Genomic DNA, 127,717 nt, shown 5'->3' with positions numbered 1-127,717 from the left:
ATGCTTTTTACTGAGAGGTGACCGTCTCCAAAAGTACTTCCCAGCCTCTTCTCGCCATTTTGAAATATCCCTCAGCTGCATTTCAAAAATGAATAAGCTTAATCCACATTTTTCGTTTAAGTGTACGCTCAAAGTCCTGTCCAGATCTGGGGCATTATTCATGTTTAAGAATCGCTCAAGTTAATGGGCCACAAAACTTTCTTTAAGAACTTGCACAGTTTTGATTACATTGTAGGCAATTTTGGGCTTATTTACTGGCCTATAATCTTGATCAAACTATTTGCTTATTAAAGTCAAGTGAATGAAGTATGGTGAAGCGGCAACGAATAGGTGGACCTTATCGGCAGACAAATGGATATCCAGATGCCGCCACCTAGCTTAAATTATTTTTTAAATGACTTCTTTTTCCTATGCATAAACTATCGCTGATATCATGCCGCAGCACGTGGCTTCCGCCACCGTCTCCACCGCTATATCGACAAGTCGACATGGCGTTTATATCTCACCATCTTGCACAAAACTGATGAAAGTCGCTCCACACAATTTGTCATGCCTTGTTTACATGATCTAAAAAAAAATGGTTTAATTCCATTTGAAAACAACAGAGCTATTCAAAATCAAAAGTAGGACACGTGGTACGTTTGCTGTGGAATATGCTGTAGGCCTTACCAATAACTATACTGAACAAATGTGTAAATGCTCTCGAATATGTTACTGATCTAATAGATGTTTATGAAATAGTTTGAATTAAATATTTAATACGTTTGTAATAATGCAGTAGGCCTACAAGAAGATGTATACTGCTTTAACTCTGTCGCAAGCCTTTACGTTTTTACAAATTCAATCTATTTCTCTAAAAACGAATCTCTAACTTGTGTTTTTCCCCTTAAAAGCCGTATATGCCTAGTATGCTCCGTCATCGACAAAATAGTTTGTTGCTTATACCAAAACAATATTTCATTTGTTTCTATTTTAGGCGTGAGTGACGTGGATAGATTAATCGTAACACGCTTAAAGAGCAACCGCGTTCCATATCCAGCTGCAATTCGTGTGTATTACTTCCAATATTTGATCAACTTTAAATATGTAACTTAGCATATAGTATGTCTAAGTTTGGAACTTATAAATTAAAGTTTGGTGTCAGATCAGAAAGAACAAAAACTGTTGAAAGTCACTGCTTGGTAATAACACAATCATTATTGTTCAATGGTTGTCGAGATTGTTCTTCTTACCCACTTTTGTGTCAATGATGAGACTTTTGGATTAAATGAGACTTTAAAAAGACCGGAAATCTGGAAAGCTATCCATTATACGAAAGGGACCGTATCTGCGTTACAGAAATGAGACAACATGCCCTGTGACGTCATGCCGACCGACTGTGACCAAGGGCGGATCCATAACACAATTTTTTGGGGGGCCAAAAAAAATTTTGGTCCCCCAAAAAAGTGGGTAAAAAAATTACGGCGTGGGGTTCGGGGCCCGCTTAAGGGCCCCGAAAATTTTTTGGATTCTAGATGCTCTGTTGTGCGATCTGAGGCAATTTCTGACCACTTTAACCAATGTTTTTTTGAGGAAAAGATGGTGGTGTACTCATTGCCTGCCTTTATTGCGATGTCACATTAAAAAAAAAAAAAATTGGTTTCGTTTTTTTTTTGGGGGGGGGGGGCCATGGCCCCCTTTGGCCCCCCCCCCCTGGATCCGCCCTTGACTGTGACCGCCGGAAAACCCAAACATTGAAGCATCATTTGCATGTTATGGTGTAGCGTTTCAGATTGTCAATTCCTAAATATCAAATCGTCTGAATTTTTAGTTAAATATCACACTTTAATTATCAGTGTTCCTTTGAACTGTTTAATGATCATTTTTGTATAACGGTTAATTCTACTGAATGCATTGCTCATCGTTTTCCTTGTACACACATACACCCACCCAGAGCCTATCATGTGCAGTCCCTATATAGTTTTATACAGAATGACAGTGTTGTAGTCGAGTACTTTTTTCAGAGTGCCGAGTGCTGCCGAGTGCTGCCGAGTGCTGCCGAGTGCTGCCGAGTACTGCCGAGTACTTAGGTTACCGAGTGCGAGTACGAGTACGAGTACGTGTACTTGTAATTCCAAGCACAATTTCTGGTTTCCGAGTACGAGAACTTGTACGTCTGAGTACGAGTACGAGTACTTGTATTCCGAGTACAAGTACGAGTACAAGTACTTGTTTTTCCGAATAAGGCCATACCGCAAATGGGTCATTGTGCGTAATTGGCCCAGGCCCATTTAGACTGCCACATAGTTCACAGACCCACTCACGGCTAGCTGTTTAATGTAATTGTCCGGACGTGCACAGAGGAAAATCAGGAATCTTTGATTTCTTTGCAAGCCAATCAACCATTTCCAACTGAAAATATTTATAATAAATAAGGCCGTGGTAAGTCAAGCTATACCATCTTTTTCGAGTACTGCTATTCGAGTACGAGTACTTTGATGATCGCGTACAATTTCGACATGTTGAGTACGAGTACTTTGCTGCCCGAGTACGAGTACCGTCATATTGAGTACGAGTACTTTGACATTCGAGTACGAGTGCGAGTACGAGTACTCCCAAAAAAGTACTCGAGTAGTACTCGAGTACGAGTACCGAGTACTACAACACTGCAGAGCAAGTACACACAAATCACTGGTCAGTTTCTTACAGCCAAGTTACTTTATCATTGTTTTAAGGTACTATTACTTGATCATTCATAGTCATCTTTCTGAGAATCAAGGAAACCAAGACATGACTTATAGGTATCCCGATTTGTAAGTATTTCGTATTCCCAAGACGTCCTGTTTCCACAAGTATATATAAGTACTCCTCCATGAGCAGTTCCTCATTCTATTCCATTTTATTCTATTCTATGTCGTTCAACCTGTTCATTCTATTTCAGCTACTCACTCAGTTCAACTTATTTAATTCATTCGATTTACTCTTTGTCTAAGTTCGCTTCAATCAGTTTAGTTAATCAATGTATATTAAAATATTTTTGCGGAAAAATGATCACGGTAAACACAGTCCTCAACCAAAGAATTGTGTCCCGACTTATCCATTCCCCCAAAATGGCGTGGGCCTACATTGCACAGTACATCATCATCATCATCATCAGTTTCCAAATCCAGCTATGGGTGCAGACCAGTAAATCGGTCCGAAATTGCCTACGCCGGCCAAATCACGATTTGCATGCCCTCAAAATCTTCAGTATTTGAGCATGCTGTGGGCCATGAACTTGAGGGTTTGTAAAAATTATGGGTGGAAGCTGTGCACAGGACCGGGAGCTTGCAGTTCTGTGTAATTTGGATGTAATTTGGACCCTAAAACCGCTCTATTTTGCAATGGAGTGTAGGCATCGTTTTTCAAAATGGCGATGGGCTTCAGGACTATTTTCAGGGCTGATCATCTTCAGATGGAAATTTCTCCTAAAAGTCATCAGTTGACCCCCCCAAAATTGAAAAGAAAATGAAAAATGATGAAATAAGCTTCAATTTGATGTGTGTCTCGAACACCTTGGAGAGTTGTGAGTATTTTTCCCGAATTTCTGAAGTGGGAGCATTTACCATTGGGGTCTATGGAAGTTTATTTACTGGTCTGCTACCCTATGGGACGTCGAGCCACCCATGCCAACCGATCTGTCGAGATGAGCCACAGGGCAGGGGCTGACAGAGCATGGTCAGCCTCAAGCTGTCCCATCCAGGTATTTCAGGGTCGGCCGGGTGGTCGTGACCCGAACCAGGATCAGGTTTGGCTCCTGTAGATGCATCAACGGCCAGCTTGAGGGCGGCGTGTGCTGGGGTGTTGCTAGGGAGTCGACGAATGTGCCCGAAGATGGAGTGACGCCGTGAAGATATAATGCAGCGAATATCCTCCAGCCTGGTTTTCTGAGAGATGGCCTCGTTGGTGATGAAATCAGACCATCTCACCCCAAGTACACTGTACATGCCAAGTCTTTAAAAGCCATTCATATTTCAAGGGATACGCATGCAGTACACTTTCGTTTGCTGAAAGTTGGCATCATGTGACTACAACATTTCACTTTTGTAAACAAAATAATGTCACATGATTTACATACCAACCATAAAGTAATGCTTGTCTTCATGGGCGTCGCAGGGGGGGGGGGAGGACAAGGGGGCGCTTGCCCTCCGGAAAAGCAACCCCCCCAAAGGGAGAACACAAGAAGAAGAAGAAAAAAAAAGAGGTGTGAAGTCATATTGCTATTACATGTAATATAATACACATTTAATAAAATGGGCGTCTGCAGGGGTGTCAATGGGAGTAGGGAGGTCCCCCCGCCCACCCTGAAAAAAAAAGATGAATTGAGAATATGCTGGAGAAGGTACAAGGAGTTTTTTTTGGGGGGGGGATGTGCTTTGCTCCCCCCCCCTTTAGAAAGGAATAATGGCGACGCACGGGGTCTAAAGTACCCTGGTGACAAATCTCAGTAAACAAATATAACACCTTGTACTGGAAACCGGCATGTACCAGGACCACATAAAAAATAGGTTAAGACAGATAATGACAACTGAATGAAAAGAATAAAAAAGATAAACAAGTCAAAGTTCAGCGGGCCCGCGGTGACAGTCTAAATCGATTCAAAATGTCATCAGATAATACTCATTTGCGATATGATACACAATTAGATAACACAAAACCAACTTTGATGGAACACTGAAAAGCAGCAACACAGCTTTAAAATACAATTGTGCATTGGCACAGTGTGGACTTAAAACCGAACCACAGAAGACTTTTCTTGGTGAAAGATGCGTTTCGACGAAGTCTTGACCTGCGTTGGGGAGCTGGGTCTGTACCAGTTCCGTGTGGCTCTGTACATCACCATTATGTGGGCACCGCTCATGTGGTATCCTAATGTTGAGGTGAGATAGGCCTAAGTCTTCTTAAAAGCTAATGCTCAGCACAACATTCCGAGTACAAGTACGAGTACGAGTACTTCTATTTCCGAATAAGGCCATACCGCAAATGGGTCATTGTGCGTAATTGGCCCAGGCCCATTTAGACTGCCACATAGTTCACAGACCCACTCACGGCTAGCTGTTTAATGTTTTTGTCCGGACGTGCACAGAGGAAAATTAGGAATCTTTGATTTTTTTGCAAGCCAATCAACCATTTCCAACTGAAAATATCTATAATAAATAAGGCCGTGGTAAGTCAAGCTATACCATCTTTTTTGAGTACTGCTATTCGAGTACGAGTACTTTGATGATCGAGTACAATTTCGACATGTTGAGTACGAGTACTTTGCTGCCCGAGTACGAGTACCGTCATATTGAGTACGAGTACTTTGACATTCGAGTACGAGTGCGAGTACGAGTACTCCCAAAAAAGTACTCGAGTAGTACTCGAGTACGAGTACCGAGTACTACAACACTGCAGAGCAAGTACACACAAATCACTGGTCAGTTTCTTACAGCCAAGTTACTTTATCATTGTTTTAAGGTACTACTACTCGATCATTCATAGTCATCTTTCTGAGAATTAGGCCGAAAAAAAGTCTCCGGTTTCTGGTATGGAGCTTGCCCAAAAAGTGGTGCGGCGACGCGGCTTTTTGTGTGTTTTTTTTCCTTGTTTTATTTTGCTTCAAAATGTCGGCTGATGACTGCAAATGGTGCCCGACTAAACTTAGTGCAAATATATCGGAGTCCAGAGAGGCCACATAAAGCTTATTCTCGACCATAACCCAATCTAAAAACACGTTAAAATTGTGCAGCAGCAGGATTCCGGTCAAACCAGTGAGTTGGGCGGTTTTGAGACATCATCTTTCATTGAAAAAATAACATTTTCATTTTGCCGACGCGCATGGCTACGGCGACGCGCGCGCATACCAGAAACCGGAGACTTTTTTTTGGCATTAAGGAAACCAAGACATGACTTATAGGTTTCCCGATTTTTAAGTATTTCTTATTCCCAAGACGTCCTGTTTCCACCGGTATATATAAGTACTCCTCCATGAGCAGTTCCTCATTCTATTCCATTTTATTCTATTCTATGTCGTTCAACCTGTTCATTCTTTTTCAGCTACTCACTCAGTTCAACTTATTCAATTCATTCGATTTACTCTTTGTCTAAGTTCGCTTTAATCAGTTTAGTTAATCAATGTATATTAAAATATTGTTGCGGAAAAAATGATCACGGTAAACACAGTCCTCAACCAAAGAATTGTGTCCCGACTTATCCATTCCCCCCAAATGGCGTGGGCCTACATTGCACTGTACATCATCATCATCATCATCAGTTTCCAAATCCAGCTATGGGACGTTGAGCCACCCATGCCAACCGATCTGTCGAGATGAGCCACAGGGCAGGAACTGACAGAGCATGGTCAGCCTCAAGCTGTCCCATCCAGGTATTTCAGGGTCGGCCGCGTGGTCGTGACCCGAACCAGGATCAGGTTTGGCTCCTGTAGATGCATCAACGGCCAGCTTGAGGGCGGCGTGTGTTGGGGTGTTGCTGGGGGATCGACGAATGTGCCCGAAGATGGAGTGACGCCGTGAAGATATAATGCAGCGAATATCCTCCGGCCTGGTTTTCTGAGAGACTAGCGGGATGCCGCGCTTCGCGCGGCACCCGCTAGATGACTGTTTCGTAATAATTACTGTATACAATGAAATCTCGATAATTTAAACTCTAATAACTCCAAGCAACTGTTAAGTCAAATAAAGAATCAGACCCTCTGCTGCACGCGAGCCTATTTGGACTCGTCATCAGTCTCCCCTAAGTTGTATTTGCGTTTAGCAACGTGCGCGCACATAACGTTTCCTGCGGAGATTGTGCGAGGGTCCAGGACATATTGTCAATATAGGGGAAGGGGCCAGCTAGGGTGTGGGGTGCTAGTTGGAACGCCCAATTTCCGTAAAACCCGTCAACCATGTCACCAATATTTCCGGGGATGGGGAGAAATCTTTCCAGGGATGGGGAGAAATGGTTTTTGTTATAGAGGGGAGATGGTGATATTGAAATCGCTGATATTGTGGAGGTTTATGTTTGTGCTGGGATTCATACCGTTTAAATGTTGTTTTAAATTGCGCGCCGATTAGGAAGGTCTTGCTGTCAACAGTTGAATGAAATTAAGTATTTATTGCCCACCGATTGTCTCATGCGATGTCTCATTATATAAAGCTCATAAATAACGTGTGCTAGAATATTGTCCAGTCAATTTGAACATTGATTTTTCAAGGTGCCAAACCATTAAGGACGTATACACCAACTGTACAATTAGGTAATTTACATGAAACGCGGTTTGATCTTGTCCTATACAACGTCGTATCCATCGTTCTCACTACAGAGGAGAGGAGGGGCAGCCAGTGGGGGTGGGGGTTGGATATTGTGTGGGCGTCGCCAGGATTTTTTTCTAGAGGGGGGCAAAACATGTTTTTGCCCAAAAAATGCCTGTTTTTCTCAACACATTCTCGATTTATCAGTTTTAGAGGGGGGCAGGGACATTTTGCCCCCCCCCCAACCCATTAAATTCACACCACTATGACTTCGCGCCTCTTTTTTTTTTTTTTTTGCTTTTCCGGGGGGGGGAGTGCCCCCCCCCCCCTCGCGACGCCCATGCCTATTTATGTTACACCTGTGAATGGTCACTTATATTTCCGGGGAAGTGGGCAACAATTTATATTTGTTATGGTGAAGGGGGTGTTTCTTATGTATTAAGTAGAAGTTAATGTCATTATAGCAGTTGGTGTTTTTATTATGGTGATGGGGTTGTACAGCAAAGTATTGTAACACGTTTATTTGCAGAAGAGAGTAAAACTAAAAGAAAGGACATATTGGAGCACTTCATAATTATGTCAAGCACCACATGTTAAATGTATTTATTACAAAATTGTGAAAATGAAATCAGGTATACACGAATTTTTTTAGTAATAATGTATTTGCATTCATTACTGTACAGGGTAGTACTTAGACAAAACCCAGGGGATATAATTGCAGTCAGTTTTCGGAGCAATTTTCGCAAGGGAAGTCGGTCCAGGCTTGTTTACCATAGGCACAAACATTCCATGAAAGACTTTCAAGCAAGACGGCCAAAGGTTATTGTGCAATTGCAGTTTTTTGTGTTAAAAGCTGTAATCATAAATAATGACAGTGGCATTGTAAGTTACAGGACAACATGTTTTTAATGAGTGTTGGTGAAAACTCATGAGAAATGGAGGGGTATGCGATCATGAATATTTTGTGAAATTTTAAGAGTGATTATGTAATTTGGTAATCAAAGACATTGTTTTGTTATCAAATAAGTTTGCCAGGATTGACACAGTCTGCTTGGCCAGTAATTATCGGGTAATCATTCCATCATTATTCTTGGGTACAACTAAGCCAAGGATATAATTTAAAAAAAGGATGGACATAAAACAGCAGAAAAGAGTGATTTTTTTGCACTATTTCGTGACTTCTAAAAATAAAATTATGGCTAGAAGGAAAATGTGTTTTGAATGGGTAAAGAGAAAAAGCAGGATCTTGCAGTTGAACTGGAAAGAATAGGTGTGTCACGTCTTCGTCTTGAGTTGAGATTCTTGCTTAGGGAACTGGTTGAAGCATGCACTGGAGCATGCTTGGAGCAAGGTTGGAGCTGGTCATGTGATGTGGGTGTCATCGGGAGTCCTGTGTAAAGGAGTTAGAAAGAAAAGAATAACGACTAAGGTGAAGAAAACTTGTAAAAAAAATACATCGGCTAACAATAGCTACAAATAAATTAGACAGGTGTTGCAATACCCCATTTATGCGGAATGCACTACTGAAGTACTAACCAAACATGCCAAACAACGAAACATGTCTTATATGTTGTATTTTTGTGAACCCACCCCCCCCCCGCATATGATTTTATCTCAGCAGAACAGCAGAGACACTGAACAGTCATCAATGTATTAGTTTCCTCTTTATCCTGCTTGGGTTCATGTCTGTTGTCGAGTCATTTGATTTTCTGCCAGAGTGTATTCTCTAAGATCCACTATTCTAACTGTGTTGGTTTCAGGTTTCAGTCTTTGCCTGTATTTTTTGGTTTTTGGCCTGAGGTTTGAACTTGATCACGTCTTTAATTTTGATTTGAGGGTTTCTTTATTAAGTTGGTTATTGGTCTTTGATTTGCAGTAAATTTTGTTTTGCCTAAGAGTATGAAAGTCATTTCTTAAAGGAAGTTTTTAGTATGATTTGCCGTGTTCTAAGATTACCACAAAGATTTAGTTTGCATCATTTGTATGGAATGAATGTACATTTCATGGCCTATATACAAATGCAGCAGTGTTTTTTTTTAGCTAGTAGGCCTATAGGCCTAGGCTTAAAACAAACTAAAGGAAAATCCAAAAATAAACTACAATTTACAAACAAAGCCCAATTGTGAAATCAAAAGTTGACAAAGTTCTACAAACATGTTCGGGTACATGTTCCAAGTGAGGCCTGTATTTACGGAGGTCATGCAGTAAATTGGCCACATTAAGCCTAGCTAAGTAAACCCACGGCCAAACTCTCGATGTCCGAGGCCTCCCCCCGTACAACCCTCCCCGTACAACCCTCCCCGTACAACCCTCCCCGTACAACCCTCCCCGTACAACCCTCCCCGTACAACCCTCCCCGTACAACCCTCCCCGTACAACCCTCCCCGTACAACCCTCCCCGTACAACCCTCCCCGTACAACCCTCCCCGTACAACCCTCCCCGTACAACCCTCCCCGTACAACCCTCCCCGTACAACCCTCCCCGTACTACCACCAGACTACGCCATCACATTGGACACTCACAAACTCACACTTTTCACAAACAACAATGCTTCTCATTGCCAGTGGCGTTGGAAAGAATACCACTTTTCACAAACAACAATACATGTCATAAATGAGACTTACCGTTCAAAGAGAAAACTGGAGCAAGGAACAGATACATCAACCATGTCAACAACGCTGTGCTGAAGAAATATGGGACAAGTTGCATGCGCTGCATGCTCATAACGAACGTATACGTGGCACGTCAATTATCCGGCCCGTATGCTGCATGCTCATAAACGAACGTATATACGACGTGGCACGTCAATTATCCGGCCCGTACGCAAGATGGCCGGCGATGGCCGGCGCGGCCCAATGGGGAAGGGAATTATGGGAAATAGGGCGGAAATAGCCGGGCCCCGTTCCGCATCCCCCGCGGCCAACGGGCGCGGGCGGGACGGGAGACCGGTCGGGAAAATGGCAGCGCCCTCCAACTATTTTCGTGATTGTAGTATAGATGGCCTCGTTGGTGATGAAATCAGACCATCTCACCCCAAGTACACTGTACATGCCAAGTCTTTAAAAGGGATATTTCAAGGGATACACATGCAGTACACTTTCGTTTGCTGAAAGTTGGCATCATGTACAACATTTCACTTTTGTAAACAATGTCACATGATTTACGTACCAACCATAAAGTAATGCTTGTCTTCATGGGCGTCGCAGGGGGGGGGGGGGACAAGGGGGTGCTTGCCCCCCGCGGAAAAGCAACCCCCCAAAGGGAGAACAAAAGAAGAAGAAGAAAAAAAGAAGAGGTGTGAAGTCATATTGCTATTAATTTAATACACATTTAATAAAATTGGCGTCTGCAGGGGTGTCAATGGGGGTAGGGAGGTCCCCCGCCCACCCTGAAAAAAAAATGATGAATTGAAAATATGCTGGAGAAGGTACAAGGAGTTTTTTTTGGGGGGGATGTGCTTTGCCCCCCCCCCCTTTTAGAAAGGAATAATGGCGACACACGGGGTGTAAAGTACCCTGGTGACAAATCTAAGTAAACAAATATAACATTTTGTACTGGGTACCGGCATGTACCAGGACCACATAAAAAATAGGTTCAGACAGACAATGACAACTGAATGAAAAGAATAAAAAAGAAAAACGAGTCAAAGTTCAGCGGACCCGCGGTGACAGTCTAAATCGATTCAAAATGTCATCAGATAATATTCATTTGCGATATGATACACAAGTAGATAACACAAAACCAACTTTGATGGAACACTGAAAAGCAGCAACACAGCTTTAAACTAGAAGTGCGCGTTTGTTGTTACAAACGCAGAGTGGTCGGGCAGACATTTTTTTCAATAAACACTGCCGTGTTAAGTTATGTGACGGGAATACAATCGACCATTATTTGCGCTTCGCTCGTACCGTAGAAGATCGGGAGTTGATGAATAGTTGTTACATATTAAAGGTGAATTCGATAACCCTTGCAATCATACAAACTAACGGGGGGGGGGGGGGGGGAGGGGGGGGGGGGGTCAGTCAAGTTCGTGCTTCAAGCGGCAGGGGGCCGGGCTATAGGTTCATAATAGCGTCAGATAATTAGATAATACCTGGACAAGAAAACCCATTTTTCCCCTTCTTTAAAAAATAAGATAAGACTATTTGTATAACATAAACTGATGTGTTGTCTCTGGTAACCTTCCAGCCATCTGGAAGTATATTCGGTAACGGAATATAGTCTGAACATTCCAGGGAAATGGATGCAACACAAACTCTGACGTTTACTTTGAAGATTATTTAATACCCCAATTGACACACAGCTTATTTGACTGATTCGCAGACAACCTTCTCACATTCGTTTTCGAAATCGCAAGTTATTTTTTGGGATATTATTTTTTTTTTTATCTCAACAAGTTTGAGCAATATAATACCACTTTAAAGGTATCGATTTGAAGTTATAAAACCTATAAATAATGACTGTTGTTTATTTCCGTCGTTACCGAGTGAAATGATGCAGCAGCATTATCGTACCAATTACAACTGCCATTATTTATAGCGTCTATAATTTAGTTTTGCTTCCGTTTGAATTGATCACGTTCATAAATAAAAGGCCTTCTAAAATTACAATATGCCACCTGCTGTCACCGGGTAGAGATCTAGCGAAACTTATAAGAATGGTCATTCTGTTAACAGGGTCGATGATACTATGCTTTAAGACAATCAGGGGATTTGTTCCCGAAATTTTGATAAAACACTATCCAGCTCTCCGTTTATTGTTTTTCATCCAACTGAAAGCAATTACGTCACACGTCTTTAATCAGACCCTAACATTAATAATACAATACTAGAGCTTCGCGTTTGTTGTTACAAACGCAGAGTGGTCGGGTAGACAACTATTTTATGAAACACTGTCCAGTTATTAAGTTATGAATATGAAATTTAAACAGTCTGATAAAAATGAATCATTTTGTTTAAAAATGTTTCTTTTAGTTAGTGATCAATGTCAGTATGTATTTATTTTTTTTAAACGTAGAAAAAGTGAACATGGGTGGTGAATACTGATGTTATTCGGAGAGGATGCATGTTCATTGATTTGCATGTATTCAAGTGTCCGATCATAACTGGAGCCATTTTAAATGGTAAGGTGTTTTCAGCATGAACTCCCAATACCACTTGCCCGAAAAAAACCCCAAAATAAGGCCAACAAAATTAAAAATTCGGTCTCTGGTCAGACCAAAGTTCCGGAATTGACGCGGCCACGCGGTTTTTTTTCTTTTTTTTTTTCTTCAAGGTTGGATTGTACAGAAAAGGTGGGGTGCCTTGGTGCAATTTCCCATTCCTTGGTGCTCTTTAGTAAAAAAAATTGAGGAGGTGCGGAAATAGAGGGCGCTGTTGGAGCTACCGTGGAACATTTTGGAAAAAAAAAATCGACGCGCATGATTAAAATCGACGCGCGCGCTGACCAGAGACCGACTTATTATTTTTTTTGGCCTAATACTTACTATCCGAAGGTAAATTTATAAACAGAAACAAACATTTATATTCGCCAAATCGCCGCTCAGAGTTCGTACGAGGATGCCTTTCCGGGCCGCGCCACGAACAGCGTAAGTGCACACATTCTACTTTCCGAATCACAGTGTGCATGCAGTGTACAAGCTTAACCCCGGTTATGACACATTAACTGCGTATGCGAAGACGCGCGCAGCGATCTATTTTAGTCGTACACGCGTGACAACAGTACTTCTCCTCAGACTTTCTCAGAGTCTACGTACTAATAACTGGACATGTACATGTACATGTACGCCCGCGAAAAGCAAACGAAAAGCCAGGCTACGTTCAGCGGGCGTGCGCGCCCTGTGCCTTTGCCGAACAACGACGAGTTATGCTTTCATTGAATTTTTGAGCGACGGACTACTATAAGGGTATTTTTGTAGGCGGCGGGTCACGTGTGTGAACAATTAGACAAGCCACGAACCTGGCACAACTGACGCCAATGTTTAAGATATCATTCAACGGACAATTCACGATTATATCTCTCAGGATTGATTTATTTTTGAAGAATAGAAGGTCTTTTCGTTGTAACTTCCGGCCTGATGACGTCATCAACTTCAAACTTCACACATGTGTTGTTTGCATGAAGATCATTATATATACCAGTTTTCAGGCGATTACAAAACACTTCGCCACAGATATCTATTCAAAATGCATTTTGGACATTCTTAAACCTGCCGCTAGCAAGGGCGGATCCGGGGGGGGGGGGGGGGGGGGCAAAGGGGGCCATGCCCCCCCCAAAAAACGAAACCAATTTTTTAATTTTTTATGTGACATCGCAATAAAGGCAGGCAATGAGTACACCACCATTTTTTCCTCAAAAAAACATTGATTAAAGTGGTCAGAAATTGCCTCAGATCGCACCACAGAGCATCTAGAATCCACATTTATTTTCCACGCTGTAATTTTTTTTACCCACTTTTTTGGGGAACCAAATTTTTTTTGGCCCCCCAAAATTGTGTTCTGGATCCGCCCTTGGCCGATAGAGGGCGGTTGAGAATTTCATGACGTCACCGGTACAAGTTTTGAAGGATATTGTCTGGCCAGAGACTAACACCGTTGAAAGCAAGTTCATATATATTTTCAATTTTAAATAATAAGCCAATAATAAGCCACTTCCGTTTCGACCGGAAGCACGGGTCATGTGATTTTACGTACACGTTAAAAAATACAGACCTTATTTTACTCTATCACTTGCCGCAAACAGCAAGACGACAGATCTCATTATTGATTTTATATAGACTTTTAAAGATAAAAAAATATCAAAGTTTAATTGCTTGTCACGTGACACCTGATGACGTCATCATGCCATCATTGTTCTGGCACAATCTAAGCATTCCGTCTTTGCTTGGTGTTACTTTGATGAAGATGCCCCATTGAAAAGTGGCCAAAAAGGTCCCTTGAAAAAGAAGGGCACAAAGTGAAAAAAACTGTGTACAAAGCCAATGGGCGTAAATAAATATTCAAAATTTCATAATAAATCACATGATGACGTCATCATTGGGTCCATCTTCGCCAACAACTTTGCTATATGTTCTTTGACTATGTTAAGTTTCAATGTCATAATGAGTGTGCTTTTATGACTAAAATGCTGACGAGAAAAATCGTGCACGAAGTGTATGGGATTTGTTATAGAAGACCAAGCGTCTTGAGCACAAGACTTCGCAACCTCGTCCCCAGTGCTTACTTTATTTCCAACCGCGTTTCCAATAGTAAACCCTGGATAGGAAACTTTCTTCCTGTATCCTGATTGGATACCGCAATTGGCTATAGTAATGGATTTTTATCGTGTACTTGGTGCTATTATTCACAACGTGCAGTACGTGTTTTCACGATCATTTGTCCACGCCTTCTCGAAAATACTAATATTCTTTACAATTTGCTCATATTAATAGGAAACATGATACTGCATGTTGTCTCGATAAGATCGTAACAGTTTGATTTCAAAAATCGCGTTTTCGTAACTCACGCCGTGCTCGCGCTGTTACGAATTGACTCTGTTTTTACCCCAGACACCGCATACAAACGCTAATGTGTAACACATATCCAGGCACCAGACCCTTCCTCATTTGCATACGTGTTCAAAAATCTTGCACATGCAAATGATCCAATACCAGGGTGAGAGAGCAGGTAGTGGTGGGCGCGTACTGCTCGACACCCTGGGGACGAGGTTGAAGACTACGCGCCACGTGTTTGGCCCCGCTCCAACAAGCATGACGGTGATGAAATAATGGATCTGCACTGAATGCATGTACATGTACTGTACATGTACAATGTCCTGTACATGCAGTGTACTCACACACACCCAGGTCTCGCTTTCATTGAATTTTTGAGCGACGGACTACCGTTAGGGTATTTTTGTCGGCGGCGGGTCACGTGTGTGAACAATTTGACAACAAGCCATGCGCCTGGCACAATTGACGCCAATGTGTAATTTATCATTTAATGGACAATTTAAGATTTTATCTCTCACGATTGATTTTTTATCGATTTTTGAAGAATAAAAAGTCTTTTCGTTGTAACTTCCGGTCTGATGACGTCATCGGCTTCAAACTTCTCTACCTGTTGTTTGCATGAAGGTTATCATATATACCAATTTTCAAAAGATTACAGCAAACTTCGCCACAGACATCTATTCAAAATGCAATAAGGACATTTTCCAACATACCGCTAGAGGGTGCTCTAATTTTTCATGACGTCATCAGTTACAGTTTCGAAAAGTACTTTCTTGCCAAAGACCAACATCGTTGAAAGCATGTTCATATCTTTTACCATTTTTAAATTACAAGGCACTTCCGGGTTCGACCGGTTTCGACCGGAAGTAAGGGTCGTATGATTCGACACCCACGAAGTAAATTGAAGAGCCAGTATTATTCTATTGACTGCTTGTAATTTGATACCTGATGACGTCATCATGACGTCATCATGACGTCATCATGACGTCATCATGACGTCAGGACAATATGCACTACTTGGGATCAGGGTCAATATGTGTTCGAAGTTACAAGTTTATATCTTGAACGGTTTAGGAGTAAACCCGCGGAGAAGTATTGTCCGGAAAAAAAAGAAAAGAAAGATTAATCGGAACAATTCTAGACAGTGGTCGGGTTGTGCCCTACCACTCGATTAATCGGAACAATTCTAGTCAGTGGTCGGGTTGTGCCCGACCACTCAAATACAATTGTGCATTGGCACGGTGTGGACTTACAACCGAACCACAGAAGACTTTTCTTGGTGAAAGATGCGTTTCGACGAAGTCTTGACCTGCGTTGGGGAGCTGGGTCTGTACCAGTTCCGTGTGGCTCTGTTCATCACCATTATGTGGGCACCGCTCATGTGGTATCCTAATGTTGAGGTGAGATAGGCCTAAGTCTTCTTGAAAGCTAATGCCCAGAACAACGGCGGTGGAACGGTTTTCAAACTGGGAGGGGGGGGGGGGCATCACAAAAAGGGGCACTTGCTCGCTAAAGTCATCTTCCGTCGTATCCAGATATTTTTTTTTTTTTGGGGGGGCACATCCGTGCTGAAATGTCGACACGTTTTTTTCACTGGGCTTGGTTTTCACATTCTTCGTTCATATCAGAACTCTCTATACCATGTGGGAAAATGGTCACTGAAAACAAATTATTCCCAAATTTTATTGCCAGTTTTGTTTTCATCTCGAGGGGGCACATATAAATATTATGCTCGAGGGGGCACTTTATGTCCGCCAAAGGGGCACTTGGGTAAATCGGGGAGGAGGGGGGGGGGGGGAGTGCCCCCCCCGCCCGCCCCCGGTTCCGCCGCCCCTGGCTCAGCAGACTATAGCAGTTTTGACCTCAAGTCAAGTCTTGTGAAGGTGTACATGACAAGGTTGTATGTGCTTAATGACTGCAAAAAAAACTACTTTGTATTAAAACCACAGAACACAAGAATGTTAAACTATGTCGCCGCGTGCTTTTCCCATGTAACATTTATGGATAATTTATTCTGATTTTTGAAAAAAATCAGCACGTTTAAATAAGGACACTGTGCAACAATTTCTCGTACAAATAAGCGTTCACCCACTTATGATAACTATACAGACACGCTTCACGAAATCTGGTATCAAAATTAAGCTACTGCAATGTTTTGAGGGCAGGCCTATTTCATATTAGGTGCACTGAAAATGTACACCAAAAGTAATTATACGTCTCCACATTCAGTCTGCATTTAGGCATCGCGAAGACAACGTCGTTCAAATTTCAGTTTGTTGACTATCATTTTTTTCTAGATCTTCACCAATCCCAGTGTTAATCACTGGTGCTCTGTCCCCGAGATACGGGACCAGTGTGGTGCCTGGGGCCTGGATGAGGCCCAGTGCGACCAGAAGATTATTGATGTGGCTGTCCCAACACTGAGTGGCAAAGGAAATGACAACTGTCGACGGTACAACTGGACTGGTGTGGAGGTAGGCTCCTTATGGGTTCCAAGACCTTCGTGTTTCATCTGTTCCCATCTCACCGAGTCTTAAAGAACCGAAACAAGCATTATGCCATATTCAGAAACAAGCGCGAGGAGCCTTATTCATGAGTTGGCCATTTTTGTCGAGTTCCCTGAATGTATTTCATTAAGTGTTAACTGTTGAATAGGATGGCGCCAGACTATTTATGCCTTACTTTACCGTCATTATTTTTTTTTTATAAATATGGCTTGGAAATATATAGGCCTGGGGAGTGTTTAATTACAAATTTTTAATTATTCACTTGAAGCAGACTGGAATTTATTATAAATTAAGTTGCTTTCATTTCTCTTCGCAAGTTCCAAAAATTAAGATTTTTACCTCACTTTCAATTCAATATGGCCGACTCGTGAATATGGCCCATTGCACAATAAGCTCTGGCCCGGTTTGGGAATGTCCCACTTCATATGCGAAATAGACGCGCATGCGCATCGATCGAAAAACCCTGATCTTCCCGAAAACCTTTCGGCAAGTGTGCGTTTACATGACCACGGCATGGCATTTACTCATTTGCAATTTTCGGGGACAGACAGACAAACAGACAGACACCATGACAGTAGACGAACAGACAGGCCGCCCAACAAGTGACATGGGTGAAAGCTCCTGCCAGAACTTAAAAATCCAGACAGAGAAACCCAAGTTAAGTTGGTCTCAGAGCGCACAAAATTGTATTCTGAATGGCTATTCATCGCCAGAAGTTTTTTTCATACTTGTGGTCTATACAAGGGGTCGTATTTAGCCCATTCTTTGCGTTATTTTAGGGGTGACCACATACGAAAACACTCGCCGACTCACAACTTACCACCGAACTCTTTGCTCCTTGGCTTTTGATTAGGTAACGATAAACACAACAAGAGGAGAACTAAACCAGACCATCATTGACTGCAACGCTGGCTGGGACTTTGACCATTCAGTGTACAAATCCACTATTAAAGAACAGGTAAAGCTAAAGTTTTATTTTCCAATTTTGATTCGAAGTACTGTTCATGTATTTGATTAAAATATTAAAGTTTGAAGAGAAAAGCCCCACTTTACTATAAAGAAGAAAGTATGGGTAGGCATTAAATTTACTGTGTGGACTTCCGAACAAAAGAGGTCCACATAAACCAGGTAGAGGCGACGTTGTGTGGACTTGGGCAAGTCCACACAGTGTTTCCCCATTTCTGGAAACAGGTTTAGAGACATTTTTGAGTTAGGTTTATCCGTGGCAGAATGAAGAGAAACATTAAAGGGAATCATAGAAAAAAAAATGGGTCGAAAGAGTTTTCACAGTTTGAGAAAAATGATTTTTTTTCACTGGTTTTTCTTAACTACACGAAAGCAATGGAATGTCCACACTTGGTAAGTAACGTAAACATTTGTGGGTGTGTGCGTGTTTATGGTGTAAATGGAGGACACACATGTGGAGCATCATCGAGTAAATGAGGACAGGAGTCAAATCGAGGACGTTGTAACGCAAAGGAACGAGGAAGTTGGAGTGTAAACGAAGGAATGAGGAAGAGGAACAATAGAAAATCCTCGTTTACACCATAAATGCGTGATGCCAACACACAGCGCTGCCAATACAGTAGGCAATAAATTACTCAGGCTATCGATGCCAATACGCGGTGCCCTGCTGTTGTACTCGGGCTGTACACACGAGTAGCATGGGGGTCTACCCGATGTTCCCCAATACCTATTCCACATACCTATGTTCCCCCTCATTCCAAATACCTATGTTCCCCTTAGGGTTATTAACCCCTTAGGGTTATTAGGGTTATAGGGTTAGGGTTAGATGGTTAGGTTTAGGGTGTGGGTTGGGGAACATAGGTATTGGGGAACATAGGTATTGGGGAAATATATGTATGGGGCCATCTACCCCTAACAAAGACGTCCAAGAGGTCAATGACTTCTGTCTTTTCAAATTCCCTGGATAAATAAGAACGTGTCCCATACTGTGCCTCTAATTTCTCCGTCAAGGGCAATCATGCTACTGTCATGTCCCCAGTTCCCGTATACATCATAATGGCTACAAACTCATGCACAAATACGACGTTATTCAAACGCACTACCACTTTCTCACTCAAAGTTTCTCAACCTTTCAAATTGTAAACAAATCGGCTATATAGTCCCTAGTTTCAATAAGATAACAAATTACATTATCTTTCAAGTCCATCGAGAAAAAACAGTCTGTCAAACAAAAATGTTTGTCCCGTTTTCGCGGCTTTGTCCCCGACGTGAAACACCAGAAATGACCTTGGCAGTGGAGTGACTGATCACAAAGAAACCACCAGCTGTAACTTCCTAGAACAATAGACCATTATCATGTTGCGGCCATTGTTATTTTTCCCATTCATATCAACGTAACCAAAGCGAGGCTGGAAGGAATAGTCAGGTTCCTTTTTGTACAAAAATTGGATACAGGGCACGTGACTGCAATGGTCACGTGGCAGCATGATAAAGGTCTATCGGGGTCTATGAATTGACATAACGTAACAAACTGTAGACAGGGAAGTTTTGCTTCTTTCCCAAGGAAATAAAAAGTAAGTATTTATCCTGATGTGGCAAAACATATTTCATACACAGATCTACTCAGAAAGTCATTTGAGTCCAAACAAAAATTGAATGAATGGGTAAAACATTGCGAGATGATTTCATGCCTAATAAGATGCCACTTTTGACAATAACAAATGTCTCCAATTACTTATCTTATTTGGTCCCTCTAAACAGGGTATTAGTTTTTTATCATTTTATCTCATCTGTCGTTTGAGTTTGCTATGTTTAAGTATATAATGTCATGTATAAGTTGAAGGATTTCAGGCCGTTTTCACAGACGTAAATAAGGAAGATGTAACGATCAAAAAGAAGCCTTATTTTTGTTTAATTATACAGCTGTAAAGTAGTTTCCTTGCTCTTTTTTGATTCAAGAATAATTGTCCAATGGAATGTGAGATGAAGGGAAATTCTCAAAGCAGGCCAGGATAAGCAACCTAGCTATTGCTTTAGCTCAATTTCAACCTTCGCATTTCTGTACCGTTTTCAAAACAACAGCAAAAGAAGCCAGTAAATCTCCACGTACCACGCACGTTCAATATCAGCTTTTATCTTAGATGGCTATTATACCACTGAAGTCGGCCATTGGGCGCCAGTAATTGACTTCAGTCTCTTCCGTAAAACGGGGGAAGGTTTTAAAAGGCAAGAAAGTCAGCTCTTGTAGGCCTTAGCCTGCGTCATTCGACTTAACACAGAAACGGAGGATTATGGAGAAATTGAAGAATCCATAGTCTAGACGCGCGAGGCCACGGTGCTTCAAGGACGGATGGGAGGGGGTGGGTTGGGGCAGGGATGTTATAAAAAACCCTTGCATCCTATAGTTTATAGGCCCAGTAAAAATATAACAAGAAGGGTTATAGATTGTCCGAAAAGTCTAAAGAGTGTGCAGTTTTCATCGAACTTGAGTTCAAACTTGCACGGCGTCATTAGCGATGATTGTGTTTACCGACTTGACGGGATTATAGTTTTTCAAAGGACAATCTGCGATGGCGCTATAGCCAAATATCTTTTTCATGACATACTCTGTGCCAAATTTCATGCTTTTATCACCAAAGTGAACAATCTCCACAAAATCTCCTATCTGCCCCTTCACCATGGGTTCTATCCCAGAAAGTTTCGCCGGGCGAGCTGCAACTTGACGCATAGTTGAAAGCGAACAGCGTTTTACCCGTGTTTTTTTGTTCCAGCACCTACATGGAGACATAACACTTGGCGGGTCAGTGGAACGATGTCTGATATAACTTAAACTATAGCCCGTAAAGCGGTCAATTTCATGACATTACGATAAAATGCAAATGATAAGTGATTTCTAAATTTCATTTGTCTTCTTTGTTAATCTTCACCAGGGGTTTTCATGAAAACTGTACAAAGGTCATAAGGAAGTCTGCATGTGTCTTTCATCATAATTTGATGCTTTGTCTGCAGTTTTCTGTTGTTTGCGACCAAGCTTTGCTGAACGAACTACCGCTGACAATCTTCGGTGCCGTGGGGATGGTGGGAGTGGTCGTCTTTGGTGCTATAGGGGACAGATTTGGCCGTCGCCCCGCGTTCATTATTTGCCTGATCACACAGACGTTGACTGGACTAGTCGCTGCATTTTCTCCGTCGTTTGCCGTCTATTTTGTGTTCCGTACTTTTACGGGATTCGTCAATGGGAGCGTATTCTACTGTAGTTTTGTTTTACGTAAGCATTTTTGTTTTGAAGGGGGAGGGGTTAATCAAACGATCTAATCTAGTGCAGTTCAAGAGAGCAGCTAATTGTATCATACTGCTCGCGGCCAAGGAAACGAGGTTTCTAAAACACCAGGCGGCACGTCCCGACTTGAAATAAAGTCCACTGTACACATGAACACGGGCGGCGGAACTGGGGGGGGGGGGGGGGGGGGGGGCAGGGGGGCAGGGGCACTGCCCCCCCCCCCCCCAGATGTTCCCAAGCCAACAAACTTATGCCCCTCTCGCGCTTAAATAAATGTTCTCCCTCCTTATGAAAACAAAACTGCCCCTCAAACGCACACAAATGAAAGCATAATTATGAAAGTGCTACAAATAAAATTGTCACTCCTCTCTTGTAATGCAAAACTGCCCCTCAAAAACACAAGTGCCCCTCTCGCACTAAGATTGTGCAACTTCTCGAGATGGAAAACTGCCCCTCGAAAGCACAAATACCCCCCTCGCAATAATACAATTGTGTCCCTCTCGAGATGGAAAATTGGCCATTAAAAACAATAGTGCTCCTCTCGCTAAAACTTCTCGAGATGAAAAACTGCCACTCGAAAGCACAATTAGTGCGCCCTCTCAAGATGGAAAACTGGCCTCTAAAAAAAGAGCTGTTCTCGCGAATAACAATTATGGTCACTGAACTGGCCATCAAAAGCAACAGTGCCCCTCTCGCGATAAATCGAACCCAAATGGTCTTTCTACATAGGTAAAAGAAACACAAAGAGCAAGATGGACAACGTGTGCATTAAGTTAGTGTTTGTTTCTCGTCATATAGGTTTATAGCGAAATGGACGGGACCATTTTATTTTCCTCCATTATCACACCGACAGAATGTGCCCCTGTTTCTGAGCCAGTGCCCCTTTTTGGTGTTGCCCCCTGCAAGCGTTCCGCCGCCCCTGCCTGAACACGTACGCATTCACTTCATTTGTTTATTCCTTTATTTTTAACAAGTCCCAGAGGGTCAGCGTGGCTTTTAACTGGCTCACTGACTAACTACATTACTTATTTACCGACTAATACCTTTTTCATTCAAATTCACCAACTCTAACATTCATTAACAGAACCAATTTAGTCATTTACCATTCAATTTCAAAGTTTGGTCACCCTCTTTAGGCGAGAATGGCAGCATTCAGAGATCAAATTTGTCTGATATCAATCAATTTGATTTCTGAATAACAAATGTTTGGCGTCGACGAGACGAAATTGAAATCTCCGGGACAAAAACGTGAGCTCGTTGTTTGAATTTGCTTGAACTGAATTTGAAATGGTCTGACAAAAGACAAAAATAAACATTGGAAGTGTACTAAATCGATGGTGATGAACGAATTCGAATGTAAGAAACGGTGAATTTGAATGATAAACATTTTATAATAGCTGGGAAAACCTATTTGTTCCACTGTTACTTTTTTTCAGTCATGGAAATGATTGGCCCGTCCAAGCGAAGCCTTGTTCGTGTCATTCTGATGTGTATCAACGCCGTTTGTATGATGAGTTTAGCGGGCTTTTCGTATTTCATCCGTTGGTGGAGAGGCATGTCCATTGTGATGTCCATAACTGCGATTGTCTTGGACTTCGTCATCCCGTGAGTTTGTTCAAATTCAGTAATGTTGACAATACAAACTTTTTTTGGGGGGGGGGGTACCCTTAATTCAGTGAGTTTCATTTTCACCTAAAAAGTAACCCGTGCAATTCAAACTGTTTTATCCAGTCCATTCCAGCTCACGGTCTGTTTTTATGTGACCGTCTAGGTACCAAACACTGACTAGTATAGACGCAGACTCCCGTTTTACCATTATTGCTATCTGCGTGATCGATTAAACTCGTTTTGTTATGGCCGTCCTTTTGCAACATTTCCAATGTCGTGTAAATTAATATGTTAATGAAGTTCTGCATGCAGCCCTTTAAAAGATCTAGGATATGAAAGCCCGATTAATAAGCTTTCTTTTCGTACAATAATTATTCAAATCACTCATGTAATTTTCAAGTTACGGAATGTGAAACACAAAGACAGTTTTAAAGTTCTGTCAACGGATCAAATAAAAGGTAAGTGTTCTTGCAGCAAAACCAAAACAAGTCACATGGGGATGAATGTTAATTTGTGTTCGTTTTGCTGAAAGAACACTTACATTTTATGTGATCCGTGGACAGAACTTTAAAATGGTCGTTGTGTTTAGCATTCCGTAATTTGAAAAGTACTTGAGTGATTTGGATGATTCTTGTACTAAAAGAAAGCTTATGAATTGGGCATTCATAATAGATTTTGAAAAAGCTACATGCAGAACTTCATTAACAAAATGGTCCTGCCATTTGTTTTTTTTTAATACTCACCCTGTATAGATCGGAAAAACCTCTTCAAGACAAACTATACTTAACTCTCGAAATCCCAAAGAGTAGACTGGAGTGAAATTTAAAGTGAAAATCACTCTCATTTTAGATTGAAATAGTCTGAAAAAAAATCACTTCAGTCGACGCTCAGTGAAAACTCGATCTATTCTACTGAATGAAATTTCACTATAAAGTGTCTGGTCCCTATACAGGGTGAGTCCAAAAGAAAGTTACCCAATTTGAAACATATTAAAAAAAATATTTGGCTTGCTCCATTTCACAAAAAAGGGATAAAGTACATCTTATTGACTTGATTAAATTTCACGTAATTTGCGTTCTCTATTTCCAAGTTATATCTATTTTAATAAAAAGATCACAAAACTCGGCTGATCACTTACCACTGATCATTTACCGTTCTTCGAACCGATGGATGAATGAGTGCAATGAAAGTGGAGGTGTAATCTGTGGTTCATATTCATATTATTTTATTCATATTCATATTTATTTCCACTTAATCATTTTGAAGGGAAACGGTTTAAACAATAATTTAGATAACAGGATAAGATTAAGCGGTGGGCTTCTCCAAAAAGCAAGCTTGTCAAGTGGAGAAGTCCATTATGTGTAGAAAAAAATATATATTAAATACATTTGTACCTTTAACTTAACTACACAATGAAGTTTAAGTTACACAAACACACATATACAAGGGACCAACACAAACAGGACAAGACAAAACAAATCAAGTACACTCAGAACCTACATGGGAAATTATTAGAAGAATATGTTCACAGCAAATAATAAGTAAAACTAAAATTAAGCATTAAGCATTATTGTAACTATCCATAAGCAGAGACTTTAGCTTCTTCTTAAATAAAGGCCTACTGTTGACAATTCTAAGAGTTTGATTTAATGAGTTCCAGAATTTGGGGCCCTGATAATGAATGAACTTTTTAGCTTTAGCAGTACGTATGTGTGGGATATGGAAATCCCTAGACTGTCTGGTATGATGACGATGAATAACGGTATTAGTCTTAAACATTCGTTCAAAAGAATTAGGTAAATCGTGGGCAACGAGCTGATGCATAAACATTCCAAGCTGGAGAAAATAAATGTCAGTGACTTTAAGGGTATTGTGATTAAAGAATAAAGGATCAGAATGAGCCCTGAAGTCTACACGGTCTATAATTCGCAAGGCTTTTTTCTGTAGAACAAGAATTCTGTTTAAAAGACAACTACTTGTGTTGCCCCAAGCAAGAATACCATAGGAGATATACGGCAAAATCAAAGCGTTGTAGATGCTATATAGAATTTGGGACGGAAAAAAATATTTCAATTTGCTAATAATACCTACATTTCTGGAAATTAATTTACAAATATGATTTACATGATAATTCCAAGACAATTTGTCATCAATAAATAGACCAAGAAATTTAATACAATTTGTTTGATAGATTGTTAAAAATTTTCAAATAATATGTCAGTAGGAATCGAATCAACTGTGTTACTAAATAACATATAACAAGTCTTATCAATGTTGAGAGATAATTTGTTGGCTTTGATCCATTTAGAAACAGAAATGAGCTCTAAATTAACCGTATTAACAAGTGTGGTCAGATTACTATGAGTATAAAATAAGTTGGAATCATCTGCGAATAAAATAAATGACAGGATCCTAGAGGATTTATCAAAATCATTTATGTAAATAGAAAAAAGCAAAGGTCCTAATAGAGATCCCTGTGGAACTCCACATAGTAGATCTTTAGTAGAAGACTGATTGTCATTAAAATAAACAAATTGTTTACGGTTAGTGAGATAATTCCTGAACCACTCCAAGGCAATTCCTCTAATTCCATAAAAAGAAAGTTTAGCCAAAAGGATGTCGTGATTGATTGTGTCGAATGCCTTGGAGAGGTCCAGAAAGATTCCCAAAGTATGTGAAGACTGTTCCTGACCAGCAATAATTGTATCTAACAATTGTAAGATGGCATGAGTGGTTGAGTGGTTCTCCCTAAACCCATATTGAGAATCAGATAAAACATCTCAGTTTCAACAAAAACTGAGATGTACGAATATAAATTATACGTTCAAGGATTTTTGAAAAGGAAGTTAGAATAGAAATGGGTCTATAATTATTAACTAAACTAGAATCACCTTTCTTGAAAACGGGAATAACTTTGGCAATTTTCATGGAATCAGGAACTATACCAGAACTTAATGATTGGTTCATAATAAAAACCAAGGGCTTAGAAATGGCAGGAAAAATAGCTTTAATAACAGTACTATTAATCGAATCATGGCCAGAGCTTTTCTTGTTAGTTAAATTACAACCAATAGTGTACAATTCATGTTCAGTTACTGGTTCAAAAAAAATGGAATAGGGATTGGAATTATAAAGATAATCATTGTAATTCGAATCACAGTTAGGGATTTGATTTGCAAGTTTAGGACCAATGGTTATGGTTACACCTCTATGTTCCGACACCCCTATGTTCCGACTGCACATATTCCTATTCCTAACCCTAACCCTTACCCTAACCGGGAGTAACACAATCTAGGTTGTCGGAACATATAGGAATAGGAATATGTGCAGTCACCGTAATCTGTAATACTCACCCAGCTCAATAGGTTCTAATGTCATTCCATGGACAGCTGTACAAATTTGTTTAATATTCAAGTAAAACTTCAAAACTCCTAATAGCTTGGATCAATTTCAGTAATTTTTTTTGAGATGGGCGGAAGGAGATGCTCTTTTCAGATAAACTTCATTGGTGTTAAAATTTGATTGCTTTTAAGATACCCCCCCATTAATTTGTGTAGCTTTCTTTTTGACTCGCCCTGTATTTTCCGACTGTAGGAGAGAATTCACTCGAAGGGAGAGAACTTTCGCTCTTTTGAATTTAGAAAGTATGTTCAAAATGTATTTTGATTTTTTGAGATGGGCGGAAGGAGATGCTCTTTTCAGATAAACTTCATTGGTGTTTAAATTTGATTGCTTTTAAGATCCCCCCATTAATTTGGGTAGCTTTCTTTTTGACTTGCCCTGTATTTTCCGACTGTGGGAGAGAATTCACTCGAAGAGAGAGAACTTTCGCTCTTTTGAATTTAGAGAGTATGTTCAAAATATATTTTGATTTGGGTATAGGCACGTGTCAGTTCATTCTGAGGAAGCTGCTTGAAGAGAACTGTTATTTTCGCTGTTGATGTTACAATTTCAAACGATGACATAAAAAAGACATTGACTTTGTATCTGGTGTTTGCAGGTTTATGCCCGAGTCTCCGGCCTGGCAGCTGACAGTCGGTAAGATTGACCAAGCAGAGAAGACCATCCGGAAAATGGCGCGAGTGAACAAAGCGGAACTACCGGAAAAGCTCTTCACCGACGAAGATATCGCTGAACTCAAGGTAAAACCTATCAGTCCTAATGCTATAGGTTTTTTCCAGCTATTTTAAAACATTTTTCGTTCGAATTGACCGTTTCTTATATTCCAATTCGTGAGGGTGTCCAAACATATCCAAACATGAGGGTGTGTGTGTGCGTATACAAACACTGCCTTGTGGGGTACCGGAACAATGGGAGGTACCCCACAAGGAATGCCCACCGACTTGCGGGGTACCGTTTTGGTACCCCACAAGTTTTTCCCGAAATAGATATATAGATTTTACTCAAAAACTAGGAATTTACAAGGTGGGTTGATCTGTCGCAAATGGAAGAGTTTTAGAAAAAAAATATTGGCATATTCAACTAAATCAAGGATTTGAATTGATTGTGGTGTGTCACATTACAAAAATGTGCGACATTACAAAATGTTAGTACACGAGAACAAAGGAAGTACCCCACTTCTATGCCTATGTAAGCGTGAGTATGGGTGTGATTGTACACGTGCGTTTGTAAACACCGGCAATCGTGGACGAAGGACAAAAGAATGTGGGCACAAACAATACGTCCACGATTGACCGAACGTCCACGATCTCAAATCGTGTACAAAACCAATGAGAGCTGTCGCTAAAAAGTACAAACAAAGGAAAGAGGAGTGGGACAATGGGGCGTCCACGATTGCCGGCATTTACACACGTGTGTGTGGGTGCTCTTGTATTGTATTACAATTGAGGACAGACAACACAAGGAGCACAAGGGGGCCTTTGATCCTTGGACGACGGTGCCTATTGTTAAAACCGGTCCTCGATCGTATGGTTATGTGCTTAGTCAATGGGAAAGTGTTATATTAGAGGGACAAAGGGAAACACAAGAGGTTGTCCTCAGGCGTATAGTAAAACACGACTGGGTGTTTGGGTGTGTGTGTGTGGGTGAGCTTGTCTTACATACGCAGTGTGGACTTCCGAACAAAAGACGTCCACATAATGTAGGTAGCACCGACGTTGTGTGGACTTACCCCACGTCCACACAGTGTTTCCCCATTTCTGGAAAACAGGTTTAGAGGCATTTTTGGGTTAGGTTTATCTGTAGCAGAATGAAGAGAAACACTAAAGGGAATCATAGAAAAAAAATTGGGTTGAAAGAGTTTTCACAGTTTGAGAAAAATGAGTTTTTTCACTGGTTTTTCTTAACTACACGAAAGCAATGGAAAGTCCACACTAGTCGTGTGAAACAAGTATGCGTGTGTGTGTGTGTGTGTGTGTGGAGGGGGGGGGGGGCTGTCTCTCGATTGCCCCATCCGCAGTTTAGGCCCTTTTTGAATATTGATTTCTGATGAATATTTCAGGGTATTAAGCAAGCGTCCATGATCGATCTTCTGAAATCACCAATTCTACGCTTTCGTCAATTGATTCTTATTTGGATGTCGTAAGTATCGTATGAAAGAATTCATAACAGATCAAATTAATTCTGAATGACTTTTATTGACTTCAGGAAAGCCTTAGATTCCGTCAACAGAGCTGTCACGCTTTCCATATTACGCCACTATGGCATACCCGAAGAAGTGGTCAGCGCCATTCAAGCCATGTGTATATGTTAACTCTCGAAGTGCTGTTATGGGTGGAAATATCTCAGAGCCTGACGTAGGCCTATCCACTGGAATTCTGCAAGGCCTCTGATGCACTTGCTCCTTGACTGTGCATATACGCGCACACAATTTTGTACGTACACGTATTATGTCTTAAATAGTGCGCGACCACTAGACTTGGAAAACTACGGGTATTGCAATTCTCTGAGAGGAAAGACGCAAAAGTAGCAGAGATTCTAATAGAACGAAGGATCTGAGTTGCAGCCAGGCCGGCCTTGCTGCATTTAGATATGCAATGATTGCGGAACGGCTCAGAACTGTTGCAATCATCGCGTAACTGGTGCAATCATCGCGTAACTAGTCTGAATATTTATAGCGTTTCGCTCAAAACTTTCTGAACAAGAGCGCGCTGTTTAAAAACCACTTATACAATTGCATAAAGGCCTGCAAATGCAAAACAAGCAACTCTGTTACAAGGCATTATATTCCTTCTAAATTCGTACGGAATTTTTTTTTAAATTTTGAAAAGACACGTATATACCAATATTAATTGTTTTGTTTAATGAAGATAAAAAAATCTCTTTCATTTTGACAGGTTTTGCATTGAATTGACTGTTTATGGCCTGACACTAAACAGTGGTAACATAGGCACCAGTGCCCATTTGTCATATGTATTGCTTATCGTCGCTGATTTACCTGCCTTCGTCGTAGTCTTCCTGCTCCTGGATCGCATTGGACGTAAATGGACGATGGCGGCGTGCCTTGCCGTCTCAGCGGCCGGCTGCCTTGCTACTGCTTTCGTTGGTAAGTTGGATTACAAGACTGAAAACAGCCGTCACTTGAGCTGCTCACTAGTCTTGTTGACAGGATGATTGATTATTCATGCTCCCTCTCGGCGTTGTATCGCATTTTCCATGCATGGACCGTACTTTAAATTGATTATCTTAGGACTTAAATATACTCAATTGCTGTCAATAGTTCAACTCTGGTAAAAGGGGCTCTCATCACTTTATTTGGCTATGTTTGAATGTTTGAATGAGGAACCTGTGGAATATTATTGTTTTTACCAACAAAATGTTGGAGTAATTACAAGCAAACTAAGCACGACTTCAAAAAGTTCATGTTTTTATAAGATTAGAATTTCATGTTCACAAATAGACAAGTTACAAAAAACATGTCTTTTCGATGATTGATCGAGTGTGTTTGTTAAGTAAATCCGGATTTTACTTAAAAGAGACTGTAGATGTGACACCGAATAAGGAAACCATGGCAGTCAGCCCTCAACAAGACTGCAGTGGATTATTCTGTCAAGCTAGGGCAATGACTGGGCTCTGTGAACGAAACTTATAGAAGTTCTTCTGAAAGTGTTACAGCCTCGTTGTAAACGGTAGAAGTATGTTTACAACTAGGCCATCAGCATGGGGGTTGGGTGGGTATCAAAATGAGGGGAATAATGCTCATTGTTTTTTTTGCAAGGTATGCACCCCTGTAGTTGGAAAATATGTGATAGCATTGCAGAGGTGGCAGCGTTTTGGGTGCTATCATTACACAAAAAAATGGCGGCCAGAACATGCTTGTTACCACATATGATTTTAATCCGGTAACAAGCATAGGCTATTGGCGGTCATTTTGAAAATAAAATAAAATTAAGGCGATAACACCTAAAAACAAACTGACATCGTTCACATTGCAAAGCTATCACACATTTACCAACTCTAGATCTGCATACCTTGCCAAAAATCGCTGAGCATTGCTCCTTTCAATCATTTGATACCGGTTGCCCAATTCTTGGACCGAAGCTGACAGCCTAATCGAGCCTATAACACTCTCACATTATTCTGGTCACAGAGCAAGGATCAGTAGCTCAGACGGCGCTGGCCATGGTGGGGAAATTCGGCATATCGGGCGCCCTCAGTGTTTCAGATCTGTTCATCGCTGAGCTTCTGCCGACCCAAGTCAGGTATGGGCTTCATGCATGAGTAGTATAGGGCAAGTTCGAGCAAGGACCAGTGGTTAACTAGTGGTTGGTTGGCGACGTACCTATAGCGCATGCGCACTGAAGTTGAAGTGCGAACGACTCTATAGTCAACCTCGTCCCCAGGGTGTCGAGCAGTACGCGCCCACCACTACCTGCTCTCTCACTCTGGTATTGGATCATTTGCATGTGCCAGATTTTTGCACACGTATGCAAATGAGGAACAGTCTGGTGCCTGAATATGCGTTACACATTAGCGTTTGTTTTTGTCTGCGGTGTCTGGGGTAAAAACAGAGTCAATTCGTAGCAGCGCGAGCACGGCGTGAGTTACGAAAACACGATTCTTGAAATCAAACTGTTACGATCTTATCAAGACAACATGCAGTATCATATTTCATATTAATATGAGCAAATTAGAAAGGAAATTAGTATTTTCGAGAAGGCGTGGATGAATGATCGCGAAAACACGTACTGTACGTTGTGAATAATAGCACCAAGTACACGATAAAAATCCATTACTAGCCAATTGCGGTATCCAATCACGATACAGGAAGAAAGTTTCCTATCCAGGGTTTACAATTGGAAACCGTGTTGGAAATAAAGTAAGCACTGGGGACGAGGTTGCTCTATAGTGGAACTATTGTCATGTCAACAAGCGTCAAAAAATGGCGGTTGCACAATTATTCAACACTTCTTTCTCTTTATTTACACTAATAATAGTGATTGTGTATAGTTTAGGACATCTTACATAATGGCCAATATTATTATACAATGGTGAAAAAGTGACTTAATCGTAAACTAACATGGAAAAACTGTGCAATGAAAATGACATTTAGCGCTCACTGCTTGTTTTCCGCCATTTTTGTTGATAGTTGATCCCCTCTGGACTAGTATGGAAATTGATAACCAGCTATAAATCGTTGCGCAACCAGCCACGGTAGGCTGGTTCGAAATAGTCGACTAGCGTATAGTCAACCATCGTCGACTAGACAGAGCTCGAGCTGCTTTAGTTGAATGGTTAACCATTGGTCAACAAAGTTCTTTCGCGAACTTGCCCATAGATGGCGCTTTTTGACCGTTTAATACATTTAAAAAAAAATGTTTATGAAAAGACTTCATGCAGTTTTTGCCAACTCCCCCATATAAAAAGACGTTATTGGCCCGTATTTTTTTATTGTTCTAATTGGCAAGAAGCCAATACCCTCATTTCTGACGTTGTGCTACATTGTAATATACATTGTAAGATTTTCTTATATCACCAGGAGTGTCGGTTCTGGACTGAACGGTATGGGATTTGGTCTGGGAAGCACTTTAGCCCCATACCTGACCCGCATTCAGGACCTCTGGCCACCAGCTACCTTGCTTATCCTCGGGATTCTTACAATCTTGACCTCCATACTAGTGATTCTGTTCTTGCCAGAGACTATGGGTAGAGACCTTCCGATTACCATCGAAGACGGAGAGAACTTCACCAAAAGGTAAACCCAAAACGATCCAAATATACCGTTTTCTCTGATTTTTCTCTTGACTATCCAAATTTTCTAAAGAATGTTCCTGTCGGTCGAGATCGTAAGTGGGTGCGGAAATCTCAAGCCTTATGGCCTTACTGAGGTCACCTCAAGCTCCACTCTGAAGGATATTTTTGACAGTTTTAAGGGGATCGAAGCGTCATCTGCAACATCAGCCAACATTTGAAGAAAAAAAAGTTTGGGGAAAAAAAACCCGCGTCGCCGCACCACTTTTGGGGCAAACTCCATACCAGAAACCGGAGATTTTTTTTGGGACTAATTATAACATGTTTATCAGTAATCCAGTTATCAGACTGGTTGTCTGACAGTTATCAGACAGGAACCCAGTCTACTCGATGGGCAAAAGCAACCCAAATTTAAAACACTTTTTTTCCAGAGTGCTGCAGGTGCCAAAAATAGGAACAAGATATTTTGAATATAGGTTTTTCCGGCTATTTTAAAGTTTATCATGCATATAATTATACCCTTTCTAATATTCAAATAATAATAATAATAATAATAATACAAAGTATTTATATAGCGCTTTACAAAGAACAAAGCGCTTAGCACTCATCCACAACAAAAAAAATAACAGGAAAGAAAAACAGACACAATACGATTACGAATGGACTTGGAACAGATGTGTCTTTAGGAGACGTTTAAATACAGGCAGCGAGACCGCCTCTCTCAGACAAGACAAATTCGTCCATCAACATGGATCTAGTGCACTTCCAATGTTTAATTTCGTCAGACAATTTCAAATTCAGTTCAAGCAAATTCAAACAAAGAGCACACGTTTTTGTCCCGTCTTGTCTACGCCAAACCCTCAGAAATCAAATTCGTCTAAATGATTGATATAAGACGAATTTGATCTCGGAATGCTGCCATTCAACAACAGCTTAGACGAATTTGATCAGTACTGACGAATATTCCAGACCCGGTGACTAAAGAGGGTGACCAAACTTTGAAATTGAATGGTAAATGACTAAATTAGTTTTGTTAAAACTGAGTGCAAGTTTTCTTGGGTGAAATTGAATGTTAGAGTTACTTGGTGAATTTGAATGAAAAACGTTTTTGAAATAGCTGGGACAACCAATACAAAGCATAAAATTTAAAATGCGTTGACAAAAAATGACAGTACGTTTAATGTGTTGCTGTGTGTTGTACGTATTGTATGCTAAAAATTGATGTTCTGATCAATGCCGTACTCTTTTACGATGGGCTTTTGGATGATTGTGATCTGTTTTTGTCTTTTCATGCAGGCGACGTAAAGGAGATGGAAAGGACGTGTCGACTTTGGCTGTCGATTTGGTGTCAATCGGTGTACAGGCGAACATGAAAAGAATCAAGCAGAGTAACATGGAAAATTTTGGAGCCGACTATCAGGAAGAAAATTTAGACCTCTAAGTCTGCTCATCAAAAATAGGATTCACAATTTCCGTACGGTCAACAGTGACTGATTGTTCGATGCTTGTTTATTGTAGAATCTGCTTTATTACTACAGATTGCTGTAGGAGTACGGTTGCAACTCATTTCTAAGGGAACAGTCCATGATTTACTGAGAATAGTGTTTTCTTCCTAACTTGCTGTTTGATGTTAAATCAAAGTTTGACAAAACTATTTTGAATTGAAGGGATTTTACATTTTACCTCATTGACGTTAGTATGTCTATAAATAGTTCAGTGTTGCACTGGGGGACATAATAATGTATTGTTCGTGCTTTTTTACGAGTTTCATCCCGGAAAATATTTTTGAAGTTGCTATGGTTCTTGCAAAATAGAACTGAGTAATTTTAAAAGGGATATCGAATGAAAAAAATCGGCACACGTTTTGTTACAGAATAATTTCGTTGCTAACTTCTAATTGTTTGCATCCTAGTAATCAGGCGCGGTTCTACGGGGGGGGGGGGGCTTTAGCCCCCTCCAAAATTTTGTCTAGCCCCCCCCAAAATAAATTCCGTAAAAAGAAATTGCATTAGCAAAAAAAAGGATTGTGATGTACATGCGAACGGTCTCCCCCTAAAGAAATAGTCGTGACAAGGGTGCATTTGTAGTTAATATAGTGTGAATGATTTTAGGATTTTATTGGCGTTCCCCATTGAAAATATGGCATGACCCCCCCCCCCCTTCCATTGATTTTCGGAGGCCTAAGTGTCTGGAGAAAATAACCGGTCTACATTACAGCACGCCTTCCTGAAAACAATTCTGGATCCACCCTGCTAGCCCCCCCCCCCTCCCACAAATATTCCCACAAACATTTTTCATTCACATTCACCAAATCTTACAGTCAATTTCGTCCGAGAAAAAAATTCATACGCTTTTATCAAAACAATGTAGTCATTTACCATTCAATTTCAAAGTTTGGTCATCCTCTTTAGTCACCGGGTCGAGGATATTTCTCATTACGGATCAAATTCGTCTAATTTGTTGCAGAAAGGCTGCATTCAGAGATCAAATTCGTCTGTTATCAATCAATTTAAAACTTGTAAAAAGTAAATTAGTCAGATGTGCTCTACAGCATTTTCCTAGTATCCTCGTGCACACTTTGGCCAATTCGCTCGCACGATATTCGGACCAAAGCAGAGTACTTATAAGAAGAGTCACCCAAACAGTAAAGATTACCAAGATCAACGACACAACGGCATCTAAAATAAACAAAAGAAACTTGAGGAAAAATTCTTAAAAATGAAAAAAAAAGGAATGTAAAAAGCCACGAATCGATAACCCATAAACCCGGTGTCATATGCCTAAAATATTGAGTCTAACATATTTTAAGAAGAATCAAAAGAAATGTCACATTTTTTAAGAAATAAGAAAAGAGAAAAAGATTTATTCTTTTGCCTTTGAAGATATCGCTATAAGCATGATGAAATTGGACAAAATTACGTTTAAATTGTGTGGCATTAAACGAATTTAATTTTTGAATAACACGATCCGGCTAAGACGAGGCTGTTTTCTCTGAAGAACGCTTGAAGAGATCACTGGAACAGGGTCGGATCCAGGAATTTTTGCAGGGGGGGGGGAGGTTTTGATCAACAAAAAATTCTCAACTGTAGACATGTTTTTTTTCTACGGACACTTGGCCTCCGAAAATCAATAGGTGGGGGTGGGGGCAGGCGCGGATCCAGGTTTTTTTTTAGACGGGGGGGGGGGGGGGCACACTGTTGGAGCAAAATTATTTGCTCCGAGAACTAATGCGAGCGCGGAGCGCGAAGCCCTTACGGCGTGGGGTCCGGGGCCCGCTTAAGGGCCTCGGAAATTTTTGATTCTAGATGCTCTGTCGTGCAATCTGAGGCGATTCCTGGCTCCTTTCCCCTGAATTAATTGAGCAAAAGTGTTTAAGATTTTAAGGATTTTTTTAAAAACATACTCTTACTTTTACAATTTTTAAGTTACTGTGTGCTTGAAAGTCGAAAACCATTTACGTCTTTATATTTTCTTGCTTTTTATTTTGGAAAAGGAATTGTATTGACTTAGTTTTGTAAACTGTTGCAACGGTGCGTTGTGGCATTTGCTCCGAGGACTAATGCGAGGGCGGATCACGCCTGACTTACGGCGTGGGGTTTGGGGCCCGCTTAAGGGCCCCGGAAAATTTAGAATTCTAGATGCTCTGTGGTGTATTCTGAGGGGATTCCTGGCCCATTTTGCCCTGAGTTATTTGAGCAAAACGTTTTAAGATTATAAGGATGTTTTTCATTGGCTTATAATATATTCTTTACAAGCCTTTTCAGTTTCTTCTGTTCTTCACTTGTATAACCAAACATTTTCGTCTGCATAGTTATTTCCGTGCTTTTTTTTGAAAAGGAATTGTATCTTGCAAGGGTGAGTATAGGGCATCTTTCCGAAGACCAATGCGGAGCGCGAACATCCTTCGGCGTGGGGTCCGGGGCCCGCTTAAGGGCCTGGGAAATTTTGGATTCTAGATGCTCTGTGGTGCAATCTGAGGCAATTCCTGGCCCCTCTTATACGGAGTTATTTGAGCAAATTGTTTTAAGATTATAAGATTTTTTCATTGATTAAAATATAATCTTGCTTTTACAAGCCTTCTCAGTTTCTTCTGTTCTTCACCTGATACCATGTATTTTCGTCTGCATGTGTCTTCGTGCATTATATTTTTGAAAAAGGAATTGTAAAAACTTAGTTTGTAAACTGGTGTAAGGATGCTTTCTAATGTTTTGTTTCAAGTTGAAATTTTCAGTTTATCAACAAGAAGAAACCGCCTGAACATGTTAATTGAATTCAAGTTTAAAATAAGTGTAATTTTATCAAACTAAAACAGAGGAGCAATTAGCCTGCATTGTAACTTCACAGCTCAGTTTTATGTCATGACTACAGAAATTAATCATACGGTCATCCAAGTTTCTACCTCTTTTTTTTGCATAATGTAAAATGCCCAAACATTTTAAAGAAATGTTCTTTTAATTCAGTCAAGTTTCAATTTCAAGAATAGGGTCTATTGCACGTGCATGTATTTGTAAATAAACCATCGGCAGATCGGCGGCGCAGCAAGACAAATTGTGTGAGACACTGAGTCTGGTCTTTACATTATAATAGACATCGGGTCTTTCGGCGCCATGATTGCAATTTCCGTATGGTACAATTTTGAAGGTGGATTCGTCATTTAGTTATGTAAAAAAAATTACAGTAAATAATTGTTGATGATAACGTTGAGAAATAGACATCGGGAATAGGTGTATACCTCCCGGTCCGGCACGGATGCCGGCCCGCGTCGCCACCGGCGAACTACGATCAAATTTATCCCGCTTGCAATTCAAAAAGCAACACACTTGCTTTCTGTCTAGCTTGCAAGAGCATGTCTCGAGTGCTAAAACTTGCCTCTGGGCAATAACTGTTGATTGTTTTTGTCCTCAGACAAAGAGATCTCTTTTATGTACCAAACTTTTCAGATTTGTATTTTCTGCAACGCGTAGTAACGTCAAAACCCAACTTTTGGATCTCAACTTTCTTCGTTAAAAAAACGTTTTATGATCAATTTTTTTCAGGGTTTTACATCGTTTCTCGAATAAAGTCTTTACAAAACTTTTATGATGACGGACGTTGAAGAAGTCAATTTAAAACAAGGACATGTTTTGGACTCCGTGAAAAAAAGTATAATTTGTAATTCAAAAGCGCGTGGAACTGCTGGCAAATTGTTCTTACTAAAACACACCCTTAACCAATGGTGTGGTCCAAAGAGCACTGCGCAACGTGTGTTTGTCGCGCACATAAAGCTGCATGTTCGTTGAGAATAAATCGTATACTTTCGTATGAATCGCATTTAATAACGGTATATGCAGAGTAATACGTACGTACGTACGGGGTACGTACGATGGGATCGCGGTTTATTTAGAAGCTTCTCGAGTCGAGTACGCAATGTTTGCAGGCTCATGTTTAATATCGGCGCCGGTATTTTTGTAAGGAGGTTCCCTCCTCCTTCCCTCACCTCCCCTCTTTTTCCCCCTTCTATTCCTTTTTTTTTTTGGACTCAAATTTGTCGGGGGGCACGTGCCCCCGCGGCCCTGGGGGGGGGGGGGGGGGTGCTCGTGCGGTACTTGCAATCGGGGCGCTGTTCAAATCCGACGATAATTAACACTATACTACAGAATACCCACTAACCAAGCTGGTTATAACCGTATTTTGTGCATCCACAGGCGGACATTATCAACAGTATAATGTTTGGGGGTGTCAAAGCAGGGGGTGGGGTTCGCATTATTTTTAATGAATTTCTATTAAAAAAACACCATTTTTTTGACAGAGCTGGGCCCCCCCCCCACCAGGATCTGCGCCTGTTGAAGAAACATGCAAATTCCACCATGGCTCGTTCTGTCCGTCTTTTCTGTAGAATAACCAAACGCGCTGGAAGAACCATTGTAGCCGGGGTATTATTAGCAAACAGGTTATTGTGGCGAGATCCCTATTTCTGCGAGGAAATCATTTATTGTCCATCCGCGTGAATAATCTACAATGGTTTGTGGGCCGATGTTGTATGAAATTGACTCTTTAGAATACGGGCACATTGGTGTTTTTTGCCTCAGTGGACAGAATTAGATTAGGGACGAGTATGCAGTGAGAGTGAGGGTTATAGGTCTAAGGTAAAAGAAGCTAGATATCACTTGGGTAAATACTTCCTAAAGTAGAACAACCAATTTGTTTTGAGTCTCCGATATTTGAATGCTGAATACTCTTTATTTCAAACCAACTGACACCTAATTATCTTTAAATATTACATTTAGAAAATACGGAATTTGAAAAAAAAATCAGTTCTTCCAAAAACCAACATAGAGGTGTATGCATGTAGATATTAAACTTCTACAGAATCTATTCGGCAGTACGCTAGCGTTACTTAAATGTCCTAGCATAGACATAATTAATTACAAGGGGAAAAAGCTAATTAATTTTATTTCGTTCAAAGACCTTCACGACAAAAACAAATCATCAGATGAAAAAAACATTAGATTCTTTTCGGAATTTGAATCTTTTTTTTGAGACAAGATAACATGATGGTCTGTTAACATTTAGAAAACATGCTGGCAATGAGCAGATACGTTTTTGCGCGTGTAATACATCATGTCATTGACAGGTTTGTTTCTGCACTTGTGTTTGAAACACATTCATGAATCGCGTTTTGAAAAGCAGTCCGAAAATTCTGGTGTACAAGCTGACTCGCAGTGCACTACATTATTATTGTCGTTCTGACTTTGGCAGTTTGATATAATTCTGCAGTTTTAAGACGATTCATGTCGTTCCAATTGGATATGATAAAAGTATATATTAATGATTAATAAACCAAACTATAACTCCTCTTTCATACGATTGAAAATGCTTACACTTACAGTACGAGTTAATCAGTAAGGAACACCCATCCTGGAATCCTACAAAAACTTAATTAATTCCTTCTCAAAAGGGTCCTTGAAATGAATTTTATACTGGAGCATATTTGTAGCAAATATCAATTCCTCTGGAAGGTATACAAACTACCAACATCCCTTTTGGTAAACAAAAGTTTGCAAAGTGCACTTTCTTGAACTTTTGAAATTGTTCATGTTTTTTTTTTACATCTGAGGGCGCTGTTGCTGTTATTTCACTTCAGAAACTCAAAATTCTTGTTTAATGAAACTGACGTTATTTTGTGCAAACGTTTTGTCATTGTCTCGCTGTCACACAACAATGAACCACCGAAAGCAGAAACATATCCACTGCAAACCCCTACAATTGTGGTGACTTTATGCTGAAGAGATGCATAAACTGAAGTTTCTGCCTTAAATGACATCGCAGTTTTGTTCATGAATATGGAAATTTGCATTTTACGCGCTCACTGTGTGCAAACATAATTTATGCTTCATTTTTGTGGAGAAGTAGATTTTCCGTTTTGACGAAGTAACGAATATCTTTAGTGATCTTCTAATTAAACATGATTTTATGAACAGAGGGAATTGTTTTTGGCTCCTGGACTATTTAACTCCTGGGCTATTGTCTCAGTTATAATATTTTTGAAAAAAAGTAAAACTGCTGCAAACTGCTTACTGACTGGATGGACCTGAAATATATAAATCTTAAAATTAATGTGGCCTGACGTTGCGAACTTAGCAAGTTCTTCTTCAGAGGCTAAAACAGAGATGACAGAGGTACATACATTAACATGGGGGTGCACACAAACATGCAGGGCTGAAAGAAGAAACACAAAAGGAGGATTAGGTGTGAAAGGTGTGGAAAGATGCAGGGGAGGGTGGATGAGAGAACAAAGAAACAAAGGGAGATGGCAAACCACAAAGGGTCTTGTGTAAACAGGGGAGGGACCAGAAAGGGGAAGGATCAAAGGTCACAGGGAGTGGGAACGGACAAAAGAGTGTGAGAGTGAAGGGATGATGTGGGGGGGGGGGAACAGTATTGAGATGGAAAGGGATGAAAGATGGGTAAACACAAACAAGGAAGACCAGATGGATTATCTGTAACAGAAGACAATGGAGGAAGAAAAGGATTAATCATTTCCAAGTTGGATGTTGAGACCATGTGGTTGAATAGTTCGAAGACGATTCATCCACACTTTCTCTCTGCTGAGGCGAACTGAGTCCTTGCGATGGCCAAGAGATTCAATGCCCTGCAAAATCATATCAGAAATGGAGTGGTTAGGCAGGTTGAAGTGATGACCAACAGGGGTGTCTAGTTTCTTGGTGTTGACCGTTGACCGGTGGGCATAGAAACGCTTCTTGAGCGTATTCTTAGTCTCACCTACATACTGCACTCCACAGACCCTGCAAGAAATGAGATATATGACATTAGAGGTGTTACAAGTGATGTTACCAATGGTTCTGTGGGTAGTGACAGAAGAGTGGCCAGAAAAGGAGTCAGACTCCTGGATATGAATCTGGCAGACAACACATCTGGAACTGCACTTGAAAGTACCATGCTGGGTGGGAGGGGATGCATCTAAGGAAGGGACTTCAGCTCGAACAATCAAGTCCCGTAGATTTCGAGGACGCCTGTAAGCCAATGTGGGGCCGTTGGGGATGGCGCGGGCAAGGCGATCTGAAGTATGGAGGATATGATGATTGTCATTAGTGATTTTGCGAAGGGGAGGGAGATTGGGGTGAAACGTGGTAACCAAGGGAATCATGGGTTTGGCCATGGCATCAGGGGCCTTTCCCGTGAGAGCTTGATTTCTGGGGATAGCTTTAGCTCTGGCAATGGCACGATGAACTTGGCGAGAGCTGTGACCCCTGGCCACCAAGTTGTTCCTCAGTATCTGTGTATGGCGGGAGAAATCGGAATCGTTAGAACAAATTCTTCTGAGTCTGAGTGCCTGGCTAAACGCTATGCCAGTTTTGCAGTGCCTGGGGTGACAGCTGGAGGAGTGGAGGTACTGGTGGGTGTCTGTGGGTTTGGAATACAGGTCAGTGGTTAGTGAGTTGCCTTGCTTGCGGACGGTGACATCCAGAAAGTGGGTTTGGTGAGCCGAGAACTCCGATGTGAATTTGATGGTTCTGTGGAAGGAATTGATGTGGTTAGTGAAGGTCAAGAGACTGTCCTCATCACTGGTCCAGATGAAAAAAACATCATCAATATATCTCCACCAGATCCAAGGGCGACATGGGGCCGAGGCAAGAATGCGTTCTTCGAGGTCGCCCATGAAGAGGCAAGCCATCGACGGGGCCATGCGAGTGCCCATTGCAGTGCCGTGTACCTGTAGATAGTGTTCACCAAGGAAGGAAAAATTGTTCTTCGTTAGTATAAGTCTCATGAGGGTGCCAACATCACTGATGGGAGGAGTCGTGTGTCCTGCCTTGGCCAGAGCCAAGGAGCAAGCACGAACACCCTCCTCATGTGGGATGTTGGTGTACAGAGATGAGACGTCGAAAGTCCCAATGATGGCTGTGCTGGGAATCTGGTCCTTGATTCCTTCAAGCTTGCGTAGGAAGTCTGGGGTGTCGTGAATGTATGACGAAATCTGTGGGACAAGGGGTTTGAGAAAACTGTCAATGAATAGGGAGATGCGTTCCGTGGGTGAGCCATTACCGGAGATGATGGGTCTGCCGGGGTTGCCAGCCTTGTGAATCTTGGGTAGAAGGTAAAATCTGGCAGTCCTACAATCACAGGGAGAAAGAAATTTGTGAGCTTTCTTGGACAACTGGTCACGTGATCGCATATCGTCAAGTACCTGTTGTATATCTCGACAGAAAGTGCCTGTGGGGTCAGAGTCAAGGCGGGTATAGTTAGTGCGATTATCCAACTGGCGGTGGGCCTCATCAATGTACTGCTGACGATCCATGATGACCACAGCTGAACCTTTATCTGCTGGCTTGATGATGATGTCGGTGCGAGAGCGCAAGGAGTTGAGAGCCAGGCGCTCCTCTCTGGGGAGATTATCATGAGTCCTGTGGGGGAAGTTGTCCGGGTTAGTGACTTGGGAATTGATAACTTGAACGTATGTCTCTATGGCTGGCACACGATTCTTGGGGGGTACCCATGAACTCTTGACTCGAAAAGGCTCTGGCTCACACGGTTCACTGTCCAGGAAAAACTCACGCAGACGGATTCTACGGTAGTATTCCGTGAGATCTTGGCTGAGCTGAACCTGGTTCACAGAACGGGGAGCGGGACAAAAATTGAGACCCTTGGAGAGAAGTTTGTGCTCTGCGTCAGATATAGATGAGGAAGAAAGATTAACTACAGTGTTGACAGGGGGTTCTGGCGGTGGCGTGGTAGATGGGGACCTAGGACGTCTGAAACGTCTATGTCTGCGTTGCTGTTGCTTGGCAAGCAGGCCACCAATCTTCTTGTTTCTCCTGTTGAGTAGGACAGAGTCAAGGTTAGACAAACCCCTTTCAATCTCATCATGGAAATTCCTGTACGTGGAGTCAGAACAACTGGATTTGAGTTGGGAGTCAAGGTAGGAAATATTCTGATGGAGGTCCTCACGTGTAAATTGACACTGCTGAGAGAGAATATTGATGAGTTTAATAGAGGCACCATGTATAACTTGATCCCATCTCCTTTGAAGGTGTGGTGGGAGGTTTCCTAAGCAGGGAGTGTGAGACAGTTGCAAACCTTTAGGGATAATAAATAATATTTTTGATTTCTGGGGGAGAAATGTACACAAATATAATTAATTCACAGCCAGGCCTCAGGACGGGTGCTCATTTAGAGTGCGTTCGTTTAGCTCACCCAGGTTGACACGTCGTGTCAGCCTCGCCACACCTCCTCCACAGCCAGTCTGTTACCTTGAGCATTGAATAATGCCGGTACCCATTTAACACCTGGGTTGAGAGGAGTAGGCCTAATTGAGGTAAAGCGCCTATGCTCAAGGGCACAACACGTATGCATGGCCACGGCAGGCTGGAACCCACGATCACGATTCATCTTGTGCCCTATTGGATGTTATTACTGAGGTTCGGGTGTTTATGAAGATGACATAAACTAACACTTTTTAGCACGAATTATTCTTCAACGTACCTCTCCTTTCTTCTATGGTTTCCAGTGCTGAAAAAAAGAAGAAACAAATAGAAGTTTTCTTTTTCTTTTTAAATTATTAATTTTTTTGTGTTAACGAAAACGTATTTCGTGTTGTTTTTATGTTTTTTTTGCACTGTTTACTCGAAAAGCGTAACATCCAAACGGAGCTGATAACCGATCAAGTTAGTTTTTCCTTTGGATAACTGGTGGTTTTATTATTGGAAACGAGCAAAATGTGTGAAAAGCAAATGATCCTATAAATTATGCCTCTAAAAGGGAGATAAACTGTGGCTCTATAGACCATGACACTTACCTTTCTTCAACTCTCGAGCCTTCAATGCACCACGTAACTCTTCCAACAGCGCCCTCAGTGAATCTGCATTGTATTACACATAATATTGTGATTTTAGTTAACAAATATTATTTCTAACAAAACCAAGGCTGTATAGTGTGACAAAGTTAGTAAAATAATTCCTTTTAAATCCAAATCCATACCTTCTTTCACGTCGTAGGCAAAAACACAGCCGAGAGCCATCAAGAGAACAAGGCAGGTCAAACTCTTCATCTTAGCTGTAATTACTGATGAAAAACGTGCAAATTACTGTCATGACTGTCTGGTTCGTTTAGAGAAGTTTTTTGTGTGAAATTTTGGGAAGCCTTTCCAGAGGAGTGCGTAACCACATCTTGTGACAGTAAAGGGTGAGTAAAAAAAAAGCAAATTATTGTGCGTTTTCTTTGGAACAACAAAGAAAATGACACAGAATAATTGTTTCAACAACTGCGAACAACCGTAGTACACAATCTCTGTATCAAAAGCCCTGGTTAGGCAAACAATATGATTTAAAAAAAAATCCACCTTTTTAAAGACAGGCCTTCAAAAGGAATTTGTTGAATAAAGTTTAACTTTTTTTAAACTGAGGTTTTATCGCTGGTGATGTTTAAAGACAATTGTGACGACCATTCTTGATAAAGCATTTTGGACGAGACGATTTCTTTTTATGGGGTCATTGTGTTTAAATGGTGATATTATTTGAACGGATTGGGCAATTTCAATATTCATTTAATCTAAAAGTGGCTTATGAAATTGGCTTTCCAGTCATTATTATTTTTGGTGCTACATATTTTTCTTAATCTGAAATATAATTTTTTGGGTTTGGGTTCCACTTTTTTTGACTCACCATGTTTAAACTGGGGTGATTTTATAACGTGAAAATGGGCTTAAGTATGACGTATCTTCTGAATGATAACACAGGTTTTGTGACTCGCTCAATCTAATAGTCATTCGTTTCGTTTTTGTTTCTAATTTCGACTGGTGATTAAAGTCTGAACGTTCGAGACAGTGAAAACACATGCAATACATCGCGTTTGTATAAGCGCGTGTTGCCGTAGCCATGCGCGACGGCAAAATGAAAAAGGGTTTTTTTTTTTCAAAAAAAGATGATGTCTCAAAACCGCCAAACTCACTGATATGACTGGAATCCTGTTGCTGCACAATTTTAACGTGTTTTTAGATGGGGTAATCATCGAGAATAAGCTTTTTGTGCAAATATTATGGGAGACCAGAGAGTCCACATAAAGCTTATTCTCGATCATTACCCCATCTAAAAACACGTTAAAATTGTGCAAAAGCAGGATTCCAGTCAAATCAGTGAGTTTGGCGGTTTTGAGACATCATCTTTTTTGAAAAAAAAACCCCTTTTTCATTTTGCCGACGCGCATGGCTACGGCAACACGCGCGCATACAAGAAACTGGAGACTTTTTGGGGGGCCTAATGCTGGCCTTCTCGAATTGGAGCGGCGCAGAACATAACTGGGCCAGCACGTGATGCCAGAATAAGGCAACAAACCAAAAATATTCGGTGGTCAGACCAAAGTTTCGGAATCAAACTGACGCGGCAACGCGGCTTTTTTTTGTGTTTTTTTTTCTTCAAGTTTGGATTGTACAGACTAGGTGGGGTACTATTTTGCTTTTTTTGGTGTCCTCATGTACATTATTCTCGACCATAACCCAATCTAAAAACACGTTAAAATTGTGCAGCAGCAGGATTCCAGTCAAACCAGTGAGTTTGGCGGTTTTGAGACATCATCTTTCATTGAATTGTTTTTTTTTTCATTTTGCCAACGAGCATGGCTACGATGACACAGGTGCATACCAGAAAAAACCCATTTCAAAGAGACACCGTGAAACCAAAAAGTAAGTTAAATTATTCCGAATTCCGATTAACTTGAATTCCTCTAAATAACTGGGTTATCGATTGTGTCACTGTTATTATCGCACAGAAGGCCATTGAGTATTGTCTGTAATAACAGGGGCTTCATTCTTATCGTTTTACAGCTTGTTTTGCCCCTCAGGCTTACCCAAGTTTATGAGAATAGAGTCGAGGCCATGTCACTACCTAGCAAACAATTAGGAACTGGGATATGGGGCAGAACTAGCCCGGTGCCGGCGTTTTACCGGTACAACGGTACTAGCCTAAGGCCTAAAAAAGTCTCCGGTTTCTGGTATGGAGCTTGCCCAAAAGTGGTGCGGCGACGCAGCATTTTTTTTACCTTTTTTTTTTGCTTCAAATGTTGGCTGATGACTGCAAATGGTGCCCGACTAAACTTGTGTAAAAAGTGCAAATATATGGGAGTCCAGGGAGGTCACATAAAGTTTTCTGAGCCTCTTTTTGGCTGCTACTAGAGGGCCAACCTGTAGTCGTCTGTGCCCCTGACTCACTGATTGTCACTTGTAAGCCAAGTTTTTTCTGAGCCTCTTTTTGGCTACTACTATGGCCGGCCTGTAGTCGTCTCTGCCTCTTGACCCACTGACTAACTTACTGATTGACTGTCACTTGTCGGCCGGGCAGTGCCATTGTAAAGTCTCCAGATTTTCATCCCCCAGGCTGAACTCAAGGTTACATCCCCTGAGCCTGGTTGATTTTTTTGTCATCAAAAAAAAAATGGTTAAGATCTTACATACTACGTGCATGACAAGTTGTTCTGCGTCTGTAAGATTTGTTTGAAGCATTCGATGGTCTCTGATACCAAGGCATCCGAAAGTTATCATGACATAATTCCTTTACTTTCCCATTCATGACAATTGTTCGAACTCTGACATTTTGCAGAGCTTAGCATTTCACAAGATCCGTGGCCTTGATTGAACTATCCTCCGCTTTAAATTTTTTCTTCAAAATGAGGGTAATGCATCAATATCTGTTCACCTTTTCTTTCATTTTTTATTTTATTTTTAATGTATTGTTAGCGTCCATAGAAAACATACAATATCCGCCATGCCATAAGAGCTCCCACATTTCACCTTTTAAAAACAGTTTTAAGTAGGCCTAACGGCAAACATCTGAAGGCGAGGACAGTCATGCACCATTCGCCATCAATCATGAAAAGTAGACAATAGACTCAGACGTGATTGTCTCGCTGACATTTTACGATTTTGCTCGCACGATACCACGATCAGTGGTGTATAGACCGGGAGCCAGGGGGGGGGGGGGGTGTCAACCTAGCTGGAAAGTTAACAAATTTTCATGTATTCAGCAATGTTCCACATGCATACCAATGTAAGGAAATGGACGTCTGCCGGGTACACTGTGGTGGGTATGGTCAGGAGGGCCATGAGAAAGGGGCCACAAAATTGAGCTAGATCAGCTGGTGATTTAACCCAATGAAACCTACTGGAAAATGTTGGGCCTAGTCCCAGGTATCACGAATGGCCACTGCCAGACATTTTCAGTGGTGGAAAGTGCCCGCCAGACATGAAAAACCTGTATAGGAGGGGGCGTGGCCATAACCCCCTCCCATTCGTTTTCGCTGATAAAGTAGCAACGCATCGATATAGAAAAATGTAAAACCAGTTTCTATATGTGCCCTGACTCTTGTAGAATACAAAATTTAACTTAAGAGTAATTTAAGATCTGACTAATTATCTTAAGAGCGGCGCGAAGAGCTTGAAGGGGGCGGGGCTACCACCCCTCCAAGCATATTTTCGCTTATATCATTGCAACGCATTATATTAATCCTGTCAAATTTTCCTGGCATGTTTGCCGATGCCTTTTGGCTATTGTGAATCCATTTTTAACAAAATAAAGCACACTGTTCTCTCAGATGTCATTGCCAAAAGAAGTAGGTTATGTTCAATATGAACAATATATGTACATTACATGTGCCGGGGTCGGAGCTTATAGTTTAAAAAGGGTACAGAAAATGAAAACTTACAAAACCTGTTTTTTGCGGTCCATTTCCTTTGTTTTTGTATGCTTTGACAGACACTTTGACACTGGTTAATATATTCATACATGGAAATACATATTATTTTCACTCTTTAGTGGGCGTGGCCTATATATTTAAATCAGGCTGTGAATAATTGCATTCTGAATAAAACGAGAAAAAAATGTATGAGTTTGCTGACCGAACACAGAGCCAGTAAAGGAATTATGTCATGATACCTTTCGGATGCCTTGGTATAAGAGATTATCGAATGCTTCAAACAAATCTTACAGACGCAGAACAACTTGTCATGCACGTATTATGACAGTAATATGAAAATGACAGTATACCAGGTGTCATGATTTTACAGGATGCTTTACACTGTTATTCACTAACAGTCCAGGAAGGTATTTCAAAATGATTTGGTAGTTTTATTTTTTGATGTTTGCAAATGTTGTATTTTTCCTTTAAAATTTAAGTTCCCTTAGTTCTCATAAATGTAGAGTTTTGCTTATATGCTTTTACCATGTAGGCCCACTATACTACTATAGCAGTATATGTACTTTAGTGTGCAGGAGGTAGTGACCGTACACTACTTTTTACGTAACGGAGTCAGGCAGAATAAACAATGATCCATTTCTCATCCATCCTACATGAACAACCATGCATGGACACCTGTTACATACATGTACATGTACATGTATAAGCCTTTTCGGAGTTCCAACTGCGCACATTCGTAACCCGTGACAACGCACATTATTTGTCTCAAATGCCCTTTGACAGTACCCACAATGTACAAACAGCCTTTTGAGACAAATAATGCGCGTTGCCACAGGTTATGAATGCGCAGTTGGAACTCCGAAAAGGCTATTGTGGAGTTACAACAGAGCATGCTCAGTCATCTTAACAAAACTAGTCTAGGCAAGACACTGAAGTTTAGATCCGGAAAGGGCAAGGGGATTGGGTGGCTGGGATGAAATTCCTTCATTTTTGGTACTATGCCCTATATGTTCCATGCACCTTATTATCATAACGGTTGGTAAAGCTGGCACTATCACAGGTGGTATTTGATGTGATGTTTGGTCTGGCTTCAAGAGCTCTGATTATTAAAACAAAGAACTCCCTCGAAATTCCAAAATCCAATGCTTTTCTCCTTGTAAATGTACATGTAATGGGGAGAAATTTGATGTTAAAGTTTGATTTTTTTGTCAATGTCTCCCTGAGTATTTTAAACTTGCTACTTCTACTTTCATTTGCACTGTTGAGGCAAGAACCAGGTTGAATTCAATGTTTATCCAAAAAAGAGAGTTTCCCTCCAGTTTGGCCTAGGTGGCTAATTCATTGTTTATGTTAACTTTAGTCTTGCCACCTGCTTGTGTAATCTATTCACAATAAAAGTGTGGCAGTGTTCTCAAACCATAGATAAAGCATGGAGAAAGCAAATACCTCAGTCCCCAGTAGTTAATTTAGGCCAATCCATTCCTATTTCATTGTCCTTTTGCCAAGTGATTGCCCTTATGCACATTTTTACCCGTTGTTCTGCCCAATTCCATAGACCATGCTTCATTTTAAGACCAATCAGTTTCCGTACCGGCAGCGAGGAGTGTAGCTGTGCAATATGTTTCCCACAAGTTTGTGTATGATTTATCTGCCGACGCCATTTTACTTTTTCTTGACAATTTTTTTTTTTGGGGGGGGGGGGGTTCTGCTTCCATCCGGCATAAAGTTCAGACAGTAAAATTTCATGTGCATAATTAGAGTGCTATTCCATGCACATTATGGAACACCTTCAACCATCCTTGCTCTATATATGCCTCTACCATATTGCAATGGCAGTGCACTGATAATCCAATTATCGCCCATGTATGGTCCCAGCTTGGGTCAAAGCAGTTTGGCATGGAATGTAAAGAGAAGTACACTGTACGCGGCTCGCGTAATTTTGATTCCTAGGAGGGTTAGGGGCAATGTCATGAATAATTCATGTTTATCCATGAGAACGGACAATGACATCAACAGCATTGTTGTTAGTTACTCAACTAGTTACAATACATTAAAGCATTTTAAAGAACGGTTGTCGTCGAGCTACCACACAGTAGCCAAGTGGAGAGCAAGATAAGCTATGGATACAAAGATCCCTGGTTCGAATCCACGTCGTCGCTGCTCATTTTCATCAGCTATTTTTCTTCTCCAAATTTATCACTGAGATAATTTTAAATTAAGGGGAAAATAGAACGAGAACCTAAGTCTTGCAATGATTCAAAGGAAAAACTGAATTATTCATGACATTGCCCCTAACCCTCCTAGGAAAAAAAATACGCACACGGCCCCAGTATAACCAGCAATTGTTTGAAGTGGGCGGTCCTTTGGAGAAGTAAATGTTGATTGGTCAATCTCTTAGCTGTGCAATCCAATGGGCCCATAGACCCACAGATCCGCAGACCCACTGAGTAATGTCAGAAGTTGCAACGGATATGCGGAAAGCGCTAATAACCCCAAAGTATACAATAGACTGGGCTTGGTCTGGTAATGCGGGTTGTGCCCGACCACTCAAATACAATTGTGCATTGGCACGGTGTGGACTTACAACCGAACCACAGAAGACTTTTCTTGGTGAAAGATGCGTTTCGACGAAGTCTTGACCTGCGTTGGGGAGCTGGGTCTGTACCAGTTCCGTGTGGCTCTGTTCATCACCATTATGTTGGTACCGCTCATGTGGTATCCTAATGTTGAGGTGAGATAGGCCTAGGCCTAAGTCTTCTTGAAAGCTAATGCTCAGCACAACGGCGGCGGAACGGTTTTAAAAAAAGGGGGGGGGGGCATCACCAAAAAGGGGCACTTGCTCGCTAAAGTCATCTTCCGTCGGTGTAGCAGCGTATCCAGATTTTTTTGGGGGGGGGGGGGGAGGGGCACATCTATGGTGGCCCTGGAAGGGACATCACACATTAATATTTCTGCGCAGAAATCTGCGATGTCGCACATTTTATCGCAGAAATCTGCGATGTCCCATATTTTATCGTAGTCTAGGGGCTAGACGCAGTTCTTGTTTGCTACGCCGATGGCCGGTGTGGCAGGTAATTCTGTCCCCCCTGGTAAATGTGTCCCCCGGACAGATCTACCGGGTCGTGACCCGGTAAATCTGTCCGGGGGGACACTTTTACCTAGGTAAACCTGTCCCCCTGCACGACGTTAAATGTGTCCCCCCTGGTAAATGTGTCCCCGTGCAACGTCACAAGTCCAGCACCCGGACTGTATATTAGTGAAGTTATTAACTGTTTTTGCTCGGCGCCTTGCTAAATTCGGGAATGGTGCTTACGTCATCAAAGCACAACTCCCGTTTTGTTTTCGTATTGCTACAAACATAAGGTCTATAGCTGTCCCTAGGCGTACCTCACGATACGTCAGACGATCAGACGATCCTCGTGGAGAAAGGGGGTTTAAACCGCTCGGAAAGTGCCTTTAAATGAGCTTGACGACCAGTTATAAAGATCCAATCATTGCCAAGCTCAGCACGAGGGGATACAAATGTTTACAGACACAAAGATGGCAACAAGTAAAACGACAGAACGAACGAAAATCTTTTTTGCCTGGAATTGAATTATTTATTTTAGTTGAAGGTATTATATGATTATCAGAGCTATAAGTATAACTTCCATTAGATTTTTTTTATTTATTGATTTATTTATTGATTTATTTATTGATTTATTTATTGATTTATTTATTGATTTATTTATTTATTTATTTATTTATTTATTTATTTATTTATTTTTTTTTTTTTTTCCGTTTGAGTGGAGTTCTAAGACTCCATTTATTCACATCATTCGGCATCAAAATACATACATCACACAATTAACATTCAAACATTTACATCATATATCCTGTTCAGAAACTTACTTCACACAGATAACATTCAAACATTTACATCACATATCATGGAAAATCATACTTACAAAGACAAATTTACTATATAAAACATCCAAAGTTTCCTATTTTTGAAAAGTAACAACATAAACTAAATAAAATAACACTGAATTACATAAGTTGGTTAAACAAATTCAAAACTAAGTCTTCGATATATACAGAATGATGCTGTTAAAAATTTAGGGATAAACAATCACATTTATTATTTTTTTATACAGATTCATTTCACAAGTGACAAATATTTTCAAGCTGCAGACTTAGAAACAAAATCTTAATTTACCGTCTTGGGTGGTACACAATACAGCGTTTCTAGTGTAAATCGACTGAAATAATGTATCCTCTAGTCTAGCTTTTTCTCGAGTTATGAATCTTTTCAAATTACTTTTGTATGCCTCCAGGACATTGCAAGAGCCTCCCTTCCAAAAAATAAAACTACATCTAATTTTCCATATGACCCTATGTAGGCGGCCGACAAAAAATAAACACAACTGGTTTGTAATACCTTGTCCTAATATTCGGGTTTTATCAGATAAACAGAAACTGGGATTATTCGTATACTTCTTAATAATGTTTTCAACAAACAACCAAGAGTCCACATGATTTACACAATTAATAAACAGGTGCTCTATAGTTTCACTTCCTCCTTTACACAGGGAACACTTATCATCGTCTAATATACCGAAACGTTTTAATTTATCTTTCGTGGGAAGAATTTTATGCTTTAATTTGTACCAGATGTCTCTGTCGTCTTCATCAAGAAATTTACACCCTCCAATAAGCCATATTTGTTTCCATTCCAAACTGTCTGCGTGAAAAACATTTTCCCAAACCTTTTGAACTTTCGGAGTAGCCAAGTTGCGATGAATTAAACTAGTATATACCATTTTGACATTAGTACAAGATAACTGTATTATTTTGTCCTTCTTGTCCTTCAAGGTAACATAATTCAAGAAATGGTTGGCAGGACCTTCTCTGCATTCGTTAATATAATCCTCATTTACATTTTTCTTGATGCATGCAACGATTCTTCCAGCGTTTATCGGCAAAATGTTACACATTTGAGCTACTTTACTGAAAGAAATTACTTGACAGTTTTCTAAAACTTGACCCAGATAGAAAATGTTCTGCCCTTTGAGAACTCTGCTATTCATAACAGTCTCACAATCGCCTGTGACGACATTATTCTCCCACAGCGGGAGTTCCCTGGTTTCATTAATACATGAAAAGGTATTATCTACATTGACAGTTTTGTCGAAATCCTTAATCAACTCTTTATAGAAGGGCTGCGTTTCTTTAACTGCTGTCTTGTGATTACTGAAAATATACCAACCTAGATTATTAAAACCACTTGACTGAAAGAGAGAATATTCGAACAAAACTTTCCACTTGCCAGAAACGCTGATAAATCTTTTTAATACGTTAATTTTTAAGGAACATAACTTGGCCTTAATATCCAAAACACCCAAACCTCCTTTGCTGGCTGGACTACACATAGTTTTCCTGTTGATTTTGTCAATTTTACCGTCCCAGATAAAGGCCCATTTAATTCTTTCCATTTGATTTATGTAATCATCAGGGCAATGGAGAACACTGCCGTAGTAGGACAGGCTTGCGCCAATGTAACTATTAACCACAATTGTTTTGCCTTTCAGTGTTAAATTCCTATTTTTCCAGTTTTTAAGAACAGCGGTCATTTTACCAACTCGACTTCCCCAATTCCGGTCGGTGTTGTCGTCGTTACCGAAATATATGCCTAAAATTTTTAAGTGATCATTGACCCAATTAAAACCACCCGGTTTATCCTGACGATTTTTCCACTTACCCATCCAAAGGCCATTGGACTTTTGAAAATTGATTTTCGATCCCGAACCGCTACTGTAAGTCGAAAAAATATTATCCAGAGTATCAAAATCGCGATTATCAGAAACAAAAATGGTAGTGTCATCCGCATGTTGGACAATTTTCAAAGTTTCATTCGGACAGTTAGGTAGAGGAAAGCCTCTGATCAGACGATTATTTCTAATAAGACAGGCCAAACCTTCGGCACAAATTGTGTACAGCAGGGGTGACAGAGGGCATCCCTGCCGAATACCCCTAGACACTTTAAAAGGCTCCGTAATAAAATTATTTACAATTACTGAACTGGACGGGTTGCTGTAAAGAATTTGAATCCAATTAACCAAATGCTGTGGGATACCCATTTTGTCCATGACTCTAAACATGTAAAACCATTCTATTCTATCAAATGCCTTCTCCTGATCTATACTGAGGAGTGCCCTCTCCAAATGTTCATTATTAGCATAATAGATTGCATCTCTAATAACCATCAGATTGTCTTGTATATTTCTTCCAGCTACACCACATGATTGATCTTCCCTTATAATGAAAGGCATGATTCGTTTTAATCGGTTAGTGATAACTTTTGAAATAATTTTGTAATCTACATTAAGCAAACTAATAGGTCTCCAGTTTTTTAAATTACATCTTTCCCCCTTATTTTTAAAGATCAAACGAATCAGGGCATTATTCATTGAGTAGGGTAGACAGCCTTTAGATTTACATTCGTTAATAACATCTTTGAAATCGTTTTGAAGAATGTCCCAAAATAACTTATAAAATTCAGCTGTTAATCCATCTATACCCGGTGATTTATCTTTGCTCATTTGTTTAACAGCGCATAGAATTTCAACATCGTCAAAATCGCTATTTAAGGAATCTATTATTTCTTCATCAAAGACAAAACCATCAATTTCATTCAATATAGCGTTAAGTGAGTCGCTGTCAACTTCTTCACTAGTGTATAACTTTTTATAAAAAGAGTTCACATGATTACACATCTTATAGGAATCATCATAAGTTACGTCATCTTCTACTAACATATCAAAAGAGTTGTCTTCCGATCTTTGTTTTTCAAAACACTTGAAAAAATGCGAACTTTTCTCTCCATTGATTTTGTTGATATGGGACCTAATTCTCGTCTTTTCGAGTTTTTTTTGCTCGAAGTGTTTGATTTTTTGATTGATGTCGTTTATAACTTTGGTGTTTGGGTTATTTTGGTTCATTTCCTTAGTAAGATCATTTTGGAGATTAGTTTGATAATCTTTTTCCTTGTAGAATTTCTCTAGACCATAAGCTTTCAGGATTTCTTTAATTTTACATTTCCCATAATCCCACCAAATCAACAGATTATCAAAAGATCCCTTCTGCGTTTGCCAATAATTCCAAAAAGTCCGAACTCGGTCAACACAAGAATCATCTTTAAAAATGTTATTGTCACAGATCCATCTGCCAGGACCCTTAATAATAGTGCGATTATTCAAAGTGCAAGTAACAAGTAGGTGATCTGACAACCCAGTCGAAATAATGTTTGTTTTTGTCAAAAGGGTATATAACTGACTAGAGACAAATATATAATCAATTCTGCTACTTCTTTTCAGAACTCTATGAAAACAAGTGAAACCCTGTTCTTTTGGATAAAGCTTCTTCCAAACATCGATCATGTCATTTTCTAAAATGAAATTTTTCAGATTTGTAACACTTTTATCATTGCTAGCTCTCGTATCAATTTGACAATTGAAATCACCTGTAACGATCCAGTTTCCGTCGTCTTGTTTCACATACTCGGAAAGAGCACTAAAAAACCTTTGTCTGTCATACATAGGATTTGGAGTGTAAACACAAAGTAAGTGAAACTCTAAATTTCTACAAGAAAAATCACAGCGGATAATTCGACCTTCATTATCTCTATCAGGATTTGTGAATTGGATCCCACTTCTGTTTGACGCCAAAATAGCCACTCCTCTTGAGTCACTTTGGCCGTGGCTAAACAAAATGTCCCCACCCCACTGATTTTTCCACAAGACCTCATCTGAACTGACCGTATGAGTTTCTTGAAGACACACAAGATCGTAATTACCCTTTTTAAGTTGATTGAATAAATTTTCCCTTTTCTCCCCCTTGCGTAGCCCGTTGACGTTAAGTGTGGCTATTCTGAGCATCAAACAAAGCAGGAGAAAACGGAATATGATTTACAGTACAAGCAAAAACATATGAAACCCTCAAGAATTCAAGATTGTGTTGCTTTACCCTTCCCTCGTCCTCTCGGCCCTCGACTAGGCGATGCCTTCTGGTCCTTTTCCTTCCTTTCCCAGCTTGTTCTTTTCTTGCGGAGTCTCTCCACGCCCCCTCTCATATACCTAACAAAATCTTCATCTTCGTTGTCTGTAGGTTGTGATGACGGAATAATGTCTTGTGATGCGTTCTGCCCACTCTGTATCTGCTTTATGGTTTGTTGGCTGGTCTGCGGTGCTAACCGAGGTGCGTTTTGAGATACAGTTTGTGGTTCAGCCTGCGTTGTAGTCATCAGTGGGGTCTCCGGTATAGTATGCAGAACTGTCTGCTGTGTGATCTGCGTTGCGATCTGCGATGCAATCTGCGGTGCAATCTGCAGTGCAGTCTGCTGTTCGGTCTGCGGTGCAGTCTGCGATGCGGTCTGCGGTGCGGTCTCCGGTGCGGTCTGCGGTGCAGTCCGAGGGGCGGTCTGCGGTGTGGTCTGCGGTACGATCTGTGATGCTGTCTGCGTTGCAGTCTGCTGTATGGTCTGCGGTGCGATCTGTGATGCTGTCTGCGGTGCCGTCTGTTGTATGATCTGCGATGTGGTCTGCAGTGCTGTCTGTGGTGCGATCTGTGATGCTATCTCCGGTGTACTCTGCGGTGTGGTCTGCAGTGTGGTCTGCGATGTGGTCTTGGGTGGGGTCTGCTGTTCGGTCTGCTGTTCGGTCTGCTGTTCGGTCTGCTGTGCGATCTGCGGTGCTGTCTGCTGGGTGTCTTGTCGGCTAGTCTGCCCATGGGTCTGTGGTTCTTGTTGATTGGATTGCTCCATCTCTTCCTCTTCTTCTCTGGTTATTTTCCTGTAGCTTTCCCCCACATTTTCCTCTTCCGTGTCTTGGTTTTTTCTCTTTTTGCAATATTTTTTCCCATCCTTGAAGCGGTAGGTTGGCAGGTTGTATTTCTTGGTTAGAGTTAGCGGTTCGATTTGGGTTTCATCGAAGATGGAGTCTTCAGTGTCGTAGTGTGTCGTCGAATCTCGGTCGTCTTGACTTCCGCCAGGGATTGCTAGGACGGGAGTATTTACTCGTGATTCTTCATCTGATTCTACTTCCAATCTATCTTTGCGACTGTTTTCATCATGATGTGCCGAAGCTCTATGCCCGTATGCGCCGCAGACGTAGCACCTCCCCCGGGCCGGACAGTCTCGGGCGAAGTGGTCCGTTGCCTCGCAGATCTTACATGTTTTGAGCTGTCCCTTATGTCGTATTGGCAGGGTGAAACTTCCAAGTCTGATGTAGCTGGGGATTGGTTTCATTAGATTCTTGATCAAACAGCTCCGCACTCCTGTTTCTACATTACTGTCGAAGTCATGATATTGTCTTTTTATGTTCACCACTGACCCATAAGCAGACAGAGCCGAAATGACCGCCTGGTCGCTGAGTTCGTAGGGTGCTTTTACGTACGCAACTACTGAATTAGCTATGCTTGCCCTCTCGCATTGCACCAGCAACCCATTCAATACCAGTCCATAGTTCGCTAGTCTTTCACAATCAGCTTCGTTGTCCAACGTAACATTGTACCATTTGTTATTGAGTTCTGCTATGCACTTCATTGTGTCTTTGCTTTTCAATTCCTTCTTTACAGCTTCGTAGACTTCTTCAGGCGTGACGATGTCTTCTATTCCTCTTGTATTAAAACGCACCGTGTTAGGGCGTCGTAGCTGGGGTCGCCCCGATCTATACATGATGGCCCGTCCAAAATGGCGACCACCTCTCAACGTAGAATACTGAAAGTTGGGAGAACCACGGGCTAAAGCCCTCACACCTCCTTGGAACTCCCAGAAATGTCTTATTTAATATCTATACTCACAGGGAAGAACAATATACTCGCTATGATGACGAAAATCGATCGGTATTCGGTTGAAAGAAGTCAAATCTGCGAGAGCGATGTGAAACGTGTCTTGCGTCTTCCGCGATATTTATTTATTTATTTATTTATTTATTTATTTATTTATTTATTTATTTATTTATTTATTTATTTATTTATTTATTTATTTATTTATTTATTTATTTATTTATTTATTTATTTATTTATTTATTTATTTATTTATTTATTTATTTATTTATTTTTTTTTTAATTATATTTTTTTTATTTTTTTTATTATTATTTTGTTTTAATTTTTTAAAGGAAATTGGGGAAGACTAATCAGCATGGCTAGGAGGATATTTTTTTATAAGGAACATTGGGGAAAACTAACCAGCATGGCTAAGAGGATATTTTTTAAAAGGAAAAATGGGGAAGACTAACCAGCATGGCTAGGAGGATATTATTTAGAAGGAAAATTGGGGAAGACTAACCAGCATGGCTAGGAGGATATTTTTTAGAAGGAAAATTGGGGAAGACTAACCAGCATGGCTAGGAGGATATTTTTTAGAAGGAAAAATGGGGAAGACTAACCAGCATGGCTAGGAGGATATTTTTTAGAAGGAAACATTGGGAAGACTAGCCGGCATGGCTAGGAGGATATTTTTAAAAAAGCAAAGTTGGGAAGACTAACCAGCATGGCTCGGAGGGTACTTTTTAGAAAGAAAATTGGCACAGCTAGTAGCCTAGCATGAATAGTGAACGAAGTTTACGTGAGGCCGTACAAACGCAGCGTGGAAAATTTCAAGGATTGTAAGGAACGGATCATTAAAACATACACCGAAAGTGAAGTAGTTTATAGGTTAGTATAAGTAGTAAGGAATGCCGGCATGTAAAAGCTCTTACCAGTCTGTTTTGGTAAATTTGACAAGAAACCAGAAATTTGTCTAAAAAGCGAGACTCATCAGGTACAGTTCGCTAGACCTTGGGTAGGTTTCGTCTCGAGACTGTACGTTTTCGTATTGCTACAAACATAAGGTCTATAGCTGTCCCTAATTACCTCACGATACGTCAGACGATCAGACGATCCTCGTGGAGAAAGGGGGTTTAAACCGCTCGGAAAGTGCCTTTAAATGAGCTTGACGACAGTTATAAAGATCCAATCATTGCCAAGCTCAGCACGAGGGGATACAAATGTTTACAGACACAAAGATGGCAACAAGTAAAACGACAGAACGAACGAAAATCTTTTTTGCCTGGAATTGAATTATTTATTTTAGTTGAAGGTATTATATGATTATCAGAGCTATAAGTATAACTTCCATTAGATTTTTTTTATTGAGACGAAACCTACCCAAGGTCTAGCGAACTGTACCTGATGAGTCTCGCTTTTTAGACAATTTTCTGGTTTCTTGTCAAATTTACCAAAACAGACTGGTAAGAGCTTTTACATGCCGGCATTCCTTACTACTTATACTAACCTATAAACTACTTCACTTTCCGGTGTATGTTTTAATGATCCGTTCCTTACAATCCTTGAAATTTTCCACGCTGCGTTTGTACGGCCTAACGTAAACTTCCTTTACTATTCATGCTAGGCTACTAGCTGTGCCAATTTTCTTTCTAAAAAGTACCCCCCGAGCCATGCTGGATAGTCTTCCCAACTTTGCTTTTTTAAAAATATCCTCCTAGCCATGCAGGCTAGTCTTCCCCATTTTCCTTCTAAAAAATATCCTCCTAGCCATGCTGGTTAGTCTTCCCCAATTTTCCTTCTAAAAAATATCCTCCTAGCCATGCTGGTTTGTCTTCCCCATTTTTCCTTCTAAAAAATATCCTCCTAGCCATGCTGGTTAGTCTTCCCCATTTTTCCTTCTAAAAAATATCCTCCTAGCCATGCTGGTTAGTCTTCCCCAATGTTCCTTCTAAAAAATATCCTCCTAGCCATGCTGGTTAGTCTTCCCCAATTTTCCTTCTAAAAAATATCCTCCTAGCCATGCTGGTTAATCTTCCCCATTTTTCCTTTTAAAAAATATCCTCCTAGCCATGCTGGTTAGTTTTCCCCAATGTTCCTTATAAAAAATATCCTCCTAGCCATGCTGATTAGTCTTCCCCAATTTCCTTTAAAAACAAATTAAAACAAAATAATAATAAAAAAAAAAAAAAAAATCAATAAAAAAATAAAAAAATAAAAAATAAATAAATAAATAAATAAATAAATAAATCAATAAAAAAAATCTAATGGAAGTTATACTTATAGCTCTGATAATCATATAATACCTTCAACTAAAATAAATAATTCAATTCCAGGCAAAAAAGATTTTCGTTCGTTCTGTCGTTTTACTTGTTGCCATCTTTGTGTCTGTAAACATTTGTATCCCCTCGTGCTGAGCTTGGCAATGATTGGATCTTTATAACTGTCGTCAAGCTCATTTAAAGGCACTTTCCGAGCGGTTTAAACCCCCTTTCTCCACGAGGATCGTCTGATCGTCTGACGTATCGTGAGGTACGCCTAGGGACAGCTATAGACCTTATGTTTGTAGCAATACAAAGCGTATCGTGAGGTACGCCTAGGGACAGCTATAGACCTTATGTTTGTAGCAATACGAAAAAAAAAAAAAAGAAAAAAAAAAAAGGGGGTTTAAATTATATTTTTTATTTTTTATTTTTTTATTTTTTTATTGATTTTTTTTTTTTATTATTATTATTTTGTTTTAATTTTTTTTAAAAGGAAATTGGGGAAGACTAATCAGCATGGCTAGGAGGATATTTTTTATAAGGAACATTGGGGAAAACTAACCAGCATGGCTAGGAGGATATTTTTTAAAAGGAACATTGGGGAAGACTAACCAGCATGGCTAGGAGGATATTTTTTAGAAGGAAAAATGGGGAAGACTAACCAGCATGGCTAGGAGGATATTTTTTAGAAGGAAAATTGGGTTTTCGTTTTGCTACAAACATAAGGTCTATAGCTGTCTCTAGGCGTACCTCACGATACGTCAGACGATCAGACGATCCTCGTGGAGAAAGGGGGTTTAAACCGCTCGGAAAGTGCCTTTAAATGAGCTTGACGACCAGTTATAAAGATCCAATCATTGCCAAGCTCAGCACGAGGGGATACAAATGTTTACAGACACAAAGATGGCAACAAGTAAAACGACAGAACGAACGAAAATCTTTTTTGCCTGGAATTGAATTATTTATTTTAGTTGAAGGTATTATATGATTATTAGAGCTATAAGTATAACTTATATAACATCAACACGTAAAAGTTCTTACGGGGTAGGTCGTACAGTCTCGAGACGAAACCTACCCAAGGTCTAGCGAACTGTACCTGATGAGTCTCGCTTTTTAGACAAATTTCTGGTTTCTTGTCAAATTTACCAAAACAGACTGGTAAGAGCTTTTACATGCCGGCATTCCTTACTACTTATACTAACCTATAAACTACTTCACTTTCCGGTGTATGTTTTAATGATCCGTTCCTTACAATCCTTGAAATTTTCCACGCTGCGTTTGTACGGCCTCACGTAAACTTCGTTCACTATTCATGCTAGGCTACTAGCTGTGCCAATTTTCTTTCTAAAAAGTACCCCCCGAGCCATGCTGGTTAGTCTTCCCAACTTTGCTTTTTTAAAAATATCCTCCTAGCCATGCCGGCTAGTCTTCCCCATGTTTCCTTCTAAAAAATATCCTCCTAGCCATGCTGGTTAGTCTTCCCCATTTTTCCTTCTAAAAAATATCCTCCTAGCCATGCTGGTTAGTCTTCCCCAATTTTCCTTCTAAAAAATATCCTCCTAGCCATGCTGGTTAGTCTTCCCCAATTTTCCTTCTAAATAATATTCTCCTAGCCATGCTGGTTAGTCTTCCCCATTTTTCCTTTTAAAAAATATCCTCTTAGCCATGCTGGTTAGTTTTCCCCAATGTTCCTTATAAAAAATATCCTCCTAGCCATGCTGATTAGTCTTCCCCAATTTCCTTTAAAAAAATAAAACAAAATAATAATAAAAAAAATAAAAAATAAAAAATATAATTAAAAAAAAAAAAAATAAAATAAAAAAAAAAAAAAAAATAAATAAATAAATAAATCAATAAAAAAAATCTAATGGAAGTTATACTTATAGCTCTGATAATCATATAATACCTTCAACTAAAATAAATAATTCAATTCCAGGCAAAAAAGATTTTCGTTCGTTCTGTCGTTTTACTTGTTGCCATCTTTGTGTCTGTAAACATTTGTATCCCCTCGTGCTGAGCTTGGCAATGATTGGATCTTTATAACTGTCGTCAAGCTCATTTAAAGGCACTTTCCGAGCGGTTTAAACCCCCTTTCTCCACGAGGATCGTCTGATCGTCTGACGTATCGTGAGGTACGCCTAGGGACAGCTATAGACCTTATGTTTGTAGCAATACGAAAAAAAAAAAAAAAAAAAAAAAAAAAAAAAGTTTTGATGACGACTTCGGGAGCGAACGATTTGCATGGTGGGCGTGCGCGCGAGTGTACCGCACCTACGGGCCGCGCCAGGGCCGCGGCCGGGGACGGGGACAACAGTGCACCAGCAGCAGGCCTGCGGCGCGGTGACCCGTGTCGCGTATAATTTTGCCAATTCTCCTCATTGAAGTCCGCCATGACAGTCACACGCATATCGGCGGCTGATGCGCGAGGGCGTGCTAGCGATAGGTTGAGTATTACTACGCGTGCCTTCTTGCAGAAGCATAGATCGGTTGATTAACATCTAAACGTTAATTTCATTTTGATAATTATTGAGGAAGGGTGGAAAAATCTAAAAATGTATAGCCTGTGCGCTGAATTCATTATAATAACATCAATATAACAACTTATGCGTGCAAAACCAGGGCCGGGACAGAATTAACTGGAGGGGACAGAATTACCTGAAGGGGGACAGAATTAACGGGACGGGGGGACACTTTTACCTAGGTAATTCTGTCCCCCCGGACACTTTTACCGGGGGACAGAATTACCGTCCACACCGGCCACCGATATAACCGGCCATCGCGAGAGGGCGCTATCACGACCAACCAATATCACCCACGAACCTGTCGGAACAACGTCTAGGGTACTTGCATTGATCTCCATGTCTGTGTATATGGAGATCAATGGGTACTTGCTATTGGTTGTGTAATGCGCGCGCATCTGTTTTGCCTAATGTATGTAGCGCGCATTATATATGTTGCATAATTACCCCAAATAGATGCATATTCATAGTCTAGTTCCCTGACGTACCATACCGCGCCGTATCCCGCGGATTGAATCATGATGTACATTTTTTGTACAATATTTGTGTATACTGTACATGTAGTGTAATGGTGCATGTGTATCAAGGTGACCGTTTTAGCCCATTTTCGGCTAACTTTGTCAGAATTTTGTAAAAAACACGAGAGTTTGACAGAAAATTTGACAGAATGGATTTTTTGGGGCAGATTTCAGGCAGAATTCTGCAAAAAAATGGTTGTAAATTTGATTTGATGAGAACAGCAAATTTGAACAAAAAATGAACAAATTCTGAACAACAAATTTGAACAAAAAATGATACATATTTGTTTAAAAAGCTTCAATCCTTTTCAAACAAACCCTGGCATAATGGGACAAGATGGCTGGTCTAGGCAGAGTTGTAATGACTCGAGTCAATTACTCGACTCGAGTCGACTGGAATCACAATTTTTGGTGACTCGACTAGACTCAAGTCCCTAAGGGTAAATGACTCAACTCGACTTTACTGCGAGCAAATGACTCGACTCGACTCCAGTCCCTTATCAAAGTACTCGACTCGACTCGAGCGAAGGCTGATGATTAAGACTCGATTGAGTCCCAAAAATACAAAGCGCAACTTTGCGAAAAGTATTCGCAATGACTTACGGTGCAAAATTTATGCTCACTTTACTTTGCGAATAGCAATCATGTACAAATAAACAAGTGTCACAGACTCCCACCTCATGGTTCTAGAACGCACAAATTACCATCCGGGAACCAGATTTTTAAACACATTTTCTAATTCGCTGTTTCATCATCGGTTTTTGGCGTTTTCTTATGGAGCTTTTGTATTTGAACGCTCGCTAAAGTTATTGCCTCCTTTTATAAATTTTGGTATACATAGTGTTCAAATAATCGTAACTCGAATTGACTCGAGCTAAATATTTGTCTCGACTCGACTCGACCTTTTGACCTATAAAATGACTCGACTCGATTCCGTCGAGTCACTTCTTTAAAATGACTCGACTAGACTCGAGTCACAAAAATCAGTGACTTGTTACAACTCAGTGGGTCTAGTGCTGATCCACTGGGAAACGTCGTCATGGCCGAATCTGCATTTTGCCCGAAATTTACAGGGTAATTTCATGACATCTTTATGTGACTATAGAATGTTTATAATGTGAGTTGAACCTTAATTATGGGTAATACTACCAATCTACATGTGATTTTAAGTGTTTCAAGTGTATTTCGAGTAATTCTGGGGAATTTGGCAGATTTTTGATAAATCTGACAGATTTTTTTATGTGCATTTAGCAGAATTTAGCTCTGACCTTACGGTCACACTGATGCGTACGCACATGAGTGTACGAGTACGGCGCCTACGTGTATCATACTCCGCCAAGTTCTCCGTCGTATTTTACGAACCAAACAGCGCGAGCGTACTGCAATGCTACCCCGGACGGGCCCGGCGCCGTACACCATTTTCGCCCACTAGTTTCCCCCATTTTCGGGGGGGGGGGGGGGAAATTTAAGCAAGTACCCTAGACGCAACCTCGTCCCCAGTGCTTACTTTATTTCCAACCTGGTTTCCAATAGTAAACCCTGGATAGGAAACTTCCTTCCTGTATCCTGATTCGATGCCGCAATTTGCTAGGAATGGTTTTATATCGTGTAGTTGGTGGTGTTAATTTCCAACGTGCATTACGTATTTTCACGATCATTGTAATTTTAACGTCCACGCCTTTTCCAAAATACTCATTTCCTTTCCAGTTTGCTCATATATAAGTGTGAAATGTGACACTGCGGATTGACGGGCCAGATTGTAACATTTTAACTTGATAAAAGTCGTGCTTTCATAACTCTAGAATTCTGCAAAAAAATGGTTGTAAATTTGATTTGATGAGAAAACAGCAAATTTGAACAAAAAATGAACAAATTCTGAACAACAAATTTGAACAAAAAATGATACATATTTGTTTAAAAAGCTTCAATCCTTTTCAAACAAACCCTGGCATAATGGGACAAGATGGCTGGTCTAGGCAGAGTTGTAATGACTCGAGTCAATTACTCGACTCGAGTCGACTGGAATCACAATTTTTGGTGACTCGACTAGACTCAAGTCCCTAAGGGTAAATGACTCAACTCGACTTTACTGCGAGCAAATGACTCGACTCGACTCCAGTCCCTTATCAAAGTACTCGACTCGACTCGAGCGAAGGCTGATGATTAAGACTCGATTGAGTCCCAAAAATACAAAGCGCAACTTTGCGAAAAGTATTCGCAATGACTTACGGTGCAAAATTTATGCTCACTTTACTTTGCGAATAGCAATCATGTACAAATAAACAAGTGTCACAGACTCCCACCTCATGGTTCTAGAACGCACAAATTACCATCCGGGAACCAGATTTTTAAACACATTTTCTAATTCGCTGTTTCATCATCGGTTTTTGGCGTTTTCTTATGGAGCTTTTGTATTTGAACGCTCGCTAAAGTTATTGCCTCCTTTTATAAATTTTGGTATACATAGTGTTCAAATAATCGTAACTCGAATTGACTCGAGCTAAATATTTGTCTCGACTCGACTCGACCTTTTGACCTATAAAATGACTCGACTCGATTCCGTCGAGTCACTTCTTTAAAATGACTCGACTAGACTCGAGTCACAAAAATCAGTGACTTGTTACAACTCAGTGGGTCTAGTGCTGATCCACTGGGAAACGTCGTCATGGCCGAATCTGCATTTTGCCCGAAATTTACAGGGTAATTTCATGACATCTTTATGTGACTATAGAATGTTTATAATGTGAGTTGAACCTTAATTATGGGTAATACTACCAATCTACATGTGATTTTAAGTGTTTCAAGTGTATTTCGAGTAATTCTGGGGAATTTGGCAGATTTTTGATAAATCTGACAGATTTTTTTATGTGCATTTAGCAGAATTTAGCTCTGACCTTACGGTCACACTGATGCGTACGCACATGAGTGTACGAGTACGGCGCCTACGTGTATCATACTCCGCCAAGTTCTCCGTCGTATTTTACGAACCAAACAGCGCGAGCGTACTGCAATGCTACCCCGGACGGGCCCGGCGCCGTACACCATTTTCGCCCACTAGTTTCCCCCATTTTCGGGGGGGGGGAAATTTAAGCAAGTACCCTAGACGCAACCTCGTCCCCAGTGCTTACTTTATTTCCAACCTGGTTTCCAATAGTAAACCCTGGATAGGAAACTTCCTTCCTGTATCCTGATTCGATGCCGCAATTTGCTAGGAATGGTTTTATATCGTGTAGTTGGTGGTGTTAATTTCCAACGTGCATTACGTATTTTCACGATCATTGTTATTTTAACGTCCACGCCTTTTCCAAAATACTCATTTCCTTTCCAGTTTGCTCATATATAAGTGTGAAATGTGACACTGCGGATTGACGGGCCAGATTGTAACATTTTAACTTGATAAAAGTCGTGCTTTCATAACTCACGGCGCGACCAACTGATGCTGTTTTTACCCCAGACACCGCATACAAAATCAAACGCTAATGTAACGCACATACAGGCACCAGACTTGCAATTGGGTCTATGATGGTTTTCCATGGCACATGCATGTTATCCAGTATATCCCGGCAGTGTCCCCGCGAGCTGCCTTTTAAATCTCCATGGTGTTCCCATTGTGTCCATAATTTGTATCACCCACATTATGGTGTTCCCATGGCGTCCGAATCCTCATGGTGTACCCATGTGTCTAAAATCCCCATGCTGTTCCCATGGTGTCCAGTAAATCCCCATGGTGTTCCCATGGTGCCATACCATCCCAATGGTGTTCCCATGGTGTCCATAAAATCCCCGTGGTGTTCCCATGTTGTCCATAAAATAGCCATGGGGTTCCCATGGTGTTCCCATGGTGTCTATAAATTCCCATGGTGTTCCCATGGTGTCCAAAAATCCCCATGTTGTTCCCATGGTGTTCCCATGGAACTCGTAAAATCCCCATGGTGTTCCCACGTTGTCCATGCAATCTCCATGGTGTTCCCATGGGTTTCCCATGATGATCATCTTAACGTCGCCGTAGCCATGCGCGTCGGCAAAATGAAACAATTTTTTTTTTCAATGGAAGATGATGTCTCAAAATCGCCAAACTCACTGGTTTGACTGGAATTCTGCTGCTGCGCAATTTCAACGTGTTTTTAGATGGGGTTATGATCGAGAATAAGCTTTATGTGGCCTCTCTGGACTCCCATAATATTTGCACTAAGTTTAGTCGGGCACCATTTGCAGTCATCAGCCGACATTTGAAGCAAAAAAGTCGGGTAAAAAAAAAAAAAAAGCCGCGTCGCCGCACCACTTTTTGGACAAGCTCCATACCAGAAACCGGAGACATTTTTTTTGGGCCTTACATGGTGTTCTTAATGACCCCATGGGTTTCCCATGGGGTCCCATGGGAATCCCATGGGAATCCCATGGGATGCTCATGGGACATTTCTGTAAGGGTTTCTGCGCAGATTTCTGCGATGTCGCACATTTTATCGCAGATTTCTGCGCAGATTTCTTAAACGCTCACGTCTTAAATTGTAGGTCAGGCAGCCTCCGTGGCTAAAAATAAACATGACGACATTAATGGCCCTTTTTTAAAGCGCGGCTTCGTTTCCGATTTCGCTTTATCACTTGTAGCTTTTAATGTTCTGATCAAATCTTTAGATAAATCACTTGCTTCGTAATATCATACAGTTATGATAATACAGTTTGATGTTTTTGTAAGATAGCATTGAGTAATGTTGATCTGGAATCTTCAAAATTACGGAACCAAATAGCACTGTTAGCAGGCGGAGCCGAATGAAGACCGAGTTTTGGAAAATCTCGGTAACGGCGTCAAATTCAAAATTGTACATGACGCAGCAAAAAGTTCGCCCGTCCGAGTATATTTGATGCACAAAATCGTCGTTGAATTTCAAGTTTTCTAGATGAAAACAATGAATATTAATTATCAACTCATTAAAAATAAAATTAATAAGCAATTAGCAGTTAATTAAACCTATATTATATACTCGGAAATACTCGGGCACTATCCGATTGTCGACGAAACGACTTCGGCAAAGTTCGAAAATTTTCGGAAAAAGGAGGAATTCCTCCCGTTTTAGTCACGTGACGTAAATTGTAATACATTGTATTACCGGAGGCTACCGGACCTACAACCTCGTCCCCAGTGCTTACTTTATTATCAACTGCGTTTCCAATAGTAAACCCTGGATAGGAAACTTTCTTCCTGTATCCTGATTGGATACCGCAATTGGCAAGTAATGGATTTTTCATCGTGTACTTGGTGCTATTATTCACAACGTGCAGTACGTGTTTTCGCGATCATTCGTCCACGCCTTCTCCAAAATATACTAATTTCCTTTCCAATTTGCTCATATTAATATGAAATATGATATTGCATGTTTTCTCGATAAGATCGTAACAGTTTGATTTCAAAAATCGTGTTTTCGTAACTCACGCCGTGCTCGCGTTGCTACGAACTGACTCTGTTTTTACCCCAGACACCGCATACAAAAACAAACGCTAATGTATAACGCATATCCAGGCACCAGACTGTTCCTCATTTGCATACGTGTTCAAAAATCTTGCACATGCAAATGATCCAATACCAGGGTGAGAGAGCAGGTAGTGGTGGGCGCGTACTGCTCGACACCCTGGGGACGAGGTTGACCGGACCTAAGATTCATCAGGAATAGTCTTAATCTTTTGGTCTGGGAACCAGACTATACTTTCGGCAGCCGACTACTATCCTATATGCAAAATTAATATCATGGAGACCAGAACCCCGACATTCTTAGACCCCTTAGCTTCAGCAGAAAAATAGCCAGGCGCCAGTGTGTTAAAAAGATGCAGAAATGTACGATAAAATTGTGCGACATCCGCAGATTTCTGCGATAAAATGTGCGACATCTCAACAATTTGCGATAAAATGTGCGACATCGCAGAAATCTGTGCAGATTTCTGCGATAAAATGTGCGTCATCGCAGAAATCTGCGATAAAATGTGCGACATCGCAGAAATCTGCGATAAAATGTGCGACATCGCAGAAATCTGCGATAAAATGTGCGTCATCGCAGAAATCTGCGATAAAATGTGCGTCATCGCAGAAATCTGCGATAAAATGTGCGTCATCGCAGAAATCTGCGATAAAATGTGCGACATCGCAGAAATCTGCGCAGAAATCTGCGATAAAATGTGCGACATCGCAGAAATCTATTTCATATTAGGTGCACTAAAAATGTACACCAAAAGCACATGATACGCCTCCACATTCAGTCTGCACTTAGGCATTGCGAAGACAACGTTGTTCAAATTTCTATGGAAGTGTAGATAGGACATGGTTAAAAATAAAACTAATTCTTACGTACGAATTACTAAACCGTACGTACGAATTAATAAATCACACGTACGAATTAAATAGTCAGTGGCGTAGCCACGGGAGGGGGGGGGGGGCGTGGGGGCAGTGGCGTAGCCAGGAATTTTTCAGTGGAGGGGGGGGGGGGCGCTGCTGGGGGGCTGGAACATTTCATGGGGGGTGTCATGATATGTTCAGTGGGGGGCGACTGGGGGGCGACAAGGTTTCATGGGGGGTGGGGGCTGTCACCCCAACGCCCCCCCTGTGGCTACGCCACTGCGACAGCCCCCCCATGAAACCTTGTTGCCCCCCCCCAAAGTCACCCCTCCTAAATTTAGTAATTCGTACGTACGGTTTAGTAATTCGTACGTACGGCTTAGTAATTCGTACGTACGGTTTAGTAATTCGTACGTACGGTATAGTAATTCGTACGTACGAATTAGTTATTCGTACGTACGATTTAGTTATTCGTACGTACGGTTTGGTAATTCGTACGTACGAATTAGATTTATTTTTAACCATGTCCTATCTACACTTCCATACATTTCAGTTTGTTGACTATCATTTCATTCTAGATCTTCACCAATCCCAGTGTTAATCACTGGTGCTCTGTCCCCGAGATACGGACCCAGTGTGGTGCCTGGGGCCTGGATGAGGCCCAGTGCGACCAGAAGATTATTGATGTGGCTGTCCCAACACTGAGTGGCAAAGGAAATGACAACTGTCGACGATACAACTGGACTGGTGTGGAGGTAGGCTCCTAATGGGTTCCAAGACCTTCGTGTTTCATCTTTTCACAGTTCACCGAGTCTTAAAGAACCGAAACAAGCATTATGCCATGTCCAGAAACAAGCACAGGAGGCCTTATTCATGAGTTGGCCATTTTTGTCGAGTTCCCTGAATGTATTTCATTAAGTGTTAACTGTTGAAAAGGATGGCGCCAGACTATTTATGCCATACTTTACCGTCATTTCTTTTTATTTTATTAATATGGCATGGGAATGTATAGGCCTGGGGAGTGTTTAATTACAAATGTTTAATTATTCATTTGAAGCAGACTGAAATTTATTATAAATTAAGTTGCTTTCATTTCTCTTCGCAAGTTCCAAAAATTAAGATTTTTACCTCACTTTCAATTCAATATGGCCGACTCGTGAATATGGCCCATTGCACGATAAGCTCTGGCCCAGTTTGGGAATGTCCCACTTCATATGCGAAATAGACGCGCAGTGCGCATCGATCGAAAAAACCTGATCTTCCCGAAAACCTTTCGGCAAGTGTGCGTTTATATGACCACGGCATGGCATTTACTCATTTGCAATTTTCGGGGACAGACAGACAAACAGACAGACACCACGACAGTAGACGAACAGACAGGCCGCCCAACAAGTGACATGGGTGAAAGCTCCTGCCAGAACTTAAAAAATCCAGACAGAGAAACCCAAGTTAAGTTGGTCTCAGAGCGCACAAAATTGTATTCTGAATGGCTATTCATCGCCAGAAGTTTTTTCATACTTGTGGTCTATACAAGGGGTCGTATTTAGCCCATTCTTTGCGTTATTTTAGGGGTGACCACATACGAAAACACTCGCCGACTCACAACTTACCACCGAAATCTTTGTTACTTGGCTTTTGATTAGGTAACGATCAACACAACAAGAGGAGAACTAAACCAGACCATCATTGACTGCAACGCAGGCTGGGACTTTGACCATTCAGTGTACAAATCCACTATTAAAGAACAGGTAAAGCTAAAGTTTTATTTTCCAATTTTGATTCGAAGTACTGTTCATGTAATTGATTAAAATATTAAAGTTTGAAGAGAAAAGCCCCACTTTACTATAAAGAAGAAAGTATGGGTAAATTTACTGTGTGGACTTCCGAACAAAAGAGGTCCACATAAACCAGGTAGAGGCGACGTTGTGTGGACTTGGGCAAGTCCACACAGTGTTTCCCCATTTCTGGAAAACAGGTTTAGAGGCATTTTTGGGTTAGGTTTATCCGTGGCAGAATGAAGAGAAACAAGTTAAAGGGAATCATAGACAAAAATTGGGTCGAAAGAGTTTTCACAGTTTGAGAAAAAATGATTTTTTTTCACTGGTTTTTCTTAACTACACGAAAGCAATGGAATGTCCACACTTGGTATGTAACGTGTTTATGGTGTAAATGGAGGACACACATGTGGAGCATCATCGAGTAAATGAGGACAGGAGTCAAATCGAGGACGACCTCGTTTAGAAAACGTTTACAAAACCAACTTAGTTGGAGTGTAACGCAAAGGAACGAGGAAGTTGGAGTGTAAACGAAGGAATGAGGAAGAGGAACAATAGAAAATCCTCGTTTACACCATAAATGCGTGATGTGGGGGTACGTTCACGAATTGTTCAAACCGCCCATGCCAACACACAGCGCTGCCAATACAGTAGGCAATAAAGTACTCAGGCTATCGATGCCAATACGCGGTGCCCTGCTGTTGTACTCGGGCTGTACACACGAGTAGCATGGGGGTCTACCCGATGTTCCCCAATACCTACAGTATTCCAAATACCTATGTTCCCCCTCATTCCAAATACCTATGTTCCCCCTTAGGGTTATTAACCCCTTAGGGTTATTAGGGTTATAGGGTTAGGGTTAGATGGTTAGGTTTAGGGTGTGGGTTGGGGAACATAGGTATTGGGGAACATAGGTATTGGGGAAATATATGTATGCACCCGTAGCATATGGTTGTCCTTCACGGAGAAATTAGAGGCACAATATGGGAAATGGGCGGGGGGGGGGGGGGGTTAATGGGTGAGTTGTTGAAATATCGGGCTGCTTGATGTAGTACTATAAGTTTGTTTTAATTGTCCTGTCAACTTTGTGTGCTTCTCCGGTCCTTCATGAACCTGGTGGACCATGCCTTCCCGAACCTGGAGTTTGGCTGTGGGAGCGCTGACAACATTGGGACCATCTACCTCTACCAAAGACGTCAAGAGGTCAATGACTTCTGTCTTTTCAAATTCCCTGGATAAATAAGAACGTGTCCCATATTGTGCCTCTAATTTCTCGGTCAAGGACAATCATGCTACTGTCATGTCCCCAGTTCCCGTATACATTATAATGGCTACAAACTCATGCACGAATACGACGTTATTCAAACGCACTACTACTTTCTCACTCAAAGTTTCTCAACCTTTCAAATTGTAAACAAATCGGCTATATAGTCCCTAGTTTCAATAAGATAACAAATTTCATTATCTTTCAAGTCCATCGAGAAAAAACAGTCTGTGAAACAAAAATGTTTGTCCCGTTTTCGCGGCTTTGTCGCCGGCGTGAAACACCAGAAATGACCTTGGCAGTGGAGTGACTGATAACAAAGAAACCAACAGCTGTAACTTCCTAGAACAATAGACCATTATCATGTTGCGGTCATTGTTTTTTTCCCATTCATATCAACGTAACCAAAGCGAGGCTGGAAGGAATAGTCAGGTTCCTTTTTGTACAAAAATTGGATACAGGGCACGTGACTGCAATGGTCACGTGGCAGCATGATAAGGTCTATCGGGGTCTATGAATTAACATAACGTAACAAACTGTAGACAGGGAAGTTTTGCTTCTTTCCCAAGGAAATAAAAAGTAAGTATTTTACCCTGATGTGGCAAAACATATTTCAAACACATATCTACTCAGAAAGTCATTTGAGTCCAAACAAAAAAATTGAATGAATGGGTAAAACATTGCGAGATGATTTCATGCCTTATAAGATGCCACTTTTGACAATAACAAATGTCTCCAATTACTTATCTTATTTGGTCCTTCTAAACAGGGTATTAGTTTTTGGCTTTTCCGCTTATTTGCGGAAAAGCCTTTGTTTCTGTACTTATTTTTTTTATTAGGTGTTGGGCTTTAGCCCAAAACCTATTGTTTTTGCTAGGGTTTTTAGTTTTTTTTTCTTCTATACATATTCCTTCTCCAGAACTGTGTGTCAAAATGAAAACATATATGAACTTCAATTGTCAATACATGAATGCACAACCTACCGCAGATTTCCTTTTTTTGCAATTACGTAATCATGACGTCATCACGGGTCACGTGACGTCACTTCAAAGTTTAATAAATTTAATCTTTGAAATTCCATATAAAATCAACCGTGAGAGACCGGAACCTGAAATGTGCCAGAATCGACATGGTAATACATGATCTTCATTTTATCCTGTTGGTGTAAAATCACGTGACCCTTCCTTCCGGTCGAAACCGGAAGTGCCTAATAATTTAAAAGTGGAAAAAGATATGAACTTGCTTTTTACGATTTAAGTGTCTGCCTGGATTGACCTTTCAAAAACAATAATGGGTGACGCCATGAAGTGTTGGAGCGCCCTCTAGCGGCAGGTTAAAAACGTCAAAAACGCATTTTCACTTGATGTCTGTGGCGAAGTTTGCGGTAATCGCTTCAGAATTAATGTACATGATGACCATTATGCAGACAACACCTGTGCGCGAAAAAAAATTGATTACGTCATCAGACCGGAAGTAACAACAAAAAGACCTTTAAATCATAAAAAAAATTGCTAGAAAATATACCGTGATAGATATATAATCAAGATGTGGCTATATATAGCACAATAAATATAGCTCTGGAGGTTTCTGGCAATGACGTCACAATGACGTCATCAAGTGTCATATTACAAGCAAATAAAGATTTCCATATTTAATCTTTGAAAATCAATATAAAATCAACTGCCACAGATTTGATTTTGTTTTTATGACTATTTATACAATTTTGCAGGGTCTTCATTTTTGGTATTAAGTGCAAAATCACGTGACCCTTCCTTCCAGTCGAACCGGAAGTGTCTTATAATTTGAAATTGCCAAAGGATGTGAACTTGCTTTCAACGATGTGAAGCTCTGCCTAGGCTGTACTTTACAAAAATATTACAGGTGACGTCATAAAATGTGACAGCGCCCTCTAGCGGCATGTTGACTAAGTTAAACATGGATTAAAACATGCATTTTCAGTTGATGTGTTTGGAAAATTTTGCGGTAGTCCATGGCCCAACACCGTGTGGTTGTTCCTACAACCTCTAGTTTATTATTTTTTTTTTTCCTCTTGGGACTTCCAACCAAAATGCCATAGACTTTGTGCACGTTTTTTCTCATCGGCACTTTTTGCATAAAGCATACTCATATAACATTGAAACTTTACATAGTCAAAGAACATATAGCAAAGGTCTTTCGCGAAGATAGACGCAATGATGACGTCATCATGGGTCATGTAACGTCATCTTAAAGGTGCATACTTTAGGGCCCTATATCGCGAGAATGGTAAGGGGCCATTGAGAATTTTCAGTGTTTTAAAATTTCGACTTTTTATCCAAATTATTTTGACCCACCCACCCACCCCTAATTTCGATTAATAAAAAACTGATTTGTTAATATGCAGAAGTTAAAAAACAAACATGTTCATGCACTTGCATGTACCCATGTATTTCACATGTCATCCAGAAAACTTTTCAGTGACGGCGTGATATTGTCTGTCTTCCGTACCAGTGCAAGCGAGGAAGACAGACAACATCACGCCGACGTGGCCTTCAGTTTTCTTGTGTTTTGCCAGCTGATATGCCGTTGGGAATGACAGGTTGCAGTCTTGGAAGCCGCAAAGATGTGTTTAGTAGGAAGGGGCGTAATCATACATGTCGCCACTACATTTAAAGTTACATGGAATGGAGTTTGGCCGCCACCATGCATTTAAGTTTTTATCAGACTTGTGTTTTCTTAAAAAGAAGTGGTTTTCTGGCTAGGAAAATAGCAAGGAAGAACCGGTTTTGTGCAAGCAAAATTCAGGGAATAATCTGTTGATATTAATAACTTGTTGGAAAGTTCCAAGGTCATTCCAAGAAAGTTGCCGCCGTGAATTAGGGTTTAAAACATGGGAGGGGGATGGGATTTGCTATCAGCATCAGCAGGGCCGTTCCTCATTCTTTTCTTTTTATGGGATGTATGATAATGTAGCGGGATCCTACTGGGCTCTTGTCCGCCAAATCCGGCCAAACGCAAGAAAAGGGGACAGACAGACGGGATTTCTAACTCTGAAGGAAGATCTCATTTATTTCGCCAAGCGGACTCTGCGGCCAACTTGCCACACCGCTACCAGAACTGCAACTGATAAATTCCCAGCATATACATGCACAGTTTCACAAAATGTATTACAATGTTACAACTTTACCCAACCCTGGAATCCAGCCAAGTTCTTCCCGCGCAATTGAACAAAAGAACCCCACTTAGCCAACCTATTTGTAGAGCCTATTTCCGGAGCGCGCGCTAGCCAGACCCAAATCCAGGTCAGGTGCGCGCCGCCGGAGCCCCTCCGCCGGAGCACTAGTGCTAGAAAGCAATGACAACAAAAGTGTGCATAGACTGTCCGTTACACTACCCCCTCCTTAAATTGGGCCTATTCTCCTGAATAGGGGCACATATACAACACATTTTACATGATTCTTTTTGTTCTTTAACCCAACATTGGGTGTCCTCAAAGGATGTGGAGCAACGTTGATCTGGTCCCCAAAATGGTTACTCAGATCAAACATTAATTCAGCAATCCATGATGACAACCTCTTCAACAGGGAAACATTTTAGAAACAACATGAGAAATCAGACACTTTACTTTGTTTATCAATGGGTGTCCTCAATGGAAGTTGATCAGCGTTGATTCTAGTCCCCAGACTGGTGCACAGAATCAAACAATGATACAACAAACCGTGATGACCAGCCTACCTTACAACAATTTCAACACATTCTTTTACAGTTTTATTTTCTTGTTCACTTCACTTGCAAACTGTCCTTTATGTCCTCACTATTTCACAAAACAATGTCCATCCAAGAGAGAACTTCTCTCCAGTCTCTGTCTGTGTTGCACTTCGCAAGCTTTAGTGTCTTCAGCCAAGTACACAGGTCACAACGCTGTACTCCTGCCACCTGGTCGTTGACTCCCCAACCTTGCTTTGGCCCCGTTGTCTTCCGTGGTGTCTGTCCACGCACTGTTGTCTTCTCCGGCAGCCTTGTCTTCTGTGGTGCATCCCGCACCGGCGGATTCCCTGTCTTCTTCGGCGGCCTCATCTTCTGTGGTGCACCCTGCACCGGCGGATTCCCAGCCTTTGATGCTCCCTGCATCAACGGGTATCCTGTCTTCTGTGGTACTCCCTGAACCTTCGGCCTCGTCTTCTTTGATGCGTCCTGCATCGCCGGATCCGCAGTCTGTTGGCTTACCGTTCTTGTCCCTGTCACCTGCACCTGCGGTCTGAAAGTCAATGTCGTTGCTTGCTCCAGCGGGGCTGCTTTCGCCGGGGGACAATGCCGCTCCGACTCGGTTGCCGTCACCTGAACTTGAAGGTCAGTGTCTTGTGGTCGATTGTCCGTGGTCTGAGTTGCTGTCCCGGCAGTACGGCGGTCGATGAGTTCAGCGTGCTCCGGCTGATCGGCATGCACCAGCGGAGCCGTCCACAACGGTGGATCAGTGTGCATCGATGGAGATGTCCGCAACGATGGAGCTATCGATGTGCAGCTAAAGTTCTCCGCAGCAGTTGGATCAGGACTGGACAAGTCGGTGCATCCACGAACCTCGATCCGATGGACAGCTGCCATGCTCGCCAGTATCACGGGACGGGGCTCCACGTCAACAGCAGGGCTATCATCGCTCGCAGCGGCCTCCCTACTCGTGGTCTCCCCATTCACGCGACAGCCCGGCCTAACATCAACTTCTGCCCCCGGACCGCTGAACAGGCTTGCTCGTCGTTCATCTTCATCCTGATCCGCACTGGTAGAATCATCGGAGCTGTACATCGCTTCCAATTCGGCGATCATTTTATTGATCCTCTGCAACACACCTACCGCTGAACCAGTTGCCTGTGGATTACGTCTGTCCGAGGAATGGGCTGATCCACAAATCTGCCGCTCCAAGGAGTCTCCCACCTTCCGAACGTCAATGATGACATCGTTGATGGCGTCCACGATCTCAACTGCAGCTGTGCTTTCTGTCATTTCTAGTCGGTCCAAAATCCCGTCAATATCCCACCAGCTGCCACCATTTGTAGCGGGATCCTACTGGGCTCTTGTCCGCCAAATCCGGCCAAACGCAAGAAAAGGGGACAGACAGACGGGATTTCTAACTCTGAAGGAAGATCTCATTTATTTCGCCAAGCGGACTCTGCGGCCAACTTGCCACACCGCTACCAGAACTGCAACTGATAAATTCCCAGCATATACATGCACAGTTTCACAAAATGTATTACAATGTTACAACTTTACCCAACCCTGGAATCCAGCCAAGTTCTTCCCGCGCAATTGAACAAAAGAACCCCACTTAGCCAACCTATTTGTAGAGCCTATTTCCGGAGCGCGCGCTAGCCAGACCCAAATCCAGGTCAGGTGCGCGCCGCCGGAGCCCCTCCGCCGGAGCACTAGTGCTAGAAAGCAATGACAACAAAAGTGTGCATAGACTGTCCGTTACAATAACATTGGAGTACGAGGGGCTCTGCGAGCTGATGATCTTTTTTTTTTAAAAAAAACATTGTGTTTGCAACCAGCTAGGGAAGATTTTCGTTTATTTAAGACTTACAAGCACTGGTATGGATACCTGTGTAGTTATATGACTAAACTGCCTAGAGCGTATTTGTTATAAGGTTATTTTTCCTTTTTTGGAAATTCAATACGCATATAGGGAGTAAAATCAGTTCCACTGCTGGGTTGCGGTGATGGGTGGGTTATAACTTGTCAACACATACCTCGCCAGCGGGCCCATTAGATTGGTGATAACCGGAGAGCGGGAGTTTCAAAAAAACCCATCCGGTGTTTAGGCGACGCAGGGACTGGTTTGTGTACATGTGGTTTTTGTTTCTAGTTCACTTAATGTTTTGATTTATACCGGTGATAATATGCCGTCCCACCTGTTTTTCTTTTTTGTGTGTCGGGGGAAACAGTGCATATTTTCTGTGCCCTTTTTACGCACTTCATCAGTCACCCTTTGTTTAATTCTTTTGTACGTATTTATTGTATTGCTGATGATGGTAAAGAATATTTTACGCGTTAGCTTTTCTTGTAATGATCAGACTAAGTGGATTCCTTATTTTAAATTTTTTTTTTTTCGAAATCCATGCCTAAATGACCATTATGTTAGTTCTGTTCTATACAAGGTGTTCTAATAGGATTTGAACGTTCTCCTCATCCAAGTTTTTTTCTTGGTTGGATGGTGGAGATGGGTTAATCCTTGATCGGACCAGGCCATCTTTTATGTTTTTTTGTCGTTTGTATGCCAGGATGGGTTGGGTCGCAAAGGGTGCACTGAGAACATCATTATCGCTGATCAGATTCCAGTGTTTCAGAAGGGCCTGCTTAAGAGCTGGGTGTTTAATTTGTGGGTTGTAGGGTAAAACAAAGACCAGCGGGATATTCTTTTCGGTTTTTGCACGATTTTTAGAGTTCACGCGAGTTTCGCCTTTTTGGGGAAGAAGGGCTAAATCTTCTTGGTTGTATCTGCGTTTTTGTAGTTTGTCTTTGAAGAATTCAACCTTCATCATTACATCCCACTGGCGGGCCTGTGCGGGTTGCGTGTCCTTGCGGAACAAAATCCAATGCTGCTGGGCGGAGGCGAAAGCTGTCTCTTTGCAGCTTTTCGACAGCAAACATGAGGCACAAACAAACCTTTCGTACGGTGAACTTGGGTTTTTCATTATTAGCTTTTGCTGTTTCCAGAAACTGCAAAGATCGGCAGGTATTTCGCATGTTGTGAGTGTGACGGCACATGTTGTGACATCCATGGTGGTAGCCATGTTGTTTACAGTCGAGTCGTGGAAATGCCGCACTCGTCGTTGTACGTTCACGCATGCCTGATGCATGCAGTATAGCGAGCGCAGGCTGCGATAGTCTTGGACACCAGGGGTTGAATGGTCCAGTTTTTATAGCGATTGGTAATCAACGCCCGCGGCGTGTAATAGAGCCGATCTAGTACACCTGGTACCCTGCTGCCTCGCACGGCCTAACCGCTACAAACGCCCGAAATCCAAGTCTATTGAAAAACCACCTCCTTACATACACGTAAATGACGTACATGTACAGTACATGTATATACAGGGTACGAAGTTGCAAAAGAAACGCGCATCGCGATATTCGAAACAAATTTAAAAGAACTAACCTATTGCCAGATTTTCCAGAAATTTAAAGGAGACTTTTTAGTCTAAAACGGACGAAATCACGTAATTCCCGATTTTGGGCAATAATGCGCACGTAGAGCAAGTATTCCTTACGCCAACAGAGGGCAGCATATACATTTAATGGTTAGTTTTGTTTAGCATTCGGCCGGCAGCTATAAATGCAAGTTAAACATTAAATGTATCTGCTGCCCTCTATTGACGTAAATTATATACTCACTTGGCTGTACTGTACGCACTTGGCTATTGCCACTCAACCGTGTGTGCATGGCTATCGCCGTTGAAATGATTTGCCGCCCTGTATATTTTTCTACTATAGAAGTTAACTACGCCAATGTTATTGATTGCAATGATCTATAGCCCTCTACCCGTCTATTTTATTTACTTTTTTATTAGTAGAAAATGTCGTTATTAGTATTTGAAGTTTTGAAATATAAGGAGTCATGATTGCATCAGATTGTGCAGACCAGTAGTTGCTCAAAATGGCATGAGTATGGTAGGCCTATATGTCAGAAGAGGGAAAAACATATCTGTATGCTACATGTTGTGAAAACAAAAACACAAAAATACGGACAACGGAAAAGCCGTGTGCTCTGTTCAAAACAGACGCATACCTCTAGTTTATCATTATATCTCATCTGTCGTTTGAGTTTGTGATGTTTAAGTATATAATGTCATGTAAGTTGAAGGATTTCAGGCCGTTTTCACAGACGTAAATAAGGAAGATGTAACGATTAATAAGAAACCTTATTTTTGTTTAATTATACAGCTATAAAGTAGTTTCCTTGCTCTTTTTGATGCAAGAATAATTGTCCAATAGAATGTGAGATGAAGGGAAATTCTCAAAGCAGGCCAGGATAAGCAACCTAGCTATTGCTTTAGCTCAATTTCAACCTTCGCATTTCTGTGCCGTTTTCAAAACAACAGCAAAAGAACCCAGTAAATCTCCACGTACCACGCACGTTCAATATCAGCTTTTTATCTCAGATGGCTATTATACCACTGAAGTCGGCCATTGGGCGCCAGTAATTGACTTCAGTCTCTTCTGTGAAACGGGGGAAGGTTTTAAAAGGCAAGAAAGTCAGCTCTTGTAGGCCTCAGCCTGCGTCATTCGACTTAACACAGAAACGGAGGATTATAGAGAAATTGAAAAATCCATAGTCTAGACGCGCGAGGCCACGGTGCTTCAAGGACGGATGGGAGGGGGTGGGTTGGGGCAGGGATGTTATATCTACCCGTTGCATCCTATAGTTTATAGGCCCAGTAAAAATATAACAAGAAGGGTTATAGATTGTCCGAAAAGTCTAAAGAGTGTGTAGTTTTCATCGAACTTGAATTCAATCTTGCACGGTGTTATTAGTGATGATTGTGTTTACCGACTTGACGGAATAATAGTTTTTCAAAGGACAATCTGCTATGGCCCTATAGCCAAATATCTTTCTCATGACATACTCTGTGCCAAATTTATCATCAAAGTGAACAATCCGCACAAAATAGCCTATCTGCCTCCTTCACCATGGGTTCTATCCCAGAAAGTTTCGCCGGGCGAGCTGCAACTTGACGCACAGTTAAAATCGAATAGCGTTTCCCCCCGTTTTTTTTGTTCCAGCACCTACGAGACATAACACTTTGCGGGTCAGTGGAACAATGTGTGATATAACTTAAACTATAGCCGGTAAGGCCAAAAACAAGTCTCCGGCTTCTGTTATGCGCGCGCGTCGCCGTATAGCCATGCGCGTCGGCAAAATGAAAAAAAAAAAATTTTCAATGAAAGATGATGTCTCAAAATCGCCAAACTCACTGGTTTGACTGAAATCCTGCTGCTGCACAATTTTAACGTGTTTTTAGATGGGGTTATGATCGAGAATAAGCTTTATGTGGCCTCTCTGGACTCCCATATATTTGCACTAAGTTTAGTCGGGCACAATTTGCAGTCATCAGCCGACATTTGAAGCAAAAAAAATTAGGTAAAAAAAAAAAAGCCACGTCGCCGCACCACTTTTTGGGCAAGCTCCACACCAGAAACCGGAGACTTTTTTTGGGCCTAAAGCGGTCAATTTCATGACATAACGACAAAATGCAAATGTTATACATATGAGTGATTTTTTAAATTCATCATTCTTCTTTGTTAATCTTCACCAGGGGTTTTCATGAAAACTGTACAAAGGTCATAATGAAGGCTGCATATGTCTTTCATCATAATTTGATGCTTTGTCTGCAGTTTTCTGTTGTTTGCGACCAAGCTTTGCTGAACGAACTACCGCTGACAATCTTCGGTGCCGTGGGGATGGTGGGAGTGGTCGTCTTTGGTGCTATAGGGGACAGATTTGGCCGTCGCCCCGCGTTCATTATTTGCCTGATCACACAGACGTTGACTGGACTAGTCGCTGCATTTTCTCCGTCGTTTACCGTCTATTTTGTCGTCCGTACTTTTACGGGATTCGTCAATGGGAGCGTGTTCTACTGTAGTTTTGTTTTACGTAAGAATTTTTTTTTGAAGGGGGGGGGGTTAATCAAACGATCTAATCTAGTGCAGTTCAAGAGAGCAGCTAATCGCATCATACTGCTCGCGGACGAGGGAACGAGGTTGCTAAATCACCAGGCGGCACATCCCGACTTGAAATAAAGTCCACTGTACACATGAACACGGGCGGCGGAACTGGGTGGGGGGGGGGGGAGGGCAGAGGGGCAGGGGCACTGCTCCCCCCCCCAGATTTTCCCAAGCAAACACACTTATGCCCCTCTCGCGCTTAAATAAATGTTTTCCCTCCTTATGAAAACAAAACTGCCCCTCAAACGCACACAAATGAAAGCATAATTATGAAAGCGCTACAAATAAAATTGTCACTCCTCTCTTAATGCAAACCTGCCCCTCAAAAACACTAGTGCCCTCTCGCACTAAGATTGTGCACCTTCTCGAGATGGAAAACTGCCCCTCGAAAGCACAGATACCCCCCTCGCAATAATACAATTGTGTCCCTCTCGAGATGGAAAATTGGCCATCAAAAACAATAGTGCTCCTCTCGCTAAAACTTCTCGAGATGGAAAACTGCCACTCGAAAGCACAATTAGTGCGCCGCTCACAACATTAAAACTCAGCGTGCCCCCTCTCAAGATGGAAAACTGGCCTCTAAAAAAGAGCTCTTCTCGCGAATAACAATTATGGTCACTGAACTGGCCATCAAAAGCAACAGTGCCCCTCTCGCGATAAAACAAACCCAAATGGTCTTTCTACATAGGTGAAAGAAAGACAAAGAGCAAGATGGACAACGTGTGCATTATTGTTTGTTTCTCGTCATATAGGTTTATAGCGAAATGGACGGGACCATTTTATTTTCCTCCATTATCACACCGACGGAAGGTGCCCTTGTTTCTGAGCCAGTGCCCCTTTTTGGTGTTGCCCCCTGCAAGCGTTCCGCCGCCCCTGCCTGAACACGTACGCATTCACTTCATTTGTTTATTCCTTTATTTTTAACAAGTCCCAGAGGGTCAGCGTGGCTTTTAACTGGCTCACTGACTAACTACATTACTTATTTACCGACTGATACCTTTTTCATTCAAATTCACCAACTCTAACATTCATTAACAGAACCAATTTAGTCATTTACCATTCAATTTCAAAGTTTGGTCATCCTCTTTAGGCGAGAATGGCAGCATTCAGAGATCAAATTTGTCTGATATCAATCAATTTGATTTCTGAATAACAAATGTTTGGCGTCGACGAGACGAAATTGAAATCTCCGGGACAAAAACGTGAGCTCGTTGTTTGAATTTGCTTGAACTGAATTTGAAATGGTCTGACAAAAGACGAAAATAAACATTGGAAGTGTACTAAATCGATGGTGATGAACGAATTCAAATGTTAGAAACGGTGAATTTGAATGATAAACATTTTAAAATAGCCGGGAAAACCTATAATATAGGTGTTCCACTGTTACTTTTTTTCAGTCATGGAAATGATTGGCCCGTCCAAGCGGAACCTTGTTCGTGTCTCTCTGATGTGTATCGGCGCCGTTTGTATGATGAGTTTAGCGGGCTTTTCGTATTTCATCCGTTGGTGGAGAGGCATGTCCATTGCGATGGCCATAACTGCGATTGTCTTGGACTTCTTCATCCCGTGAGTTTGTTCAAATTCAGTAATGTTGACAATACAAACTTTTGGGGGGTACCCTTAATTCAGTGAGTTTCATTTTCACCCAAAAAGTAACCCGTGCAATTCAAACTGTTTTATCCAGTCCATTCCAGCTCACGTTCTGTTTTCATGTGAACGTCTAGGTTCCAAACACTGACTAGTATAGACGCAAACTCCCGTTTTACCATTATTGCTATCTGCGTGATCGATTGAACTCGTTTTGTTATGGCCGTCCTTTTCCGACATTTCCAATGTCGTGTAAATTAATATGTTAATGAAGTTCTGCATGCAGCACTTTAAAAAATCTAGGATATGAAAGCCCGATTAATAAGCTTTCTTTTCGTACAAGAATTATTCAAATCACTCATGTAATTTTCAAGTTACGGAATGTGAAACACAAAGACAGTTTTAAAGTTCTGTCAACGGATCAAATAAAAGGTAAGTGTTGTTGCAGCAAAACGAAAACAAGTCACATGGGGATGAATGTTAGTTGTTTTCGTTTTGCTGAAAGAACACTTACATTTGATGTGATCCATGGACAGAACTTAAAAATGGTCGTTGTGTTTAACATTCCGTAATTTGAAAAGTACTTGAGTGATTTGGATGATTCTTGTACTAAAAGAAAGCTTATGAATTGGGCATTCATAATAGATTTTGAAAAAGCTACATGCAGAACTTCATTAACAAAATGGTCCTGCCATTTGGTTTTTTTTATACTCACCCTGTATAGATCGGATAAACCTCTTCAAGACAAACTATACTTAACTCTCTAAATCCCAAAGAGTAGACTGGAGTGAAATTAAAAGTGAAAATCACTCTCATTTTAGATTGAAATAGTCTGAAAAAAAAATCACTTCAGTCGACGCTCGAGTGAAAACTCGATCTATTCTACTGAATGAAATTTCACTATAAAGTGTCTGGTCCCTATACAGGGTGAGTCCAAAAGAAAGTTACCCAATTTGAAACATATTAAAAAAAAAATTTGGCTTGCTCCATTTCACAAAAAAGGGATAAAGTACATCTTATTGACTTAATTAAATTTCACGTAATTTGCGTTCTCTATTTCCAAGTTATATCTAAAAAATAAAAAGATCACAAAACTCGGCTGATCACTTACCACTGATCATTTACCGTTCTTCGAACCGATGGATGAATGAGTACAATGAAAGTGGACGTGTAATCTGTAATACTCACCCAGCTAAATAGGTTATAATGTCATTCCATGGACAGCTGTACAAAAGTGTTATTTAAGTAAAACTTCAAAACTCCTAATAGCATGGATCAATTTCAGTATTTTTTTTTGAGATGTGCGGAAGGAGATGCTCTTTTCAGATAAACTTCATTGGTGTTTAAATTTGATTGCTTTTAAGATACCCCCCCCATTAATTTGGGTAGCTTTCTTTTTGACTCGCCCTGTATTTTCCGACTGCGGGAGAGAATTTACTCGAAGGGAGAGAACTTTCGCTCTTTTGAATTTAGAGAGTATGTTCAAAATATATTTTGATTCGGTTATAGGCATGTGTCAGTTCATTCTGAGGAAGCTGCTTGAAGAGAACTGTTATTTTCGCTGTTGATGTTACAATTTCAAACGATGACATCAAAAAAACATTGACTTTGTATCTGGTGTTTGCAGGTTTATTCCCGAGTCTCCGGCCTGGCAGCTGACAGTCGGTAAGATTGACCAGGCAGAGAAGACCATCCGGAAAATGGCGCGAGTGAACAAAGCGGAACTACCGGAAAAGCTCTTCACCGACGAAGATATCGCTGAACTCAAGGTAAAACCTATCAGTCCTAATGCTATAGGTTTTTTTCCAGCTATTTTAAAATATTTTTCGTTCGAATTGACCGTTTCTTATATTCCAATTCGTGAGGGTTTCCAAACATATCCAAACATGAGTGTGTGTGCGTATACAAACACTGCCTTGTGTGGTACCGGAACAATGGGAGGTATCCCACAAGGAATGCCCACCGACTTGCGGGGTACTGTTTTGGTACCCCACAAGTTTTTCACGAAATAGATATATAGATTTTACTGAAAAACTAGGAATTTCCAAGGTGGGTTGATCCGTCGCAAATGGAAGAGTTTTAGAAAAGGGATATTAAGTCTGAATTTCAGCCCAGGAAATTAACTATGGTTAAAATAAGAGCATTTTGACATAATTGTACTTGGTACTACTTGGTGGTTATCCTATTCAGAACTCCTCGAGGAAGTCTAACTAAGAGGCTTGGAGAGTGTCATATTCAACTAAATCAAGGATTTGAATTGATTGTGGTGTGTCACATTACAAAAATGTGTGACATTAAAAAAATTTAGTACACGAGAACAAAGGAAGTACCCCACCTCTATGCCTATGTAAGCGTGAGTATGGGTGATTGTACACATGCGTGGGTGGGTGTGTGTGTGTGTGTGGGGGGGGGGCTGTCTCTCGATTGCCCCATCCGCAGTTTAGGCTCTTTTTGAATATCGATTTCTGATGAATATTTCAGGGTATTAAGCAAGCGTCCATGATCGATCTTCTGAAATCACCAGTTCTACGTTTTCGTCAATTGATTCTTTGTTGGATGTCGTAAGTATCGTATGAAAGAATTCATAACAGATCAAATTAATTCTGAATGACTTTTATTGACTTCAGGAAAGCCTTAGATTCCGTCAACAGAGCTGTCACGCTTTCCATATTACGCCACTATGGCATACCCGAAGAAGTGGTCAGCGCCATTCAAGCCATTTGTAAATGTTAACTCTCGAAGTGCTGTTATGGGTGGAAATATCTCAGAGCCTGACGTAGGCCTATCCACTGGAATTCTGCAAGGCCTGGTATGCACTTGCTCCTTGACTGTGCATATACGCGCACACAACTTTGTGCGTACACGTATAAGCCTTTTCGGAGCATAGATATAGAATAAAAAGACTAGATCGGCAGCGCGTCCACACGCGCCCATTCACTGTGCGATAAATCTCCGCCATTTTTGCTGTCCCTCGTGGACGCGCAACAAATTAACGTAAAGTAATGGAGCTCTCAAACTGCTGCCAAGGTATACAATCGACTACTTCTGAATCGCATTCGTCCGGAAGTTGAGAAGATACTCCGTCCCAATCAAAGTGGCTTTCGGCCTCTACGTTCTACCTCATCTCAAATCCTTGCCCTCAGGCGCCTTATTGAGGAAATTCGTAAACCACCAGAAGGAAGCTGCCATCATTTTCATCGATTTCCGTAAAGCATTTGACTCTGTTGACAGACCAACAATGTTTAAGATCCTGCATGCTTACGGTATCCCGGAGGAGACCATTAATGCCATCAAAATTATGTATGAAGATACAAGTGCTGTTGTTCTCACTCCCGATGGTGAATCAGATTCGTTCTCCGTCAACACTGGAGTTCTTCAAGGTGATCCTCTCGCCCCCTACCTTTTCATCATAGTTCTGGATTATGCCCTGCGGACAGCATTAAATGTAACCGATGGTCTCACCCTCTCACACCGTAGGAGTAGTAGACACCCTGCCCAATACCTATCCGACCTAGATTATGCAGATGACATTAGTCTGCTTGCTGACACCCTCCTTGATGCCGAATCTCTCCTCCATAAAGTAGAAGCTTGCTGCAAGTCCGTTGGTCTCTCTCTTAACGCAAAGAAGACTAAGTACATGGTCATCAACCCATCTACCTCTGATGACGTCACTGCACTAGATGGCAGTAAGCTCGATAAAGTTGATGACTTCAAGTATCTGGGCTCCTACACCAACACAGCTCATGACATCGAGTATAGAAAAGCTCAAGCTTGGTCTGCTCTGTTCTCACTGACCAAAGTATGGAGATCCTCGATCTCCAAGACCACCAAACTTAAGATCTTCAAGACCTCAGTAGAATCCATCCTCCTCTACGGTTGCGAGTCCTGGACCCTGACCAAACAGATCTCTGCATCCATTGATGGCACCTATACACCGATGTTGCGGGCTGTACAGAACGTTTCTTGGCAACAACATCTCCCTAACTCTGTTCTGTATGGTGCCTTCCCCCTATCTCCACCACCATCAGACAGCGTCGCCTTCGGCTAGCCGGTCACGTTTATCGACATAATGAGCCAGCTAGTCAAGTTCTCCTCTGGAATCCTGAAGCCCCTCGACGAAAAGGTCGTCCCAACATGACCCTGAAAACATCCATCGAGCTAGAAATTGGTCTGAGTGGTCCATCTCTTTCCAACACTATGCTCGACAGGGACAGTTGGGCCCAACTCATCAAGTCATCATGAAAATGAATGAATGAAGAAGAAGAAGAATGGAGCTATATGTATCTTTCCTCCAGCACTTGACCAAGCTCAACGCGTGCGAAGCCAGAAATGCGCACCGAGTATTTACGCGATGCGCCCACGCGTGAGCGATAATGCACTGTGCGCGTAAACGGCGTTGCGTTCGTCACGTTTTCGCGCATTATTTGTATCTTTCCTCCAGCACGTGACCCTCCATGAAAGTCCGCGCGTGTGGACGCGCTGCCGATCTAGTCTTTTTATTCTATATCTATGTTTCGGAGTTCCAACTGCGCGCATTCGTAACCTGTGACAACACACATTATTTGTCTCAAATGCCCTTTGACAGTGCCCACAATGCACAAACAGCCTTTTTGTAAAGTCAGTGGCGCGATGTTGTCAAAGGTCATTTGAGACAAATAATGTGCGTTGTCACAGGTTACGAATGCGCAGTTGGAACTCCGAAAAGGCTTATTATGTCTTAAATAGTGCGCGACCACTAGACTTGGAAAACTACGGCGCTCCATGAGTGCCATCCACTTCTTTATTTACTCGGATAATTTATCACGTCATGTTGACATATCGCCGAGAGTAAGGCGACTTAATCACATAATTGTATCGCTAAGTCGACTTACCGAAGTCGACTTGACGACTTGTCCAGATTTATTATCGCGCCAAGTCGACTTAATAAAGTCGACTTCGTGACTTGTCCAGATGCATTATCTCTCCAAGTCGACTTCCATAAGTCGACATGACGACTTGTCCAGATGTATTATCTCGCCAAGTTGACTTCTCGAAGTCGAGACGACGACTTGTTCCGATGAAATATCTCGCTAAGTCGACTTCCTGAAGTCGAGATGACAACTTGTCGAGATAAATTATCTTGCCAAGTCGACTTACGATGTGGAGATGATGACATGCAAAAATCTCGTTCTGCATGGATATCCCATTGACGAAGCACTGTCGTGGATTCTTTCTTGTTCGATTTGAGGTCAGTTTCCCCACTCGTTCTTATATGAACAATAAACTGGCAGAGGAACAAGAGATAAACTGTAGGGTATTGATTTGATTTGGGTCGAAGTTGATTTGTGTTTTTTTTTATTTTCATCTTGTTTTAAATTACTCCCCCAAGCTTCGTAGGAAATCACACCTCTGCCTTGTTTTCCCCTATTTATCCCGTTGAAAAGTAATTCACTTCACGTTAAACATTAACAATCATAAATTCACAAAAATCTCTTTAATGACAGGTTGCCTAAAAATGACACTTACAAATTCAAGATTTGCTTTAAATCATATTGGAACATAATTAAGATAAAACGACTCTCACGGCTTAAATTGGAATATCGGAAAATTAGCAAAACTCTTGTTGGATATATTACGAGAAATGATTTGATAAAAAAATCACTATAAAAGCTCTCATTGCCAACATTAAATCTGGGGCACTGAAGACAAAGACAAATTTGTGCTAATTTCAAGATTTTAAATGGGGAGCGCCGGGGGGGGGGGGGTATTTGTTGCAGGACATTATATTCTTTTACATTTCGTTCGGAAAAGAAAAATTGAAATTTTGAAAAAGCACGTATATAATTATACCAACAATAACCTTTCAAATTCCCAAAACTATACAATCATGCGTTGCATGTTCGTCAAACTTAACAGCTTCTCCATAGATGATAATACCCAAACGCTTTGCATCAAAGCAACAATACCTTTTCAATGAAAACAACTCTAATGACATCATAAATCATCCGTCTTTGTGCCGCTTCATGCGTGGAAAGGAAATAGACGAGCAGACTTTTTGCATTTTGTATGAACATCAACAAAAGAGACACAACCATTAGTTGCCTCTGCACGCCGCATTTTGATCAAATTTTCAGTCTCGGTGTCGTCGGGTATTAGTTTCTAGGAATGTTATTTAATAATTAAGAAATATTAAGTCCGTTTGCGAAAATAATTTACACGTTTCAAAATGTAACACAAACGTATTGACACTCAAATTTCCTTTAGTTCTAATTTTACATGTCTTTGTGTGTGTTTACTCGACTAAACCACAGATGTCCCCGGTTCGATTGATAAACATAATCTACAAAGAAATACATTTCGTCGAATTTTTTGGTTTGTTGTTTTATATTTTGATAACATCATAATGATGTAAATAATAGTTGATGACTTATTTTGAGGTAAAATTAAATGTTCTTGTGGCAAAAAAAAGACAAGTCAAGCCTAGCCAAGCTTTTCCCAAATCATAAAAAAATTATATTCAACTGGTTCCGAATGGCTATTCAATTGAGGCCTTTGCATGCATCTGTGTACACAATAGCCCATTCGTGTGACGTTACGGGGTGATCCTGTACAATAGTACTGCCCAGCGCCCCTACACCGACACCCCAAGAAATTATACTGGTATACGCCTTTCCCCAAAATATGGACAGAACCTGCTGGGTTAGGGGGTATTTGTACATCCCGTAACATATTGTTAATAATCGTCGGATTTGAACAGCGACCGCTTTGAAAGTATGGTACGAGCCACCCCCCTATTGATTTTAAGGAGCCAAGTGTCCGGACAAAAAAACCCTGTCTACATTTCAGCATTGATTTGCTGATGAAACTCCCCCTCCACAAAAACTCCTGGTTCCGCCCCCGATTGTTGTTGTGCATAAGGTGATTCAAAATGCAATCAAATTTGATACACAAATTTGATACAATGAAGTATGTCTAATAAGAGCATGTTCTTCCACTCATCTGAAAAAAAAAAGCAGTTACTGATATTGATCTATGCCAACAGAAGTTGTTTTACTTAAAGAAACCATTTTTATAGCTGTCCTTGGAGTGCCATTGAGCGTAGTGATAATACACACAAGCATTCATTAAAATGAGATATTAATAATTGAAATCAAGACCATTGTTTTTGCTGTCAGTTGTAATGGTTTGCATATGAGGAACAAGTCAACCCTTTTTCTTCTGAAATGTTGTTAGCGATATAAAAATCCTTTGCAAGTTCTCGTTCATTCATCGAGGTGGGAAAACGTCCATGTTTCATAATACTCAATGTGTATTAACCAGTTCGTAGAATTATCAGAGTTGGACAGCCGAGCATTTGTGATCTTTTTATTCAAATAGACATAACGTGAGATTTTGAAGGTTTGCATGGTGGAAAGATACTAAGACAAGAAAAGTTTGCGGTAGCACCATGTGAATAACATTCTCCTGACGACGGGCAGAGCATACTGTTCGAAACGTTGAGTCCCTCGGTTCTTTTCAGAACCACACATACTCACAAAAGAGATTTATTCACATGGTGCTACCGAAAACTTATCTTGTTTAAGATATAACGCGCGGGAATAAAGTATGCAAATGACGTGACGTGAAATTTTCACAGTTAAAAGTCAATAAGATGTACTTTATCATTTTTTTTCATAATGAAATTGAGCAAGCCGAATTTTTTTTAAATATTTTCAAATTCAGTCACTTTCTTTTTTGACTCCCCTGCAAGGAGAAGCCGGTAGAAAGCCTTGCGAATCGGTATCGGTTGAGCACCGCATGCATGGTTAAATACACGGTAGCCTCATCAGTATAACCGGTACTCTGAAACCGACCACTCGCATGGCGGTTTGCATCATGTCCTATTAGCCAATATATTCGGCTTTTCCAAAAAGAGAGACTGACAACAACATTCCAAAGGGAAAACGTTCCTTTTGCACAACTCACAGGCAGATGGGCAAAAGTATAATATTGTCAAATTAGCCGGTTATGCTGTAAAATATGGCTACCGTTTGCATGGTCATAAAGGAAGGATATAAAAAAACATGCTGACATATATTTACAGTTATAATTGTTTTTCAATTCTTTAAAAAAAGGTAAAACATACCGGTACTATCAGTGGCGTAACTGGGTTGTTCCCCCCCCCCCACAACGAATGTCCGTGCCATACCCCCCCCCGGCGCTCCCCGTTTAAAATCTTGAAATGAACAAAAATTTGTCATTTGCCTTCAGTGCCCCATTAACAATTGTGTGCACCCATGTGCCCCCCCCCAACCCACCCACTGGAATTAGGTTAAACCTCACGCCACTGACTGTTAATACCTATGAACAAAAAAGTACTCTCTTTTAACGTCTTCCACCTGGTGTCTTTCGTCGAGGAGGAAAGTATCATTAACTTATTAATAGGGAAATTGTTTAGGTTCTTGGGAATTTGAATTACATGTTTGACAAAATTTCATTCTTCCCGAGGGATTTTCTCAGCCTTAACGATTTAAGTCGATTTGGGATCTAAAATTGCTTGTAATTTCATACTTCATGACATCAGAATAACGTCACAGTAATATTGAGGCCGACGTCTCATTCAAAAGTGCACAACTTCTATTTTGCTAGGAGCAAAACTTCATCATAATGTGATGATTACAGTGTGATCTTAGTGTGTTAAGGCTAATCATAAGCCAATGTCCTTTAAAAAACATTGATTTAGTGTTGACAATAAGAGTTTCATAGTGATATCTTTACCAAATCATTTCTCGTAATATATCAGACAACAGTTTTGCTAAATTTCCGACATTCCAATTTAAGCCATGAGAGTCGTTTTATCTTAAGTATAATCTCAATATGATTAAAAGCAAATGTTGAATTTGTTAGTGTTATTTAAGAAAGCAACAAGCAATGCAACCAGTCAATAAAGACATTTTTGTGAATTTATGATTGTTAATGTTTAACGTGAAGTGAATTACTTTTCAACGGGATAAATAGGGGAAAACAAGGCAGAGGTGTGGTTTCCTACGAAGCTTGGGGGAGTAATTTAAAACAAATTGAAAATAAAAAAACACAAATCAACTTTGACCCAGATCAAATCAATACCCTACAGTTTATCTCTTGTTCCGCTGTCAGTTTACTGTTCATATAAGAACGAGTGGGGAAAACCTCAAATGCACCAACGAACATGAGAGAATCCACGACAGTGCTTCAACAACGGGATATTCATGCAGAACAAGATTTTTGCATGTCATCCTCTCCACATCGTTAGTCGACTTGGCGAGATAATTTATCTCGACAAGTTTCGTCTCGACTTCAGGAAGTCAACTTAGCGAGATATTTCATCTGGACAAGTCGTCATCTCGACTTCGGAAAGTTGACTTGACGAGATAATACATCTGGACAAGTCGTCATGTCGACTTATGGAAGTCGACTTGGAGAGATAATGCATCTGGACAAGTCACCAAGTCGACTTTATTAAGTCGACTTGGCGAGATAATAAATATGGACAAGTCGTCAAGTCGACTTCGGTAAGTCGACTGGGCGATACAATTATGTGATTAAGTCGCCTTACTCTCGGCGATATGTCAACATGACGTGATAAATTATCCGAGTAAATAAAGAAGTGGATGGCACTCATGGAGCGCTGTAGAAAACTACGGGTATTGCAATTCTCTGAAAGGAAAGACGCAAAAGTAGCAAAGATTCTAATAGAACGAAGGATCTGAGGTGCAGCCAGGCCGGCCTTGCTGCATTTAGATATGCAATGATTGCGGAGCACGGCTCAGAACTGTTGCAATCATCGCGTAACTAGTCTGTCCATGGTGCCAATGGTGGCAATACAATAATTATAACGCGTGATTGCAAAATTAACTTAATTATGAATACATGTCTACGTCACTAGATATGAATATTTATAGCGTTTCGCTCAAAACTTTCTGAACAAGAGCGCGCTGTTTAAAAACCACATATACAATTGCATAAAGGCCTGCAAATGCAAAACAAGCAAATCTATTTGTAACAAGGCATTATATTCCTTCAAAATTCGTACGGAATTTTTTTTAAATTTGTTTGAAAAGACACGTTTACCAACATTAATTGTTTTGTTTAATGAAGATAATAAAAATCTCTTTCATTTTGACAGGTTTTGCATTGAACTGACTGTTTTTGGCCTGACACTAAACAGTGGTAACATAGGCACCAGTCCCCATTTGTCATATGTATTGCTTATCGTCGCTGATATACCTGCCTTCGTCGTAGTCTTCCTGCTCCTGGATCGCATTGGACGTAAATGGACGATGGCGGCGTGCCTTGCCGTCTCAGCGGCCGGCTGCCTTGCTACTGCTTTCGTTGGTAAGTTGGATTACAAGACTGAAAACAGCCGTCACTTGAGCTGCTCACTAGTCTTGTTGACAGGATGATTGATTATTCATGCTCCCTCTCGGCGTTGTATCGCATTTTCCATGCATGGACCGTACTTTAAATTGATTATCTTAGGACTTAAATATACTCAATTGCTGTCAATAGTTCAACTCTGGTTAAAGGGGCTCTCATCACTTTATTTGGCTATGTTTGAATGAGGAACCTGTGGAATATTATTGTTTTTACCAACAAAATGTTGGAGTAATTACAAGCAAACTAAGCACGACTTCAAAAAGTTCATGTTTTTATAAGATTAGAATTTCATGTTCACAAATAGACAAGTTACAAAAACATATCTTTTCGATGATTGATCGAGTGTGTTTGTTAAGTAAATCCGGATTTTACTTAAAAGAGACTGTAGATGTGATACCGAATAAAGAAACCATGGCAGTCAGCCCTCAACAAGACTGCAGTGGATTATTCTGTCAAGCTAGGGCAATGACTGGGCTCTGTGAACGAAACTGTATGGAAGTTCTTCTGAAAGTGTTACAGCCTCGTTGTAAATTAGGCCATCAGCATTGGGGTTGGGTCGGTATCAAAATGAGGGGAATAATGCTCATTGTGTTTTTTTTGCAAGGTATGCACCCCTGTAGTTGGAAAATATGTGATAGCATTGCAGCGGTGGCAGCGTTTTGGGTGCTATAATTACACAAAAAAATGGCGGCCAGAACATGCTTGTTACCACATATAATTAATCCGGTAACAAGCATAGGCTATTGGCGGTCATTTTGAAAAAAAAAAATTAAGGCGATAACACCTAAAAACAAACTGACATCGTTCACATTGCAAAGCTATCACACATTTCCCAACTGTAGATCTGCATACCTTGCCAAAAATCGCTATGAGCATTGCTCCTTTCAATCATTTGATACCGGTGGCCCAATTCTTGGACCGAAGCTGACAGCTTAAACGAGCCTATAACACTCTCACATTATTCTGGTCACAGAGCAAGGATCAGTAGCTCAGACGGCGCTGGCCATGGTGGGGAAATTCGGCATATCGGGCGCCCTCAGTGTTTCAGATCTGTTCATCGCTGAGCTTCTGCCGACCCAAGTCAGGTATGGGCTTCATGCATGAGTAGTATAGGGCAAGTTCGAGCAAGGACCAGTGGTTAACTAGTGGTTGGTTGGCGACGTACCTATAGCGCATGCGCACTGAAGTTGAAGTGCGAACGACTCTATAGTGGAACTATTGTCATGTCAACGACCGTCAAAAAATGGCGGTTGCACAATTATTCAACACTTCTTTCTCTTTATTTACACTAATAATAGTGATTGTGTATAGTTTAGGACATCTTACATAATGGCCAATATTATTATACAATGGTGACAAAAGTGACTTAATCGTAAACTAACATGGAAAAACTGTGCAATGAAAATGACATTTAGCGCTCACTGCTTGTTTTCCGCCATTTTTGTTGATAGTTGGTCCCCTCTGGACTATGCTATGGAAATTGATAACCAGCTATAAATCGTTGCGCAACCAGCCACGGTAGGCTGGTTCGAAATAGTCGACTAGCGTAAAGTCAACCATCGTCGACTAGACAGAGCTCGAGCTGCTTTAGTTGCATGGTTAACCATTGGTCAACAAAGTTCTTTCGCGAACTTGCCCATAGATGGCGCTTTTTGACCGTTTAATACATTTAAAAAAAAATGTTTATGAAAAGACTTCATGCAGTTTTTGCCAACTCCCCCATATAAAAAGACGTTATTGGCCCGTATTTTTTTATTGTTCTAATTGGCAAGAAGCCAATACCCTCATTTCCTTCGTTGTGCTACATTGTAATATACATTGTAAGATTTTTCTTATATCACCAGGAGTGTCGGTTCAGGACTGAACGGTATGGGATTTGGTCTGGGAAGCACTTTAGCCCCATACCTGACCCGCATTCAGGACCTCTGGCCACCAGCTACCTTGCTTATCCTCGGGATTCTTACAATCTTGACCTCCATACTAGTGATTCTGTTCTTGCCAGAGACTATGGGTAGAGACCTTCCGATTACCATCGAAGACGGAGAGAACTTCACCAAAAGGTAAACCCAAAACGATCCAAATATACCGTTTTCTCTGATTTTTCTCTTGACTATCCAAATTTTCTAAAGAATGTTACTGTCGGTCGAGATCGTAAGTGGGTGCGGAAATCTCAAGCCTTATGGCCTTACTGAGGTCATCTCAAGCTCCACTCTGAAGGATAATTTTGACAGTTTTAAGAGGATCGAAGCGTCATCTGCAACATCAGCCAACATTTGAAGAAAAAAAAGTTTGGGGAAAAAAAACCCGCGTCGCCGCACCACTTTTGGGGCAAACTCCATACCAGAAACCGGACATTTTTTTTGGGGACTAATTATACATGTTTATCAGTAATCCAGTTATCAGACTGGTTCCCGTCCACTGCTGACATCGTAATATGTAGAGACAGGAACCCAGTCTACTCGATGGGCAAAATCAACCCAAATTTAAAACACTTTTTTTTCAGAGTGCTGCAGGTGCCAAAAATAGGAACAAGATATTTTGAATATAGGTTTTTCTGTCTTTTTAAAAGTTTATCATGCATATAATTATACCCTTTCTAATATTCAAATTCGTCCATCAACATGGATCTAGTGCACTTCCAATGTTTAATTTCGTCAGACAATTTCAAATTCAGTTCAAGCAAATTCAAACAAAGAGCACACGTTTTGTCCCGTCTTGTCTACGCCAAACCCTCAGAAATCAAATTCGTCTAAATGATTGATATAAGACGAATTTGATCTCGGAATGCTGCCATTCAACAACAGCTTAGACGAATTTGATCTGTACTGACGAATATTCCAGACCCGGTGACTAAAGAGGGTGACCAAACTTTGAAATTGAATGGTAAATGACTAAATTGGTTTGGTTAAAACTGAGTGCAAGTTTTCTTGGGTGAAATTGAATGTTAGAGTTACTTGGTGAATTTGATTGAAAAACGTTTCTGAAATAGCTGGGACAACCAATACAAAGCATATAATTTAAAATGCGTTGGAAAAAAATGACAGTACGTCTAATGTGTTGCTGTGGTGTACGTATTGTATGCTAAAAATTGATGTTCTGATCAATGCCGTACTCTTTTACGATGGGCTTTTGGCTGATTGTGATCTATTTTTGTCTTTTCATGCAGGCGACGTAAAGGAGATGAAAAGGACGTGTCGACTTTGGCTGTCGATTTGGTGTCAGTCGGTGAACAGGTGAACATGAAAAGAATCAAGCAGAGTAACATGAAACATTTTGGAGCCGAGTATCAGGAAGAAAATTTAGACCTCTTAAGTCCTTAAATTCTGCTCATCAAAAATAGGATTCACAATTTCCGTAAGGTCAACAGTGACTGATTGTTCGATGCTTGTTTATTGTAGAATCTGCTTTATTACTACAGATTGCTGTAGGAGTACCGTTGCAACTAATTTTTAAGGGAACAGCCCATGATTTACTGAGAATAGTGTTTTCTTCCTATTAACTTGCTGTTTGATGTTAAATCAAAGTTTGACAAAACTATTTTGAATTGAAGGGATTTTACATTTTAATTCATTTGCGTTAGTATGTCTAGAAATAGTTCAGTGTTGCACTGGGGGACATAATAATGTATTGTTCGTGCTTTTTTACGAGTTTCATCCCGGAAAATATTTTTGAAGTTGCTATGGTTCTTGCAAAATAGAACTGATTCATTTTTTAAAGGGATATCGAATGAAAAAAAATCGGCACACGTTTTGTTACAGAATAATTTCGTTGCTAACTTCTAATTGTTTGCATCCTAGTATAGGTTTTCCTGGCTATCTTAAAAAAAAAAATTCATTCACAATCACCAAATCTAACAGTCGATTTCGTCCGAGAAAAAAAATTCACACGCTTTTACCAGAACAATTTAGTCATTTACCATTCAATTTCAAAGTTTGGTCATCCTCTTTAGTCACCGGGTCGAGGATATTCCTCATTACAGATCAAATTCGTCTAGGCTGTTGCAGAATGGCAACACTCAGAGATGAAATTTGTCTTTTATCAATCGATTTAAAACGTGTAAAAAGTAAATTAGTCAGGTGTGGTATAAAGCATTTTCCTTGTGTCACCAAACACAATTTGGCCCATTCGCGTGCACGATATTTGGACCAAAGCAGAGTACTTATAAGAAGAGTCACCCAAACAGTAAAGATTACCAAGATCAACGACACAACGGCATCTAAAATAAACAAAAGAAAAGAAAAAGTCTTAAAAATGAAAAAAAAAACCCATAAGTCCCCGTGTAATGTGCCTACAATATTGAGTCTAACATTTTAAGAAGAATCAATAGAAATGTCACATTTATGAAGAAATAAGGATAGAGAAAAAGTAAAGATTTTTCTTCTTAGAGGCCTGTATAGGCCTTTGAAGATATCGCTATACGTATGACGACATTTGACAAAATTAATGTTTAAATTGTGTGGCATTAAACGAATTTAATTTTTGAATAACACGATCCGGCTGAGACGAGACGACATTGTATACTCCGGGTCGAAAATGTGAGCTCATTGTTTGAATTTGTTTTGACAAACTTTCAAGCTGTCCGACAAAAGACGAAATTAACATTGGAAGTGCACTAAATCGACGTTGGTGGACGAATTTCAATATAAGTAACGTTGAATTCGAATGATAAACGTTTTAAAATAGCCGGGAAAGCCTATAAATTCTGGCATTTTTGTGCACAAGAGGCACAAAAGCAAATTTGTAAAAAAAATCCTAACAAATCTGACAAACATTGAAACTTCATTAGAAAAAAAAGTAGCGTTTTCTTGAAGAGAACTGGAAGTATGCCATAATCCAATGCTCTTATATTATCTGTAAATGAGTTAAGTGAGTTTTCTCTGTCATGATTCACAAACCAAATATCAGGCATTGAGAGAAACGAATTAAATTGTTGAAGTGGTCTTGTTGATTAAGATAATTATAAAATACTCATGTAAATTTGCCGCAAGCAAACTCTTCAATATTAGAATGTGGCACGAATTATTTGCAGCTTTAAAGCTGCCGCTAGATTTCTAAAAGATTTTATTTGGGAACTTCTTTTGTCTAATGCAAAATGTATGATGTTTGTTTGCTTATGTGGCAGGGCCAAATTGAACTTGTAGTTTTTACTGTATTGCTTTTAGTGTTTAAGTATAGGTGTAGCTCCCCTGCCTAAATTACCCCTTTCTATTAGATGTCTCCTACCCTTTCATAGAAGTGTGTACCCCTGATTAAATTTTCCCTCTTCCCCAGTAACATGATCCCTTAGAACAATAGCCCCTTTGATAAGACCATGTGCTCTGCCACCCTGTAAGTCCACAGCCCTCACTTAGAAGACCAGTGGCACAGAAGAGAGTTGTGTTTTGGCGAGTTATTTCCTCTCTTTCTCCTTTTCTTGGGAGCGCCTGCCCTGTGTGTTTATCTGCTTAAGTCACCTGGTGAGTTTTATTGTGAAATTGTTGTTCTTTTATATTGTATAATCATGTTTTGAGTTCTAGTGCAGTTTTTGGAAGGTTTTTACTTAGTTATGGTCTAAAGTGTTTTTTTTAATCTTTGGAAAGTTTTTGTGAAAGTTTAATTTTGAAGCATTGAGATTTTACTGTTCCATGATGGGTTATGATTTGGATTCTGCACAATTATGATTTCTGTCTTACCTTTTTGATATATTTGAAGTAGGGATCGAGTACTGTTTTTTATAGGAATTAAGTTTCTTTGACTAGTTTTACAGGATGGAAGAATGTTTTTCATGAGTTTACATTTATTGAGTTTTGCTTTATAACTTTTGGTTTCTCTTTGAAAGATTTGCTTGGAGAATTGATTTTTGTTGAGAAAGATTCATATTTTACCCCTAGAACATGTAGATTGAATGACTTTTTTAGTGTATCTCTACCACTGTTTAAGCTAGGAGGTTTGACTTTCCCACAGATCTAGAGACCCAAGTGTATAAATTCCTTTCTTAGAAGATCACCAGATGTTTATTCATGTAATTAGACTTGTCCTAGTCCCACTTCCTTGACTGCATTGTCCTATATGTTTATCTCCACTTTACCACCTGTTTACCTTGAGGCTTAGTGTGATTGTCTTAGACTGGGTGAAGTCTAATTAGAAGTTATGTGGAACAGATAAGAGCCATGGATTAGTATAGATATTCAGCCAGAAACTTGTGTTGCCATTGCGTATGTTGGGCATTATAGTGACTTTGTGTAACATACTGTACATAATAGAGTTAGACTGCGCTATATAACCAATTTAACTTTCTTTTGCTATATCTCTTAATTGTATTCTTTCTTTTCTTGTCTTTTCTTGATTTTTAGGTTTCAGTCAGAGTGCATTTAGGGTTCACTAATTTGACGCTCTGTGTTAGTTTTGGGTTTAAGTTGGTTTTTAAGTTGGTTTTACTGTTGGTTTTTGGTTTTAGTGTTTTATCTCAGTTTTTTAGTTTTATCATTGAGGTTTACTTTTGGTTTTAAAGGTTTTTTTTTTATTCAGCTTTGGTCTCAAGTTTGTTTCATTTTAAAATCCTTTTCTTAATAAAATAGTTCGCGACTTGTTCTTAGATCCTGGTCTTGTATTAAATTATTTGTGTCGAGTTGAATCCCCAAGTCAAGTGTGTCATTTTTCCAGGTTACATTTACATGAATGGTGTAGGAACACGCGTTGTAAAATGGCCGCAGTTTATTTTTGCACGATTTGTAAAATATATGTTAAACAACTGCAACTTCTATGTCATGGCCGCAAGATTATAATCGGGAGAAATTCGAGTATGGCTGGTATCAAAACTTGAGTCATTTTTGTCATTCTTCTTTCTGTGGAGATTTCTTTTTATTTAAATATGTTCTTTTGTAAATTACGTACACTTTTCTGCATTCCCAAAGCGTCAAGATGCAGTAGTTATTTCAATAAACTTTGACATAGGCGTAGCCGGGGGGGGGGGAGGGGCGACCCCCAATATTTTTTAAAAGTGTGCCCTATTTTTAACAAATACCCTTTAAAAAAATGCCTTTGTGTTTACAAGCGGCCGTTACGAGCGCCATTTTTTGAATTCACTCGTGTGCCGAACAAAAAACTATATTGTCCGATAGTGTGCATGATCGTCTGTTTGAACAGCGCCCCCATTAGATCGTCCGGTTTGAAATGCGCCCCCTACCCACTACTCGATTTCATGGAGACCAAGTGTCCTGAAAGAAAAAAAAAACCGGTCTACATTTTTAGCACAGATGTGCGAGTGCCATTTTCAAAAAACTTTGTAACACCCCTCAAACTACCTTGCTATGCCTCTGCGTGAAGAATAGTCGCGAATACACGTGAGAAGGCTAGTACGTGGCAGGGCTACATTAATTTGTTGGAATGTTTAATCGATTTCGTCTCGTCTACGCCAAACCTTGTCATTCAGAAATCAGTATTATTTCCTCTAGCAGACCTTTCCGAAGGATCATTCCGATGAAGCGTTCCGCCGAGCACAGGAAAAGTATGAAACAGACCGACGGAACGGTCCAACGGAACGGCAGCTGAGCCCAGAGGAACGCCCGGCGTGCCGCTGTTGATGTGCACGACGACTGAGGTGCGGCACTTGTTGACTTGGCTGTGCCCTCTGAAGAACGCTTGAAGAGATCACTTGAACAGGGGCGGATCCAGGAATTTTTGCAGGGGGGGGGGAAGGTTTTGATCGACAAAAAATTCTCAACTGTAGACAAGTTTTTTTCTCCGGACACATGGCCTCCGAAAATCAAAAGGTGGGGTGGGGGGGGGGGGGGTGGAGGGGGGTAGCCGGGGTATTATTGCGCAAACAGGTTATTGTGGCGAGACACCATTTATCGGCCATCCGCGTGAATAATTTAAAAATTAAACGAAAGAAATGAAGTTTAATTGTAATTCTATCGAATCTATCACTAGCACCGAAGGACTTACGTGAGATTGCACCTTCCACCGGAATGTATCGTCACGCTTTAGAGCATCTATTGTAATAAAACAATAGGAGACCCCTATATAACCACGCACGAGGCACAGGTTCCTCAGTGCATTTTGAGGGTACAGTGTACTCTGAATATGCCGTCAATTCCAAAGGGATGGGTTTCCCAACATTATGCCTGTTTCTTGGCAAAGGACCATGGGCGGGTACGTAAGTCCTTCGGTGCTAGTGATAGATTCGATAGAATTACAATTAAACTTCATTTCTTTCGTTTAATTTTTAAATTCTACCTCACTATCACATAGCACCTCGGCCTTACGTGAGAGGTTTAGAGTACAAGTTGACGGCAAGAACAAAAGAACAAACAATTCAGTCTGCCGTAATACAAGTATGTCATGTTTATTTCTCATGATCAATTTTTGCGCATTTGCACAGCGTGGTACAGAATTTATTTTAATTCAACATGTTCCGTAATTACTGAAAAGGTTGAACCAACCTCACCTCAGATATTCTGGTCAAATTTGAACCAACGTATAAGTACATAACGGTACATGATATACTCAGTTTAACGAAGTTATTCGATAATTATAACAGTATGAATTAAAGCCTGGCTCTGCTCAAGGCAAAAAATAAAATTAACGTGCACTTTGACTTGTTCTCTGCTGAAGCTTCGCAGCAATTATAGTCAGCACAAAATAATTGAAACCCAATCATGAATTGACATAAACAGAGACTGTTTACAGGTCTCGACAAATATCATGGTTTGTATGATAAACAGTTAGCATGAATAATGTTTATTAATTATTCTTAAGGTACCGTGGCAGTGGCACAGTCCAAAACTGCCTTAGTGAAACTGGAAGCCTGAACCGGTTTATTGTAGAATTTTGCAAATGTTGAACAATTCGTCCAGCCTGCGGTCTTCAGGATGATTTCTACCGGTACTCCCTGTCTATAGGCGGCACTGCATGATGCTGATCTTGTGCTGTGAGCTGAGAAGGTGTTGATGTCTACACCTGCATTCCCAAGCGTGGATTTTATCCACCTGGAGATTGTTTGTGCGCCAACTTCTTTGTGTGGCATCACATAACTCAAAAACAGCTTTCTTTTGGTACCCCGTATGGCATGTGTTCTGCGTAGATACTCTTTCAGTAAAGTTACAACACATAGCAAGTGGTCTTGGGGATACTGTTGCATTGCAACATTAGTGTTCTGTCTCCCGACCTTTGAGGTCTTAATTAATTTATCAATAACAAACACAGCACCATTTGTGGTAACCTGAATACTATCGAGGTTAAGTAAAGACAGTGTTTGACAACGTTGCCCCGACACGAGGGCAGTAAGTACGACCATTTTCATAGTAAGGTCTTTAAGTAATAATTTATCATTGGGACCCAAATTTTTGAGGTAGTCTAAAACTACTTTAACGTCCCATGTACATGAGTATTTTGGTGTCAGAGGTCGGAGGTTAAACACCCGTCAGAAATCTCTTGACGAGAGGATGTGATCCGACAGTCATTCCCTCTTCGGGGATTACTGCAGATAAGGCACTGCGTAATGTGTTCAGGCTATTGTACCCACTGCCCTCGTGAAATTGTTCAGTGAGGCAGGAAATTACTGACTGTACAGTTGCTCGAACTGGATCAGTTTTTGTCCTAATACAGAACGAAACCCATTTTTTTGAGGGCAGACCAGTAACATTTCCTGGTAGAATCTCTCCAAGATGCAATGATGATGTCGGCAGACTCGCTTGAAATGCCTTGCATTCGCAAAGTCTTCCTGACAAGAGACAGGCCGCAAGCCTCAGTCGATGTCGCAATGGATGACGTCTATCTGAGGAGGGAAGTGTAAGCAAATCAGGCTTGTTTGGCAATATAATAGGTAACCTTATTAGCATTTTGAGCAATTTAGGGAACCACGTTTGTGTGTGCCAAATTGGAAAAATAAGTATTCCCCCAGCCATGTCACTGTCTATTTTTGACAGCACTCTATCAATTAAGCAGAATGGTGGAAACGCATAAAAGATTGACCGTGACCAGTCAAGGGTGAACGCGTCCACATGCGATGCACCTGGCTCTAGATGCCAAGATACAAAGGGTTCTATCTGAAAATTCAGACGAGATGCAAACAGATCAATTTGCGGTACTGGAAAAACTTCAGTAATGTTTGCAAAAATGCATGAATCTAATTTCCACTCCAAATCTTCATGGAAGTGTCTTGAGGCAAAATCAGCGATTTCGTTTTTAATGCCTGGCAAGTGGGACACTGAAAGCCATATGTTTCGGACCATACACCATAGCCAGATTTCCCTGGCCAATTCATTCAATATTGGGGATTGTGAGCCCCCAAAATGACATACATATGCAACTGCAGTTGAATTGTCCGATTTTAAATGGACATGAATGTCATGAGCCTTTGAAAAAAGTGATTCTAAGGCCAGGTAACATGCCTTTAGCTCAAGAAAATTAATATGGTTCACTGATTCTTCAGAAGACCACTGTCCCCCAAAAGTCTGGTCGCCACAATGGGCTCCCCAGCCCTGACATGAAGCGTCGGTTTCGACAATAAAATCAGGCATGCTTCTACGCATTGGGGCTGATGATGTTTTTAAATTAGAAGCCCACCAGTTTAGGTCAGAAATAACTCGCTCGGACAGAGTCATTTGCGCCTCAAAGTTACCGCCATTTTGCGTGAGTGCCTTGTTTTTTAGGTTCTCTACCGATCGTCTAAAAAGCGGTCCATAGGGCACTGCTAATTCACATGAGACGAGGAGTCCTATGACTCTCGCCACATCCCGAATTTTAGGATGAGGAGCATGTATTAGCTTATGAATGGATGTCACAATTTTGTCCCCTTTTTGTGGTGGGATAGTGACTGTCATTTGTACTGAGTTTAGTACAAACCCCAAAAAAGTTATCTCATGTGCGGGTTCCAAATTAGACTTCTGTCTGTTTATGACAAATCCCAAATCTTCAGTAAGGGACGTCCGGGCTTTGATGTTATTTAAACATTCATCAAATGTTCTGCCCAATAGCAACGAATCATCTATATAGTCACAAGATTCGTGACCCATGTTTCTGAGTGTGGCAATAAGAGGTTTCATTACCTTAGTGAACACTCGAGGGGCACTTGAAAGCCCAAAAGGCAGGCAGGTAAACTCATAAACTTTCCCTTGCCAAATAAATCTTAAGAACTTTCTGTGTTCCTGCGCAATGGGAATAGCAAAATATGCGTCTTTCAAATCAATAGACGCCATGAAGCAGTTTTGTGTGATCAACTGCGTTGCGTAATGTATTGTCTCCATTTTGAAATGGAAGTATGCAACAAAAGCATTGAGCCCACGCAGGTTAATAATGGGCCGAAAAGATCCGTCTTTCTTAGGGCGGATAAAGATATTTCAACAATGGCGCCCTTTAGACGCATTTTGTCTATTTCTTCACATACTAGACTAACTTCATGTTGTGAAAATAAAATTTCACGAGGGAGGGTATTTTGTACAGGGCGTTTGGCAAATTCAATGTAGTAATGTTGTACTGCATTGAGAACCCAATTATCTGAAGTTATTTCACGCCATTTTGTTATAAATTTAGCAAGTCTGCCTGCTATGATACTATTCGCACTATCACATTTGTGCTCATGCATTGTGTCATTAGAGACCGTTTTGGGGTGAGCGTTTCCAAATTGTTGCTTGCTCACAAACTCATATACATGTATGTTTTTAGATGCATTCGTTGCTATCGGTAAATCAGCTTGATTTTGACTGTATTTACTCACCGAAGTGCACGGATCTATTTGTTTGGTGCACTCGACTGTCTTGCGGGAGCGTATTGGAACTTCTTGTCCCGCCAGTTGGTGTTGTTGTGGCGCTTGTAGTTTAAAGCGCCCTGGCGAAAATTCCCGCGGGACATCGACGACTGATACGGTCGTGTGTCCCGCCGGCGTTGGAATTGTCCATAGCCAGGTTTGCCCGTTGAGCCTCGGTAACGTTGACCGACTTTGTGCCCCAATTTATTAGTTTCCTGTATGTCCTTACATTTTTGAGTAAGGTTGTCCCCAAATAACAGTCCAGTTATGGGTACTTGGGCAGAGCAAAGACCCCCGAATTGTTGATTTAAATCGGGTTTAATGAGATCTCGTCTGCGGAGATTCAGTTCACGATTGGCATGCCCAATCATGGAGACTGCGTCAAGTAGTCGGTTAATCTCGACTCTGGCATTGTCCAGTTTATCGGACGCAGAGGGGGCGTTAGCCGTGGCCATTAGTGATTCAATTGCCCGCACAATAGGCACCACACCTGCTAGAAGGGATTGTTGGGCCTTTTGCATTTTAATGTCTAGCGAACGGGTCTTTGGTTTAAGGGTATTCCATACCTCAGGGTTTACCCTGGTGACTCCCAACGCCTCAACATTTGAAGGGCGTTCTAGACTTTTCAATTTCTCAGTGACTTTGTCATCGGCCAGCTTCTGACGCATCATTTTGGTCATGAGCCCAGCCAACTTTTCGTTGATTGGGGCCCCAGTTGCACTCCCATCATCATACAACTGTTCATAGTCTTGTAGCACAGCCATGTCGGAATCCCCTTGCTCAGTTTGCTTTTTGTTTTGCAAGAGATCGTCGACAGCCTTACTAACATTCAGGGTGCTGTCCGACTCGTCATCGGATGTCGGGTCAGTTTTGGCCCGTTTAGGGAGTGGCTCAGATAGAGTGAAATTCTGTATCTGTTCCATTGCATTAGCCATGGAAGTGAGCTGGTTTTGAAGGGTTTCAAACTCGTTACGAGTAACCAAATCGTTTGATTTACGTTTACCCTTGGTCGAGGTTTTGCCTTTAGGCTTACCCGATGGTTTATCCAGCGGATTGCCGCTGTAGGAGTTGGAGGGGCCGGACTCGTTTTGAGTCGCTTGGGTTGTCTCCTCGTCTGTAGCCCCGGCCAACAGCTCTAGGATATCGACCTGTTCGATCATGTTTGTAGAGCAAAAAACTAACACGATACACTCCGGTCACGAAAAATGCACTGAGGAACCTGTGCCTCGTGCGTGGTTATATAGGGGTCTCCTATTGTTTTATTACAATAGATGCTCTAAAGCGTGACGATACATTCCGGTGGAAGGTGCAATCTCACGTAAGGCCGAGGTGCTATGTGATAGTGAGGTAGAATCTACAATTAGTGGGTTTGTGGGCCGATGTTGTATGAAATTGACTGTTTAAAATACGGGCGCATTGGGGTTTGTGTTGCCTCAGTGGACAGAATTAGATTAGGGACAAGTAACCTGTGAGAGTGAGGGGTTATATAGGTCTAAGGTAAAAGAAGCTAGATTTCACTTGGGTTAAAATTTCCCAAAGTGGGACAACCAACTTGTTTTGAGTCTCCGATATTTGAATGCTGAATACTCTTTATTTCAAACCAACTCTCACCTAATTATCTTTAAATATTATATTTAAAAAATACGGAATTTGAAGAAAACCCAGTTCTTCCAAAACCAACATGGAGGTGTATACATGTAGATATTAAACTTCTACAGAACCTATTCGGCAGTACGATAGCGTTACTTAAATGTCCTTGCATAGACATAATTAATTACAAGGGGAAAAAGCTAATTAGTTTTATTTCGTTCAAAGACCTTCCCGACATAAAAAGTCATCAGATGAAAAAAAAAATTATATTCTTTTCGGAATATGAATCTATTCTTTTGAGACAAGAAAAAATGCTGGTCTGTTAATGTTTAGAAAACATGCTGGCAATACATCATGTCATTGAAAGGTTTGTTTCTGCACTTGTGTTCGAAACACATTCATGAATCGCGTTTTAAAAAGCAGTCCGAAAATTCTGGTGTACAAGCTGACTCGCAGTGCACTACATTACTACTGTCGTTCTGACACTGGCAGTTTGATATAATTCTGCAGTTTTAAGACGATTCATGTCGTTCCAATTGGATATGATAAGAGTATATATTAATGATTAATAAACCAAACTATAACTCCTAATTCATACGATTGAAAATACTTACACTTACAGTACGAGTTAATCAGTAAGGAACACCCATCCTGGAATCCCACAAAAACTTAATTAATTCCTTCTCAAAAGGGTCCTTGAAATGAATTTTATACTGGAGCATATTTGTAGCAAATATCAATTCCTCTGGAAGGTATACAAACTACCGACATCCCTTTTGGTAAACAAAAATTTGCAAAGTGCACTTTCTTGAACTTTTGAAATTGTTCATGCTTTTTTTTTTTACATCTGAGGGCGCTGTTGCTGTTATTTCACTTCAGAAACTCAAAATTCTTGTTAAATGAAACTGACGTTATTTTGTGCAAACGTTTTGTCATTGTCTCGCTGTCACACAACAACGAACCACCGAAAGCAGAAACGTAGCCGACTTTATGCTGAAGCAGATGTGAAACTGCAGTTTGTGCCTTGAATGACATCACAGTTTTGTCCATGAATATGGAAATTTGCATTTTACGCGCTCACTGTGTACAAACATAATTTATGCTTCATTTTTGTGGAGAAGTAGATTTTCCGTTTTGACGAAGTAACTAATATCTTTAGTAATCTTCTAATTAAACATGATTTTATGAACAGAGGGAATTGTTTTTGGCTATTTAACTCCTGGGCTATTGTCTCAGTTATAATATTTTTGAATTCTGGGGGAGAAATGTACACAAATATAATTAATTCACAGCCAGGCCTCAGGACGGGTGCTCATTTAGAGTGCGTTCGTTTAGCTCACCCAGGTTGACACGTCGTGTCAGCCTCGTGCCGTTCGATTAGCTCGGGGTTTACCCGGGTTAGTCACCACAAACCCTGCTCGTGGAGCAGAGTCACTCTTACAAGTACATCACGCATGCATTGTTCATTCCCTTGAAACCGGCAAATATGGCGGCCGGACAGCGAAAATCTTAAGTGGACTTAAAGTTGACTTTATTTGAAGTCTAAATGTAATCATTTTATTGAGTTCGTTGCGACTTTGAGACTATTTCAGCCCAACTTTTTTGAGTTTTGCAATTGACTAAAAAGCAGTAAATCTCAAACTAAGACCCAATCCGAAACGGGCGTTTTGTCAGTGGCTACGGCCACGGCTAAGGGCGTCAAGTGAGAATCGTGATGGCCCGCGGTTGAGCGTTCGATTAGCCCGGCTGTCGTGGCTGACCCGTCTGCCTTTACCCGTGTCGACCCGGGTGAGCTAAACGAACGCACCCTTAACTTACTTCGATACCAACTAAATAACCCCTATATAGATGTTAACATTTTAAACACTATGATATGATAGTACCCTCCACCCAAAAGTTGTTAGACCAATTTCATAATACAATGCAATGCTTTCTAGCGCCATGTTTCGATGTCCATTTTGTCGTTTGATTCCGTTTTTGTTGGTCGATGTTTTCTGCATTACATTTTATGTATCCCAGCAGACCTTCTTGCCTCCATTCGCTGTCACACACTGTTCACCTTGGGCGCAGAAGGTACCACCACAATACACACCTGAATAAAAAAGGTTTTCCGTTTACCAGTCAGATTGGATGTAGGAAAAGGTAGTTATAGTGCCCAGCTCTTTTTCGAAGCGATTGGGCCAGACTCGAGTCTATGAAATGCTGCTGTGGGGGGATCGCCACACCTCCTCCACAGCGAGTCTGTTACCTTGAGCATTGAATAATGCCGGTACCCATTTAACACCTGGGTTGAGAGGAGTAATTGAGGTAAAGCGCCTATGCTCAAGGGCACAACACGTATGCATGGCCACGGCGGGCTGGAACCCACGATCACGATTCATCTTGTGCCCTATTGAATGTTATTACTGAGGTTCGGGTGTTTATGAAGATGACATAAACTAACACTTTTTAGCACGAATTATTCTTCAACGTACCTCTCTCTTCTTCCATGGTTTCCAGTGCTGAAAAAAAGAAGAAACAAATTGAACTTTTTTTTTTTTTTAATTTTTAATTTTTTTGTGTGTTAACAAAAACGTGTTTTGTAATTAAAAGGTTGTGTATGTTTTTTTCACTGTTTACTCGAAAAGCGTAACATCCAAACGGAGCTGATAACCGATCAAGTTAGTTTTTCCTTTGGATAACTGGCGGTTTTATTATTGGAAACGAGCAAAATGTGTGAAAAGCAAATGATCCTATAAATTATGCCTTTAAACGGGAGAACTGTGGCTCTATAGACCATGACATTTACCTTTCTTCAACTCTCGAACCTTCAATTCGCCGCGTAACTCTTCCAACAGTGCCCTCAGTGAATCTGCATGGTATTACACATAATATTGTGATTTTAGTCAACAAATATTATTTCTAACAAAACCAAGGCTGTATAGTGTGACAAAGTTAGTAAAATAATTCCTTTTAATTCCAAATTCATACCTTCTTTCACGTCGTAGGCAAAAACACAGCCGAGAGCCATCAAGACAACAAGGCAGGTCAAACTCTTCATCTTAGCTGTAATTACTGATGAAAAACGTGCAAATTACTGTCATGACTGTCTGGTAAGTATAGAGAAGTTTTTTGTGTGACATTTTGGGAAGCCTTTCCAGAGGAGTGCGTAACCATATCTTTTAACAGTAAAGGGTGAGTCAAAACAGCAAATTATTGTGCGTTTTCTTTGGAACAACAAAGAAAATGACACAGAATACTTGTTTCAACAACTGCATGTGAAGAACCGTAGTACACAATATCTTTATTAACTGCCCTAGGTAGGCAAACAATTGATTTAAAAAAAAAATCAATTTTTTTTTAAAGACAGGCCTTCAAAAGGACTTTGTTGAATATTTAAAAAAAAAATTTAAACTGAGGTTTTATCGCTGGTGATGTTTAAAGACAACTTTGACGACCATTCTTGAAATAGCATTTTTGGACGAGACGATTTCTTTTGATGGGGTCATTGTGTGTAAATGGTGATATTCTTTGAACGGATTGGGCAATTTCAGTATTTTTTTGCATCTAAAAGTAGCTTATGAAATTGGCTTTCCAGTCATTATTCTTTTTGGTGCAACATATTTCTTTTTAATCTGAAATCTAATTTGGGGGTTTGGGTTCCGCTTTTTTGACTCTTTTATTTGATGATTTTATAACATGGAAATGGGCTTAACTATGACGTATCTTCTGAATATAACACAAGTTTGTGACTCGCTCAATCTGAAAGTCATTCGTTTCGTTTTTGTTTCTAATTTCGACCGGTGATTAAAGTCTGAACGTTCGAGACAGTGAAAACACATGCAATACATCTCATGCATCATTATGCTCAATAAAAATCGTCTAAACACCAAGCCCAATGCGCAAAGTTTGTGATTGTGCACGACGATTACATTTTGAGTAAAAATAAAAACACACAATTATTCTGTGAAGAATTTGACACGTTAAATCGAAGTTTCAGTCAGTGTGCCCCTACAGTCATGAACTCAAATTCAGTTCTTTTGTATCACGAATTAAGAGAAATAGAAATAGATGTTGCATACTTTTTATGTCTTGGATTATTTTCTTTTCCTATTTCAAAGCCGGGTCTCGTTGAAAGGAAACTAACCATATGTCTTACCGTTCCCAAGAAAGCCCCCCCCCCCGGCTACGCCAGTGCCGTAGGGTGCGATACGGTGGTGGAACATGGGCGGCAGAGTTCACAACGGGCACCCAACAGCTCGATTTTTGAGAGTCAAAATTCGTCGATCGTACCACAAGGCTGAATTTTTGACGAATTTGGGTTTTTAGCATATTCTGGTTATGCATGATGAAATCTTTATTTTCTGAAAATTTCAAATTCATAAGTGGCCTAATTAGCTAATTAAGCTGATTCAGCTAATTAAAAATGTTGACCTATCGCTACAAAATGCTAAATTATCATTTCACGAACTGACGCATCGAGATAGGTCACTTCGTGAAACGCGTAAACAACGCTGTCAGTTTTCCACGAAGTGACTTATAGAGTCTGGTACCCGGACCCGCTAATGTGGTCCCTATCACTTTCTTTTGAAATTGAGTTACTAGGGGCCAGTCTTTAGCGTTATCAGAAACAATGGCGGCGTACACATGTCGTTTGATGTCTGAACGAAACTAGCAAGTTTCAACCGAGTTTCTGATTCTGTAAACGTCTGTAAGTATATTCCTTCTGTTTTTTGATCTCGTATTGCAATATGTTTGTGTTGGGCTTTGTCTAAATACATGTTTTGCAGAGACTCGTGTGTATGATAGCACAAAATCCTACACTGATCATCCTATTGGCGTACTCTGTAGTGTAGACGGTAGTGGGTAGTCATAATCAGTCAGAATAACGCTTGAGTGGGGTTCGATTCCGAACTAATGCTTTTTAATGACATCTCGGTTGATATTTACGTTGATTCAATGACTGTCCTTTCGGGAAAATATTTATTAAATAGAAGGGCCAAACTAAGGTTGCTTTTTAAATATTATGATTCGTGATTGGTTTGGTTTGTTTGTTTGTGTTACAGAATGTGGATGTCTCAGTGGTTTAATAATTGCAACCAAAAGTTTATACAGAGCACCATTCGTCTACATAATTGAATGAAGTTTTGAAAACGCTTCGTTGAAAGGAAAGTGATCGATTCCTGGAGCATGAATGTCAGCACTTTTTTTAACATAAAGGTTATTATTTAACCTTTCATACTTTTGCTGCTTATTATTTTGGGTTTATACTGCCCGGCTCAGATCAAAAAGAGCATTGCGTCTGTTCTTCGTTTTTACGCTTTGTGCTTCGTTTCTCTCTTTTTAAATGTTGATTTAGTACTCCAGTCTTGCTACACTTCTAAAGTCAATGCAGATAACAAAAAGAATATATTAAATGGGGTGAACTGCAACAAAGTTAAATTCAGTTGCTATGATAGTTAATATTGCAAAACATGTCAACATCTAAAAAAGACACAGACTGCAAGGATAGTGACACCAGACATTAAACACATTCTGAATGATTTATTAATTCCCTTTAACAAACTGTAATTGTTTTATATTGATTTTCCATGTCGACTATATTAAAAGAAAAAAATCCAAATAAATGTTCATGTGGATTCTAAATTTAAATTTAATAAAAAAAGTATTGATTACTGAATGCATGAGTCACCTGCCACAGTCTACCTCGGAATGTAACGGGAAAATGCTCAGCCTTAAAACAAAGGGCGACTACTGATTGCCGATAAAATGTTGAGTGAATGTATTTCTATTCTTTTTTGTGTGCATTTCTCCAGATTTTCGATGTTTTGTGCTTGTAACTCCACAATCTTTGAACCAGGAGCTGTTCCTTAGCCGTCACTGTGAGCCGACCTTTGATCTACATCCTTCACTAATGCCAGACTTATCTTGAAATATTAAGAGATACCTCTTTTATTGTCAGTTCTCGCACTATTTCATTTATGCACCTATAGTTTGCAGTAAAACTAAAAACTAAAAACAGTAATTACGAACAAATAAAGGAAATTCATTGCTAAGAACGTTTCAAGTAAAGCCCTTATTTTTGAAAGATTGCTGAGAACAACTCTTTGCACTGCCTCTCTGTTGAACTCTTTACATCAGACCTGCGTCATGATGGTCAGTCCCAGTTCAAACATCAAGGCAGTACTTGTCTTTCTACATAATTAATTTGTTTCTTAGATTTACTTTTCTATCCCTTGAGTGGCCCTTAAATATGGCCTGTTCTGATAGTCGACTCTCAAAAAACAAAATCTTCATTGTATTAACGCGACTAAACATCCTATTTATATTCAGTTTTGACGTTTTGAGCATTGTTAATTAAAATGCAGTTGATTTTTTTTTTTTTAATGTATGTCATTGAGATATATCATTTTTTTTTAAGGGGGAGGCTTAGAAAGTATCTGCAGAAAATTGCTGTTTTTAGGGAATAATAGGTTTAAATAATGAGAAAGTACACTTTGAAGAATAAAAAAAATAGAAAACAAAGATTTGAAGATTATGAGAGTGTACATGTACGTTTATCGTTCTGTTTCAGTGTAACTTGAACTTGTGAGTCTTGTTTAAACAAAATACCTGTTTGTCCACGGATTTTATTTCTCGATTTTTATTACAGATAAGAATAAAAAAATAATGGAATAAAAGTACACCTTTACAATGAATTGGTTCAAGAATTATTACTAGGAGGTATACACAATGTATTCAACAAGTTTCTATGCACCCCGTATATATTGGAATTCATTTTCTAATTTCCTTCACTATAACAGCGTTTTAATTTATAAGAGCTTATTAATCTCTAATAACAATAATATTAATATAAAAAACAACAGATTGCAACGAACCTTCATATGACTTAACATGAAGAGGTCCACGCGCGCGCATGCGCATATGACATTATTCATTTTATCACTGAAAGATTAAATACATTATTCTCCACGAACACACGGCTGGCTGAGTTTCAAACTCTCTGTTAATCAGCGGATGGTTGCTATGGTATGGAATTAGTAAACATATTGATTGCCCAAATTGCAGCTGGCCATCCAGTGCTGGCATCAAACCAAAAGTGCTGTTCATAGGCAGTATACAAATATAACATGGTTTGAGGGTGGACAGTCGATATTGGCTCCCCGAGGTATTGGAAGATGACAAACTAGTTCCCAAGGCGAAGCCGAGGGAACTAGTTTGTCAACTTCCAATACCGAGGGGAGCTAATATCGACTGTCCACCCGAAATAAACCATGTTATATTTGTTTTACTATACTTCATACATATTCAGTTGTCGATTTTTTTTTTATATATGCACCTAAAACAAAATTCGGGGAAACTTGTACAGCTCACCAAAAGAATATTGTTGCTCAACTTCAATTACTAGTTCGGTTCGTTTGCAATATAATACAGTTACTACAGTTGTAAATACAGTTGTTGTGTACAACTTTCTTTTGTACAGGAAACATTTACACGGTCTATACATTTTCTCCAGTATGGCATCATTGAGCTCTGGAAATTAACATTTACGCGAACCGTGCAACCATGCATCTCTCCTGGGCGATGCTCGCGCGTGCGTACTGCACCCGTGCGACAGTTCCTCGATTGCTCTGTAAAGCGCATGCGTAGTAGACTGTCGCACGGGTAAACCATGCGACAGTCTACTACGCATGCGTATTTACCCTTTGCGTGAATCCTCGCGCGCGCGTTTGGTAAACAGCAAGAATAACATCTTGCACGTGATGGTGAATTGACCAGTGAGAGTTCGGCTCTCGATCATGAATATGTATGAGGTATAGTAAAAGTTGATGTAACTTCCAAGGGAGATATAAATATTGATACAAATGTGAAAAGTCCAAGCACGCGCACAGACGCACTACGACGTGCACGCCGTGGATGAAAGGCCAGTTCGGCGTAGTTTTTTGAGACCGCAACAACAAAAATAAATTTCTCCTGGAATAAGCGTTTGTTCGCTTACATGCCATGGATTTTTCGTTCACATTTGAACTTCGGTTAGTGAACTTATGATTTGCAAATGTTATGCAGCTGACTTCAGTGATCTTTTGGGGTTTTGGAGACGGCATTTACGTATATCCTACGAGTACGACCATACAGCTTTTACAAGATGCCTCGTCAGAACGTCAGCCCAAGCGATCAGCTCGCTTGTCGACATTTCATGCGATTTGTCACAGCCGTCCAAGGTTTCCAGAACATGAATTCTCAGCGTTATAGGCCTAGGCCTACTCGTACTTTTTGGAATGCTGAATCACCACTGGATTATGTCAGCCGTCCATGATTGAAGCTTGTGTAGTCCTACTTGAATCATGGCCCGTCATAAGTTTACGGACACCGAAGTCCAGGTGCTAAATCAACGGTCATGACGGTGCGTTCCAGCCGAGTCCGGGCGGCGCATCCCCGCCCAGCTTTCAATCCGCCCCGGTGCTGGTGGCTGGTGTTCTCGGCATGCTTGACCGCTGCAACGTGTCGGCCTGCAGTACAGTGTGAACGCTGGATCTTTGTTCTTCACGACCCTCTCTCGAGATTTCCCGCTTCGTGCACTGGCTTGGATATCATGCTCAAACATGCCATGCATGATGGAATTCAAGGTGAGAATTTTCCAATCACACAGCATTTGTTTTGGGCCCGTTTGTTTGTTGTACTGTGCAATATCGTGTGAAGTTTTTGTTCACCGTTTACTTTCTATGATTTTAGTTTTAACGCTAGGCCTCAATTATACGCAGCCAGCGGTAGGGCCCTATCGAAAGTGCGGAGATCGATCGACATTTGATTGAATCCTACAATTTCTTTTCATACCTCCATGGTTTGACCTAATTTGGATAGTTAAATTAATGATTTTGATATTTAAACTGAACAAATTGTCCAATATGTCTGATGAGTTTTACGGCACGTTGAATGTAATATCACCATGATCACTCAGACGGGGCATCGGTGTTGACGTCGGCATAGGCCTAGGCCGATTTGATACAAATTCGATCATTCGGGGACCGTTAAGCGCGATAGTTAAAATGCCTATCCACTGCAAGCTGAAGGCGAATCAATGCGATTAGGCATCACTTGATCACCGAGGCCTTAACTTTGGTAGCCTACTGAGTCAACTTTATACCTGGGTAGCTTAATTGTTTGCCATAATTAATCAGCCTTGGCCTACATCCTGGTTTCCTGAAGCTATGACTATGAGCATGAGCTATTCTAAGTGTTCAGTTGACTTGTTCATTCACTTTTGCAATTACTTCCCTCAACGGAGATACCTGGTCCCTACTTCATTTTATTTGAAAAAAAATAATTATTGAATTTTATCAATAGTTTTGTTTTTGCAGCCAGCCATTTATGTTTAATAATATAATTAATAGGCCTTTGTTGGCCCTATATTACGACATGTTGAGGCATGCAGTGGGGCTTGTTTTGTTTTCCTAACATATAGGACTAAAACTCATGAAAGAATTAGCAGGGGCTAGGATCTAGCGCCTATTTAGTTATTTCATTTGTTTCATTTGTATTTGTCTCAAATCGTGGCCAGAGTGCAAATGTAACCGTAAAACATAATAAGAAGTAAATGAATAATAAATAAATAAACTAACAAACACACAAATATAAAAAAAACAAAAACAAATCCAATAAGATACTAGAGCTAAAACAGCCCTGGGCAATTAATTAATTTTTCAGACCATTTCTAGTCTGACAAATGTTATTGTTCTGCAGCTAATTTGAGCCGATCTTTCGGCATTGGTTCCTAATACAATAAATAGGGGCCCGGGGCCTATAATAACACCGCGGTGCAAACTGAGCAGTTTTTAGCCAGTGCATGTAATGCCAATTACATAGTTATAAACATAATCATGATGATATTAATGGTAGGGCCTACACAATTAAATGTAAAGACAGCACTTTAATGCAAATTTAAAAAAAAGAAGAAGAAGAAGAAGAAGAAGAAGAAGAAGAAGAAGAAGAAGAAGAAGAAGAAGAAGAAGAAGAAGAAGAGGAAGAAGAAGAAGAAGAAAGAGAAGAGGAGTGACAGTGTCCCCACTGGCATGATTAATCTTGACAGTTCCTAATATAAGATAGTACTTCCACATAAATGTGCGATTTTGGCCAAACATGACATGATCGCTGTTTGTCAGAGCAGCTGCTTTCGGAGCAGGTTGGCAGATCTGAGATCACTGGATGGGCACTATCTTAACCTATTTTGAAAAGGCATGTTAATTGTTAACCCAAGTAACCTGGCCAAAGAGTCCAAAAACGCAGTAGGCTCCGCTTGACAATGTGTAATTAACCCAACCTTGTATGATTGCAGCAAAATGCTCGATTCTTTTTCACACAATTAAGGGGGACCTATTCATTCGAGGTATAGTTTCTCTCCTGTTTAGCTTGGCATCCTTTTCTGTCACCTGGGCCAACTTGTGAAGCCATAGGAATTTATACTAACATTTAAAATTATAATGAAATACTATACTGCAAACTTTAATAATTAAATAGTAATAATTTCTACTAATGCTATAACAGCGAGACTTTACCATAGACTTGTGCACAAACCTAAACTATCACCTAATCCAAGTTTACCACTTATCTTTTCTTCACGAAATTTGGTGATTTTCTCGAGCTAGATAATTTGCAACACAAACATTCCTTGTCCTAAGGGTCGTTCTAACAATAGGGTGACTCCAATTTGTCACCCCCACATGGCATGTTGCCAAAATCCAGATGTGACTTGCCAAATGAATAAAAAAAAAAAAAAAAAACCTGTCGCCCATTTGTGGGATGCTGTAGATTATATAATAATAATGATAATAACTAGAGTTTCGCGTTTGTTGAGTTACAAACGCAGAGTGGTCGGGCGGACAGCCTTTTCATTATACACTGCCCAGTTAAGTTAGGAATATAAGTTTATGTAGAAAAAAGGATCACAAAATTAAATTCCTTTAAGTACAGTCAATGTTTCAAAAAGGTATCTTTACAGTGTGATTAATTTCAGTAAACATTCTATGCACACAAAAAGTTATTTCTGGTTTGATGACGTCATCAGTCAAAAATGGTTAGTGAATACTGATAAAGTTTGGAGAGGATAATTTTTCATTGTAAAGTTAAAATAACGTATGAAAATATGGGAAATATAATTATTTGTATTAATAACACCTAACTTCCGGTTTGATGGCGTATTGATAACACCTAACTTCGGTTTGATGACGTCACAGCATTAGAGATCCAAAGGTGAACATTGTAATGGATATCAGTATTTGGACTACGAAGATATGACAGGGATCAAATGATAGAATTAAATTAAAACTATGATCTTTTTCAAATTCTCCTTAAAGTAACTTCTGGTCTGATGACGTCATGAATTTGAAACCTTGCGAAGTTATCTGAGGTTAATTAGAGAATGTCAAGGGGCGATTTGGTAAAATTTGGACGGATGGTTTTACAATTAAAGAAGGGAAACTCTATTTTATGTGCCGATAGGGGGCGCCCTTTCGGATGATGACGTCATCACACTGTTTTTTGCGTCTTGCATCCTCACTTAACATTTTCATAATATATATGTCTGTAGTAAAATGCTTCCGCTTTTGAGTTATATTCAGTTTTTATTGCACTTCCGGTAACACCGGAAGTAAAGGTCAAGCGGTTTTGCGTCCGGGAATACGAAATGTTCCTCACGGCATAGTCTACAACCTCAAGAAAAAACGAACACGATACTCTATTTAGTTCAAAAGATATAACGCAAACTATTTTGTCAAAATTTGCCCTTAAATCGCTTGTAATTTGTTACCTGATGACGTCATGATGACGTAACAAAATTATAACATCTTCGTAACATGGTTCAAGTTCACACAAGGTTTAGTGATCATACCGTGAACCATCTGGAAGAAATGCTGCTTTGTTTTGATGTCAGGCTAAGGTCTTCATTTTGAATTCACCTAACTTTGACCTTCCGGTAGACCCGGAAGTAAAGGTCAAGTGAGTTCACGTACACGACAAAAACCCCCGATATATAGTGGAAGTTACAAGTTCATACCATATACCGTTTAAGAGAAAACCCGCGGAGAAGTATTGTCCGGAAAAAAAAAGAAAGAAAGAAAGAAAGAAAGAAAGAAAGAAAGAAAGAAAGAAAGAAAGAAAGAAAGATTAATCGTAACAGATCCAAAGAGTGGTCGGGTTGTGCCCGACCACTCAATGATAACAAACACCCTGACAAAACAAATAAAACAAACACCCCAACATCCCAACAAACAAACAACCTAACGAACACATCAACAAAAAATAAATGAATACATTTAAAAGATAGATATGTTTGCAAAAGATAGCTGCTGCTTTGAGTATTTTCTGTTGCAGGATGCCAGGGGATAGCACACGCTACAAATTGGTTTCGGACCGGGACTCATACCATCGAATGCTCTTCAGATTTGCAACATAGAGGTCTTCCAAGGTTGGACATCTTGTCAAGTTCGGTTGGTACTGATCGTCCAGCAATTTGGCCAGTTTGGCGTCCAGATTATAAACTGTTGCCTAAAGGCGAATATCAGGAAAATAACTGTCAACAGGAAAAAAGCTGTCAACAGAAAAAGCGGCACACTTTTTTGACCATGACCTATTAAATTCTATGGACATCCATTTCAATTAAGTTGACGCGATTTAAAAGCATGATGGCATTGAGGAGGATAATACAACATAAAGTGTTCGCTAAGTTATATGATCTGTAGACATACATTTAACCACATGTTGTGCGTTTACGTGCTTGACCCAGATCTTTAGCAGCCCAATTGTACTATTCATATGTAGGCCTACCTGTAAGTGTAATAATATTTCCCATTGTCATGTTAACGTTGATGCACCGTACTTAAGCCTCCTGCTGGTTATGATTTTTCAAAAAAAAAAAAATTGGGCTTCAAAAACAAGGAACAGATAAAGCTGGTTAGAAACATTTCTTGACATGAAATGAATATTGCTAAGTAAATTACAACTTGGAATTTTCTAAATTGCATTCATGCTTTTGATGTCATTGTATTGGATTGTAGGTTGTACATAGTCCTGGCTATTTTGTACTGTATTTTATTTTACATTGAACACGGAACACTCATCTTCAGGTAACAGTTTAAATGACTAACTATAGCTATACATTGACTGTTTACATTGAATAACGGCTACTTCAACAAGTTCATTGTTTTAAGGGGATTTAATTAATAATAGTACTTTTGGAAGATAACATAAACAATTGAAAAGTAAAAAAAAAAAATAAAAAATGTTTATGCCTCCAGATAATTTTGCTCCAAAAACTACAAAGAAAACTTGGTCGCCTATTTGGGAGCCGGAAGGGATTTTTTTCGATCTTTAGTTAGTGATACTCAAAATAGGAGGTTGATATGTTGGGGACTGATTTAGATAAGATCTACCCACGGGAAAATAGTACATTTCGTCCTCTTTTTGTCCACGAATGGTTTTGCCACTTTGTAGGCCAGCTTAGAAGGTAGCCACTAACATTTCCCCCTTTGTATCAATTGAATCTATATCGATCAGGATTGGTTTGAGAAATATATCAACATTTGTAATTAGTTTTACCTCTTTTGACAACGTTATCCAATGATCAAGTTGTGGCGTATGATTATAATACCTAACTTTGTAATGTGTATTATTATTATGCATGTTTAATTTTCAAAAATTTCAAAGAGGCAGCTTGTGTGGTTTAGGAAGAGTGCCAAAGATTTGTGGCAAGCATGCCGATGAGGTTACAGCATTAATGATGTTTGCAACATTAACTCTTTAAAAAAAGAAAGAAATGGTAGCAGTTCGCACTCTATCCTCAGTTGGTAATAGTTATACACAACTCCAGTATAACCCTGGCGCTAGTATTTGTTTCGTTCAGTCTTTCTCTTTTGGGGTTCTACTCTTCGGGGTAAGGGTGTGAGGGTACTGCCTGTCGTCCCATGGGGCGTGCGTTGCGCGTTTGGCGAAGTTGGCTGGGAGCGACGGGCAGTGCCTCAATTCAAACTAAATAAACAAGTTGGGTGAATAGTTCTTAAGTAAAACCTTTGAATTTGGACGTTAAACTTTTAACAAGTTGTGTTTAATCTTTGTAAAAAAGTACGCCAAGCACCCATTTGTACTGATGGGGCATGCCAACCGTATCTACGAGCGGTGGACCAAATCGGTGTGCTTTAACTACAAATAACTTCTTGAGTAATATAGGCATATAAATACTAAAGTCACGTGACAAATACTAAAGTCATTTGACAAAACACTTTGGCTAGCATCCACTTTTTCTGGTGGGGCTAGTGAATGGTTGGCAAGCGTGCCAAGGTTTCGGGCCCAGTGATGCCAAGCATGGCAAGTATTTTGGGCAAGCGTGCCCCATCTTTAGCTTGTTTAAAATGTTTCTAAGGCAAATATCTTTTAGCAAATAGGTAATTATTGGTATGTTATAGCTTGTTAACGTATTTACGGACATTTAATACAGTTAAACATTGACCGAGGAGAAATAAATTAGCGGCTCGAAAAATCTATGCCAGAAAAGTCAAATCAACTCTCACTGTGTGGTTTTGTGTGTTGTCTGAGAATAAGTCACTATCAGCCACAGAGAAATCGAAATTGTTCGTTTCACGAAGTGACCTATCGGGATAGGTCGCCGTTCGCGCGCATGAAAAATGAAAATTAAATTTTCACGAAGTGACCTATCTAGATAGGTCGCCGTTCGCGCGCATGAAATATGATTTGGCGCCTATTTTTCACCTGGTAATGATGAGTTTTTGCCTTAGAAACAATTTAAAATCATAATTCAACTATCCAACTTTATTATATATAAAAACTGAGTCAACAACAATTAGTGTTCTGGGTGAAAGAGTGGATGCAGAATAGGCCCAACTTCAAACGCGTTTTTCTCGAAATGGCAAAAACTGAGATAGGTCAGATCGTGGTACGATCGACAAATTGTGACCCCCGAAATTCGTTCTCGTACCGGTGTCACATGAAAATCCGACTCCTATGATAATCGAAAGCCTATTTCCCTATTATTGGTTGATTCCTCGCACGTGACAGGTCACTCTCCCGAAACGATCCTAAAAATAGCGTAGTATCGAATCGTAGTTTCTCAAAGGGAAACGAAAAAGAAAAACGCCCTGTGTTTGCAGTATTGAAATAAAATCTCCCAAGAACGAAATATCAGGTCCTTAATTTGTGGAAGAGTTTTGCGACTTGTATACAAGTTAAGAAATTATTGAGGTTTCATATTAATACATGTACTCACGATTCGGACTTGCTGCTCGTTGTCTTGTTGCTCGTTGTCAAAATCACAGAATGATGTGTGTGCACGTAAAGCAGAACTTCAGTCGCATATTATATACTTGTTCGCAGTTTCGGGCTTTCAATAAAAAAACCCACCCATTTCAAAGGGAGACCGTGAAACCAGAAAGTAAGTTCAATTATTCCGAATTCCGATTCGCTTGATTCCTCTGAATAACCGGCTTATCGATTGTGTTATTATCGCACAGAAGGCCATTGAGTATTGTCTGTAATAACAGGGGCTTCATTCTTATCGTTTTACATCTTGTTTTGCCCCTCAGGCTTACCCAATTTTATGAGAATAGAGTCGAGGCCATGTCACTACCCAGCAAACAATTAGGAACTGGGATATGGGGCAGAACTAGCCCGGTGCCGGCGTTTTACCGGTACAACGGTACTAGCCTAAGGCCTAAAAAAAGTCTCCGGTTTCTGGTATGGAGCTTGCCCAAAATTGGTGCGGCGACGCAGCTTTTTTTATACCTGTTTTTTTTTTTGCTTCAAATGTCGGCTGATGACTGCAAATGGTGCCCGACTAAACTAAGTGCAAATATATGGGAGTCCAGGGAGGCCACATAAAGCTTATTCTCGATCATAACCCCATCTAAAAACACGTTAAAATTGTGCAGCTGCAGGATTCCAGTCAAACCAGTGAATTTGGCGGTTTTTAGACATCATCTTTTATTGAAAAAAAAAACCTTTTTCATTTTGCCGACGCGCATGGCTACGGCAACGCGCGCGCATACCAGAAACCGGAGACTTTTTTTGGCCTAATGCTGGCCTTCTCGAATTGGAGCGGCGCGGAACATAACTGGGCCAGCACGTGATGCCAGAATAAGGCCCCCAAAAAATATTCGGTCTCTGGTCAGACCAAAGTTCAAGAATTGACGCGGCAACGCGGTTTTTTTTTTTCCCTTCTTGCTTGGATTGTACAGACAAGGTGGGGTACTATTTTGCTTTTTTTGTGTCCTCATGTACATTGGTTTCCTCCATAATTTGCCTTGGTGCTTTCGATCATTTGCCTTGGTGCAATTTCCCTTTCCTTGGTGCTCTTTGGTAAAAGAGGAGGTGCGGCAATAGAGGGCGCTGTTGGAACTACCGCGGAACATTTTGGAAAAAAAAAAAGATTGACGCGCATGATTAAAATCGACGCGCGTGCTGACCAGGGACCGACTTATTTTTGGGGGGCTTAAAACCAGTATTTAGTGGATCGATTCTGGGTCAATACATAATGCTGGAAATAATCCAATAAAACCAATCCATAACTGGCCCAGAGCTGGACCAGTACATACGGGCGTAACTGGGGTGAAACATCTCGGGGGCACCTGGGGGGCACCGAAAGTATTTGAACTGCGGCTTGCACTTTTCGTTTTTGGACTGATAAACTGAAGGTCTACCTGCAAATGCTATAGCTGTTGTATTGAAACACAAACCACAGGGAGCCATGCTCCCGTTGTTACCAAATCTTACCAATAAAATTAAAACACTGGATTTTTCTATTATTGTGCATTCCGGAAAAAACGTTTTTGTGGAGTCCTTTTTAGTTGTAAGAGAACCCATGCATGGTGCATGGGAACCCATTTTTCCTGAGTATTTAACGGTTTCTTTATCACGAACATGACGTTTCAAAATATCCGATAATTTGTAAATACCTTTACAATCCATATAATTAATTTCTGATTAAATCTTTGAAGTAACGTTCGTTATTTTATTCAAACGTAATCCTCTGATGGAAATTATACTTTATGGCTCTGATAATAATATAGTACGCTCAACTATATTTCAACTAAAATAAATAATTCAATTCCAGGCAAAAAAAGATTTTCGTTCGTCTGTCGTTTCAGCTGTTACCATCTTTGTGTCTGTAAAAATTTGTATCCCTTCGTGCCGAGCTTGGCCAAGGGCGGATCCATGGGGGGGGGGGGGGGGGGGGGGCCAAAGGGGGTCATGCCCCCCCCCCCAAAAAAGAAACCATTTTTTAAAATTTTTATGTGACATCGCAATAAAGGCAGGCAATGAGTAATGAGTACACCACCATCTTTTCCTAAAAAAAAACATTGGTTAAGGGGCCATTCAGAATTTTCAATGTTTTAAAATTTCGACTATTTTTCCAACTTGTGGGTGGGTGGGTCAAGCTAAATAATTGAAAATTGTACTATTCATATGTAGGCCTACCTGTAAGTGTAATAATATTTCCCATTGTCATGTTAACGTTGATGCACCGTACTTAAGCCTCCTGCTGGTTATGATTTTTCAAAAAAAAAATAAATTGGGCTTCAAAAACAAGGAACAGATAAAGCTGGTTAGAAACATTTCTTGACATGAAATGAATATTGCTAAGTAAATTACAACTTGGAATTTTCTAAATTGCATTCATGCTTTTGATGTCATTGTATTGGATTGTAGGTTGTACATAGTCCTGGCTATTTTGTACAGTATTTTATTTTACATTGAACACGGAACACTCATCTTCAGGTAACAGTTTAAATGACTAACTATAGCTATACATTGACTGTTTACATTGAATAACGGCTACTTCAACAAGTTCATTGTTTTAGGGGGATTTAATTAATAATTGTACTTTTGGAAGATAACATAAACAATTGAAAAGTAAAAAAAAAAAAAAAAAAAATCTTTATGCCTCCAGATAATTTTGCTCCAAAAACTACAAAGAAAACTTGGTCGCCTATTTGGGAGCCGGAAGGGAATTTTTTCGATCTTTTCCACCAGGATGGGTTTCGTACTGGCTTTTCGCCTTTTTCAGGAGCAATACTAGCTAATTTGTTTAGTTCACGTTAGTGATACTCACAATAGGAGGTTGATATGTTGGGGATATTTCCCCTTACTGATTTAGATTAGATCTACTCACGGGAAAATAGTACATTTCGTCCTCTTTTTGTCCACGAATGGTTTTGCCACTTTGTAGGCCAGCTTAGAAGGTAGCCACTAACATTTCCCCCTTTGTATCAATTGAATCTATATCGATCAGGATTGGTTTGAGAAATATATCAACATTTGTAATTAGTTTTACCTCTTTTGACAAACGTTATCCAATGATCAAGTTGTGGCGTATGATTATAATACCTAACTTTGTAATGTGTATTATTATTATGCATGTTTAATTTTCAAAATTTCAAAGAGGCAGCTTGTGTGGTTTAGGAAGAGTGCCAAAGATTTGTGGCAAGCATGCCGATGAGGTTACAGCATTAATGATGTTTGCAACATTAACTCTTTAAAAAAAGAAAGAAATGGTAGCAGTTCGCACTCTATCCTCAGTTGGTAATAGTTATACACAACTCCAGTATAACCCTGGCGCTAGTATTTGTTTCGTTCAGTCTTTCTCTTTTGGGGTTCTACTCTTCGGGGTAAGGGTGTGAGGGTACTGCCTGTCGTCCCATGGGGCGTGCGTTGCGCGTTTGGCGAAGTTGGCTGGGAGCGACGGGCAGTGCCTCAATTCAAACTAAATAAACAAGTTGGGTGAATAGTTCTTAAGTAAAACCTTTGAATTTGGACGTTAAACTTTTAACAAGTTGTGTTTAATCTTTGTAAAAAAGTACGCCAAGCACCCATTTGTACTGATGGGGCATGCCAACCGTATCTACGAGCGGTGGACCAAATCGGTGTGCTTTAACTACAAATAACTTCTTGAGTAATATAGGCATATAAATACTAAAGTCACGTGACAAATACTAAAGTCATTTGACAAAACACTTTGGCTAGCATCCACTTTTTCTGGTGGGGCTAGTGAATGGTTGGCAAGCGTGCCAAGGTTTCGGGCCCAGTGATGCCAAGCATGGCAAGTATTTTGGGCAAGCGTGCCCCATCTTTAGCTTGTTTAAAATGTTTCTAAGGCAAATATCTTTTAGCAAATAGGTAATTATTGGTATGTTATAGCTTGTTAACGTATTTACGGACATTTAATACAGTTAAACATTGACCGAGGAGAAATAAATTAGCGGCTCGAAAAATCTATGCCAGAAAAGTCAAATCAACTCTCACTGTGTGGTTTTGTGTGTTGTCTGAGAATAAGTCACTATCAGCCACAGAGAAATCGAAATTGTTCGTTTCACGAAGTGACCTATCTGGATAGGTCGCCGTTCGCGCGCATGAAAAATGAAAATTAAATTTTCACGAAGTGACCTATCTAGATAGGTCGCCGTTCGCGCGCATGAAATATGATTTGGCGCCTATTTTTCACCTGGTAATGATGAGTTTTTGCCTTAGAAACAATTTAAAATCATAATTCAACTATCCATTTTTATTATATATAAAAACTGAGTCCACAACAATTAGTGTTCTGGGTGACAGAGTGGATGCAGAATAGGCCCAACTTCAAACGCGTTTTTCTCGAAATGGCAAAAACTGAGATAGGTCAGATCGTGGTACGATCGACAAATTGTGACCCCCGAAATTCGTTCTCGTACCGGTGTCACATGAAAATCCGACTCCTTTGAAAATCGAAAGCCTTTTTCTTTATTATTGGTTGATTCCTCGCACGTGACAGGTCACTCTCCCGAAACGATCCTAAAAATAGCGTAGTATCGTATCGTAGTTTCTCAAAGGGAAACGAAAAAGAAAAACGCCCTGTGTTTGCAGTATTGAAATAAAATCTCCCAAGAACGAAATATCAGGTCCTTAATTTGTGGAAGAGTTTTGCGACTTGTATACAAGTTAAGAAATTATTGAGGTTTCATATTAATACATGTACTCACGATTCGGACTTGCTGCTCGTTGTCTTGTTGCTCGTTGTCAAAATCACAGAATGATGTGTGTGCACGTAAAGCAGAACTTCAGTCGCATATTATATACTTGTTCGCAGTTTTGGGCTTTCAATAAAAAAATCCCCCATTTCAAAGGGAGACCGTGAAACCAAAAAGTAAGTTCAATTATTCCGAATTCCGATTCGCTTGATTCCTCTGAATAACCGGCTTATCGATTGTGTTATTATCGCACAGAAGGCCATTGAGTATTGTCTGTAATAACAGGGGCTTCATTCTTATCGTTTTACATCTTGTTTTGCCCCTCAGGCTTACCCAATTTTATGAGAATAGAGTCGAGGCCATGTCACTACCCAGCAAACAATTAGGAACTGTGATATGGGGCAGAACTAGCCCGGTGCCGGCGTTTTATTTTAGTTGTTTTGAAAGCATGAAAACAGAGCTCCCATTCATAATTGAACAACTGTTCCCATTGATAATGTACACACATGCACAAGTGCATGGTACCGGTAGTGCGCATGAGAGTGGCAGATCGAATTCATTTGAAACTTCCCAGATGCATTAAAATTAAGAGTACGAAAATATAACCAGTTTTTGTTATGCCTTAATTGATAGTTTTAGAAAGTTACAATGTGCCGGTTTTAGAGTAGACAAATTAACTTAAGAGTGGTGCAAAAAGAGTTGGCCGCCACCCCCTCCATGTGCATTTGTGCCTACATTTGTATATTGTCACAATGCATGTTTTGATCGTACCAAGTTTCTCTGACATGTTTGCTATGCATTATAAAAGGTTGAGTTAAAACTTACACTACAGATGTCAAGTGGTCCTCTTATTATAAAA

The 127,717-nt window shown here is 40.5% G+C and overlaps 4 protein-coding genes and 1 long non-coding RNA gene across 9 annotated transcripts; 3 read left to right on the top strand and 2 right to left on the bottom strand.

The window, feature by feature from the left end:
* The first annotated feature begins 15,949 nt into the window (after window positions 1-15,949).
* On the top strand, window positions 15,950-17,280 carry LOC119726393. The gene is made up of 2 exons (XM_038198047.1): window positions 15,950-16,143; window positions 17,041-17,280. Exons 1-2 carry the CDS (start codon window positions 16,030-16,032, stop codon window positions 17,278-17,280), a joined length of 354 nt encoding a protein of 117 aa, XP_038053975.1. The 5' UTR covers window positions 15,950-16,029.
* A 32,615-nt stretch (window positions 17,281-49,895) lies between these two features.
* Window positions 49,896-100,132, top strand: LOC119726391 (organic cation transporter protein-like). Its single transcript, XM_038198046.1, has 11 exons — window positions 49,896-50,168; window positions 69,444-69,620; window positions 70,509-70,613; window positions 81,268-81,526; window positions 82,995-83,163; window positions 84,812-84,953; window positions 85,666-85,745; window positions 93,308-93,516; window positions 94,532-94,643; window positions 95,403-95,618; window positions 96,725-100,132. Exons 1-11 carry the CDS (start codon window positions 50,055-50,057, stop codon window positions 96,876-96,878), a joined length of 1,737 nt encoding a protein of 578 aa, XP_038053974.1. The 5' UTR covers window positions 49,896-50,054; the 3' UTR covers window positions 96,879-100,132.
* On the bottom strand, window positions 53,930-57,164 carry LOC119726622 (chromatin modification-related protein eaf-1-like). Its single transcript, XM_038198374.1, has one exon. The coding sequence runs from the start codon at window positions 57,147-57,149 to the stop codon at window positions 55,422-55,424; it is 1,728 nt and encodes a 575-aa protein (XP_038054302.1). The 5' UTR covers window positions 57,150-57,164; the 3' UTR covers window positions 53,930-55,421.
* Window positions 100,133-101,407: 1,275 nt separating the features above from the next.
* LOC119726619 lies at window positions 101,408-127,173 on the bottom strand. Of its 5 annotated transcripts, none has more exons than XM_038198370.1 (7): window positions 126,871-127,173; window positions 122,127-122,240; window positions 109,847-109,930; window positions 109,665-109,727; window positions 109,351-109,377; window positions 105,257-108,968; window positions 101,408-103,315 (listed from the first exon to the last, which is right to left on the bottom strand). In XM_038198370.1, the coding sequence occupies exon 6, from the start codon at window positions 106,444-106,446 to the stop codon at window positions 105,271-105,273; it is 1,176 nt and encodes a 391-aa protein (XP_038054298.1). In that variant the 5' UTR covers window positions 106,447-108,968; window positions 109,351-109,377; window positions 109,665-109,727; window positions 109,847-109,930; window positions 122,127-122,240; window positions 126,871-127,173; the 3' UTR covers window positions 101,408-103,315; window positions 105,257-105,270. The 5 variants fall into 5 exon arrangements, with proteins under 5 accessions (XP_038054298.1, XP_038054296.1, XP_038054297.1 ...); XM_038198368.1 differs by having other exon boundaries at window positions 109,847-109,921; window positions 126,871-127,172; XM_038198369.1 differs by having other exon boundaries at window positions 101,408-103,311; window positions 109,847-109,921; window positions 126,871-127,172.
* Window positions 111,426-112,930, top strand: LOC119726621. Its single transcript, XR_005270847.1, has 3 exons — window positions 111,426-111,566; window positions 111,922-112,051; window positions 112,672-112,930. It is a non-coding gene; the product is annotated as an uncharacterized LOC119726621 (long non-coding RNA).
* Window positions 127,174-127,717: the final 544 nt, after the last annotated feature.

This window comes from Patiria miniata, unplaced genomic scaffold (assembly GCF_015706575.1).
Source record: "Patiria miniata isolate m_02_andy unplaced genomic scaffold, ASM1570657v1 HiC_scaffold_2, whole genome shotgun sequence".
Classification (NCBI taxonomy): domain Eukaryota; kingdom Metazoa; phylum Echinodermata; class Asteroidea; order Valvatida; family Asterinidae; genus Patiria; species Patiria miniata.
This window is presented reverse-complemented; position numbering and strand designations above follow the sequence as displayed.

Coding starts and splice junctions, on each gene's coding strand:
- LOC119726393 (XM_038198047.1), top strand. CDS start 16,030: ATGCGTTTCGACGAAGTCTTGACCTGCGTTGGGGAGCTGGGTCTGTAC. Junction 16,144..17,040: donor TGTGGTATCCTAATGTTGAG/GTGAGATAGGCC, acceptor ATTTTTTTCTAG/ATCTTCACCAATCCCAGTGT.
- LOC119726391 (XM_038198046.1), top strand. CDS start 50,055: ATGCGTTTCGACGAAGTCTTGACCTGCGTTGGGGAGCTGGGTCTGTAC. Junction 70,614..81,267: donor AATCCACTATTAAAGAACAG/GTAAAGCTAAAG, acceptor CTTTGTCTGCAG/TTTTCTGTTGTTTGCGACCA. Junction 81,527..82,994: donor CTACTGTAGTTTTGTTTTAC/GTAAGAATTTTT, acceptor ACTTTTTTTCAG/TCATGGAAATGATTGGCCCG.
- LOC119726622 (XM_038198374.1), bottom strand. CDS start 57,149: ATGTATAGATCGGGGCGACCCCAGCTACGACGCCCTAACACGGTGCGT.
- LOC119726619 (XM_038198370.1), bottom strand. CDS start 106,446: ATGATCGAACAGGTCGATATCCTAGAGCTGTTGGCCGGGGCTACAGAC.